This window comes from Sphaerodactylus townsendi, linkage group LG12 (assembly GCF_021028975.2).
Source record: "Sphaerodactylus townsendi isolate TG3544 linkage group LG12, MPM_Stown_v2.3, whole genome shotgun sequence".
Classification (NCBI taxonomy): domain Eukaryota; kingdom Metazoa; phylum Chordata; class Lepidosauria; order Squamata; family Sphaerodactylidae; genus Sphaerodactylus; species Sphaerodactylus townsendi.
In genome coordinates, this window is record NC_059436.1 from 56,081,668 (window position 1) to 56,204,792 (window position 123,125).

At 49.2% G+C, this 123,125-nt stretch overlaps 1 protein-coding gene across 1 annotated transcript; it reads left to right on the forward strand.

Annotated features, from left to right (window-relative positions):
• The first annotated feature begins 21,098 nt into the window (after positions 1–21,098).
• NOTCH1 (notch receptor 1) lies at positions 21,099–119,840 on the forward strand. The gene is given in 36 exon segments (XM_048512189.1): positions 21,099–21,534; positions 29,193–29,274; positions 67,554–67,816; positions 68,526–68,864; positions 74,093–74,215; positions 75,261–75,494; positions 76,169–76,324; positions 78,062–78,147; positions 78,149–78,211; positions 78,213–78,258; positions 79,670–79,751; positions 83,526–83,641; positions 86,119–86,352; positions 90,326–90,436; positions 90,532–90,724; positions 91,014–91,159; positions 92,075–92,188; positions 93,498–93,617; positions 96,430–96,582; positions 96,977–97,205; positions 98,582–98,783; positions 99,498–99,651; positions 100,269–100,453; positions 101,784–101,916; positions 102,733–102,990; positions 103,180–103,292; positions 104,751–105,319; positions 105,964–106,377; positions 106,967–107,115; positions 108,734–108,950; positions 110,128–110,218; positions 110,950–111,115; positions 111,333–111,628; positions 115,035–115,182; positions 115,269–115,366; positions 115,880–119,840. Coding segments are annotated over 36 exon segments (7,920 nt in total). The 5' UTR covers positions 21,099–21,122; the 3' UTR covers positions 117,305–119,840.
• The last annotated feature ends 3,285 nt before the right edge of the window (positions 119,841–123,125 follow it).

Consider the following 123,125-nt stretch of genomic DNA (forward strand, 5'->3'; position numbering starts at 1 on the left):
CCCCCCCATACCTCATTAAAACAACTTTACATGAGTTAAGAAGGAGGCCTCACTGAAGGAATGCCAAATGAAACAAAAAAACGGCAAGCACTTAAACCACCACCACCACCACCCCACCCCCCCGCTCCCAAAAACATCCAATTCCCATCTCTTCTTTTTTTTTTTTTTGGTGTTGCTGTTTGCTAAACTTTTTAAAGCCTTTTATTATATTTTAACAAAAAAGTTGACAGTCAAAAAAATAAAACAAGCATTTGAATAAAACAAAAAAATAAAACGAGCATTTGAATAAAACATATACAGAGCAAGTAAATAGACATTGTCACCTCAATAGAGAGGGTACAGATAATAACTTTTCCTAATAAGTACCAAGAACATAATGGCAGCATTCAGAGTATCTATATTATGTTTTTTTTAAAAGAAGAAGAACTATTGTACATATACTAGCTCTCACTCCAAAGTGCATCTGACATTGGGTTATTAAAATACAAAGCAATTTTATGCAAAAAAAAAACAATGAAGTTTTGTCATTCAGTATTGACAATTAATTCTACTTATAAGAGAAAGTATCACAATAAGAGGACAGAGAAGGAGCAGGTACAGTTCACTAAATCATGTTGTTGCCCATATTTCTATGGAGCATAAACAAAGTTAAGCCAGCTTTTGATCCAAAAATTGTTTAAAAGGTTCCCATGTCTTGTTAAAGCGGGATAGAGAAAGATCTTTCAAATGAGTAGAAAATTTGTCTGTTTTCATGATGTCCACCATGGCTTCCAACCAAATTCTACAGCTAGGAATTTTCCTGTTCTTCCAGTGTTTGGCCACCTAAATTCTTGCTGCCACTGAGAGATATAAAAACAGAATAATATTATCTACCCTGTGATTATCCTGAAAAATACCTAGCAGATAGGTTTCAGGTAGCATTTTGAATTTTTGCCTTGAATCTTTTGAGTCTTTTTTATGTATCGTTTCCCAGAACCTTTTCATTCTCCTACAACTCCACCATAGGTGGAAGTGGGTGCCTATTTTTTCTTCGCATTTCCAGCAGTATGGAGACACTGTTTTATCAATTTTTGCTAGTCTTTGGGGTGTTAAATACCACCTGTGGAAAACTTTGTTGAAGTTTTCCTTTAAATCCATTCTTTGCATAAACTTTTGATGGTTTTTCCAGGTGTTGTCCCAATTTGCATATATTGTATTTTTACCGATATATTGTGTCCATTTAATAATAGATTCTTTGATAGTTTCTGTAAGGCTGAACACACTCGAACAAAGCAGCTTAAAAAAGAACTGTATTGATTAAGTCGCCCTAGGTACAGGGTGCTGGAACTGAGGATTCGGGTCCTCAGTTCCAGTATTTAAACTATTTACAAAAACAGACAGCAACCAATCAGCTTTTCCCCTCCTCCCAGCTCCTGGTCTCCCATTGGTTCTGAAGCTCCGGTGGGATGTAGCTTTTCAGTTTGCGTAGACCTTGTCCCCTCTCCACCAGAGGCCACCCCGCTTCGAGAGATCACCGGCCGCCTGCTCCCCCTCGGGTACCGAAGACGCGAGGCTGCAAAGTTCTGCTTCCAGAAGCAGTGGAGTGAGCAGGGGATCGGAGGCGGCGCCTGGCTGCTGCGCCCGGCAATGAGTAACCACCTGGAGGCCGAGCTGGGCGGAGGAGAAGACCATGCTGACGGGTCACGGCTCGGCTGGGGCAGAGTCCAGGAGCCAGGATAGGACGTCTGCCAGAAAGTTGCTCCTACCCGCGAAGAAGTTAAGGGTGAAATTAAACCTAGCAAAAAAGTCAGCCCACTGGAGTTGTTTGGCGGTGAGCTTGCTGGGCGTTCTGAGGCAGGCCAGGTTCTTATGGTCAGTCCACACCTTGAAGGGGTGCTGGGCCCCCTCCAACCAATGCCTCCAGGTCGCCAATGCCCTGCGGATGGCACAGGCTTCCTTGTCACCCACCGTCCAATTTAGTTCCAGGCTGCAAAACTTATGGGACAAGTATGCACAAGCATGTAGCTTCCCATCCTCCCCCCATTGAAGCAAAGCAGCCCCCAAAGCTTTGACATGTAGAATAAACGGTTTGCTTGGGTCCGCGTGCTCCAACACCGTTTCCGAGGTGAAGATCCCCTTGAGTGCCTGGAACACCCCCTGGCACTCCACCATCCAGGCAAGGGGCAACCCTGGCCTGGCTCCCCCAGGCCCAGTATCTTTGGTGTGGAGAAGGTCAGTGAGGGGAAGGGCTGTAGTCTTGCCCACGAGGCCCCAAGGAAGAGACGAGACGTGGAGATTCCATCTGGTGGAGAGCGCCAGCGGCAGGAAGCGCGGGATTCCGTGATCCTGGCAACTCTGCCGTGTGCTAGGCTCTGCCTCCTTTTATTAGGGTTTACAAGAGGGGGGGCAATGTGGGCGGACCGGGAGGCAGGAGAGCGGGAGAGCGGGAGACCATCATGTGATAGGGCTGCTACGTGCAGGAGGAAGCATCAGCGTCTGGATCTAATCCACACCTGGGGGCAGGAGCCCCTTTGTCCGGGACATCTGGTGACCGTGAGTCAGGCATCTCATGACCTGTGACTCATGGGGGAACGGGGGTTGGGGGAGCGAGTGCACCCAGAAGGCCATAGCCGGCACCGGCATGCCAGGCGCTCCTTCTACGGTTCTGCTGGGTTCGCGGGCTCACCCCTACAAGGGCTACCCTGGTGAAGTCAGGGATGAAGTCCCAGTAGAAGTTCACAAACTCCAAAAAGGACTGTAGTTGCCTACTTGTGTGTGGGGCTGGCCAGTCTACAACAGCCTGAACCTTGCTCGGGTCCATCTCAATGCCCCCCCTTGATGTGGTAGCCCAAAAAGTCCACCTGTTCCTGGTGGAACTCGCATTTAGAAAGCTTGGCATAGAGTTCGTGTCGTATGAAGCAGTGCAGCACCTCCCGAACCAGCTTGATGTGCGCCTGGACGTTCTCAGAATAGATCAACACATCGTCCAAATAAACAACAACTCCCTTAACCATCAGGTCATGGAGGACCTCGTTGATGACGTTTGTGAACACCCCGGGGGCCCCACTGAGGCTAAATGGCATCACGAGGCACTCGAACTGGCCTAGGGGGGTATTGAAAGCAGTGAGGTATTCCTGTCCCTCAGCAAATACACCTCCCGCAAATCCAGTTTGGTGAACACCTTGCCGTTGGAGAGGTGTCCCAACAAGTCTTTGATCAAGGGAAGGGGGTATTTATTGTTCAGGGACACTGCATTCAGGCCTCTGTAGTCCGTACAGAGGTGGAGGGAACTGTCCTTCTTCTTGCGGAAAAGGACAGGGGCCCCCATGTGAGACTGGGAAGCTCTAATGAAGCCTCTTGCCAAGTTCTTGTCGACGAACTCCCCCAGCGCCACCAATTCGTGGGGGCTCATCTGATACAGTTTTGCATTGGGAAGTTGGGACCCCTGGACCAGTTTGATTGAGCAGTCAGTGCTGTGGTGGGGTGGCAGGCAGTCGCACTCACCCTTGTCAAAGGCCTTAGCGAGGTCACGGGAGAGCCCCGGGAGGGCGGAGGCGTGAGACTGTGGCATTGTCAAGGAAGCCACTAAAAGCCGACCGCCGTCACTGGAATGGGCAGGGGGAGGAGCCTCAGGATCTGGCAGGGCCCCACCAGGAGGGGCGGGGAGGCGAACAACATGTTCTGACCACCTGATGTCCAGGTCGTGGTGAGCTAACCAAGGCATGCCTAGCACTAGGGGGTAGCTGCCCAACTTGGCCACTACAAACTGCCGTTGCTCACTGTGCCCTGCAAATGATATGACCACTGGCTGACTTGTGGGTGGAAAGCCCCCCCCCAGTACAATACCATCCATCTGCTCAAACCAGAGTGCCCGTTTTAGTTTAACAAGTCCAAGTCCTAATGCCGCCACCAAATCAGGGTGGATCAGGCATCTCGAGCAACCCGAGTCAATGAGGGCCTTGGCACAGGTATGGGTCTGAAACCTCAGGAGGGAAAGAGTGACTGACATGACTATGGGCTCAGTGGAAAAAACACTCACCCACTCCGTGGCGCCTGCATTGACAACCTGGCCACTGGCGCTTCTTAAGCCAGATTGTTGTCGTTTCCACAGTCCTGGGCTCCAACACCTCAGAGTCGCTCAAGTCCCCAGTGTGGGCAGCCAGGTTAAGGGCAGCTCCAGCTGCCGTGAGGCAGGACCTTTGGGAACCTTTCATGGACATTCCCGTGCGCTGCAGACCTGGGGATCTGGAAGCAGCTTTGCATCCTGGGCGTCCAGAAGCAGCTGCTGGGGTGCAACAACCAGGGCAAGACATGATGAGGTGGCCACCTTCTCCACAGTGCAGGCACAGGCCCAAGCGCCAATGGTGGGTGTGAGCAGATTCAGAGGGCCCCTCTTGTCTCTTCTCGTTGTCCATGGCCTTCTCTGGTGTCTGGAGCAGCTGGCGTTGGGCACAGTTCCACCAGTGATCTGACTGCTCCACTTGCCGGATTCGCAGCTTGGCGTCCCCTGCCTGTCGGATCCACTCCATCAACATCTCAGGGGCGCTGTGGATCAGGGTACCATTGTAGTAAATTGGGGTGAAGAGTATCCTTGACCAACTCGGGCCACCCACGCAAGCAGCTGGCTAGCCTGTGGAAGACTGAGCGGTTCCTTTGCCGTAGGCGTTGTAGTTCGCCCCGAGCCTTCTCTTCCACCAAAGGGTCCTCGAACCTCTGTTGTAGGGCCAGCAGGAACTGTTCAAGGTTGTACAGTTCTGGCACGTCTTCTTCTACTAGTCCCAAAAGCCAATTAGCAGCCTCTCTCCAGAGCTGGGTCCCAATCTTGAACCCGGTCCGAGTAGAAGCTGCTGCCGTGGACCTCCATGTACGAACCCACTTGGAACAAAAAAAAAGGCAAGTTCATCTGGGTTCCCATCAAAGTTCACCTTAAAGCTTTTTCGAGGCCCTCCTTAGGACATGGGGCCTTGTTGGTAGGTCGGAGCACTCCTCCCTGCGACGACCGACCCACCACCCTGGTGGTAGGGACTGTGGTTCAGTGTAAGGTCGGCCAGCTGCCCCCGGAGGGAGCGCAGTTTGGCTGTCAGTTCACCTTCCACATCGTCCCCTCTATACTTTGGGATCATACCCCAGAAATCTAGCCCTGCTGTATATTTAGAACAGTTTGTTAACTATAAGTGCAGATGGGTCATGACCAGAGCAAGGTGCAACTCATTCCCCTCTGTCTACCTTCAAGGTTGTTTCCTTAAAATCCCACTAAGTGAACTTTGTTGTCCCAACACTATGGACTCAATTCCTCATATCCTGCTTTACTGTTCGAGGTATAATGATATTAGAACCGATCTGGGAGCTTTACTACCTCCAGAATGTATGTTTTTCTCAGACAAACTATTGTTCTATGCTATTGAACAGCTCTAATGTAGAAATTTCTGCAGTAGTTGCCACATTTTTAATCCGTGTTCTACATGATGTGTAACAATGATCCTGTTATTGTACTTGGAGTGTACGGCACTTCTGGTTTTATGCCTAATAAAGGTTTTTGGATTGGATTAGGAAGGCTTTACTTTTGCAGTTTCAAGTCTATTCTATACAAAACTATTAAACCAGACAGAACTCTTCAGCTAGAACAAAGTTCAAATACACTCTTCTTTGATACTCTGCAAACTGTAGACTAGCTGATCCCAGCTTCCATCCAGAGGATAAAATGATGTAGGCTTTATGGGGCTCAGGAAAAGTCATTCCAATGTCTTCTAGTTGAGCAAAGAACGATCTCATTTGCTGTAGGTGACAAGACATACACTCACCCGCCTTTAACTTGCATTTGTACAGTCTTATGGCTATTAGCATTTTGGAGCTGCTGTATCTTGCTGATAAATTTTCTTCAGTGATTCCCAGGACTCTTTTGCACTGACAGAGTCTCTAACATACAGGAGCTGAGAATTCTCCACAGCTAAGATTATTGATGCACAGGCTTTCTCATCTTCTCGCTTACCATCTGCATCATCAGCTGCTGGAGTTGTCTGCACCACTGTCCACAAGTTTTCTCTTATTAAGTAGTTCTGCATCTTGCAAGCCCAGGACATATAGTTGCTTGCATTGAGTTACTCGAAGGGCATACTTGCTGCTGCAAACGCCATCTTCAGCTCTGTTGCAAACTGCTGCACCACAGCTCACAATTTGAACTGTTTCTTCTCTCTTACTCCCAAGTAAATTCTGGGCCCATAACCTATCAGCAGAGTTTAAAGCAGAGCTACTCTGGCACGTTGAGAAGGTCTATAGCAGGGGTAGGGAACCTGTGGCTCTCCAGATGTTCAGGAACTACAATTCCCATCAGCCTCTGTCAGCATGGCCAATTGGCCATGCTGGTAGGGGCTGATGGGAATTGTAGTTCCTGAACATCTGGAGAGCCGCAGGTTCCCTACCCCTGGTCTATAGTCTTCTTGCACTCACTGCAGCCTCCTACCACTCTAGAAAAGAATACTCTCCGCACAAGATGTTCTTTCCATAGGAAGGCTTTTCTTTTGCAGTTGCAAGGTTATACAAGTCTATACTATACAAAACTATTAAACTATACAGAACTCTTCGGCTAGAACAAAGTTCAACATACACACAGAACTTAACTCAGTCTCTATCTCAACTTAGAATAGCATACATCAGGAATACTTCCCCCTGTCCATGCAACAGCCTCTCATTGGTCTAGAATTACAGTTGAATTCACCAATCATGTTAAAGGTCAATCTTTGCTACTTTTGCCCCTAGACCAGCGGTTCTCAACCTGTGGGTCACAACCCCTTTGGGGGTCGAACGACCCTTTCACAGTGCTCGCCTAGGACCATCGGAAAACACATTTCTGATGTTCTTAGGAACCGAGACACAAATAATTTTATGGTTGGGGGTCACCACAACATGAGGAACTGTATTAAAGGGTTGGGCATTAGGAAGGTTGAGAACCACTGCCCTAGACTGACTGTCTCCATCCTCTGGGTTTTGCATACCTCTGCTAACTTAGAAGATGACCTTCTTGTGAACTTTTACTCACTTTTTTATATATATCATGACAAAAACACTTTCTCAGAACACCTTTTTGCATATGATTCTCACAGCCTTTTTAAATATGCATCTCCTGTAGGCATATCACATCACAATTTAATTTCTTTAAATAATGAAATACAATATTCCTTTTACCTGGATTATTTAAACCGTTTACATTATTCGAAAAACATTTTAAGGACATTTTCAATATTTAAGTTTACATCGTATGTAAAATAGCACTCTTATCATATTTACTCAGGAGAAGAGGTAAATAACATATAGAACATAAGAACATAAGAACATAAGAACATAAGAACATAGGAACAAGCCAGCTGGATCAGACCAGAGTCCATCTAGTCCAGCTCTCTGCTACTCGCAGTGGCCCACCAGGTGCCTTTGGGAGTTCACATGTAGGATGTGAAAGCAATGGCCTTCTGCGGCTGTTGCTCCCGAGCACCTGGACTGTTAAGGCATTTGCAATCTCAGATCAAAGAGGATCAAGATTGGTAGCCATAAATTGACTTCTCCTCCATAAATCTGTCCAAGCCCCTTTTAAAGCTATCCAGGTTAGTGGCCATCACCACCTCCTGTGGCAGCATATTCCAAACACCAATCACACGTTGCGTGAAGAAGTGTTTCCTTTTATTAGTCCTAATTCTTCCCGCCAGCATTTTCAATGAATGCCCCCTGGTTCTAGTATTGTGAGAAAGAGAGAAAAATTTCTCTCTGTCAACATTTTCTACCCCATGCATAATTTTATAGACTTCAATCATATCCCCCCTCAGACGTGTCCTCTCCAAACTAAAGAGTCCCAAACGCTGCAGCCTTTCCTCATAAGGAAGGTGCTCCAGTCCCTCAATCATCCTCGTTGCCCTTCTCTGCACTTTTTCTATCTCTTCAATATCCTTTTTGAGATGTGGTGACCAGAACTGAACACAGTACTCCAAGTGTGGTCGCATCTCACGGCTTTATATAAGGGCATGACAATCTTTGCAGTTTTATGATCAATTCCTTTCCTGATTATCCCCAGCACAGAGTTCGCCTTTTTCACAGCTGCCATACATTGAGTTGACATTCCCATGGAACTATCAATTAAGACGCCCAAATCCCTTTCCTGGTCTGTGACTGATAGCACTGACCCCTGTAGCGTGTATGTGAAGTTTGGATTTTTTGCCCCTATGTGCATCACTTTGCATTTTGCTACATTGAACTGCATTTGCCATTTCTTAGCCCACTCACCTAATTTATCAAGGTCCGCTTGGAGCTCCTCGCAATCCTTTGTGGTTCTCACCACCCTACATAATTTGGTATCATCTGCAAACTTGGCCACCACGCTACCCACCCCTACTTCCAGGTCATTTATGAATAGGTTAAAGAGCAATATGGATCAATGCTTTCCCATATGGATCAATGCTTTCAACTCAGAAATTGATCTAATCCAAGCATCATTTCTGAGAAGAGTAATGGGAGTCCCCAATAGTATCACCTTCACTACTCTGTGTCTTGAATGTGGACTATCCACAGTCGAAACCCTAGCTTGGATTTTCACAATAAAATTCTGGCTCAAGATCCACTTTAGATCCAAGGATGACGACATTACCGTACACCTACTTCTTAAAGATAATTACTACGCCTCCAAATGGTCCAAGGCAAGTACTACTAACAAAAGCATATAGGAGCACAATAGATCTAACTGTCCTTCAACAAACAGCAATGAGAACTTTATCTTTCTGCCAAATCAAAGACAGACTGAAAGACCATGAACGCCAGAAGGCTTTCTATTCATCCAAAATTCCAGTCTGTTCTCCTCGAGCTTTGGGCATCCTTCCCAAGTATGGAGCTTTGTAGCCAATTACTCCAGTTGGTGCTACTTCTTTACCAAGCTGCTCCAATCACGTACTTATGTTAGCCAGATTCAACAGTCTTCCTTCAGCTCCCTACCAACGGAAGGTATCACCAAATTCCAAAACAACAAAGACACTGTCGCTGTGGCTCCATTGACTCCTCTTACCCATGTCCCTCCTAGAGTGTCAAATAAATGCAGATGCTGCCAGCCTCAGATTAATTCACCCCTTACTAGTGGCTTTTAGGAAAATTTCTAACCCTACTGTTGCCATAATGCTTTCTTCTTGGAGATTACATAATGCTCTCATACAACACGATGTGGTAGCTCTATACCTGACAACCATTTTTTAAAGTGCTAATTTAATTCCCATTTTATTACTTTTAACTGTATTTTTTTAAATATATATATATATATTATACCTGTGTACACTAAACCAAATTGGTTTTTTATTATTTGGCACAGAATCAAATTTTTTAAATATAAAATATGATACATAAAACAAACGTGAGAACTTCCTATAGTATAGGTATCGTCTCCAATCTGTCTAATCTTCGGTATGGTAGGATAACGCATTAAGCCGTATCATTTTGCTTTTAACTTGCTAAACAGATCTATTTTTATTGCAATTTTATATTGGATTGTATTTTTGCATTGATGTGTAGGGGTATTTGTTAAGTTGTTTGCTCTGGCTGTTTCTTTTTAAAAAAAGGAATCTGAAGTGATTTGAGCCCCTTGGGGTCAACCATTGTAAGCTTATGTGATCTGTTTTTCCTTGCTGCTGAACTATACGTGAGACTGAAGAATGTGTCTGTGTAAATCTTGGATCTATTTATGCCTATTAGTTATTAATAAAGATAAAGATAAGCAGCAAAGAGCACTGGTCCCAAAACGGATCCTTGGGGGACACTCACTCCCCACATCTCTACATTGTGAGAGAATTTCCCATTTACACCCACTCTTTGCTTCCTGTTTCTCAACCAGTTTTTAATCCATAGGAGTGACTTCTCCTCTTATTCCTTCTTCATTGCTGAGTTTTCTTCAATAGTCTTCTGAGTGAGGGAAATCCAAGTAGACAATGTCCACTGGTTCCCCACTTATCCACATGCCTGTTTACATCCTCAAAGAACTCTCTAGTAAGCTTCTTTGTAAGACAGGACTTTGCCGCACTCTACAAAAGCCATGCTGACTCTCCTTTCTCAGCAGGTTTTAGCTTTTGTACATGTTTTATAATTTTTATCTTTTAATGACAGATTCTACCAATTTACCAGGAACAGATAAGTCAAACTGACTGGCTCTATGTAATTTCCGGTCCCCCCCTAGATCCTTTCTCTTAAAGATTGGTGTGACATTGGCCATCTTCCAGTCTTCAGGGATGGAGCCTGATTTCAAGGGGATAAGTTGCATATTAAAGTGAGAAGATCAGCAATTTCATAGCTTGAGCTCTTTAAAGAACTCTTGGGTGAATGCAAATCTGGGCCAGGGGATTCTGGTAGCATTTAGGTTTATCAATGGCTGCCAGAACTTCTTCCTTGTGCTCTGCTACCACTATCTTCGTTAGTTCCTCGGATTCGCCTCCTAAAAAGCTTGGTTCAGGTGCAGGAATTTTCCTCACCTCCTCTTGGGTGAAGACAGATGCAAAGAATTCATTCAGCTTTTCTGCAATCTCCCTGTCATCTTTTAGCACACCTTTTGTTCCTTTTGTCAATCTCCTAGCAACGGGCTTACCGGCAAGCTTCCCTTGCTGGCTTCCTGCTTTTTTGATGTACTTGAAGGAGCACTGTTTGTTGCTGGTCTTGATGTTCTCCGTGAGCCATGCGTTCCTCATAATCCTTTTTTGCCTCCCCTTTACAGCTAACTTGCTTCTCTTTTGCCACCATTTTGTGATTTCTCTCTGGTATTCTTTATCAGTTAAGTTGGACTTCCATTTTCTAAAAGAAATCTTTTTTTCCCCTAATAATTTCCTCAAAGCGTCCCTGTTGTTAACCATGGTGGCTTTCTTTTGGACTGGGCGCCATGCCTTTCCTAACCTGCGGAACACATTCCAGCTGGAGCTTTTAAGACTGTGTTTTAAATAACCTCCAAGCATCTTGGACATTTTTTGACTCTCTTGATTTTCCCTTTTCAGCTTCCTGCGCATCCATCCCCTCATGCTTTGAGAAATTTCCCTTTCTGAAGGCTAATGTAACTACATTCAAAGTGCTTAGTTGTCACTTCGTTCGCATGCAGAGATACTGAATGTGACAGCATTGTGGTCGCTTGTTCCCTATCGGCTCAACAACACTGACTTCCCGCAAGACCAGGTCCTGGGTCCCACATAGAATTAGGATCTAGGATCACATCTCCTTGGTTGGTTCTACATAAACCATCTGCTCTAAGCCACAGTCATTTAGCATATCCAGGGAATGTTCTCTCCTTACTATGACCTGAACATGCATTTTTTCCAGTTTATATGGGGATAGTTAAAATCGCCCATTACCCGCGATGCATTTTTTGTTTTTTGTTGGCCTCTCTAATTTCTTTTTCCATCCTCAGAATCCTCTTATTGCACTTTTGGTCAGGGGGACGATAATATATTCCTAATGTTAAACTATATGTTTCACCCCCCTGGTATTGATTATCCACAGTGAAACTTCTGTAGAGGAAATCAGCTCCCCTGCATTGTCTATTTTATGTGACACTATGCTCTCTTTTGATGTAGAGGGCCACCCCACCCCCAATACGCCTCTGTCCTATCCTTCCTGTAAGAGCCCACCTGTAACCTGGGATAGCAACAGCATCCCACTGGTTCCCTCCCTCATTCCACCATGTCTCTGTGATTGCCCACTATATCAATGTCCTCCTCCTTCAAAACTCTGTACTCCAGCTCCCCCATTTTTTTTAGGTCGAGATGCTTCTACTTTCATTAGGCATAGAGACACTTGTATACTCTGTCTCTGTCCCTAACCTGGGATTTATGTGTTTTGCCCTCTAGCCTTTTTTTGTAGACACTATCACTTATCACATTAGCATGTTCCTCACTTCTGTAGTGTGGTTGATTTAAAAAAAACCTCCTTCTCTTCAATCTGCATCCCCATGGACTCTGTATTCCGAACCGAAGTCACCTCAGCTCCTGTCGAAACTTTCCCACAGGAATCAGTTTAAAAAAGCTGTTCTGCCACCTTTTTAATGTTGAGCGCCAGCAGCCTGGTTCCTCTTTGGTTAAGATGAAGCCCGTCCCTTTTGTACACGGCCTGCCTTATCCCAAAAGGTTCCCCAGTTCCTGACAAATCCTGAAACCCTCTGCCCTTGCACCACCTTCTCATCCACGCATTGAGAGACCCTGCCAATATCTCCGCTTTTGCACTAGCTAAGCGGCCTCAAGCGCTGATGGAACGTGGTAGCATTTCGAGGAGAAGTAATGCTGCGCACCTCGGGGGTCCTGGATTTTAACCTTTTTTCCTAGCAGCCTAAATTTAGCTTCCAGAACCTCCTCCGGCTACATTTCCTAACAACAAGTCATTGGTACACCAATGTGGGACCACAACTGCTGACTCCCACCTCCCCAGCACTGTCTAACAGAAGCCTATCTAGACGTAGCGTGACATCCGCATCCTTCACACCAGGCAGAGCAAGTCACCATGCGGTCATCACGCCTGTCACAAACCCAACTCTCTATATTCCTGATGATCGAATCACCCACTACAAGGAGCCCCCCACCTCCCCGAGGGGTATCCTCAGTGCGAGAGGATAGCTGATCACCAGTTAAGGAAGGGATCCCATCTAAGGGAGCATCTTCCCCCACCTCAGACTGGCACCCTCTGTCACCCAGACTCTCATTCTCCATGACATCTGAAGAGATGTCACCTTGGGAGTGGGACCCGGCTGCTAGGTCCCTGAAAGCCTAGAAAAGCTCTGGCAAAAAACCCCACAGCTATGCAGATTAATCTTTGCCCTGCCAAAAGCAATAGTAGAGAAAAAAGGGGGGAAAGGAAAAAAGAAGATAGAAAAAAGGAAGAAAAGAGAAAGTCAGAAAGATGGAAAGAAAGGAAAAGAGGGAGGGAGGGAGGGAGGGAGGGAGGGAGGGAGGGAGGGAGGGAGGCAGGCAGGCAGGCAGGCAGGCAGGCAGGCAGGCAGGCAGGCAGGCAGGCAGGCAGGCAGGCAGGCAGGCAGGCAGGCAGGAAGGAAGGAAGGAAGGAAGGAAGGGAGGAAGGAAGGAAGGAAGGAAGAGGAAGGAAGGAAGGAGAAGAAGGAAGGAAGGAGGAGAAGGAAGGGGAGAAGGAAGGAGGAAGAAGGAAGAGGAAGGGAGGAAGAGGAAGAAGAGGAAGGAAGAAGGAAGGAAGGAAGAAGGAAGGAAGGAAGGAAGGAAGGAAGGAAGGAAGGAAGGAAGGAAGGAAGGAAGGAAGGAAGGAAGGAAGGAAGGAAGGAAGGAAGGAAGGAAGGAAGGAAGGAAGGAAAGGTCGGGCAATAAGGCCAGAAAGCAACAGGAACATAGAAGAAGTAACATTAATTTGCAGAACTACTAATATTGTTTTATTCTCATTTTTCCTTACCAGCCATACCCATATGAGGTACTTGTTCCTATACTAGGCCAAGGTCTCTTTTGTATTTCTTTAGAAATTCATCTATTTTGAACGTCGAGTTAATTTCATTTTTTCCCTTTAAAGGTAAACAGTCAGTTAAAGGAGTGTATTCTTTCCTTTGCCTCCATATTGAAATGGGAATTTTTTTGTATATAATGAAGTCTTAACCATCAGGCTGGATTTTATGGACAGCATGCTTGCTAATAATTTCATCTTTTAACGACGTTTTAGTGAAGTTAATCAACATGTCCCTTGGTAGTTTCTTTTCTATTGCAAAATGTGAGTTAATCCTAAAAACATAATCTACCTCTAAGTCAAGGTCATCTTCCTCCTTGTTAATACTCTCAGCAAGTATGGAGATGATTCTCTTCCTTAGATTCTCTTTGTCCATTTTTTTCAGCCCCCTTATTCTCAATGTCCATTCTTTCTGCTTTAACTCTAGATATAGCATGCTTCTTCTAGATTTTCTGTTCTCATTTGAGAGGCGGCGTCTTCCTTTAATTCACAAACTTGATTCTTTATATCTTTCATGTCTCAATTCAGTTACAGTATTGTTTTTCCTAGCTGTTTAACTTGGGAGACTTCTTCTCTTACTAGTTCAATTTCTTCCTCTATTTTATTCAGTCTGAGTTTTGTTTCCTCTTGGCTGGTGACTATTCTCTCCAGCATTTGTTCCTCCATTTTGTTTAATCTGTCCCCTAACCCTAACCCATACTTACCTCAGTAAAACAATTTTACGTGAGTTAAAAAGGAGGGCTTACTGAAGGAATGCCAAATGAAGTCAAACAATTGGAAGCACCAAAATCCCCCACCCCGGCAAACAACCAATTCCCATCTTTTGAATAACTGCACAACTGAGGAAGGGCTCGTAGGCCATGGTGGGGCAGTGGAGTCTGGCCGCTTGACTCCTGAGGACCCAAAGATGTTCCACCAGGCCTAATGGTTGAAGGCAGCAATGGCGTTCATCTAGCTGGCTTCTTTCCTCCTTTCCCCTCATCCTTTTCCTTTCCCCTGTTCCCCTCCCGCCCTTTATCTTTCCCCTTCCTTTTTCCCTTAATATTATTTAATCTTATTCCCTGTTTCCCACTGCCATGTTAATGGGTTAGTTGTGTCTGTTTCACCTCTAAGATTGGTCCCCATTTTTATATATAAGAGGCCGCCATTGCATTATTCATTGGGGGTTTAGTTGTGTTGCATGTAATTTTAATGTGTTTTATTTTGTTGTAAGTGGCCCTGAGCTCAACTGGTTGGAAAAGGGTGGGGTAATAGTCAAATTTATAAACAAACAAATAAACAAAGCTGTTTCTGAAGATGGGATGAAAACCTGTGGCTTTCAGATCTGCACATGAGTCTCTCTGGCTGCCTCACTCCAGGCTGTTGTGTGGAAGGAGTAAGAATGTTCCTTGGTCCTAGAACAGCTCCCCACCCAGCCTAGCCATCCACTAACTCCTCCTAGCTGTACATTCTTCAGGACTCGGTCAGGTTTTTGCTGAGCCATCAGAGCAGCAGACCCTGCATTAGTGGGACAAAGCTAGGAAGAAGATTGGCCGTCCTTCCCAGAAGGCAAGTGATGGCTTCCCAGCTTGTGCAACTGGCAGCCATGGCCTCATTCAGCCTTCCATGACTCTTGTTTGGATGGCTTCTCAGGCTGCTGCTGACCTTGCCCCATTCTCTTGCCGGGTCAGTGCCCCAGTTGGTTCCACACTTCTGTCTCCACCATGGCCCTCCTGATGCTCCCTGGCTGGCACTCATGGCCTCAGGTGGAAACTGGGTTATAAAGATAGAAATCAGTACAATCAAAGCAGGGTGTAAGAACTGCTGTAAACTAGTCTTATTCCCTTACGAAAGGGCCCTACAACAATTGTAATCCCTCACTAAAATGCCCTCTTGGACCTTTCTGTTTCACACATTTTGTGAAATGACAGAAGTCTGGGGGCCCTGCATAGGTGTTTGCCATCCAAGGAGGAAGCCACCCAAAAAATGCCCATGTACAGGTAGGCACCAATCTTACCCAGTCCAGGGTGGCACCTTCAAAAAGCTTAGTTCTTATGAAGTTTTTATAAAATTGAGATTTTAATAGGTCATTTTGGTATGAGATACAAAATTATATATTTATATTGTATTGTATTTATTGTATTTATTATTACCAAGCTTATGAGCAAGCTTAAGTTATAAATTATGTAGTTAAAAGTATTTATGAATGTGTGTGTGTGTATGAATATATGTGTATATACATGTGTGTGTGTGTGTGTGTGTATCTATATCTATATATGCGAAATACCACTGACTGACTCACTGACTGACTCATCAACAGAATTCAAAAACCACCGAAGCCACACACATGAAATTTGGCACACCTGTTCCTTACGTACTCCAGGTGCTCGCTAAGAAAGGATTTCCCAAAATATTCACTTTCACTCAATTTATTACCTATTTACTGTTTTAACTGCTCATATCTGGCCATCAGCATGAACATTCTAAGGGCAAACCAACCGCTCAGTCCACAGACATGCTGCACCACCACCAGCTTCATGTCTTTCACCAACTGCACTCCACCATCGCCCTCCACAACGCACGTGAACCTATTTGAAAACAAACCCATCAGTCCACAGACAGGCTGTGAGGAAATATGCTGCATGTTACCCAGTGGCGTTCCTGCCTACACAAGGGACAGAGTGCTGCCCTTTGACCCCAGGCGCCCCATTTGGTCAGTAGATGGGGGGGCGCCAACATTTCAGGGTCGTTTGTGTGATTTTTAATTTTTAAAGTGTTTTTTCACGTTCCGGCCTGCAGGGGGTGCGTTTTTAAGGCTAGCGGCACCAAAATTTCAGGGTACCATCCAGAGACTATCCTGATGATGCCACCAAAGAGATTTGAGTGATGTTTGGATTCAGGGGCAACAAAGAGTTATGGACCCCCCCCAAAGGGGTGCCCCATCATCATTGTTTTCAATGGGAGCTAACAGGGAGATGGGGGGTTACCATTTTGAGGAACCATAACTTTGGTCCCTGGTGCTGAACATATCTTCCTGAAACTTGGGTGGCATCATAAGAATGAATAACATATGATACTCTGAAAATTTGGTGTCACTAACTTTAAAAAATACATCCCTTCCAGGCATCCCAAAGAAATTTGCCCAAGATTCTTTGTTTTTGCAGTGATTTTGCTCCATTGTAGCCAATGGGGAATTTCTGAGTAATGTAGGCAGGCTGCACATTTTTGAAGATAGAGGCGCCAGACTTTCCAGGGTGTCTCCAGGAGGGAACCTCCTGGTAATAGCATCCAAGTTTGGCCAGACCCTTTGCTGCTTCTGGGGGGTTCAATTTGTAAGGGGCCCCAAAAGGCTTTATTATTTTGTTTCCCAGCTCCTGTACGCCTTGACAGCCTGTGGGCACAGAGTTCTCAGAACTCTCTCAACTCCCCCCCCCACACTCCAGAAGCAAAACTCTCCCCACCAAGCTTGGGTGCACAATACTCCAAGACCTCTTTGGAGCCACCTTGAGAAGTCTAGCGCCTCTATCTTCAAAAATGTGCAGCTGCCTCAGAAATTCCCATTAGCTACAATGGAGCAAAGTCACTGCAAAACAAAGTCTTGAGCCAAGTTTCTTGGGGTGCCTGGAAGGGGATGTATTTTTTTACAAAGCTGGTGACACCAAATTTTCAGGGGTATCATCTGATAACTATTCTTATGATGCCAATAGGATTCCCAGTGGTGAAGTTAAGTTCGTAGGGACCAAAGAGTTATGGTTCCTCAAATGGGTATACCCATCTCAGGTTAGTTCCCATTGAAAACAATGGGAATGGGGCATTCCATTTTGAGCATCCATAACTTGCTGCCTGAACCAAACATCATGGCCAAACCGAATTCTATTATCATCAGAACCCGATCTCTGGATGATGCCCTGAGGTAATCATCGAATAGCCTTAGCTTTAAAATACGCTACCTACTGAGCCAAAAAACTTTTAAAAATACCCCCCCAAAACCGTACCTGCAGCATGGCATTTGTTCCATATTTGGGCGGAAATAGATGAGACAATTTTTTTGTTGAATGTTATTGCCCAAATTTGCCCAGATTCCCAGCCAAATCTGCTATTTGTTTCATCCTGAATCTTTATTTAATCCTCAAAAGTGATGCTGTTTTCAGGGTGGTGGAGAATCCCACCCCAAGAAGCAACATCACTTTCAATTTTTATTTTTTAACCGAGGGTCCCCAGATTCTCCCTTTTACAAGATGGATTTAAGAAGAATCCTGAGCTCCCTGGATTTAAACCCACTATTAGAAAGTGATACTGTTTGGGGTGGATTCAACACTAAGGTAATTTTTGTGAGAGATGATGCTTTGACATTTGTTTAGTAAAATGTTTTGCTGGGGAATTGATTTGTGAAGAAGATTTACATGCTTAGCCAATACCCACTTGCACTGTGCCTTAGGTTGTTTTTCAGACTAACAACCTACTTCATGGGGTTGTTGTGATTAGGAGAATTAGGAAAACAGTTGGTGGGAGAGAGAGCTATGTATGTTTTTTGATGGGGAGTGGGAGGTGTTTTTGTGAGGCGCTGGTACAAAAAATCATTGTTTGTGGTCATGGTGGGGAAAGGAATTTGGCATATACCAGCCAGAAGCGGTATGAAACTCAGGTTTGTCCCAGGCCCAGTTTGCCCTAAATCGCAGCTGATGTTACCCCAAAGTTCATAAACAGGCTGCAAAAAAGTATGCTGAATGTCACCCCAAAGTTAACAGACAGGCTGTGAAAAAGTACTACTCCACCCACCCTAACGTTAACAACACCACTACAGCCAAATACTATCAAAACAGATTACAAACCACGCTATCACCTTGGACTACGAAACATTTGTCGGGTTTTGCATTTGTCGGGATTTATTACTGTGCAGACAAGTTTATTGCTCTCGGCCTCGGATCACCCAGTGCTTGGTGTCGTGCTGTAAAGTGGCGGGATGAGTCCCCAGGAATGTGCTGCAGTGGCGGTACAGTCCAGCTCCCTGCCCTTCAACTCTACCCTGAACCTCTTCACAGCCTTCTCACTCATCAGCATCCAATGGCAGAACACTTCCTTTCTGCATCCCGAAAATACAACGGCTGCTTCCACATGATGTCTTTTGGAGCCCACCAGGTGAAAGAGAGCAATAACACATTGCATTATAAAAAGACAACTACAGGAAGCTGCTGCAAAATATGTGAAACCCATCAGTCCATAGACAGGCTGTGAGGAAATATGCTGCATGTCACCCCAAAGTGCACAAACAGGCTGTAAAGAAGTATGTTGAATGTCACCCCGAAATTCATAGAGACCCTGTGATGAAGTATGCATAGCGAAGCACGGGATGCCCTGCTAGTGTATATATATTGAAGCAGGACTAGATATAAGAACTGGCGAAGAAAACACTGAAAACACAGGTTTATTGTGGACAGTGTTCTTGCCGCTAGCCAACATGATTGGAGAAAGTTTGCTGCTTGCCAACTTGTCTGGAGAGAGTGAATTACTAAGTGTTGATATACCAGACTTACCCATAAGGAGATTGAGCATTATCATCTGTTCACAGAATGGCTTTTTCCACCTGTGACTGAGGTACTATTGAATTTCAGACAGGCCCTGTGCATTTAGAGATTGTCTTAAGGCTTGTCTTTTGTAGCTAGACAGAATTATGTCCCAATAGAGGTGTCCATTGGTTGTTGTGGGCTTTCCAGGCTGTGTGGCCATGGTCTGGTAGATCTTGTTCCTAACATTTCGCCGGCATCTGTGGCAGGCATCTTCAGACGTGAATCACAGAGAGAAATGAAGATGCCAGCCACAGATGCAGGTGAAATGTTAGGAACAAGATCTACCAGACCATGGCCACACAGCACAGAAAGCCCACAACAACCAGTTAAGTCCTGCCGTGAAAGCATTCGACAAGAGGTATCCATGTTTGTCGGGCCATACCGTTGAAACAGCTGTCTTTATGCCTTGTCTAGGACAGCAGGGATTGGCGTAAGTGGAACCTGCTGAAGTGACCTCTGTATTTACTGTTCATATATTGTGCTCTGCATTTTCACATAGAGTGCTTTTGGTATCATTAAAGCCCCCGACCCTTCACAGGGCACTTAGGATGTTATGAACAGCTTCGAGAGGGTGGCGACTTTCCGTTTTTGCTGATTTTGACGCCAAGTCGTTTGTTTTTGCCTTGCTCACATGATCCCAAGAGGGCCTTGCTTCTGGAAACCTCTTGGACTGAATGCTTCAGGAAGCGGCTGAAGCGCCCCATATCCCGCCAGGCATCCCGCTGGCCAACCTGGTGGCCCACCTGACCTTCAGGCTTTGCGCAGGTGCTGGACCTCCTCTGCCCCCAGACCTCTGCTTGCACCCCCCACCAGGGCCCCCCCTCTGGTGTAAGGGGGTCCCTTCGAAGGTGCTGTGGGGGCCTGGGGCTGCGTGCCTTCTGCTAGCAGCACCAAAATTCCAGGGATTTTTCGGGAGACTCTCCTGATGAGACCACCAAGGTGAGGTTTGGTTCAGAGGATCCAAAGTTATGGACTCCCAAAGGAGGTGCCTCCATCCCCCATTGTTTCCAATGGGAGCTAATAGGAGATGGGGGCTACACTTTTGAGGGTCCATAACTTTGGACCCCCCTGAATCAAACTTCACCAAACCTGGGTGATATCATCATGAGGATCTGCTAAAGATACCCTGAAATTTTGGTGCTGCTAGCTTAACAATTGTACCCCTGACAGCAGGCACCCCCCCCCCTATTTCTCCTTTTAAATCCTCCCCCTTCTGCATGGATTTAAAGGGAGAATCTGAGGTACCCAGGTTAAACATTGTAAGTGATGCTGTTTCAGGGTGGGGGATAATCCACCCCAAAACAGCATCACTTTAATGTTGTTTAAAGTAGGGACCCCAGATTCTCCCTTTAGGTGGGCGCCACAGGTGGAGGGAGGGCGCTGACCCTCTGGAGCCAGAGCCAGCACACGGACTCAACCCCTTGCTGCCTGCCCAAGTGGTAGACCTGGGCGCTCCTCTGTGAGACTGGCAGGCAGCTTGATTTCTCTACCTCTCCACTGTATCTAGGGAAAATGAAGTGGGGGGGGGGGGGCACTCAGATTATGCCCCGGGCTCCATTTCCTCTAGATATGCCTTTTTTCCACCCTCCCGGGTCCGCGCAGGCAGGCTTCTGCGCTCCCCAGGCCCTGGGGAGAGCAGGAGCCGGCAGCAGGGAGGCGGGGCTACGCAATCCCACTGGGGTGGGGAGGGGCAGGACACCGTGGAAGATTGGGGCGGAAAACAAAGTGCCCACCGGGCACAGCATGGCCCATCTATGCCCGCGGCCGCCCGGGGGGAGAGGCGGCCTCAGATTTTGCACCGGCCTCCATCTTCCTTAGCGACACCTCGGGAGCCTTTCCTGGGCGCCGCACGCTTGGCCGGGCGCAGCGAGCCTGGGCTCCCCGCGGGGCAAACGCACACGTGTGGCCCGAGCCAGACCGGGGGAGGCCTCTCTCCCCGCCCGCCGCCCCGGCCGCCTTCGGGTGGCTGCTCCGCAGTGAGCTTTGGCGAGCCTCCCGCAGCCGCGCGCTCCGCAGCACCTGGCCAGGAGGGCGGGGCGGGGCGTCCCGGCTCTCCTCTCGCCTTTGACTTCGCCTGCTGGCTCCCCGCCCCGCCGCCTTCGCCGGGCAGGGCAGGGCAGGGGAGGGGAGGGGCTTCCCCGCATTAAGATGCAAAGCGGCGCGCCGCCCTCCCCAGACGCCCCGGCCCCAAGCGCGCGCCCGCCCAACTTTCTTTCCGGCCAGAAGTTCCTCTCGCGCTCGGCCGACGCCCGCCCAGGAGTCCCGCAGCGGAGCGTGCCGGCCGGCCGGTGGGCAGACGGGCCAGCCCAGCACCTGAACAGCCCTGCCCGGCCCGCGGGCCAAGGAAGCCGGGCGCCTCGACGGTCCCGCCAGCCAGCCAGCCAGCCAGCCAGCCAGCCGTCCGGCGGAAGGGGCGCGCGCGGCACCGCCTTCAGAGCCCCCCACCGGGCCGGTCGAGCGAGTGGGGCGCCTGGGAGCGCAGCCATGCCCCGCCGCGTCTCTGCCCCCCTCCTGCTCCCGCTGCTGCTGCTGCTGCTGCTGCTGCCGGGGCTGAGCCGAGGTAGGCGGGCGCCGAGAGGGACGGGGCCGGGGGCGGCCGGGAGGGGATGCCCCCGGGGCCAGCCAGGACGTGCCTGAGGGGGCCGATCACTGCGGCCGGGGCGCTCCTGACTTGGGCCGCGCGGCGTTCTTTTTTTTTTGGGGGGGGGGGGCGCCGGGGCCGCTCTTGGGTGCGATCTGCGTCCGGCTTCCGCCGTTTCCCGGTGCCTGTCCCGGAGCGCGGCCGGTTTTCTGGTTGTGCGTCGCTCCGCTCTTCCTGCCCCCCGGCTCGCGGCGCAAAGCCTGACCTGGGGATCTGAACGGCGGGGGGGGGCTCCGCTCTCGTCGGGTGCGCGAAGGCGCCTTCCGGACCCTTTCCCCGTGGGACTCGGTGTCACGGCCGGAGGGAGAAGAAGGGGCCCGCTCCTGTTTCACGTGGGACTCCTTAGAGAGGTGCGGAGCCTCCCCCCCCCCCGATTCGGTCGAGGTGCGGGTGTGTGCAGCCCGCGCGTGCCCCGGAGAGCCCTTCTCGTGCTCATTCAGACCCCCCCAAGCCCGCCTGTTTCGCGGGGGGGGGGGGGCCGCCAGCAGGCTTCGAGGCTTCTTCCTTGGAGCCCCTCCTTCCTGCGTCCTCCCGGGCTTGGTCGTGTCGTCGGGCTTATGGGTGGCCCCGAGAACAGGTTTTCTGGTTCGCGAAAGCTTTGGCCTCTGCTGGACGGGGGCTTTATGCAAGGCGGCCCCTGGGAATGGGGGTGGCGACCCTCCAGGACAATCTGCCCGGCGTGATGAGTGTGGGAAAGTTTTAAAAATGTCTTTCATTTTCCTTCAGTTCTCATCAGAGTCCACCCCACACATGCCTAGAAAGCCCCGCATGTGTTTGTGTTCCACACGGACTTTCCTGCTTGAGACTCAAGTTGTAGTAGTCAGATAACTCATTTTATATCAACAACCCTGTGAGGCAGACTTCAGCTGGGAAGAAGCGATTGACTGAAAATAGACTTGGATAACTGTGCCCTCCCTTTCCCCCTAGTGGGAACTCAATGCAGCGTACAATGTTGGTCTCCCCGGCCTCCATTTTATTCTTGCCATAGGCATCCTGTGAGGTGTTGGGCTGAGTGGCCGAGAGAGCCTGGCTGGGCCAAGGACCCTCGGGGAGCCCCCAGGGCAGAGGGGAGAGTCCAGCCTGGGTTTCTGAGCCAAAACCAGCCAACCCACTGGACTGCCCCTGGCATTGTGAACATCCAGGTGAGGAGAAGGTCCCATTATGCTCTGCTGCAAGCATGTTCTTGTTCAGTCTAATAGGAGAGAGAGGTGCCCCGTTCCGCCAGATGGGGCTTCTCTGAGAGTTACTTAGAGTTGGGAGAGACCCCAAAGGCCATCAAGTCCAGCCCCCTTCAATGCAGGAACACACAATCAAAGCACTCCTGACAGATGGCCATCCAGCCTTTGTTTAAAAACCTCCAGAGAAGGAGACTCCATTACACTCCGAGGCAGTGCATTCCACTGTCGAACATCCCAGGCGGTCAGGAAGTTTAGTAGGCTGGCAGGCACCAAAAGCTTTAGCTAACCAGGAAAGCTTTCCTCAGGGAGCAAGCGTGTTTTCCCTGCACCATCTGCTGAGCTTTCGTAAAGCCCTCGGCAGAATAGCCGCTTCTGGGATGGCTGCTCCATAACGCCAAAGACCAGGTCCTCTCGGGAGGCCCACCAGGGATCCGAACTGATCGGCTAATCTGGGGCAGTGGCACAACACACGCCTCTGCTCCTGTAGTGCAGCTGCTGCGTGGGAACGGACGGTTGTCTGCAGGGGCTGAACTTCGGCTTAGAAGCTGGGGAAGGAGGGAAGCTGAGGGCCAGCGAGCCCCGGGGCAGGGAGCTGAAGGCAAAGCGCAGAGAAAGAAAGTGAAGCTTGCTTCAGGAGGGCAGGGAATTGAGCCAAGAAGGCAGGTCTGCAGGTATCAAGTAAAGAGAGCTCAAGGCAGCGGCCACTGCAGAGAGGGTCTCATCAAGGACGCAGTGGGGTCTGCAGGCCAGACCGGCGAGGTCTTTTGCAGCATCCCAGCCTGGTCCCTCTCCTCCCCACCCCCATGAAGTTCATGTTGCTTGGTTTGGCAATCAGATTATTGGCACTTCTGCCAGGCAGTACTTCCAGTGATGCCTTGAGGGAGTCAGCCCTTGGAGGTGGCACACAGATCCCTAGATAGCTTAGAGCAGTGATAGCGAACATTTTAGAGACCAAGTGCCCAAACTGCAACCAAAAACCCACTTATTTATCGCAAAGTGCCAACAACGCAGTTTAACCTGAATACTGAGGTTTTAGTTTAGAAAAAAATGGTTGGCGTGCGTTACTTAGGAGTAAGTTTGGTGGTAGTTGGTGACTTTGCTTTAAAGCAACCGTGCAACTCTTCCAATGGATGAATCACGACCCTAGGAGGGTTTACTCAGAAGCAAGCCCCATTTCCATCAACTGAGCTTACTCCCAGGTAAAGGATTGTGCTTTAATTCTTCACATGAAAATCAGTGGGGTTTAACAGCGCTTAACAGGGTGACCTACACTGCTTCTCCAAAACTAGGTCTTAGGTTTAATGCTACTAATCAAACCCAGCAGCCCAGGCCAGCCTAGATGTGTGGGGGGGGGGGGGCACTCTGTTTGTGCATGCCCACAGAGAGGGCTCTGAGTGCCACCTCTGGCCCCCTTGCCATAGGTTCGCCACCACTGGCTTAGAGGCAGCATTTTGTATTGGCTCCGTCTCGTGGTGGTTTTGTATTGGAGTCTGTGCAACCCCGCCAGTAGAAAGACTTACTGGGGCTTCCTGAAACTCCAGGAGGGCCTTCAAAGGTCAGGGGCCCTTCTGGGTACAAGAGGAAGCGTCACCCTCTGAGTCAGAATACCAGAGAGAGTAACTGTGTTTCTGCTTTCCGGGAAGGGAGGAAGAACCCTTTTTGGGGGTGCTTTCTGGGCACATGTCTAGTTTCAGTTTGCGTTGCCTCTCTGAGCGGCAGGCAACTCCCGCCTTCCCCCACGTTCTCAGCCCCCCCTCCACAATGCGGGGCCGCCAGGAGACTGCAGGCGCAAAGCCGCCGACTCCGCTTCCTCAGGCTCTCAGAGGAAACAAAGTCCGGTTTTGTTTTGGTTTCTTAATGTGAAGCCTCTTTCCCCTCCCTTCCGGCACACGCACACCTTGCAAACCCCTGCTCCCGAGTTGTTCAGCTATTTGTTTGGGGAGGGGGGAGAGAAGGAGGCTGCAAAGGGAGTCCGACAGAGGGGAGCTGTAAAGCACCACTCTGACACACCCCTCCTCACTCGTGGGAAAACGCAACAGCTGCAGAGCAGAGCTCTCTCTCCACCCCAAACAAAAAATGGGAGGGGGGGAATCAGAGCCACCCATTGTCAAGTCCTGAAGATGGCTCTTGTGCTTGCTGCACGCCGCTGGGCTGGGCTGGCCTGGACTGGCCCCCGACACTCAACACCCGCTGGCTTCTCACTAAGTCAAAGCCTCATGTGGGCGCTCTGGCTGCAAACACCCCAGAGGAAAAGCCTGAGCTCTGCGAGGAGGAGGAGGAGACCGCCGTTCTGTTGCAGTCGGCCCTTCCAACCGGAGGAAGTGAGGCTGATTGGCTTTCCACAGCTAAGCAGGCTGCAGGGCACCCATAGCAGGGCTATTTTTGGTCCATCCTTAAGGTCGTAAGACCACCAAGGTGGCCCAGGGCAAAGGCAAACCACCTTCGCTTGTTTCTTGCTTTGGAAGCCTTTGCCATAATCGACTGCGACTTAACAGCAGTTTCCTCCGCCAGTGAACTGAACATGTGGCTGCTCTCGCAGCAGCCCTGTGGAGTGGGATGAGGCAGGGTGTGTGCATCCTAGCTGAGTGGCAGCTTCTCCTTGGAGCAGCGACATTCATGGTCCCCAGATGAGGGTGCCTACCCCATGTGTGGCACATCAGTGGCCAAGCAAAAGAGAGGACTTAAGTCTTCCTGGCCGTCAGCATTTCCACAGATGGCAGGTAGGAGGCTATCCGCTGTTTGCCACGGGCAGTTCCGTGATGCCAGTTTGAAAGCCCTGTCATCTGGTCTCAGAATCAAGAAGCTGGTCCCCAGGACCCACAGGAGATTCCTTGGCTCCTCCAGTTTTTTTGTCTCCAAAGCCTGGCTTTGCTCCCACTTTACAGAATGATCAACTTACTGCTAAGCAGGAAAGGCTTCTCCGCAGCCACACCTGAGCACAAGTCCTCCAGTAGCTGGGAGCTCTGGTTTTGGTGGCTGCAGCAGCGGCAGCCGCAGTTCAGAGGCCAGCCCAGTGCTCAGTCAGTTCTGGAATCTCTCTCCTTCGGCAGCCCTTTTCCCCTTCAGGTGTCGATGTGGGGGTACCCTGAAATGGAGGCTGCATCTCCTTGGCTCGCACGGCACAATTCGTCTTAGGTTCCAGCTCTGTGTAGAAACGGGAAACTTTTAAATGCCAGCAGAACGGTGCTGGGATATCTTGGGACCTGACTAGGAATTGTTCACCGTTATTCTGGCCGCATGCCAAAATGCCCCTTGTAGGCAGAATTCTCTGGATGCCTCACTGCCAAACATCCTCTCTTTTCTTGGTGAAAAAATAATTATGTTTGTTCAGATAACTTCTTTCTGAGGAAGTCAAGGTAATGATGTTCCTCCTTTCACCATAGTGACTCTGTAAGATTTTCAAGGCAGGAGACGTTCAGAGCCGGGTTGCCCTCTCCTACTCTGTGTAGCACCCCTGGGCTTCCATGGTGGTCCCCCATCCAGGTTACTGGCCGGGCCAGCCTGAGCTACCCAAGTCAGGGCAAGCCTTGGCAGTATTCCCTTTTAAACCCTTGCCTGCTCAGCAGCTGGCCCCTTCTCTCTGGCCCTGGTTGTGAAATCAGGCCAGTTCCACTCCTTCCACCAGCTGCTCTTCAGCCACACGGAGGTCTCTCAGCTGGCCGACCACCTTGTAGCCATTAGTCCTTGCTGGGGCAGTGCAGAGCCTGCCTGCCTGCCAAGCAGCCTTGTGATGGGACTGGATGTCAGTGTGGTACTCAGCACCCTGAAAACGTTTCCTGTTTCTAAATGGAGCTGAATCAAAAATGAGGGCAGGGCTGCAGGATCCTCCCTCGGCCTGCTCTTTTCCCCATGACTGGTTGCTCCTCGGGGATGTGCTGAATCTGAGTTCCCTTGCCTCGGGTGCCTCTTCTTCCGCCTTGTATAGTGCTTCCCAGTCAGATTTCTGAACGGGTACAGGATTCACAGTCTAATGCAGCAGCACTTGGGTTTCAGTTTGTCGTGTGTGCGTGCACAGCACATACAACTTAAAACTGTAGGCTCAGGTTGGTGGCTTCCTGCTCCAGGCACGGGCCTTGCGGTTTCCTTCTTGCTTTTTCTTTACCCAAAAGGAGAACGGCTGATGGATCTTGAGAGAGTTCATGCAGTTTTTTGCTTAAATTACATGACAGCAGTTTTATTGTGTATGACACACACACACACACACACACACACACAGGGCAAATCTAAACCAGATTGTTGTTCTATTCCAGGGGTCGGCAACCTTTAACACCCAAAGAGCCATTTGGACCTGTTTTCCACAGAAAAGAAAACACTTGGAGCCACAAATACTTTTTGACATTTAAAATGAAGATAACACTCTATATATTGTTTTTTTTACCTTTACACTTTGTATAAAAAATTATAGTGTGTTGCTTATGAAATCCAGGAAGTGCTACAGGGAAAATTATATTTTATTTATGCAAAGAACACACTTTGAACTCTAAAAAAATAATAACAGACCTCCATGTCTGCCATGGAGGGTGGACTTGACAGCCATATTCCTCACTGAGCATGGCCCCCGCCCTGGTCCCAAAAGCCACAGCTTCTGAGAGTCTACCCCCAAATGTCCTGGGATTTGCCCGCCGGGAGTTGGCAACCCGCGACAACCATGGCTGAGGATGATCCCGGCCTTCCTCCCTTCCACGATCTACAAGCTTACCCTCCACTGGCTTACTCTGAAGTAAACCTTCCAAGATCCACGTGCAAGGCTTTCCCCATGTGCTCCTGCCCTCCTTGGCAATGCAGAAGCAAACAATTCCCACCCACCCCTTTGCCTCCCCATCAAACAGTCCAGAGGAGTTCAACCTTGCAGAGCTGCAGGTAATAACTCCTTTAAAATCTGACATTGTATTTCTCACCTGGACTCAGCCAGGCTGCCATCCGCCAGGAAAGCCCCTGGAGTCTGTAACCCAAGGTGATGCTGCTCAGGTCCCCCATGTGGTCCCACCCCCCAAGAAGGACCCAGGGGAGAGGGAAATGAGGCCACCCCAAGCAGGGTCGACCCTGACCCCCCATTCAAGGGGAGCGAACTGAGGTTAGGATTGCGCTGAAAAGCTGCGCTCCTGCAACTCCCTCCTGTTTCCCGCCCTTTGCCGCTCACTTGTTCAAGAGGATCCACCAGCGGTGCTCCACCCCCGCCCCGCGTTGTCATCACCGTCATCAGCCAACCAGGCAGCTGGGACAGGGAAGCCAGAAGTGGCTTGGGATAGCCATCTCAGGCTGTGCCTTTCTAGGAACGGGGACTCTTTCCCATTAACATGGCAACTCTCTGAAGGAGGCTGAGAGGACCCAAGTCATGTGGAGTCGCAGTACAAGGATGAAAGAGCCGCATGTGGCTCCGGAGCCCCGGGTTGCAGACCCCTGTTCTATTCAATTGTGGAACTTGTACTAACCCCAAAGTTTAGTGGGAAGGGGTGCATATGGGACAGCCAAGGACCAGTGACTGCTTTCCTGTTCTTGCAGCGAAGCCTCACTTTCCCATCTGCAAAATGGGGACAAGGATTCCCCCCTCCCCCTCTTTTTCTTGGAATTGCTGGCCTTGTGTGGTAGGAAGACCAACAGAATTTGCAGCTGTGTGTTGATTCTAAATTGAATAGTAGTGAACTATGACATTCCAACAACCTCCCCCTCCCCCAAGTCTGTTTACAGTCTTTGGTGTGCCCCTTGCCCATTTGGTCTCTGCCTGCAGTCCCTGGCCCTAAAGCAGTGGTGGCGAACATATGGCATGGGTGCCAGAGATGGCACTCAGAGCCCCCTCTGTGAGCATGCACAGAGTCTCCCCCCCCTTCCCTAGGTTGGCCTGGGCCACTGGGCTCAATCATTAGCATTAAACCTAAGACCTAGTTTTGGGGAAGCAGTGTAGTACCCTGTTAAGTACTGTTAAACCACGCTGATTTTCATGCAAAGAACTAAAACGCGATTCTTTACCTGGGAGTAAGCTCGGTTGCTGGCAATGGGGCTTGCTTCTGAGTAAACCCTCATAGGGTCGTGATTCACCGGTTGGAAGAGTTGCACGGTTGCTTCAAAGCAAAGCCACTACCACCAAGCTTACTCCTGAGTAACGCATGCCTTGGAGCCAACTGTTTTTTTCTAAACCCATGGTGGCGAACCTTGGGCACTCTAGATGTTATTGACTACAATTCCCATCAGCCCCTGCCAGCATGGCCAGTTGTAGTCCATAACATCTGGAGTGCCAAAGGTTCGCCACCACTGTTCTAAACTAAAATCTCAGTATTCAGGTTAAATTGCCGTTTTGGCACTTTGCAATAAATAAGTGGGTTTTGGGTTGCAATTTGGGCACTCGGTCTCGAAAAGGTTCGCCATCATTGCCCTAAAGAATAATTCTGCTTCTTCTTACAGCTCTCCGATGCACCCTGTCTTTTGAATCCTGCTTGAATGGAGGAAAGTGTGAAATGTTTCCCAATGGAACAGGGTTGTGCTTGTAAGTATGAAAGCAATCACTTCTTCGCTGGGTTTTTTAGAAGGACTGGAATGAGTTCACAGTTGATCCTGATGGATACTCTGGGAGGAGGAAATGTATATTTGTTCGTGGTGTTTGCATCTGTTCTGCAGAGGAATGCTGGGGCCACAGAGTGTTGAGTCCTGGGATGAGCAATGTATTAAAGTCCCATGGGCCTTGAGACAGAGTGGCACAGGTAGTTTTTGAAACCTGTTTTGAAGATTTTGGGACCAGGGCTGGGCTGAGTGGAAGAAATGTGGCTGTTGGACCTTGCAGGTGCCAAATCATCAGGATGTGCTGAGATGTGATAGGAGCGCCACACAAGCACATGTAAAACCATGTCCCCAACTCCACATGCAGTGGAAGGCGGATGGAGTGGCAGTCCAAGGCCACTCCCTGTTGGGGGATGCACAGTTTTCCTGCAGGCATCCTGTGCTTTGTCTGCAGAGCCTGGGCACGGCACAGCAGGAGCACTGAAGCCAGCTTGCAACTGTCACTGGGAGTGTCTCTCGATAGAGTCTGGAGCTAAACCAGGCTGAGCCACAGACTTCCAGGCATGTTTTAGTTCTTGGTCTATGGAATGGGAAAAGATGGCTTCTTACTTTGACAAAGCTGCCGTGAGAACAAAAGAGAGGAAGCTGGGCTTTTAATGGACCTTGTGAATCATGTTCCCCTGCTCTGCATTAGTAGTTTACAACTACATAACCTTTGTGTGTGGCTGTGCTGGGTGAAGCAGCATCCTGTTGCCTCTTGGAAAGTGGGGATTCCAAAATAACATTTTGTTTTGAGAGGAGGAGGAAGAAAGGAGGTCATGATTTCCAAGTCGTGCTTTTAAGACCTTGTCTTGCCAGCATATGGTGTGAACTTCTGGCTGCAGGGCAGATTCAGGCAGAGCTGGTTTCAAGTTACTGCAGGCAAGAGATCCATGCAATGTTTTGTGCATGGTTTTGTGAGGCAGGAAAGTAGATCCCCACCACCACCACCACACACAGAGCTTAAGATGTTTGCATAGATGTTTTCCAGTATTGGTTATGTCAGTGATCCAAGTTAGTAAGCAACACAATAAATGTGCTGCTTACTAACTTGGATCACTGACATAATGGAATGAGGGAGAGAAACCAAAAATGGCAACCCTTTCCCTGAACTTGTTCCCAGCGACTATGTAACATCTGTCTGAACTGGACCTGCTTTAGAACCTGGAAATTTCAGTGATCTCAAAGGCAGAAATGTTGTCTTCAGTATTTATTGCCAAACTGGTGTAGTAACCCCACTGGGCTACACTCTAGGAAAGTTTGGTGACTCCTGGAATTGAGTGATTGTGGTCTGCTGATGGTTTGGTTCTGATTGTAGAGTCTGCTGCAGATTTCATGATCCCTTCTGGTTGCTGAAAGGGATCTGCTGTGTGTAGCATCTGCTCCAAGGGCATACCAGAATCAGACACAAAGCTTGGATGCTTGGATGCTGTCCTCTTTTCAAGGCTGAGGAAAGTTTGAGTGGTCTTTCTTGAACAAGGTGGGTTGGTGCTGATGGTGGGAGGAGGCTGCCCTTTAAGAGTGTGTAGAAGCTTTGGTGGATACAGATGCTGCGCCCAGAATGGTTCGTCATATCCCTTAGTTGAGTGTACTTCCACCAACTCTGGTTCTCAATTAGCATTCTGGCCTAATTCAAGGTAGTGGTACTGACCTTTAAAGGGCTATGTGGCTTGGGATCAGCATACCTTCAGAACTGCCTACCTGACTATCTTAGCCAACCTGACCCCTTTTGGAGGCCCTGCTTTCTGTCGTTCTGTCACTGGACGTGAGGCAGGCAGCAGTCCAACTGTGGGCATGCTCAGTTGGTGCCAAATTGTGGAATTCCTCCCAGAGAGTCATTTGTCCCTCTCTATCACTGTCTTCTGCCAGAGGACAAAACATTTTTTGTTTTGTCGAAGGCTTTCACGGCTGGATTCAACTGGTTGTGGTGGGTTTTCTGGGTGGTGTGGCCGTGGTCTGGTGGATCTTGTTCCTAACGTTTTGCCTGCATCTGTGGCTGTGCATAACAAGTTCTACCCAAACACTTACTGATTGGTTCCCCAATCTGGGACATGGACAATGTATACCCCAAACATTCCCTTCTCTCTGGACACAGTGTGTAACAGACTTCCCTCTGTGATACACCTCTGAAGATGCCAGCCACAGATGCAGGTGAAACGTTAGGAACAAGATTCACCAGACCACGGCCACATAGCCTGAAAAACCCACCACAACCAATTTTCTGATTTGTTTGGCATTTCTTCAGTGTGCCTCCCCTGTTTTTGTTCATATCTATTTGTATTTTGTTTTACATGTGTGTTGTAAAATATGTTTCAATATTTTGACTGTTTGCTGTGGTGCGTTGGACACCCTGAACTTCGTGAAAAGATGGCATAAAAATGTCCTAAAGTAAACACACTTTCAGCCAACTACCTGTCCACATGGGCCAAGAGCCCTGGTGCCCTTTCTCCTTTCAGTGTTTCCATCAGCAAAGGGAGAGAGGGTCTGGTCGTGGGCCAAATCCCCTTTTGTGTGGTGGGAATCATCCGAGTGGGGAGCCTGGGAGGGCCTCTCGCCCCGGCTGTGGAAGCTTCTCCGTCCACCTGTTAGCAGCAGCAGCAAATGGGAAGGCCTCCTGCTCTTCCTCGATGGCATTTCTAATCCCAACTGTTGAAGGGCAGATTTTTTCAGGGCTGGTGGGCAACTGTGCAAGAAGTGTCTGCTGCGGTTCTTTCATTTTGCCCCTTTGGCATTTTTTTGTTTGCCCTGGGGAGGAAAAAAAAACTTCAGCAAATTAATTGGGCGCATGAGCCATTTAGGAAACAAAGGCCGGGCTCCTTTGTCAGGCATTACTGAATGCAAGCCACAGTTCCCCCCTCCCCTCCCCCCCCAAGCTGCACCAACGCTTGACGCTCTAAATCTTCTTTTCTTTCATTCAAAAGACGACAGCTGGGATTCGGTCGAAATTCGGCAGCTATTGTCGAGGGGGGCAGATTAATGCCATGTGACGAATCATGGAGGGCTTCCCAGAATGCATAACTCACTCCTCTTCCCCACCTCTCACCCTGCCCCCTCCCTTCTGCCTTTCTTTCACTTTTTTCTTTTTCAAATCGCCGTCTTGCTTGCCCCTGATGCAAATTGGAGGTACAGATGGTGGCAGATCTCTCCTAAACAGTAATAACTGGATGGAGGTTAAGTTCAGAGGATTCGCAAGCAATTCTGAACTTTACCTGCAAAAATACTGATGGTGGGTGGAGCAGGGAAGACAATGGGGACAAAAATTTGTAGTCGCCTGTCTGAGGCTGTGCTCTGCCAGACCAATAAGAGCTTCATTTTGTCCTTTGCTGAGATTATTTAAAAGGGGGAGCCTCCTCTGACCGTCTTCATGTTGTCATGCAAGGCGACTCAGGATGGGAGAAACAGTACAAGGAGAGTTTGTTTCTGTTGCATTTGAGTCTTGAAGCTGCTTTGGATGTTTCAGAGAAATGGCTGCAGTTGTGAGCACAGTCAGGGAAGTCTTCATATTGTCATGACCTGGCAGCAGTCGGAGGGGGGGCTTTTGCACGCACAGGACATTCTGCGGGTGACTTTGGGTTTCTGCAAGTGTGGTTTTGTGGTTGGAAGTGTTAACAGCTACTCAACAAAATGCCCTGCCCCGAACTAAACATTTTTCCCAGATCAGCCGAAAATGTTTCTTTCAGGATTGTGTAGCCTTGTAGTGACACACGCACACACTAACGAAGCCTTGGCACAGCTGTCTTTGGGTGCCACGAATGAAAAGGGATGAGTTTTTCCAAGGCTGTGGTGAGCGGGGGCTCTGCTTTCCCAGGGGCTTCCTCCCTTGTGCACATAGTTAGAAGCAGATGGTGCAGAACTTGGTGGGATCCTGGCTCCATCAGTTGCACCAGGATTAGCTGCCTTGTTCTCAGGTTTGTTGGCAAGTGGCCTTGCGTGCAGACACCAAAGAAGGAGGTGGAGCCCCTAGACCACCTCTCTGATCTGGTCTCCTACTTCAGGGTAGTCCTGATGGCTGTTTTTCCGAGAATGGATGTCTGCTTTAACACAGGCTCTCTGCTGCTTTCCATGCCAGGGTAAAAAGGGTCAGACGTTGATGCCACGCAGACTAGCAAGGTAAAATGTAGAAGAGGTTGGCCCTTAACATCCTGGGCAGGCATGAATCTCCCACCCACCTTGCGAAGAATCAGTGGAATGAATTGACGATACGGAAGGGGCCTAAGGCCCATCATGGTTTCAGGCCTCTCCTTATCCCTCCTGGCTGCTGATCACTTTGCTGTCTCATGGAAACTAGAGGGAGGCAACAGAGAGGCCTGCGGGCACATCTGGGGCAGATATGCTTGCTCCCTTCCACATGTTACATTTTCTCTCAGGCTATGTAATCTCAAGCAGGTTGAGAAAATACAGGAGGTCAGGCCTGAGCACCAGGACACACGGGCCAGACCCTGTTAAGGACCCCTTCAACTCCTCCTTAGCAATTTATTGAAGAAGTGTAGAAGAGTTTGGATTTATATCCCCCCTTTCTCTCCTGTAAGGAGACTCAAAGGGGCTTACAATCTCCTCCCCCCCCCCACAAGCACCTTGTGAGGTAGGTGGGGTTGAGAGAGCTCTGAAGAACTGTGACTAGCCCAGCGTCACCCAACTGGCAGGTGTTGGAGTGCACAAGCTAATCTGGTTCCCCAGGTAAGCCTCCACAGCTCAAATGGTAGAGTAGGGAATGAAACCTGGTTCTCCAGATTAGAGCGAACCTGCTCTGAACCATGATGCCAGGCTGGCTCTCCTATTGCTTGTTCTGTTTTTGCTGGGTTGGTCTGCTCTCTGCCTGGCTGCTCAGACCTTGCCTGGGTGCCAGCGTTGTGTGCCAGGCATGAAGATGTTTGAGTGTCCTCAGGGAAGCTAACAGAAATGGCATTCCAGAATCAGGAAGTCGGCAGAAGTAGCCTAGCTTGGGTGCTGGGCCAAATTGCATTGTGACCCCCTTTAATAGAACCAGGGAGCCTGTCCAGAGCTTCAAGGACAAGGCAACCTGTTCTAGCAATTGATGGGCTCCTTCACAGCCACGTGAGCTGCATTTTAGGGTCTGTGTTTTAGAAATGCGTGGTGCAGTGGAGTTAATAAATCATCCCCTTTGTAAGGGGAAGTTTTAGCTGCTAGTAATTTCCAAATCTTTCACTGAGGCTGCTGAACAGTGGCCTTCTTGATGTGCTTGGAGCCTCCTCCTTTTGCCCTCAGTTGTGTCTCTGTGACCACCTGTGTCATTGATGAAGCCTGTCGAAAGGTCTTTGCTAGGGAGGTTAACCAGAAATTTCTAAAATGAGGAAGGAGCAGAGGATTTTGGATTGAAACCCATTTATTGTCACAACAAGAAGTCTGAGGGTGCTGGCACTGTTCTGTTTTTTATTTCTCTGGCTTTCTCAGGTTTGGGGGTTACTGAGGACTTTGTTTCCTTTAAAGGGTGGGCGTTTCTTTCTGGCTGAGTTCTTTTTCCCTCTTCATGTTTTAACCCGGTGTTGTTTTCATGTAGTAATAAGGGAGGGGAGGGAATAATGGTGCTTACTGGGCAGGAAAAGGGTGGGGTATTGAGCAGCCCAAGGAAGTCCAGGCAGGAACAGGAGTGACCTTGCCAAGATCCCAGCACTGTTGTGTTCTCCTGATGACCCTTTTTGGAAGAGTGAAAACATTAGTTTTCTAGCTTTGCAACTTGCAGTTACTTAATTGTCTAGTTTCAGCGGTTCAAGAGGGCCTTCTTGCATAAAAACAAGGGTACAGTTTTGTTTAAAGCAGCTGTTTAGACTGTCCATTTTTATTGGCTAAATATTAAAACACTATCAAGCTCACAGTGTGTCTTGCCTTTGTATGTAGGCTTACATATTGTCAGTTCTGCTGATTGTTGTCAACTTGTTACTGTGCTCCGGTAGTCTTGTGCACAGATGTTTAACCATAAGAGAAATGCACCTGCTTCCCTACAAAAAAAGGCATCAAGTTGGTCTTATCTGCAGATGCTCTTCCAGATATCATCAAATGAAGTAAATCAAATACACTCAAATGCATTTTCTGTGGTATTAACTTTTCCTTCTTGTTTTCTACATTTGGGGACCCCCTTTCTATATTAAGTCATTTGCCAGGAAACTCAAGGACATCATGAGGATATTGGAGCATATGCCAGCGTGCCCATAGTTCCCTCCAGGATGCACCCCACTCCTCTCCTGCAGGAGAATATGGGAGAGGATGCTTGGTAAAAGGAGAGAAGCTATCTCCGAAGTAGTTGAGCAACTGCTTCGGAAACGTGGTCTGAAATCCATTGCGTGGTCACTTGTATTTCTGTTTTGTAAGGAGTGGCAGATTTAAAAAAGCTGAGGGATGGCACAGAAATCTGGTGGGAATGTCCAGGGAAAAGAACACGCCATGGAGGAGAGAGTTATGTGGACTCTGCTACTACCATCTCCTGAATGCTGCATAATAAGTTGGCTGACATCCCATGCATAAAGTTGCCTACACCCTGAAGGATAATTGTAAAAGTGGAGGATCTTGGCTGCCTGCATTACCTTTTGTTCAAAATATTGGAAGAGCATTGGGAAACTGAACATAAAAAGCCTTGCTGGGTCAGATCAGTGGTCTGGCCATTCCAGCAGCCAACCAGTTACTGTGGGGGCCCAGAACCAGAATGCGGGGCTGACGCCTTCTCCTGACGTTGCTTCTTGGCGCTGGTTTTCAGCCATTTATTGCCTCTGAATGTGGAAGGTTCCCTCTGGTCACCACAGCAAGTAGCCATGGTGGACCTGCCCTCCATGAACCTGTCTGATCCCCTTTCAAAGCCATCCATGTCTGTGACCACCTTTACATCCACTGACTGGGAATTCCACATTTTAACCACATGGTACCAAAGTATTTTATTTTGTCCCTCCTGAATCTATTGCCCACTGGCTTCATTGTGTGCCCAAAGTTTGTGAAAGGGAGAAAAGGTGTTCTCAATCCGCTTGCTCTGTCTGCTCCATGCATAATTTTATGAGTGTCCATTATGGGCCCCAGTCATCTGTATTTCTAAACTGGGAAGTCCTGGTGGCTTTAAGCTTTTCCCTAGTAGTTAACATTGGCCTGGAAGACCCAGGCGTGAATCCCCACTCAGCCATGAAAGCTTGCTGGGTGACCTTGGGCCAGCCACACATACTTTGCCTAACCCACCTCACAAGGATAAAACGGAAGGGAAGAGAATCTTTGAAACTGCCTTTCCCACCACATCTCTCAAAGAGTGCTGCACTCAGCAGGTAACAGCCTCCGTGCAATCCCTGGCTAAAAACTGCCCTCAGCCGAACCAGGACTTTTTTGGGCTCTGGCCTAGTGGAACTTTGTTTAGCGAGATCAGAGCCGTGTGAGGCCTGGCTCAGATCCGGAGGGCTGCAGAGGTTGAGGATTACAGTTCTGCTGGTTTCCCCTCCCCTTATTCCTTACCAGATCCTCTTGTGCTGTCATTCTCTGGTTTGTGCTGTGAGGATACCATACTTTTTGTTCTCCCTGGTACGAATCTTGCCCATCCTGTATTTAGGTGCCTTTCTACATCAGTTGGTTTAAAATTTTTGATTTTATATTAATAATGATGCATTTTATGTTCTATGTTTTCCGTGTTGATTTTACATTGTTTGTGAATGGTGCCGAGCCTTGGTTATGTAGGGATGGAAGTAGAATAAAATAAATAATTATATAAGCCTCTTTGGAGTGAAAGGGTGATATAAATAAAATAAATGAACAAACACATCAGGCCCAGAGCAAATGTGTTGAGCTGCTGGCTGTCTCTGGTTCCCCCCCTGCAGAGCTATTGTGTCTCTGAGGAGAACTGTTTTGATGCTCTGATCAGAAAGGGCTTAAGCACCTTTGCCCCATAGCTCCTTTCTTGACCAAATTAGCAATACCACACACCTCATGGTGTTTGGAATATGCTGCCACAGGAGGTGGTGATGGCCACTAACCTGGATAGCTTTAAAAAGGGCTTGGACAGATTTATGGAGGAGAAGTCAATCTATGGCTACCAATCTTGATCCTCCTTGATCTCAGATTGCAAATGCCTTAGCAGACCAGGTGCTCAGCAGCAGCAGCAGCAGCAGAAGGCCATTGCTTTCACATCCTGCATGTGAGCTCCCAAAGGCACCTGGTGGGCCACTGCGAGTAGCAGAATGCTGGACTAGATGGACTCTGGTCTGATCCAGCAGGCTAGTTCTTATGTTCTTATGTTCTCATTCTGAAGTTTAACAACAACCAACCTCCTAAAAACAGATCTGTGGGAGACCCCGGCCTGAATCTTCCCAGTGATGTTTCCTTGGGACTTTGATCTTTGTGGAAACTGAAGCAGGGGATATCTGGGTACCTCCTGTGTTCTCCATAGCTTTGAGTGTCTGTATATGTTTTAAGATTTCCTGTGGCTTCAGAAATAGTCCCTTGGTCTGTCATTGGTCTTGGAAAGAAAGGTGCAAAGTTGCTACTAGGGTGTCCAAACACGCCTTCCTCTCGCAATTGTTCCACCACAAGCCTCAGAAATGAGAGCTGCTCTGGTTTTCATATGGGAGGAAATTCAGTGCAACGGTGAGGATCCTTGTGGCAGCACAAAACATCGTGGACCTTGTTGGGTTTGTTTGTTTGTTTGTTTAATAAACCGCCCAGCCCTGAAGGGCTCTGGGCGGTGTACAACAAAACAGTGGGTAGAACAATGATACATAATAAATAATTAAATAAAATCAGTGATTTAAAACTCTAAAAAACACAGCAGCATTAACAAACCGAATCAATAATAGTGGTGGCACCCGATCCCAAGGCTGGGAGGGGACTAGCAGTGCAGAATAGATGTTATATCAGCAGCACCGAAGATGGCTACACAAACAACATGGGGGCATCAGAGGGGGCAGGCAATTCGCGGCCTGCCTCCCCAAAGGCTTGGTGGAACAGTTCGGTTTTGCAGGCCCTGCGGAATTCACTAAGATCCCACAGGGCCCGAACAGCTGATGGAAGAGTGTAAAAGCCCTGGCCCAGATAGAGAGCAGCCGCATCATGGAGGGGCAGGGGACTGTCAGTAAGTTGGCCTCCGCAGATCACAGAGGCCGACCTGGGACAAATGGGGTGAGACAGTCCCGAAGGTATGAGGGCCCCAGGCCATGAAGGGCCTTAAAGGTTAACACCAACACCTTGAAAACAATCTAGAATTCTACTGGAAGCCAGTGCAGACGGCACAACACGAGGGTGATATGTTCTCTAAAGGAACCACCCACCAGAAGTCACGCCACCGCATTTTGGACCAGTTTCAGTTTCCAGATCAGCCGCAAGGGAAGGCCTGCATACAGTGAGTTACAGTAGTCCAACCTGGAGGTGACCGTTGCATGGATCACAGTGGCTAGGTCAGCCTGGGAGAGATAGGGGGCAGCCGTTGGATCTGATGAAGATGGAAAAAGGCAACCTGGGTAACATGGGCCACCTGGCTCTCCATAGAAATGGAAGAGTCCAGACTGCAGGCCAAGGGAGTCAGACTCCCCAGGCTGCAGGCCAAGGGAGTCAGGGTTAAAGAGACCCCCTCCTCCAGTACCAGCAACTGAAAATCCCCTTATCCCCCACCACGGCCCAGCCAAAGGACCTCCGTCTCGGATGGATTAAGTTTTAACCTGCTCTGCTTCAACCAACCAGCGACCCCCTCCAAACAATGCTGTAGAGCCACAGGGACCGAGGTCGCCCCTGCTCCATTATCAGAATGAGCTGGGTGTCATCAGCATATTGATGGCAGACCAGCCCAAAACTCCACACCAACTGAGCGAGGAGTCGCAAGAGCTGGGATAATAAGGCCCCTTGGGGCACACCGCAATCCAGCGGGCACCTTTGGAAGGCCTGGTCTCCACACCACACCTGCTGACCTCTATCACGGAGAAACGAGGCAATCCACTGAAGGACTGTGCCTTGTACCCCGGAAACAGCCAGGCAGTGGACCAAAAGGTCATGATCAACCACATCAGTGGTAAGGTCTAATAATACCAGCAGCACTGATCCGCCACGGTCAAACTGCATGCGGGGTATATCTGTGACAGCGACGAGGACAGTCTCCATCACATGCCCAGCATGGAAGCCGGACTGGAAGGGATCGAGTGCCGATGTGTCCTCCAGGAAGTCCTGAAGCTGCTCCAACACCACTCTCTCAATTACCTTACCCAGAAACAAAAGATTTGAAACTGGGTGGTAATCGGCCAGATCACTAGGCTCTTTTCAAGAGTGGGCAGACCACCACCTCCTTCAACCCACCTGGGACTACTCCTTGCTCAAGGGAACAGTTGACACTATTCAACAGATGGGGTTGTAACTCCTCCCAACATTCTTTAATTAGCCAGGAGGGGCACGGGTCCAGAGGACAGGTAGTAGGTCTAACAGCAGCCAGGACTCTGTCAACATCGGACTCAGCAAGCAGGGGAAACTGGTCCATACAGCGGGGCCTCCAGTTCACTAATTGTAGCAAACGTGGCTGGAAGGTCCTGGCGGAGCAACACAACCTTATCCGCAAAAAAGCTCATGAATGCCTCACAGCCAATAGCCAATTGAGAATTTAGAACCCTTAGTCAATGAGGTAAGCGACCGAATAATCCAGAACAATTGGGCCGGGTGAAAGCTAGCGGATGCGAGAGAGGACGAAAAATACACCCTCTTTGTCACCTTCTCATAGGCCTTCATAAACGTCCTATACGTTCATGTGGCCTCGTCCCAAAACTTCCTCCACACTCGCTCTAGACATCTGAGCTCCTGCTTCATACAGCACAACTCCTCAGTATACCAGAGAGCTAGCCGCGAGCGGGGGTGCAGAGGTCGCCGGTTTAAGGGTTTGGTACTCCAGTCAATAATAAGTCTCAAGAAAGGTCCAAGAGCTTTATTAGAACTGTGTCAAGCCCAACGGCCAGGTAGCTGAATCTGAGATCCAAGCTCCCTGGCCCCAGTATATACTTTATGTTTACAGTTTGGTTCAACCCATAAGCCCCCACCTTTGCATTCCCAATATCAGCATGAGAAAGGACAGTAATACAGTTACATTGCTTTGAGAATAGACGAGTTACTCCCTATGAAAGAAAGATTAGAAGTACTCAGCAAGCTCTATTGAACTAAGTACATGCAAAACAAAAGACAGAGGCCTTGGGGCAAGGAGATAGCGAACCCAGCTGCAGCTGGACTGAGAACGTGCACACTGGCAGGCCAAGGATGGCGTGGCCTGACAGCTGGGGAGCAATCACCTCGATGGCATCAGAGAGCCTTGAATTCCAGTCCTCCACCTGCTAATCAAGAGTGCCAGGGGGTTCAGGATCCTGCAGGAATCCAATTGGATCCATAAGTCTCCGTGGGCGGACAAAAATCTGCCAGTCACCTAGACAGGGCTGGTGAGGCGGGTCCACCCGGACCTTCAGGGCGTAATGGTTGGACCATGGCACTCTATCAATAGAGGATACGACCATGTTGACTCCTGACCCAAAGACCAGATCCAGAGTGTGACCAACCTCATGAGTGGGGTCAGAATTTATTAAGGAGAGGCCTAGCGTCGCCATGGATGACACTAGGTCCGCAGCCGCTGAACATGAGGCGGTGTCGACATGGATGTTGAAATCACCCAAGACAATCAGCTTGGGGAACCACAACTCCCATTCAGCCACTGCCTCCAGCAGCTGCGGCAGGCCATCCCCTGGTGTGCTAGGCGACCGGTACACCAGAAGACAGCCAACCTCTCTGAGGACATCCACTCCAGGCCAGCACACTCCATACCGGTGATCCTTGGGACGGGGATTGCCCTGAAGGGGATCGAATCCTGGATGAACAATGCCACACCGCCCGCCCGCCCCCCCCCCGCCCCCCGGCTCTAAGTTCGAGATTGGTGGATGCACGCGAAACTGGGGTGGGGGGACCTCAGCCAAGGCCACTGTCTCACCATCAGGCACCCAGGTTTCTGTGATGCAGGCCAGGTCCACCTGCTTGGCCTCGAGAAAATCCTGAAGTGTCGTGGTCTTGTTATTGATGAACCTGGCATTAATCAACACCAAGAACGAAGCAGGGGATACCTGAGCCCCACTACCTTCATTCCTCGGGATAGGTTGGAGGCCAGAAGGGAGGCGAGCATAATCCCTTCTCCCCCGCCTTCTCTCATATGGCCCCCGCCTGCCATCATATCTACCCCGTCCCAATACAACTGCAATCCCCTCACCCCCTAACGCCACCCACATGCCCCCACCATCCCCTCCCATAACTATAACCCAAGGCAAAACCCAGCCTATCAGTTAAGAAAAAACTACAGCCCAGCTACTAACTATTTAACACCTAACTCCTAGCTAAACCTGCCACTAATAACTGTAGAACTATCAATTAACTTAACTACCTGCTAACTAATCAACTCAATATAGTAACCTACAGCCCTCCTCCTCAACTGGCTAACCTCAACTAATCTAGGCTACCAATAAAATTAGGACAAAGAACAAGAAAATAAAGTGCAGATTCAAAGTACAACGGGGCTTTGGATCTACAGAATAACCCTCCAGCAGGTTAAAGATCTCTCAAGTCAATCTGACGCTCCCACTGGAGGGCTACCAAGGACGTAGGTAAGGGGGGGTTCTTGTGTTCAACCCCCCCATTCATGTCCGAAGCTCCGCCCACCCGTTTGTGGGTTTTTAAAACATTTTTAGTGTTTTTTGGTTTTTGGCCTTCAGGGTAGCATTGATATTTGGCTATGCTTACAGGGGGGTAGGAACCTCGCGGCTCTCCAGATGTTCAGGAACTACAATTCCCATCAGCCTCTGTCAGCATGGCCAATTGGCCATGCTAGTAGGGGCTGATGGGAATTGTAGTTCCTGAACATCTGGAGAGCCGCAGGTTCCCTACCCCTGGAAACTAGCAGCACTAAACAACTTCTTCAGGGATTGTTTTGGGGGGGAATCTCCTTATGATACTACCCAGGTTTTGTAAAGTTTGGTCCCAGGGGGGGTCCAAAAGCTATATGGGACTTCCCAAAAGGGGGGTGCCCTGATCCCCCATTGTTTTCCAATGGAAGGAGTAATAAGGAGATGGGGCTACACCTTTGAGGGTCCATAACTTTTGGACCCCCCTAAACTCTAAACTTCACCATTAAACCTGGGTGGTATCATTAGGAGAGGGAAATCTCCTAAAGATACTTCTAAAAAGTTTGGTGCTGCTAGCTTAACAATTGCACCCCTGACAGCAGGCACCTCCCTCAGAATTTCCCCAGATTCTCCTTTACCCCAAATCCCTTATGCATGGATTTAAAGAAGGAGAATCTGAGGTCCTCAGTTTAGAAGAAGAAGAAGAGTTTGGATTTTTATCCTCCCTTCTCTCTCCTGTAGGAGACTCAAAGGGAGCTTACAATCCTCCTTGACCTTCCCCTCACAACAAACACCCTGTGAGGTGGGTGGGGCTGAGAGAGCTCCGAAAAGCTGTGACTAGCCCAAGGTCACCCAGCTGGCGTGTGTGGGAGTATACAGGCTAATCAGAATTCCCCAGATAAGCCTCCATAGCTCAAGCGCAGAGCAGGGAATCAAAACCGGTTCCTCCAGTTTAGAATGCACCTGCTCTTAACCACTACGCCACATTGAAAGTGATGCTGTTTCAGGGTGGGGTATAATCCACCCCAAAACAGCATCACTTTCAATGTTGTTTAACTGGGGACCCCAGATTCTCCCTTTAAGGTGGATTTAAAAGTAGAATTTGGGCTCTCTAAACACCATTGAAAGTGATGCTGTTTGGGGGTGGATTCCAGCATCACAGCGGCTGCCGGGGGGTGGGGGGGTGGGAAGAGATTTTGCACCAGGCTCCATTTTCCCTTTATGTCTCTGCCCAGAGGGGAGGGCAGAAGGAACTGCCAGCAGCCGGCTGGGAGCCCAGCTGGTGGGGGGCAGGGCGGGGGAGTCTGCCATCCCCAGCCTTGGAGAGCTGCTTTTATAAGTGCTAGGCCAGGGCTTGGGGAGTCGTGGCCATGCCCTAGGGGCGGGTGGTGGTGTGGCCCCACTACTGACCCCCCCATAAAAAATCTATACCTATGTCCCTGAGGGCTACAGTCAGTCAAGAGTGGTAAAGGTGACCCTCAGAGCCCCTAATCCCCAGGGACAGTTGTTAAAAGCAATTCCAGTGGTTCGAGAGGGGACAGCTGTTGTAAAGTAATTCGAATAATTCAGTAATTCAAAGGAAGTACTCATCAGGCACCAACCAGGAGTCACTGCCACTAACTCCTGGGTTCCTCTAGTGGTCGCAATAAGGAAGTAAAAGCCTTGAATCCTCGGGCACCCCAGTATCCAAGGAACGATGTTCTTGTGCCTGTGGCCAGTGCTTACAGGAGGAGGGACATCATGAGTGGAGCCTCTGCATGAAGGAGGGATGTCAGCCTGGTGGGAGGGTCTGAGAGGCAGGCCTCGCCAGTGCAGGTTCCCCATCCGTTCAGTGAACTTGGTACCCGCTTGGGGCTTCTTCCTGCAGCTCACCCTGGGATAAGGCAGTGCCCCTAAATATTGAGGTGCTCTGCAGTCGTTTGGCTGTGTGGCTGATGCCCTCTCCCTGATTAGCAGTCGTGTGCTGATCAGGAGTGTACTTGAGATTTGAAGAGGCTGTTTGAATATCTCTGGGTGATTGACAGGAATAGCTCACCTGAATCGAGTCCTTGAGTGGTTCACAGGACTGCTCTCTGGTTTCCGTGAGGTGCTTTTTGCTGCTGGATCTTGCAGCTGTGAGGTTCACTCCGTCCTTGATGATTCCAAGGGTGGCTGTATTGGGGTGCAGTGGAAGCTGTTGAGAGCCAAAGCTCTCCGCTGTTGTATCTAGGAGAGTGTTGACTCTCTGAGGGGCTTCTGGACTCGAATCGGACCCTGATGATGATTTAAAAAAAACCCTGCTGTGACATTTTCACTGAGCATTTCACAGCCAGCATGGCTCGTATCCACAGTGTGTAGTATAGAGCACAACTGCTATAGAACGTCCTTGGTGTGCAGTCTCATCAGAGTTGTTTGGATTCATTTTGGTTCGCTGTGGCCCAGGGACGCAACTGCAGATGCGCCCTTGGTGACCTGGCAGCTGTCATTTCTTACCTTGACCTTTTGGCAATGTTGGGGCAGTTAGCTGAGTTTGTTGGGGGGGGGGGAGCATTGCTGTGGCAGCGGCAGCGGCTCCAGTCTTCATCTGACTGCCCGTTTCCCAGAGGAAATGGTGCTGGAGGATGGGTGTCTGGCCCCATGGCGCCTGCAATATGCATTCTGTCCCAGCATGAGATCACTTTTCATTCGGACTGAGCCGCTGTCAATATGAGCCACAAGGAGGCAAAGGACAGCAGCTAACCGAGGCCTCCTGTGACTTGGCCCAGCTCTTTCCCCAAGGCTCTGGCTGCCTTGCTGGGCTTGTTGCTTTTGGAAGCTGCCGGGGTGATCTGGCTCCCTGTCATGTTGCTCCCTTGGAGGCTCCCCAAATCTGTTCAGTGCTGTGCAGAATCCTTGTCTTGTGTGCACTCTGCTCTGGCTACAGACATGATCCTGTCAGCAACCCTTGTGAAGATGAGCGAGTGGGAGTGGACCTCCAGCGGACAGTCCATGCTCAGCTGGGCTTGCTGGATGTTCCCCTGAGCAGAGTGTTTTGAGTCCAGTGTGGAAGCTCCATTCTGGAACATTTGCACCTCTTGGCTGTCTCTCGGTCTGCTCCACAAGGACAAGCTGCTGCCTCTGCAGCTGCAGCTGGGAAAACCAGGGGCTCCATCAGTGTGGGCTGGTCGTCTTCAAGAACAGGTTCCAAGGGGGCCCTCAAAGGCTGCCTTTGCAGGCCTGGGAGTGGACTGCAGCATAGTATGTCTAATTTGCTTCGTTTGCACCCCACCTTTCACCCTGGAAAGAGATCCAAGGCAGCTTGTATCATCCTCCATTTTATCATAACAACCCTGCGTGGTAGGCGAGGCAGATAGAATGTGACTGTCCCAAGGCCAGCCATTTGGCAAGCTTTCGTGGCAGAGGGCGGATTTGAACTAGGATCTCTCAGATTCTTGGCTGATATTTGATCCACTTCACCACACTGGCTTTTGAGCATTGGTTGAATGGGGGATCCACAAAAGTGTTGGGGGGGGGGATGCTAGGGGATGCTATGCAGGATAGCTGGCAGGGTTCATACGCCTAAGTCAAGGTCTCCTTGGCCAGACTTTACTTGGATAATGTATTGTCAAAGGCTTTCACAGCCGGATTCAACTGGTTCTGGTGGGTTTTTCAGGCTGTGTGGCTGTGGTCTGGTGGATCTTGTTCCTAACATTTCGCCTGCATCTGTGGCTGGCATCTACAGAGGGAAGTCTGTAATAGTGTGTAACAGACTTCCCTCTGTGATACACCTCTGAAGATGCCAGCCACAGGTTCAGGCGAAACGTTAGGAACAAGATCCACCAGACCACGGCCACACAGCCCAGAAAACCCACCAGAACCAGTTTACTTGGATATTTAAAAAAAATATTTCCCTCAGTTGCTGCACTTGTGATCACATTTTGCAGTAGTGGGAGACTGAATGATATTTACAAACCAGATTTGATGGTTCGGTGGTGCTGTCTTGGCATTCTTGACACCTCCAGTTCCAAAAGACTGTGGCATTGCATGGAGTGCCTGGTTTGAGAAGGTGTGGGAATGTGGGGCTGCTCTTTCTGATCGTGTGTTGATGAAGCATCATCAGTGAACACCAAACTGAACTCTGCCCCAAGGAGCTTGCATTCTTAGCATTAACACTGAAGCAGGGGGTGTCCATGCCACCCACAGAGGCAGGCAAAATGTCAGGAGAAAGGGCTACTGGAACTCGGCCGTACAACCTGGGAAAACCACAACACCCTACTAATATTAACTGTTTCTTTCACGGGTGTGCGGAAGGGCTTATTTTCTTTCCTGCCTGCCTCTTCATCTACACAAGGCTGGGCCTGTTGAGTGAGCACCCACGAGGTTGTTCAAGAAGTGAACACCAGTTGCTGACATGCTGCTGTTCCAGTGCCTTGTGTAATGGCAAAAAAGTCAAGCCATTTTTCGGTGTGTCATTCAACTCTGGAGGCTGCTGCTTGGCAGGGGAGGGTGGAGAGGGGTCTTTGGCCTCTGCTGGATTGGGGGCAGGGAGCCCTGGGAGGAAATGGGGGGGGGGGCTGAGGCCATTTAGGCACCTCTGCTCCTCCCAGCGATTTCAAAAGCTGAAGGCAGGCAGCTTCAAGCCAAAGGGCTGGGTGACAGATGGCCTTTGGTGGTGCCTTCTGCTCCCCATCAGAGGGGGGGGGGTTTCTAAGAGTGACTGTGGAAGAATGCTGAGGAGCAGCCTGGGGTGGGGGGTGGGGGTGAGGGCTTCCTTTGTCTGCCTGGCCCAATGAGGCTTGATGTTGTCGCTCTGGCTTTGTAGTCCGAGCACAGGCCGGGGCTGGGGTGGGGATGCCTTTGACTAACTAGGACAGTGGCAAAGAATATACAGGCCTACTGATAACCTGTCCTTTTTTCTTAGGGGGGGGGGGGAGTGCAGAGAATGTTGAGACAATGTACATGCTCAAGTGTAAGATGTGTTTCTCAGATGCCAGCCGTAGTTGTAGGCAAACCGTTAGGAACAAAAACTACCAGACCACGGCCACACAGTCTGGACCGCACAAGACAGGCAACGTGGCGCTTGTTTTTTTCTGTGGAGCATGTTGCAAACGGCCTTGACATTGTTTAGTCAAAGCCAGGTCTGGAATTTAAATACACTGATGGTGGCTTTCCTGTCATGGCTGTCCAGATGCTTTTTGTCAGCTAGAGGCAGGTTTGCACTTGTGGGTGAAGGTTGTGGTTGATCTGAACTGCTTTCTGATTCGTCTGCTAAGCTGTAAGAAGTGGTCATGAAAGGCCAGGCAAACCTGGTCACAAGTGGAAGGTCCGCCTCCTCCTGTGACTATTAGACCGTCCTCAGATGTCCGTGACTAACATTCCCAAACTAGTTATTGAGACCTGGAGACATTTTTTAATTTAAAAAAGCGGACTGTTATTGTCAGGATTGCAAATTGTGCCGCAAATAGCAGAATATGTTTGATGAAAAACAAAGACCTTAACAGTTTTTGTTGTTGTGGCATTGTTTCAGATGATCATATTCATTAGGAAAAGGAGGATTTCTTTTGTAAATGGAACTGTATAGATGTTCCTTTGAAAAGGGGTCCCCCCCATTCCTTTCTCACACATCATTTCCCTCCTCACGGGGATTACGCTGTTTCTCATTACAATAATAGACCCATTCAAAAACTCTGTAGGCCAACTTCTGCCTACATAACCAGACAGCCTTCTCCAAGGGACTAAGAAAACCTATTCTAAAAGGACACGCTGTATAACAGACTTCTTTCTGTGATAAATCTCTGAAGATGCCGGCCACAGTTGCAGGCAAAACGTTAGGAACAAGATCTACCAGACCACGGCCACACAGCCCAGAAAACCCACAACAACCGGTCAGGGGCATAACGAGGCAAACTGTAGCCCTGGGCAAAACCTGAGTTGGATGCCCCTCCACCATGGGCGGCCACTCCACCACGACCAAATTTTTTTTTGCACCAGGACATTGGTGCCTGCAATTTTAGACATATCAGCACCACAATTTCAGCGTATCATCAGGAGACTTTCCTTATGCTACTCCCCAAGTTCAAGGAGTCCAAAGTTATGGACTCCCAAAGGGGGTGCCCCATCCCCCATGGTTTCCAATGGGATCTAATAGGAGATGGGGGCTACAGTTTTGAGGGTTCATAACTTTGGCCCCCCTGACCCAAACTGCACCAAACCTGGGAGGTGTCATCAGGGCAGTCTCCTGATGAGACCCTGAAAGTTTTGAGACTGTGCCTTCAGAAATGTGCCCCCCCCCCCCCAGCCTGTAACCCCTGTTGACAGCAATACAGAAAACTCAATGCAGAACAAAGATTCTTGGGCAAATTTCTGGGAGGTTCCTGCAGGGGGCGCATTTTTTGATGTATAGGCACCAAAATTTCAGTGTATCATCTGGAAACTGTCCTTCATATGGGATTCCCTCTAGAGAGGATTTAGTGCAAGTTTGGACTAGAGATCCCCATCCCATTTCTTCTTAAGAGAGATGGGGCTACCCACCCTTTTTGGGAGTCCAATAACTTTGGACACTTTCAGACCAAGCTGCAAACTTGGGGGGTGCCATTCTTTGCTAAGGAGATGGGGGCTACCCTTTTGAGGGTCCAATAACTTTGGACACCCTGAACCAAACTGCACCAAACTTGGGGGGTGCCATTACCCCCACAAGGTGGTGCCCTGGGCAGCTGCCCACCTTGCCCAATGGGCATTACACCCCTGCAACCGGTATTCTAAAAGGTTTTTTTTTAATCTAGGAGGAATAGAAATATACATAGAAGTATTGAAATGTTGTTTGCCTGAGAATAAAAGCCAGAGTTCTGGACTTGGTATGATACTAGCCCGATCTTGTCAGATCTTGGAAGCTAAGGAATCTTGGTCAGCCGTGGCTTGTAGTTGGGTGGGAGACTACCAAGTAAGTCCAGGGCCACCACACAGAGTCAGGCACTTGGAAATAGCTCCTGAAGGTCCCTTGCCTTGAAAACTCCTTGAGGGGACCGTCCTAAGTTCCCTGCGACTTGAGAAACTTCCCACCACCATGATACGCCATCTGTAAGTGGTCCTGAAAGAACAATTAAATTTGGTGTGGGGAGAGCCTTTGCTGCTGCTCACCTTTTCACCTTGTGATTGCTTAATTATTTTTCTCTTTGAGTGCTCAATATACTCTGATCTGGAGGCCAAATGAATTTGGCCGTGTCTTTACTCAGTAGCTAAAGCAGTTAGTTGTGTTAGGTCAGCTGGTTGGGCTTGTGAGGATGGGGGCAGGAATGGGGAGAACAGCAGTGTGGAATTGCACCTCCGGGTTTGAGTGAAGGCTGCCAGAGCTGGATTCGGCTCAGAGCTCATCTGTATTTCCCAACTTCTCTTCTGGTTCCAATCCAACTCTATTCTCCTGCATTTCAAACAGGATCTTCAGGGCTGTTTTTGTCATTAAAAACAGCTGCTGTTTCATTTGGAGTTGGGTACTCAAAACTTCCATTGAAAGTCTGAATGAATCACAGCCTCGTTTTACTCACCAGAATTGCTGATTGGCACTGGGAGAAGATTTACCACCCAGGTACGAGTTGCGCTCATTTAGATGAGATGGCATGCTCTCCCTCTTTCCTCTCCAACTTATTGGTGTGGGGGAAGCGGGGGGGGGGGGACGGGGAGATAATGGGAAGAGTTTTCCAGCTCCATGCCTTGGTTGGAACTAGTCATGAGCAGCCTCCACAATACACTGGCACTTGTACTGAGCGGGCGGAGGAAGGTGTTTGGCTGTGTTACTGATGGTATTAATTTGGGGTTAGTTAGTCCTAACAAAGATGGTTTGGAGGTAAAGAGGAGATGTAAGATTTCTGGACAACTTAGTCATGGAAAAACTTGGGGGGTTCCCATGCTATCATTCTCTCAAAACCTAAACTTATTACACTGCTTCAACAACATAAAGTGCACACATTATAATTTTGCTAGCTTATAAAATTGTACCATTGGTGTATCTGTAAAAATTAAAAAACAGAATTGTGGTTATACTTGGTATTAAAGACAGAGTGCAGACTGCTGCCCCTTCTGCTTTAGCAGGTATATTTTGTTTTTTACTGTTTCAAAAACAGAGAAAAGTAAAAGTTGAAAATAGAAAACACAACGTTGTTGTAAAGAAATTAAATATATACCGGTAACTTGCACAGAAACAATCCCAATATAATTGCCTGAAGGCCATCATCATAAATGGATATCAAGCATTGATGAAACTGAACTCTTCCATTGTGTATTGTGTGTGTACATATGTAAAGTATAGTCAAGTTGCAGCTGACTTTTGGCAACCCCAGCAAGAGATTTTCAAGGCAAGTGAGAACCTGTGCTGGTTTTTGTGACATTAATTGTGGGCAATGTGGGCAATTGTGACATTTAATTGTGTAAACAATGAACATAATTTTGAAAGTCTACTTATGTCTCCAGTAGAAGAAGAAGATTTTATTTACAGTCAATGACCAAATATATTACAAATCTCCAATTTAGCAAAAATATCTACAACAAAATAAGAATGCAGATCTCTCTCCTGTATTCCAGCACTATCCATCTATATATCATTATACATTGTAAACATACCAAACACCATAAAAATACTAGACAAAACAAAAGTATCTAAGGGGGATGCCATATTCAGATTTTCTTTTTCATAATGGACAGAATTTTGCTACCCATTTAGTAATATTCTCCTTGTCTTGTAATAGTTTTTCACAACAAACTTTATCAGAACAATATGTCATCTTGTGTAGTAGATGTGACAGGCATTTTTTCCTTGCCTCCTCATAAAGGGGACACTTCAATAACATATGCTCTATAGTTTCTACAGAATTCAGAGCAAGAACATAACCTTGCAGCATAAGGTATCTTTTGATATTTCCCTTCTAAGACAGCAGAAGGTAAATGTGCACTTCTTGCAAGAGTAAAAGCTCTCCTTAGATCTTTGTTATCCAGATAAGTTAAATAAGGAGCAGGGGCAGTGATATATTTCTGTGTATAGTATAGAGGAAAATCTGAATATCTTGCCAGATTACACTGTCGTGATACATCTTTGATTCTTTGGGCAAGTTCACTTTTAAAATGATCCCAATTTTTGAGCATATGGATATGTCTCTAGTATAGACAGGCACTATCAGTGGGGTGTGCATTTGGCAAAGCAAAACTGAAAAAAACAAAAACATCTTATTGGTATTTTTCCGGGTTTTTTCCCTCCAGAAAAAATGGCAGCAATTTTAGGGAGCCAAAAAGCAGATTTCACTTCGACCACACCCACCCTTTGAAAAAAGATAGAGGGAGGGGTCCCTCTCTCCCCTCCTCTCCCCTTCCGCAGCTTCCAGCTCTGTGCCTGCCGCCTGCCATCTTGAAGGCCCACGTGGGCTTTGCAGGTAGCTTGGAATTTTTGGGGATCAAGTTTTACAGATCTGATTAATTTCTAGAAAATGCTCTGATAAACATTTGGCTATTTCTGTTTTTTAAAAATGTTTTAAAGTCAGACAAAAAGAAAAGCACATTACATAAAAAAAAAAGAAAATACACACAAGGACTCCCAGTTTCTTCTGTGGCAAATATAGTTACACTTAAATTACTTGCTCCTTGCTTACAGTCAAAATAAAAATTAACTCTTAATTTATATCATTAAAACAATTCACACTTTTCTCTTTTATATTCTTATCTTCTACTCCTTTTTAGGATTTTTTGAAAATGTCTGGGTTTTTTGAAGCCGAACTTGAAAAATACTTGGGGGGGGGATGGTGCACATCCCTTTTTATCATCATTTATGGCTGTACCTCGGCCTCCATCAAAATCCTTCTGTTTATTTTGAGAAGAAGAAATAAACAAAACCACTTCCATGGTTCAAAAAGAGAAAATATTGCATAGGAGCCTTTTCAGAGCTTCCACAGATGTTTCTGGTGGAAAATTAAATGGAAGAAAGCCCACACTTTCCCCAGAATTTTCTGTGTTTTCTTTCCTCAGGCCTGTACACCTCTCCTGCAAATTTATTATGTAGCAGGTCAGAGCGCTGCTGTGTCAGCCGTGACCTCTTGCCCATGCAGTCCAGTAATTTCATACAGTGACTTGGAACTTCCACACAGATGGAAAACTTCACATGCTTGCTGGGCATGGGGTTGGGGTGCATGCAGGAGGTTGCAGGCTGCTTAGCTGACTTAGAAGTGCTTTAAAAGTGAGGACCTCCCCCCCCCCAAAAAAAAATTGGTTCACAGAGATCTCTGGCTATCTTTGGTATTGAACAGTTAAATGGGCCACTGTCTTAGGGGTTCATGGCCCAAGAACAGATTTCTTTGCTTTTAATAAAGGTGATTATACTACTTTTGTTGTTCATGAAATATAAAAACTGCAACAAACACTTTTACTTTTCTTGGTGTCATGATCTGCCCAGTTCTGGCGCGATCCTTCCATTTCTCCCGGCTGGTGCGTGGGATCCTCCCCCCCCCCCTTTTATCTAACTGCCGCTGCAGTTTCATTTTGTTCTGGCCATGCTTTATCAGCTCGTTAGACACCTGCTAGCTGTTGCTGTGTTCAGCGCTGGGGAATGTGGCTTGTTTTGACCTAAGTGAAGGCCACGGCGCTGGCTGTGGACTGGGGGGCTGGAGGGGTGCCACGCTGCCCTGGGAACGGGGTTCAGGGGTGCCGTTGTGTGATGGGAGACGGTGGAGGATGCTTTGGTGGGTAAACTTAAGTTCTGGCAATAGAAGTCTAAATGCTTTTTTCTGATGCTGTTTCGTAATGAAGAAATCATCTGAATCCAGAGTCATTATCGAACAGTTCAGAGGTTTCTTGGTGCCCGTCCTGTGGGAGTGTGTGGTCTGGGGGATGGTGATGGCCAATGATCCCAACACAGACGGGGGCACTACTCCACTACTAATTGGAGAGGGGGGCAGGGAGCCCTGGTTTGGGGAGGGAGGAGAGGCTTCTAACCTTTCCAAACCAGATGTGGTTCCTACCCCCACAAGACCCAGAGATATTGACCTGAGCCGCCTTCCATGGCTTGGCGCTTTTGCAGCACAGTCCGATCCATCACAGCCCCTGTGGCTGCATGCTCTGTCGAGGCGCCATTGGAAGGGCACGTCTTGGAGTGAACCGGAACTCCCAGAGTCCCATGAGTCTCACTGGTCAGCTGTTATGAATCGGGACCTGTGGCACTTGGAGGCTGCCAATGAGACTCTGAGGAGGGAGATGGTTGAGATGCAGAGGGGTTTCCAAGAGGTGACAAGGTAATTTGAAGCGCTGCGAATCCAAACCCTGGTGCAAGGCTTTGTAGCAGCTGGGGGCGGGGGGCGCCACCAGTATAACTGGCTCCCAGTCTGCAGCCAGGTCAACCCTCTCCTGCTCCTCTGCTGGGGCCCTTGTGCCAAAAGCACGCAGTCGGTGTGGACCCTGCCCGTGCCCCCCCCCCCCCGCACCAGGGGCTCCCTGCAGAGCGGTGACACAAGAGTTGAAGGCCTCTTTTGGTGGAGCTGTTGAGAAGCTGCCATATTTCACAATCTAAGTAGCGGCTTTCATGTGCAACTGGACAGAGTGGTTTACATTTGAGGAGAGCCGTGTGCACTGCAAGGGGGCTCTGTTGGAAGGGGGAGCAGCCGCCTGGCTTGTGGGGCTTTTCGAAGTGGGTGCAGCTGAGTTGGGAAACTTTGATCTTTTTATGCTTGCCTTGTGCAGTCATTTTGAGGCTCCTTTCCAGGAGAATAAGGCTCTTGCGCAGCTGCAGCACCTGTGACAGGGGACCTGATCCATCATTGAGTATGCCTCCAAATTCAGATGTTTAGTCAGCCATATCCATAGTTGGCCTGAATTATCTTAGTGAATTTCTTCAAAGACGGGCTGGATGCAGAAATACTACAGTGGCCCTGGGTGCAGAGGACCCCCAGGAAGATCATGGGATGGATCTGGTTGGCAGGAGAAGCAGAAGGGTGCCTACAGGTGGCAAAGTGGTCAAACACCATCAAGGGACCTCTAGCCACCCCCACTGAAGGAAAAGGAGGTGAGAAGTCTGAACGCCAGAGGGGAGACAGGATGGGGCTATCGCTGCTGTTTGGGATTGTGTCTCCATGGTGGGGATGAAGGCCATAGGATTGCCTCCTGCCCCCAAGCTGTGCCCAGGGCCCTGTGCCGACTGGTGAGGGAATGAAAATGAGGAAGACCTTGGCTAAGCCAACCAAGTACAGCACCTGCCTCCCAACCGGGTCTGAGAACCGCTGCACCCGACTCTGTGCTGGAGAGCAAGACTTCGGCTGAGAATTTGACGGACAAAGAGGTGACCACTCCTTGGATGCGGGGAAACGGGGCTGACCTTGCCTAAATGGCACTGGCCAGATTGGGAGGCTAGGTGCCAAACCACGGGTGAGTGGATCCTTATTGCTGAAATTAAACTTCATGAGTATACAAGGCTATAGTTGACTCTGGTTGTGAGCGTTGTTTGATTAACCTGGTGGTAGCAACTGGATTGGGATTGCAGTTTCTGAACCTGAAGCACCTGATCTCATTTGAACAGATGGATGGCTGGGGCCCCCGCATCACAAGTGAGTGCACCCGTACTGGCGGGGACAGGCACCCACTGGGAATGGATCTGGTTTATTGTGGCACGGGTGGAAAAGTCTCCTTTGGTCCTGGGACTGACTTGTTTGACAATCCAGACATCAAATGGAATCAAAATCAAGGTTGCCTTTAATTCTCCTTTGTGTGAAACCCATTCCTGGAAGACTTGGGGAGGGGGGGGGGGAGCTGGCCCTGGTGCCAGTGTTGGCAGGGTTATCTGCAAAGGAGATTGAAACCATATCCCGAGAGTCCCATGATCTGATGGACATTTTTGAGGAAGCTGAATGTGATACTTGCCCTCCCCATCATAAGACAGACTGGGATTGAGTTGGTGAAGGGAACAAAGCTTCCCCAGGGGAAATGGTACACCACAAGTCCAAGGGAACTGGAAGCACAGTTCCCATGTTGTTCCAGAAAAAAGACTTGACCCTGCAATTGAAATAATTATTGAACAGTCCAGGGGCAAACTTGGCTTTGGGGCACTTCAGGGCCAAACTCCCTTTGTCTCTGTGGCTCAGATGTACAACTGGCCTTCAAGGAGGCACAGCCTTCCCTCCCTCCCTCTGGATTGGAGCCGGGGAAAGGGTGGGCGCTGTTTCTTTGATCCGAACTGTTCCCCTGCTTTGAGTTTCAGTCAACTTCTGTATCTGGAATTCTAACCATAGGACTCCTACAAAGTGTATAGTAGTATATCCAAGACAGTCATTTGGGTGGTAAACAGGACTCCCCCCCCCCCATCCCTTCCCTTGACTGAAGTCTGAATGGAACTGCTAATATTTGTGTTGTGTATACTTGTGGGAGGAGTGCAGCTTTTAACACTTAAAATAAAGTATGCAAATGGAGCAATTATGATCTCACAGTAGGACCAACAGCAGATTTGGATATTGACTTCAACATTGAAAACACTGAACTATTCAATGGTATGTTGTCATTATACACATTATAGCATATTCATTGTGGACAAAATTAATTGCACTTAAACAATACAGATGCCCTTGAAAATGTTGTGTATGGTATACTTCCTAGAAGGCTGAGGATGCTTCTTTGTTTTGTGACTTTGGAACTACGCTAATATGAAGTCAAGCAGGCTATATAAGAGTACCTGGAGGCAGTTTATGGCATGCGGCAACTTTGATTTGGGGCAATGGAGCTGGTCCAAAGCAGCTATCTGCCTTTGCTGGAGAAATCTGATCTTATTGTAGAACATCATCAATTCTCCCCTCCACCCCCATAAAAAGTTCCCTTCTTTTACTATTTAAAGCCAAATGTTTTGCCTGTTTCTCTTGGTGGCACCTTCCAGGGACTGCAGATGATAAATTGGCACTTTCGTTGTTGACTTTAGCATCCTGCTTCAAACTTTGAGCCCTGACACCCAGTGGGAATGCATCAATCATTAAGCTCTAGAGATATGGGGCTGGGTGGCTGGTCCATAAAACCACACCTGGAGCACAGACTGAATTTGTAACCTCCAACAGGTGATACCTGTGCTCAGAAGAGTTTGGAGAATGCTGGGAAGGGCTTCTGTCAGCTGCCAGGCTGAAAACAGGCTCACCTGGCAGGGAGTCTCAGTCTCAGGGTGGGAAACTCCAGAGTCCTGTTGAATTAATTCAGAGTCAGGGGATCTCATTAAGAGCCTCTGACCTTGTTCTCCACAGACTTTCCCATGAACACTTCACTGTGGGGCAGCCCCAGAGGGAAGCAGATGGGGCAGTTGTGATTGACCAAGGGCCAGGGCACTGTTGATTCCACATGGGGTGCAGAACTTCCCATGAAAGAGCAGTGATCCCGGTTCATGCGTGCAAGTCATCACTTCAGTGATATGTGGGTGGGCGGGCCACTTGATATGCAAGGAGGCCTTCCCAGTCAGAATCTTGGAAGTAATTCTCCCATGAGAGGACTACGCCACGGTGTAAGCATTGCTCCAGAGAGGCAAAAGCACTCACCCCTGGCACACAGGTTTATTACCCATGGCCTTGTAGGATACTGATTTAATGAGGGGCAGTGCTAGGTCATTCCCCCCAGTCCCGTTTTTGTCAGGTTTGGGGCAGGGTGGGGGGAGTCAGTTTTTCCAGGGGGGTCATAACCTTGCTGTGTCAGGATGTTTTAGCACTGTGCAGAGTCCATGCAGATTTCTTGCCATTGCTGCATGAGCCAAGACCCACCTGTGGGAAGAGAGCAAACCCGAGCCCCTGTTTTGTGCTTCTGCTGCCGCCGCCGCCTTTGTCGGCTGTTGGCGGCTGGGCAGTTTCTCCTTTCACATGCTCTGTTCTTCCAGTCTGATTCCGGTGAACAATGCCTCTCTCCAAGGCACATCTTTTAAATATGGAGGAGGCACCCAGGACAGACCCAGGAAGGAGACCCTGGTCCACGCCCTCTGCTGGTCTGACTGGCCGCCTTTCTGGCATCGCACAGAGAGCTGCTGCTTTTTGCATCCAGGCGCAGCAATCTTCACTTGGTAGTTGAAGTTTCAATTTTGTTTCACTTTATTTTGAGGAAGGGAAAAGGGAGACAGAAGCATGGGAAGGGCAGCGACATAGTAGCGTGGCATCTGCATCCCCTGGTGTGGCAGATGGTAGCTGGTGACTGTGAAAAGAAAAACGACAAACCTTCTGAATTAATCTTGGGTGAAAGGTCAGGGAAACATCTGCCTCGGGATGTGTTCAAGGACAGCATTTCTATAGAGGGGAAGACAAAACCTGTTGCAGTAGCGTGGCAGAAAAGGCCTGAAAGAGTGGAAATGCTGAAGACACTGAACCCAATGTATTGTCGAAGGCATTCACGGCCGGACTCAGCTGGTTGTGGTGGGCTTTCTGGGCTGTGTGGCCGTGGTCTGGTGGATCTTGATCCTATCGTTTCGCCTGCATCTGAGGCTGGCATCTTCGGAGGTGTATCACAGAGAGAAATTAAGATGCCAGCCACAGATGCAGGTGAAACGATAGGATCAAGATCCACCAGACCACGGCCACGCAGCCCAGAAAGCCCACCACAACCAAACTGAACCCAAGTCAGCAGGAGGGGTTTATCCAGTCAGGGCACCTTCATGCCTTTGGCCTGACATTGCCAGTGATCTCAGGAGCTCCACTAACTCAAAGGTTTCTTTTACCTCAAGTTTTGCAGGTCGAGATGCCGCAGGGTTTTTGAGGTCTGAGCTCCTTTGACTATCGGAAGCTTGCCCCCTGAAAATCTTCCTGGTTTTTAAAGTGCTTCTGGACTGGAGTCCGACCAGCTGCAGACCAACTCGGTACCCTCAGAAATATGGTCGCGAGAACAGCCCTGCTTAGTTAAAGAGCAAGGGCCATTTCTGCTGGAGCGGTTTGTGTGAGAGCAGCGGCAACCAGTTGATAGGCAAGAAGAGGTGGTGAAAGGGTCTGACCAGTGATCTGGCTCACGAAAAGGAGAGCTGCAGGCTCAGTTCCTGTCAAGCCCATGGGAGCTCTGAGACGGCTCGAGAGACCTCATTTAAAAAGTTTCAGATGGGGTAAAGTGAAACAAGTCATGTTTATGTTAAATTGTTATAAATGTTGAAGTCACAGGGAAAAATATTTGGTTCTGTTTTTTAAAATAGAAATTTTGGGAAAAGTTGGAATATATGCAATGCTTAAGAACCAGAGTGGTCTCGTGGCTTGATTCTCCACTCCTCCACATGAAGCCTGCTGGGTGAGCTTGGGCCAGTCATAGTTTTCTGAGAACTCTTTCAGCCCACATAGAGGCTAATAGTAGCGAACCTTCTCTGAATGTCTGTGGGGTCACCATAAATCGACTGTGTTGATGGCCCTTTCCACCACCATGCAATACTTGTGTGTGTTAAATGCCATCAAGTGTATGTATGTATCAATGTCTTCCAAAATGTTCTATCATTAACTTGCAAACTGAGGGCTGTGGCTTCCTTCATTGAGTCAACCCATCTCTTGCTGTGTCTTCTTGTTTTCCTGCTCTCAACTTTTCTTAGCATTATTGTCCTTTCTAGTGACTCGTCTTTTCATAATGTAACCAAAGTATGACAGCCTCAGTTTAGTCATTTTAGCTTCCTGGGAAAGTTCAGGCTTGATTTGATCTAGAACGTACTTATTTGTTTTTTGGGTTGTCTAGGGTATCTGTAACACTCTTATCCAGCACCACATTTCAAAGGAATCTACTTTCTTCCTGTCAACTTTCTCCATTGTCCAGCTTTCACACTCATGCATAGTAATAGGGAAAGTTGTTGTATCATATCTTGATCTTTGTCACCAGCAACACATCCTGACACTTTGTGATCTTTTATAGCTGCCCTTCCCAGTCTCAATCTCCTTCTGATTTCTTGTTTGAAGTCTTCCTTTTGGTTGATGAAGGAGCCAAGGAATAGAAACACGAACAAGGAATAGTTTTCCTTGTTCCAAATAGAACAAGGAATAGATTTCCATTTCCTCATTGTCCACTCTTAAACTGAGTAATTCTCCAGTAGTCATTACTTTTGACTTCTGAATGTTCAGCTAATGCAATTCATGGATTGAACAACATAAAATGCATCATTTATAACTTATTTTGCATATAAAATTGTATTATTTGACATGTATAGAATCTCAAGGTAAAAAATAACTTCATTTTTTGTAAGAAAAAATATATGTATATGCAATATTAGAGTAAGAGTTGCCAGTTTGTTTATTTTATTTAATATTTTTGTACTACCTTTCCACCCAATCCGGGTGTTCAAGGTGGTCATCATAAAAACCATAAAACCATTTAAACAATTAAAATATAATTAACATTATAAAATTCAATTAAACACATAAACAATACTAGGATGGGGCCAATTACTATTATTGCTACCATAGAACATGTATCCTGAATAACACTGAAAATGCCAGATTATTTAATCATTAAATACTTTGTAGTCTATTAATTGCAGTCAAAGTTATTTACATTTTAGCAATAGTGTATATGTCTGTAACATAAATTTTGTAGTTCATCGATTGGCTGACGGAGCCACAAATCAGGAGCACCCCCCATCCCACCCCACCCCACCCCACACAGAGGCATAGCTATCAAGGGGACATCTGGGACAAGTGCCCCGGGCACCCCTTTCTGGTGGGCACAAAAATTGCAGGTTCGTTTGTGGCTTTTTCTATTTTTTAGGGTTTTCCCCATTTTTGGCCTGCAAGGGGTGCAGTTTTTAGGCTAGTGGCACCAAAATTTCCGGCTATTGTCAGGTGACTCTGCTGATGATACCAGCCAAGTTTGGTGATGTTTGGTTCAGGGGGTCCAAAGTTATGGACCCCCAAAATGGTTGACCCCATCCCCCTTTGTTTCCAATGGGAGCTAATAGTAGATAGGGCTATCATTTTGAGGGTCCATAACTTTGGACCCTCTGAATCAAACTTCACTAAACCTGGGTGCATCATAGATGATAGTCTCTTGAGCGGGATACTTCACTCCAGGCTTGGTGTAGGTTCAGGGTTCCAAAGTGCCTGTGGACCCCCAAAACAGGTGCCCCCATCCCCCATTGTTTCCAATGGGAGCTAATGGTAGATGGGGCTACCCTTTTGAGGGTCCATAACTTTGGGCCCCCTGAACCAAACTTCACTAAACCTGGGTGGTTTCATCAGGAGAGTCTCCTGAAGATAGCCTAAAAGTTTGGTACTGTTAGCTTAAACATTGATCCCCTGACAGGCACCCTCAAATTTTCCCCAAGATTCTCTCTTTAAATCCACCCCCTTTGGAGTGGATTTAAAGGGAGAATCTGGGCTCCCTAGATTAAAAAAAACATTGAAAGTATTGTTGAAGGCTTTTGAAACCAGATTCAACTGGTTGTTGTGGGTTTTACAGGCTGTGTGGCCTTATAAGAGAAGTCTGGACACAGTATATAACAGACACTCTCTGTGATACACCTCTGAAGATACCAGCCACAGATGCAGGTGAAACATTAGGAACAAGATCTACCAGACCATGGCCACGCAGCCCAGAAAACCCACAATAACCATCATTGGAAATGATGCTGTTTGGGGGGTGGGTGGGGAATCTACCCCGAAACAGCATCACTTTCAATGTTGTTTAATCTAGGGAGCCCTTAAGGTGGATTTAAAAGGAGAATCTGGGCTCTCTAGCTTAAACAACATTGAAAGTGATGCTGTTTCAGGGTAGATTCCCCCCTTCAAAAAATAACATCACTTTCAATGTTGTTTAAACTAGGGAGCCCTGGGTGTGTTCAGATTTGTGTGTTGGGGCATGTTCTATAATGTGATGGTGACTTTGAGATGACCTGGTGCAAAAAATGTTGTGGTGGGGGAGGGACGCTGGGGGGTGGGGGGTTGCAAAACTCAGATTTTGCCCCAGGCTCCATTTTCCCTAGCTACGCCCCTGACACCACAGTTCTGCTTGCCTCTGCTGTGGCAGGTGGCCTTAAGCTCATCATTTGACAACCCAGTTGCATTTGCAGGCCCAGGCAGGTGGTGGAGTCAGGTTTACTAAGCCCCTTGTGGGTTGCCAGACTCAGTTCGTGGGTCCGTGAGGCTGCCATAAGGAAGCTGCTCAGTCAGCGATATATGGAGTGTCCTGGTGGACTACATTTCAAGGTTGATGTATTGGTTACAGAGATTATATAATACTTCTTATGTTCAGAGCTGTTATTGCAATCAGTGTGTGACTTCCACTGTGCTGCTTTCTACTCAACCAATGTTTCATCTCTAATATGGGGGCTATATAAATATATTTTTGTCATCTTTTGTATGAGTAAAACATGCACTTTGAGTTTATGCAGTAAAGTTTGTTCTTGTAGCAGCAAAATGTGTTTGCTTTGAGTGGTCACTCTGGGCAGAGTTGGGGCTAAGGATTTTCAGCTGCCAGTTCTGAGGCCACTGGCCCAAGCCCTTGAGCCAATCTGGCACCATTTTGTGTTGTTTGATGGATCAGTGCCCGCCCCCCCCACTGGACAAGGCCTCTTTCTCAATCTCCTGCCACGAATTCTCAAGGTTTTCTGTAGTAGCACCCCCTGAGCTCATTTCCAAAAATGTGCATCTTCCAAAATTGAATCTTGAATAAATTTCATGTGAAATACACACAAGTGCATTGAATTTGGTTAATTTTGTTTAGTCACAGAATTTTTGATTTGGTTTGGATTCTCTTTGAAGCCTTGTTGTTTCTCAGTGCAGACTCTGGGCAACTATCCTGTATCCACTCATCCTTAAATAATGTGTCTCAATTTCAGTTTATTACGACCCAAGATCAAAATAATGAGTTTAGAATTATTGGTGTTTTTGCTGGTGTACGGCTGTAAAAGATCGTCTCTACCATTTGTGTACCAATTTTTCTGAGCAGGATTCTGCTGGGCATGGAACTTGGGAAAACACACCCCTGCTCTGATCTGCCTTATGGCCTTATGTGCTTTCTTCAAAGGGAGTGGAGTAGCTCCAGCAGTCAAAGAGTTTGGTTTTCTTACTGACCTTCTGATGGTAATAAAATGTACACTTCTTCAGTCAGTCAGTCAGCTTCACATGCTGAGGTGACTGAACCCACGGGCTCATCATACCTGACCAGCTTGGCTGGAATTTTCCAGGCCTGGTCACAGTTGGAAGAGACCACCAGGGCCATCAAGCCCAAGCCCCTGCCCTGCAGGAACACACACATGAGTTGCTCTTTCTTTTCTGCTGAAGTGAAAGGCAAATGGAAGGTGGCCTTGCTGGGAAATTGTGCTTGAATCTGCATGTTTCTGTGCTTGATGTTGCTGGGCCATCTGCAGGCAAGGAGTCTGTCCCTAATATTTATACTTGCAATGTTTCAAGGAGAAATGTGCAGCTAGTATTTTTCCCCAAAGGGCTAGGGCAGCGGTTCTCAACCTGTGGGTCGCGACCCCTTTGGAGGTCGAATGATTCTTTCACAGGGGTCGCCTAAGACTCTCTGCATCAGTGTTCTCCATCTGTAACATGGATAAATGTTAGGGTTGGGGGTCACCACAACATGAGGAACTGTGTTAAAGGGTTGCGGCATTAGGAAGGTTGAGGACCACTGGGCTAGGGTGACTAAAAGAAAAATGGGGATTGGGATATTGTTGTAATAGATTATTATAAAGTTATTACCATGCAGCTATTCCTGATCCCCCGCCCCCAACACACACACACACACAAAAGTGTGAACAAGCCCTTCTGTAGAGGCAAAAAAAGGCATTTGCAGGAACTGAGGGAAAATGGCTAATGGGGGCAGGCCCTGGAAAACAGGTACCTTCCTGTCCCAGGGAAGTCCAAAGTCACTTTGACTGTATCTCCAAAATGATGATTAAATCAGGTTTGGGAATTGCAGTGTGGGAGGGGACTTGGACACAGGACAAACCTGGGGGACAATATCATATGAAAGCGGTTGAAAAGAAGCCCAGGCAGAACACCAGATGTCTTAGGTTTTGCACTCCTGGAAGAGATTTCCAGCTTCTGTAGATAGGAAGCCTTCCTTCCCTAGGCAGACCCTCTTGGATTACTTGGGATATTACTGGGGGGGGGGGGATCTTTTGTCAGCCAGCCGTCACAAAAAGTGTGTGTGGAATTTCTGTCAGTTGTGCCACTCTCAGTGTCCTGAGCTGCCCCTAATTATTTCAGCCGTGGGTCGATCTTTACGGTGTGTCTTCCTGCAGCAGCCTGACAGGTAGGTCTGAGAGACTGGTCGATCCAACCACCCTCCATAGGTGGCCAATGATGTTTCCCTCGCATCTGTGTCCCAGTTTAGTGTGCTGGAAGCCAGTTGGGTTCCTTTCCCTGCTCTTTCATAGAGGAACCCCCCCCCCCCCCCGCAGAATGCTGAGGCTGCCAGTGTGCCTTCATTGTGCCTTCGTGTGTGTGTGTGTGTGCGTGCGTGCGTGCGTGCGTGCGTGCGTGCGTGCGTGTGTGTGTGTGTGTGTCCTTAACCCAACAGGTTTCCACCAGGGAGGCCAGCTGAAATCGCTGGAGAGATCCGTGTGGCTGGGCCACCCTTCGTCCCTCCTCCCTGGCTGGCTGGCTGGCTCCGCTCCTGAGCCGGCATGGGAGGCTCATGGGGTGGGGGGTGGGGGTGGCAGCTGCTGCTGCTGCTGCCGCCCTCTAATTAACATGCACACCTGCTCCCCACAACCTTTTGTCTGCCCAGCAGATGCCCTGGTTTTGTTGTTGTGCCCATTTTTCTTTTCACTTGGTCTGGATGAGGCCATCTCATTAACTTGAAAGATCGTCCAGCCCTGGCAGATTCTCACCCAAGGCCTGAACAATAAAGGTGGGGGGGGTTGAAAAGGGGGGGATGTTTCCCTTTCCTGACCAGCTCCCTCCTCAACCTTTGTTGCTGAAGAGGATGTTTGGTCCTTAACAGCCCTTCAGATCTGCCGGCCCTCACGGGTTTCCTTCCGACCATTTTCCCTTCTAGCCCCTGCTTAGAGTTTCATTCAGTCCTGACTGGTTCCAGCTGAGCCAGTCATAGAGTTTACTGGAGTCCTCCAAGTCCCGGGCACAGACCAGCCACCGCAGTGGAGCCCTTGGAAGGAAGCGTCAGGGAGGCAGCATCATGGCCTTGTGTGCCCTCAGGGGGGGTCTGAAGGGCTTGGGCTGCTTGCTTTGCATGGGGGGGCGGGTGGGGGGAGGAGGGGGAGGCTGCAGTTATTCATCGGAGTAAGATTTGTGCTGTTGGGAAACCGATGATGCTGAGAGGCAGGAGTCACACATTCCACAGCACCAAGCCTGTCTTGGCAGAAAAGTGCCTCCGACCCTGCAGCTCTTCAGAGAATCATAGGATCAAACTCTTGGGAAGGGCCTACAGGCCATTCAGTCCAAACCCCTGCGCCCAGCAGGTGACCTGAAGCATCCCTGGAAAACAATTGCCCAATTTCTGCTTAAGCACTTTCAAGGAGTTAGAGCCCGTCCTGCCCCTGGGCAACGGATTCCACCACAAAACTGGCTTCGCTGTTCAGAAGTTTTCCCTGATATCCTGCTGATCATTCCCCACCTGTTATTTAAACCCATTAACAAGAACATCTCTAGATGCATGTTCGTGTTCGTCATGTTCGTGCAGGACATGCATCTAAAACATAATGTGTATAAAGATTGTGGACTGCCAATCTGAGCTTTTGCTGAAAATAGACATTTTGGATTTATGGGACAAAAATAAATCATGCTTTTTGAAATTGTGTTTGAATTTGTTCAATTCTTAAATTCATATTAAGAATAACGAAGCTGGGGGGTGGGGGTGCATGGCCAGAACTGAGTGATGAGGACTGGAGGAATATGACTGGGGGGGGGGGGGGGCAGGCAAGAAGAGCTAGAGGCGACTCCCCCCTCCAGCTGGGTTTACGAGCTGGAAGGAAGACAAGTTGCTTCGTGGGATTAAAGGCTGCTTGAGCAATGCAGGGGATTGTGCTTGATACTGGGCTTGGAACAAGGGCTCAGTCAATGGAAAAGTGACCGTTCACTAGCTCCAAAACTCCCGCTAGGTGTGGCTTGCTGTGCCCTGGAATTCCTCCCAAGAATGGCCGTCTTGCTCTGCTGCAGCAAAAATCATGATTACTGTCGGACACTTCTCTCGCTCTATGTAGTGGGGCCTCCCTGGGCAAACATACAGGCCAACCCCTCACATTGTGCTGGATTTAAAATTGGTTGCTCTTTAAGGTGCTCTTGTTTGATTCCTCACTAAGTGGATTGGCTGTAATGTAAGAGAACCTGCTGGGTGTCCTTTTTACCATATTTTCCACAGTGTTGGAGGCCTCCATCTTGATATAATTCTGAAACAGAAGCATTTAAGTTACTGGGATTCAATTGGCTATGAGACTGACATACGTCATCTCCCTTGACACATTGTGTTGAACAATGTACGCTCCCCTCCCAATATCTTGAGTTTTTCATCTTAAAGAATGAGGTCCCCCCCAAAAAAATTGTGCTGTTTTTGAACTCACCCCTGCTTAAAAACCATAATTGAAGGTAAAATCACCCTCTGGAGATTAGCTGTCATTTGTCTATCTGGCTGTCTAATGTAGCTGTCTAATCTATCAAATGTATACCTGTCACACCTCCTACACCATAAAATTCGATCTCTGTGGTTGGTGTAGTTCCAGAGTCCTCCCCCCCCCCCCCACCAGTTTGTTCAGACCCTTTTGGCTTCTGGTAACATATGGCTAGACCATGACCGTTTGATAGATGAGAGGAGCTTTTAAAACAACAGATAAAGAAATGCTGCCTTAATGTCGCTCATGCTGAGATAAGAGTCTGGCTTGTGTAGCATTGGGGGGAGGGGGCTAGACCCCATACCTTTGCTACTGAGAATAAGATATTTTGGAAATGGAGCTACCTTTCTGAGATGGGGTGAAGCAGATTTTTCTGAGGCCTGGAATTAACCTGACGGGAAGAGGGGAATTACCATTGTTTCCTCTTGGTCCCAATTCCAAGCGGCATGGCCGCCCGTTGGCCAGCGGTGAGCATGATGCTCCTTGCTGGTTTTAGAAGAGTGTTGGAGTTCTGTGGGCATCAGACGGAGCCTGTGTGCTTTCCCGTGAGAGGGAGAGATTTGCATTGCCCAGAAGTCCGCCTTGCCATAACTGGAAAAACAGTTTTTATGCACATAACCCAGGGGTAGGGAACCTGCGGCTCTCCAGATGTTTAGGAACTACAATTCCCATCAGCCCCTGTCAGCATGGCCAATTGGCCATGCTGGCAGGGGTTGATGGGAATTTTAGTTCCTGAACATCTGGAGAGCCACAGGTTCCCTACCCCTGACATAACCTGTGCTAATGGGAAAATCTAGGACCTTCCTCCTCCAGATTTTAAATTTGGAGTGGGCTCCAAGTGTCTTCCATTTCAGTATATTTTGCTGTTCAATTGGTCTTCCTCGATATCAGGGAAGGTAAATGTGTAGGAAGTTGATAAATGGTTTAGGAATTCTCAGTTATTGTTGTGGTTTAATTTATTTAAGTCTGTGCTAGATCTAAGATGCTATGTAAAATTATTCATGTTGCAACTGTCTTTTCAAGAAATGTACATCTGTGCCCATGTTTGTATGCAGGTGGTTGTATGTGAAAAACACACATTTTGGGACATCAACCCTAGATCTGCAGCCCCCCCCCCCCCCCCGTGGCTCGTAGATGCATTCTTTTCTCATCCTCTTCTCTGCTTCCTGCTCAAGCACTCCAGTGACTTAAGTAACATTTATTCAATCGTAGAGCTGTAGTGTAGGATTTCAGAAATCAGACTCGCTGCTTTCTTCTGAAATAGCAGCTATAACAAAGGGGCCTATTTGGTTTTTCTCTTTCTGGGACTTGGCTCGTCTTTTGAAACCTCAGCACAGAGCAAGATTCTGGTCAAGAGCAGGAAAGCGAAAAAGAGGTTCTCAGGAATGCCAAGAGGTTCTCTTTGTGTTCTCAGTGGGGAGCCCGGCAGCCTGAAATGTGGGAGGTTTATGGCCCTTGGGAAGCGTTCGAGCAGGTGGCCCTGGGGGCCAGGGGATGCTTGTTTAAAAATGCTCCTGAGCCAACAGCTTGAGCTCCTGCGTGTCTGGTTCTGATTCTTGGGGGAGCCGTCTCTCTCTGTAAGTGTGCGTGGGCACATGCTCCTGCAGAGAATTGGGAAGGGGGCTGCTTTCCCTTTGGACACTTGAAAGAAGTTCCCCTAAGGGAGAAAAATGCCCATAGCCCACTTATGAGGGCTCTCCAGATGCTTGATGTCTAAGCTCGGGACCATTGCAAGCTGTCCCTGGTTTAGGGGAGGGCTGGCCCTGCTTGGAATAATCCCCCTCTGAGTGGCCCAGCCTAACCTGATCTCATCAGACCTCAGAAGCTAAGCAGTCAGCCCTGGTTAGTTTTTGAGTGGGAGACCCCTGAAGAATGCCAGGGTTGCTCTGCAGCCAGCCAGCAGCACCAATGAGCGGTCACCAAGGGTTGGCTGCCCTTGATGGCACATTTCACCCCCACGTGGAATTAACCTGCAGTGAGTGCCAAGCCAGTGGGAGGATCTTCTGGGGACTGAAGCATGCTCTTGCTCAGGGCAGACTGACTTCTCCCTCCCTCCTAACCCTGAGACTTGAGGAATTTATTGCCTCAGGGTGCAACCACTTGCTTTGAGTTCTCCATTCCGAGCACATCCTGACCCCCTTCTGTGTCTTCTTCTGTCCACAGGTGCCCCAACAATTTCATCGGCAACCGCTGCCAGCTGCCAAACCCCTGCCTCAGCTCTCCCTGCAAGAATGCTGGCATCTGCCGTGCCGTTGTCCGCGATAACACTGTGGACTACACTTGCACGTGCCGCCTGGGCTTCACTGACCGACTTTGCCTGACTCCTGAGGAGAACGTCTGCCTCAGCAGCCCCTGCCGCAATGGAGGGACCTGTGAACTCCTCACGCTGACAGCTTACAAATGCCGCTGCCCCCCAGGCTGGTCAGGTGAGGAAGGAGCTGCTGCCGGGCTCACACCCAAACACCGCCGGCTGAGTTGAGGCTGCACCATGCCTGACTAGGGCAGCAGTTGGCCAGGGCAGAGTGAAATCCATCCTGAGGCCTGCCACATGCACACACGCACAAGGGACAGGTTTCTCTGTCAGGCTGGTTGGGTGGCCTGCAACATGTGCGTCACTGGTCACAGTCGCTCTCTGCCACCATAAGTTGCTGACCGGGGCTCTCCAGAGAAGCTGGGCAGAGATCCCGTTAGCCCCGTGGGTGTGGGGGTGTGGTCTTCCTCCTGACTCGCAGGGACGTGGGTTTCATTGAACGAAGCAGCCACTTAAATGGTCACTTCATTGTTGGTGGCCGACAAGAAGGAGGCTGCTTCGAGGGAACAGGGAAATGTCAGCCTCTCCAGCATTCAAAAGCGATGCTTTTTGGGAAGTTCAAATCCTGAACTTTCGAGCTCTCTAATCACTTTTGATCTCTCCGATCACTGTTATGTGCTACAAGATTGTTTGGCTTTTTGTTCTGTGGTGCTGTGTTTGAAGTCTTTGTCCAGTCTAGCGTTGGCCAAAGGCAGACTGACCCTCACCAAAGCCGCTGGCCTGTTGATGTTGAGGCTGTTGTGAAGAGGTCCAGCTGGGTCCTGTGCTCCCTTGTAGACGCAGACAGGTGGCTAATAGCTACGTTCCCTGTGTTTGGCTTCCAGGTAAGACCTGCCAACAGGCAGATCCGTGTGCCTCCAACCCCTGTGCCAATGGTGGCCAGTGTGTGCCTTTCGAGTCAAGCTATGTGTGCAAGTGTACACCAGGCTTCCATGGAGCCAACTGCAAGGAAGATATCAATGAATGCAGCCGCACAACACCCATCTGCAAGAATGGTGGGACCTGCATCAATGAGATCGGCTCCTTCCAGTGCCTCTGCAGGCAGGCATATACAGGCCAAAACTGCGAACACCTCTATGTGCCTTGCGATCCCTCCCCCTGCCAGAATGGGGGCACCTGTCGCCAGACTGGGGACACCACCTACGAATGCACCTGCCTTCCAGGTACTGTTACTTCTCTTGGCTTATTTGGCTTCTGTTCTTCCAAGTCAGTATAGGGGTAGATGGCTGCTGCTTCTGGGGCTCTCCCTTTTCAGCTGTTCAGCTACCTTGTGGTTGGAGTTGCTCAGGGGCAAACTTGCGTGCGCTGAATCTGGTTTCACTGAGCAGCTACATTTAGGCAGGGGCATACCGGGGGGAAATGGTGCCTGGGGCAACAACTGCTCTGGGTGCCCCCCGGTGCCCCACTTACCTTAGCTGGCGGCAGTCCTGGGCAGCCTGGTGGGGCTGCAAGGCATGCTGGGGGCTGCTGACTCGGCTACTTTTGAAGGAGCAGCTGGGCCAGGAGCCTGCCGCAGGCCCCTCAGCCCAGCCCCACCAGGCTGTCCTGGACCGCTGCCGCCAGCTAAGGTAAGTGGGGCACGAGGGAAGGGGGTGGGGGCGATTTTGCAACCCCCACTGACTAAATGGCCGGCGCCCGGGGACATGGGACCACACATGTCCCAGCGGCTGGTACGCCCCTGCATTAGGCCAGCCCAGTCTTTCAGATTAGCCCAGTTAGATAGAATGGTGGTTGCAATCCTGTTAGCATAGTGAAGTCTTCTGCCCCGTCACGCATTCTCTCTAGCCTCACGCACACATTGGATGCGGCCGGGCTTCGTGTGGCTGGCCCCATGGCACTCTTGGCCAAGAACTATTCATGACATCTCCTCCCTTGTTTGTAAACCAGTTCAGAAAATACCTGTTTAGAAGAAACCTTTTGTAATTCTGTCACAAGTATAAACTGCAGGAGTTCTGGAGAAAGAGTGCTGCATGTCACGCCTGTTTCACCGGCGTCTGCTCGGTCCTATGCTGTCTTGTCTACAGGCCCTTTTGAAACCCAGTTATTGAAGCATGACGTTAGAAGGGGGCCTGGGTGTTTTGGTGGGTGGAAGCCTCTCTCTTCCCCATCCCCCCCCCCACTGCCTTTTGCACAGTCATGCTGGGAGGAGAGTTGGCAAGTGCAGAATGGTTTCATTGGCCCCATCAAAGAGCCAACATTTATAGTGCCCAAATAGCGTTGTGTCCAGTACTGAAATCTGCAGCAACATCCTTCCTTTGGTAGATATTTGATGCGTGGGAGGTTTCCCCTGCAGCAACGGCCGTGTCTATCAGATGCTACCATTATGTGGCAAAGGAGAATGTTCTTGTGATAACAATACGGGCAGAGCTATCAGCAGCCCATTTACTGGATTCTTTACAATAAACTCTCCATTTTTATTTGCTGTCCCAACTGCTGGTAATCTAATCTAAGGGCCGTATCGCCATCACTTGTAGCCCTGAGTGGAAAACAGTTGTGCCCCGCAAACGGATTAATCTTCTGAACAGGATGAAATGGGTCAGCTGCTGTCCACGGCTGGGTTGCTTCATTTACAGCTTGTCATCTCTCCCATCATTATCATACTTCTGGTGGTCATGAACCTTCCCCTTTTTTACAGTTCACCTGACCTGAATAAATCCAGGTGACAATTTTTCTTGTAAGCAGGATGTTCTCTTTTTTTCCAAACAAAACAAGAAGGTGGTGACGGCCACTCACCTGGAGAGCTTTCAGATTTATGGAGAAGTCGATTTATGGCTACCAATCTTGATCCTCCTTGATCTGAGATTGCAAATGCCTTAACAGACCAGGTGCTCAGGAGCAACAGCCACAGAAGGCCCTTGCTTTCACATCCTGCACGTGAGCTCCCAAAGGCACCTGGTGGGCCACTGCGAGTAGCAGAGTGCTGGACTAGATGGACTCTGGTCTGATCCAGCTGGCTTGTTCTTATGTTCTTAAGAAAATATTTCATAGGAGAATGTGTTTTTAATGCCTCCCAAATTTCCCAATCTTTCTCTACTAAAATTTGGGGGAAATCCTGGGGGAAACCCCTGTTGCTTGAATGTTTCTGGTTTTCCCCCCTGTGACTTTTTTATCTCAACTCTCTCCACAAAGAGGGCAACTCAGAACATTTCCAGCCCAAAGGATAACACTGCCTGTCCGGATGCAAACAGTACTGGGGGAGCACCCAGCAGGTCACCGGACAAAGTGGGAGGGCTCTCTGGAGCCTGGCCTAGCAGATGCTGCCTGCTGGTTTTCTTTCCACAGTCCTGAGGACTAGAGTGGTTTTCGAAAGAGAGATTCCAGCTCTGGCCTCTGTGCCCCAGTGCTGGGAGTCTGCCTCAGTAGAGGGCCTGGACCGCCAAGCCCTGCTTGTTTTGCCCTCCAGGGCAGCTGGTTGACCAGTTTGTTCGACAGGATGCCAGGCAAGATGGACCACTGGTCTGAATCCAGCAGGCTCTTCTGATGTTCTTCAGGTTGAAAGTGCTGGGTTTTCTGTCTTTCCCCCCTTGGGACATGTCATGCCACAGCTTGTAGCACATTTTGCTAAATGCTCTCTGAAGCCATCCTGAAGGCTATTTCTAAGTCGCCCTCAGCCAGGCTCTGGAATCCTTCGGTCCCACTTCATATTTTATTTATTTATTTATTTATTGGGTGGGGGGTTGTGCTGCCTTTCTAAGGACTTGTCTGAGGTGGCTTTCAGAATAAAAATAATAAAAACCAATAATGAAAAATATTAATTAAAATCCAATATTAAAATTTCATCTCAGCATAAAAAACAGACCATTGAGACAGACCACTGACAGCTTGAAGTTCTCGCTCGGTTTCTCTCAGTGCACCCTTAAGCAGAGTTACGTCCTTCTCTGGCCCTTGAACTCCATGGACTTAGAAGGGTGTCACTCTGTTTATGGTCGTGTTGTTGGTGTTGTAGTCTGGTGGCCCTGTTTAGGGGAATGATCCTGGCTTCTGGCTTCTCTTATTTGAAAGAGAAAGGCACCCTCTGTGAAATGAGGGAGGTCTGGCAGCAGGCCCAAAGATTTCTTGAAAGGTTATGGTTTTATTGTATTGTTTTTGCTCTGTGAGTAAGGTCAGGCAAGCCCCGGAAGAGGCAGTATAGACATTCTTTTAAATAACCACACAAATTTGAGCCCTGAGAAGTTCATTTGACCTTACTTTGAGGAGCAGTAATGCAGCTGTTGTTCAGAGCATTTTCCCTGTCTTCACAACACCTTGGAAGGAGTGGATGTAAAGCTGATGCTGGCTGAGGCAGAAGCTCTCCCTGGTTGGACTTGGCACTGGGGCCAGGTGCTGCACAGCTGCCTCACACAGGGAGTGGCTCAGTTTAAACCAAGCCCTGCAGAGAAGTCCCACGGTATTTCTTTGGCCATATCCATGCTGAGGCAGTGGCTTGCCAAAGGATGTCCAGTGGATTCAGGGCTGAGGCTGCAAGTCTATGGAAGAAGGTAGCTTTGGAAGTGGGATGACCTGGCCAGCTCAACCCCCGTGCGTTGCTTGATTACAAAGTGGTTGGTTGGTTGGTTGGTTTTTTTAACAGAACCAACATGGTGTAGTGGTTAGTCTAGGATCTGGAAGACTCGAGTTCAAATTCCCACTCTTCCCTGAAAGCTCACTGGGTGATTTTGGGCCAGTCACACTCTCAGCCTAACCTACCTTGCAGGGTTGTTTGATGAAATTATGCAGGTGTCCTGGCCTGCCAGGCTCACAGAGAGTCAGGTCACACCTGGTAGCAGGCACAGATGCAAGAGAGGGAGAAAGCAGCCTTACGCTGAGTCCAGAGGAACAGGTCTGGGAAGACGCAGTCCAGGGTCAGAGGTAAGTCAGGTCAGGCACTCCAGTCGAAGTCTGAGTTCTGCCTGCAAGCAGATGTGGCAGAAGGCTGCCGGCTTTCAGCAAGGTTGCTCCTGCAACTTTCCACCTCCCAGAGCTGCCTCTTATATGTCTGGGCTATAGCTCAGTTTTGATCCTGAACTGACTGACAGCATTCTCTGTGTTGCCTTAGGGCTTCCAAGCGTCCACTGCACCTTTTAGAATGCAGTACCTGCTGGCTACGAATTCTCAGCTGCCTGACAGACTCAGGTGAGCTGGGTGGACTGCTAGGCTGGCCCTCAATGGCTGGAGCTACTTCTGCAAACACTCTGGCTTCCAACTCCTGACTTGGGCCAGCTCTGTCTGCGTCCTGTGAGGCTTCTGGCTGTGCTTGAGGCCCAGTTGACTGAGGCTGCAGCACAGCGGGGGTCATCCTGCCAGTGCTCCTCCTCCTCCTCCTGGTCCACGACACTGAGCCTCTTCGGGTCCCCACTGGGGAGATAGGCAGAGTGCCAGTCAAGTAAATAGTAAAATAAACACAAACACCTTTGGGGTGATTATATGTATCCCCTGTACAAGTTTAGTGCAGCTCCATCATTATGACACAGGGAGGTGGAGGATGTATCTTTTTACCCTGTGACCCGCAGAATGTGATTTCCAAACGTCCCTCCTTTTCAGAATTCAGCTTTGCAAGGATCCTTCCTTGTTATAAAAATATTAGTGATTCACTGGGTCTGTCAGAATCTGTGATAGCTGTCAGATTGCAACCTAGAAAGTCGGCTTATCAGGCTTGGTCTAGGTGCGACCAAGCCAGATTTAGACTACTGATGGTAGTGTGGTGGATGGGATGCTGGAACTAACCCCATCGAGACTTGTAGCAAAAACATTCTTGAGGTAAGAGACCACAATGAAGATGGGTAATTGTTCCCTCTGGTTGTAGCGAGAACTAAAGGGAGTTAGTACTGGGATGAAAGGGGTGTTTGTTTTCTGTCTGTCAGTTCTAAGAGAAGGAAGGGGCCTTCTAGGCTGCCTCAAGGCAGGAAATTGTAAGCAAAGACATCCCAGAGGTCTACATGACAGCCCTGTGCTTGAAGACTTCTTGAAAGACTTGAGTTTTTTTGTTAAGAGCACTTTTGAAGTGTTAAAATTTCAACACATTTTACCTCAGTAACTCTTCATCAGTCTTGCAAAGCAGGGCATTTGTAGTTTTGGAGGAAGATGGGGCGGGGGAAGGCTAGAGTTTGCCTGAGACCATCTAATACTTTTCAGGATGTGACACATGGACTCTGCAGCCTCCTCCAAGGCACTCCACCATGGCAGCTGTTTGGCCCCTCAACAGGCTAGGATTCTACCAGTGCTGAACTTGGGAAAGGAAATTGGGTTTTTTTATCATTAGTTAGGGTGGACATGGGGAAGCTGTCTGGTTAAGGCTTGGGGCAAGCTGTCTGGTTAAGTGGGCTTCCCTGTTTCCAGGGAGTTGGTTCCATTGCATTTCCTATCAGGTCACGTTGGCATTTGTGCAAAAATTGCTTTCTCTACTACTTGGCAGGTTTTACTGGCCAAAATTGTGAGGAAAATCTTGATGATTGCCCAGGAAACAGCTGCAAGAATGGAGGCACCTGCGTGGACGGGGTGAACACCTACAACTGTCAGTGCTTGCCTGAATGGACAGGTGAGGAACTTGGAAGGGAGAGCCTGAGGGTGACCAGGTTGGGCATTTGCCAGAGCCCAGCAACTGGCTGGGGTCTGCTGCCCCCACAGGTCCTTGCGTGAGGCCCCCAAGGAGACTGGAGGCAGCAGACGAGCACAGGGTGTTTGTCTCCTCCAGTCCAGAAAGGGCCCTTTAGAACCTTGAAGCTGGCAGTGAGAGGGTAGCCTTTCCACAAGAGGGTGTGACTTGACAGCTCTTTGTACTTACACACACTCACAAAACTCCCTCCATTGGAGAGATTCTGTTGCCACAGTTGATGTAATATAACCTTTGCATTTTAGGAATAATCTTATGCATCTAGCCTCCTTATGCTTCAAGTTTTGAATTTTAAAGTCCATCTCTTGCATGACAGGTGATTGTCACCAACTTTTAATTCCCTCATGAAGTAATGCTAGATCAATACCAAAGCCCAAACTTGTTTTCCCCCCGAGAACTTAGAAGTTAAAATTCAGATTTAGAAAGGTGAAATTGAGAATTCCAGCTCAGTTTTAGGTTTTGTAACTATTTATTGGCTCAGTTGTCATCCTTTCTCCTCAGGCATAGAGACTCCAGTTTTATGACTGGTAGTTCAAAGGGAAAGAAGGACTTTCCTATCAGTGACCACAGTGACTCAAGACTCAACCTGTATTTGGTATTGGGACCTCTATGGTCTGGCAGCACTGATTCTCAGTGCTACTTGATGTATGATCATTGTAGGAGGTTAACACTCCAGATGCCTTAAATACATAGCTGGAAATATAGAATGTGAACCCAACAAACCTGTGTTTACCAAACGTGTGTCATGAAGGTTTGCTAGTCAGGAATGGCAAATCCTGCATTTGCTTTGCTTAATTGCATGAGTAGTCCAACATGTTCATAAATATCTGTGTTAATCCTGTAGACCAGTAAATCTAGTAGAGTGGCCGTGATCAGAGGCCACAATGCTTTGGCCAGTGGTTGTGCTGGGGAAGAGCTCTTCTTTCCAGGGTAGTTGGGTGACCATGCAATTCTATCCTCTCTCTCCTAGGCCAGTACTGCACTGAAGATGTGGATGAATGCCAACTGATGCCCAATGCTTGCCAGAATGGTGGCACCTGCCACAACACCCATGGCGACTACAATTGTGTTTGTGTCAATGGCTGGACAGGAGAGGATTGCAGTGAGAACATCGATGACTGTGCCAGCGCAGCCTGCTTCTCAGGGGCCACCTGTCACGATCGTGTGGCTTCCTTCTACTGTGAATGCCCACATGGACGAACAGGTACCAGTCAATAGAAGGTGGGAGGACCATGCCCAGAAGGGATGCATGGGAATGGGAAGTGATGAAAGCCATAACAGAGCAAGAAGAGGAGGAAACCTCATTTGGGGGAGGACTGGGGATTTTGGCCTCCTGGAATTCATAATGACTCTTGCAGCAGGCCGAAGGCCAACACAACTGGTCAGTGGTGTGTAGGTGAAGAGCAAATGTGAACTTTGGAGTGATCGGGGGATGCACTTTAGCATCTCTTGTTTCCCTTCTTTTCCTATCTTGCAAAGTTCTTGGAGATGGGGTGGTCAGCATCTGAGGAGGAGTCATGTTCTTCAGAGAGTGGCTGGGGCATCAGAAGTGTATTTTGTTGTACAAATTGGCAAGTGGTCAGACACTGCAATAAAGCTGGCACTGTTGGAGAAAGGGGTCTTCAGCCTTCCTGGGGGCACCTGGGCAGGCTTGTGCCCCTTACCCTTCATTTGGTGCATTCTTGGTGACAGGGCACTATTGCGGTGCTCTTCATGCCTTGGCCTGGATGGCTCTGGTCGGCCTCATGCTCAGGCAAGGGTGGGTCTTAGTCCTCATGGACTTGTGGCATGAAATTTCCTTGGACCTTGGTTGCATTTGAAGGGCGGACTCCCCTGTTTGTGGAGTTCTTTTCAGCATCGGTGCCCATCTCTTCATAGGTTTGTTGTGCCACCTTGATGACGCTTGTATCAGCAATCCATGTAACGAAGGGTCCAACTGCGACACAAACCCTGTCACTGGAAGGGCCATCTGCACCTGCCCGTCAGGCTACATGGGGCCTGCTTGCAACCAGGATGTGGATGAATGTTCACTGGGTGAGTTGCCCACACTCCACCATCTAGAGGGGAGTAAGTGCCAGCGGCATCATGGCTGGGATTCAGCACAGAGTCCTACAGAGGGTGGAGGAGACCAGGAACTGGCAGCTGGCTGGCCATTTTCAGATGAGCAGGCAGCAGTTCCCCAAACAACCGCAAGGCAGAGTCCGTGGCAGAAGTGTCCAGCTGTGCTTTGCAGCTCTGGATGGGCATCCCTGTTTACTTGGCAGGGGGGCAGCGGAAGGGTCTGGATGGGGGGGCTCCCTGGGGTGGGGGTGTCAGGATCCAAACAGCACTAGGAGAAAGTGGGTCTTCAAGGCAGGGCCCTAAGCTCTGCAGTAGCTGATCCTGTGTTGAGGCCAGGGAGCTAACATCCCACAGTTCATGCTTGAGTGCTAATGTGGACCCCAATTTCTGTGTTTTTCTGTGTTCTGTGTTTTTAGTTCTTGTTAACTTTTTAAAACAAACTATCTTGTGCCTGTATTCAATTTAAGATCTATCCATTAGGCAGGTGTTTCTCCCTTCACCCAATTTCTTACTTGGGAACACCAGTGCAGTAGTGTGGGGGGTGGGAAATGATATTGTGATGGAAGGAAAATCCTGTGTGGGGAAATGAGGGAAATCCACCTCAGGAGGCCTCACTAAACTCTCTCTTCCAGCCATTTGTCCACTCCCCACCCCCAGACGCAGAGCGGCTCTTCCCCTCGGAGGGAAGAAGGCCAGTCAGTGCCTGCGTGGCACTCAGTGGGGAAATGACTGGTGAAAGCAACACATGCCCCCCCCTTCTGCTTCTGACAGTCTTGTGCAATAGCTAGACCAGTGGACCCTCAACCTTCCCTAAAAGCCCTTTAGCCTGGGTTCTATATGTTGTGCTGGCTGGCCCCGGTGGCCCCTCCTCCGGAACTGTCCACTTGGGAGTTCCCATCTGGGGAAAGCCCCTCCATGAGACCTGCTCCAGGGCTCCTATTTCCAGGCAGTTTGAAGTGGAGGGAAAGGAAATGGGAGATTGGCCCTGGCAGCCCCGAGGGTTGGGGTTTGCTCCTGCCCTCCGGGATCGAGGGGTTTGCTCTAGACTCTGGGAGAGATGGTTCCCTCACCCTCCCCACTGGAACCCAACTCCACCTTCCAGGCCCCCCACACCTGGGTGCTGCAGATCTTGCACCAGATCCGACATCAACTCCACCTGGAAGGGAGCCAGGAGATATTCCTCCTGCAATGGTTGGAAACTCCACTTGCTGGTCCATGCCTTGCATGCAGCTCCTTCATGGTGATGCAGCGGATACCCAGAGCAGGGAGCCTCTGCTCTGCGGCGGGAGGAGCTTAACACCCCTCTTTTGGCAGGTCTTCTTTGTTTTCAGCACGACAGCACCTGGCAGCGGCATTAGCCTTAGCTGCTGCTCGCCTGTCAGTGGTCTTCCCGTGTCTTATTGGTGGTGGTGGGGGGGGTTCCCCTTGGTGGGTTGCTGCTCGGGTCCTCTCAGCTGAAGACCTATGGAAGGTCTCAGGTGGAGGCAAAAAAGTCCATGCCCGATCCGCCATTACTGCAGCTGAGAGGGTGATGGGAATTTCCTGGTCTAAGGTGCTCTTGGCGACCCCTGTGAGAAAAAGGTGACTCGACCCCCAAAGGGGTTGCGACCCCCAGGTTAAAGAGCAGCTGGAAGCTAGACATTGTTTTGGCCTCCTGTCTCCGGCGGGGAGGAGCTTATCCCTGTGGGTTCGCCTCCGCCTCTTTTCCAGGGGCCAATTTAGCCAGGCATGCAGGGAAATGCCTCAACACGGAGGGCTCCTTCCAGTGTCAGTTTACTTACTTAGAGGACTACTCCTGGACCTCGGTGCGAGAATTGGCGATCAGTGAAGTTATCTTCAAACCCGTGCCAGAGCAGTACCCGCTGGTTTGGACCAGATTGGAGTGTTCCACTGTATTTGCATGCCAGGTAAGCCAAAGGGACGCTGTTTTTCCCTTAAACCTGAGGCTTGCGGCGACCTTGTGCTCATTTCTGCTGCCGTCCTCTACTTCTTGACTTCTCAATTTCAAGAGGACAAAGGAAGAACCTTGACAGCTACCGCATGGAGACAATTCTCTGTGCAGCTCTTGTTGCTGCTGTGAATGCAGAAGCATCCACAGTCACCCCAGAACATCCACATAGTAGTTTTTCCTACACTTTTCTTTCTCAAGTCCCCACGACCAGCAGCTACCACATTCAATTGGAAGGGATTTTTTAAGGTAGGTAGCGGCTTAGATCCGCCTTTGGCTTGTTATTACACTATACCAGTTTTTTGTCACAGTTAGCTAGATTTCATGTTGTTAAAAAAGTGGAACAACACTTTTTTTTTTTGCAGATGTGTAAGATCTTTCCCCTTATAATTCTGTAGTGAGAAGTGCTGGAACCTTACTTTTAAAAAAAGGAAGCTGAGAAAACTCAGGAGTGGTTTGATGGTGTGTTCCTGCATGGCTGCATGGCAGGGGGTTGGACTTGATGGCCCTTGCAGTCTCTTCCAACTCTATGATTCTATGAAATAGCAGATCACAGCAATAATACTGTAGCAAACCATCAGTTCCTGATTTTTTAAAGCCCTCTGTGTGGTGAGTGGCTGAGATTAGGAGAATGGATCCTGTCCTTCCTGTCCAAAGGTGCGTCTTTCCAAAAAGACTGTGCTGAGCCAGGTGCGTCAGAAGAGCAGAACAGCATCAGGCGGATGCTTTCAAAGGCAGCCCTGCAGGAAGGCCACCAAGGCACAGTAAAGCATCTGTGTGGAACAGTCCCTCTGAGGACTGGATGCTGCCCTGCAGCTGTCGCTCAACTTGGTTTCTGGCTACCGGCACCTTCAGTATGTTGGGTGGACCGAAATTGCTTAGCCAAAATCCGATTATCCTTCAAGAACACCAGAGGATACTGTTGTTATAGGCGGGGGCAGCTGTTGAGGTCTCCAGAGCTCATGAAATTTGTGACAGTGAAGGCAGCCTACGTGTGCGGCACGCCTATTTGTACTGCCTGCTTGGGGGGAGGGGGGTGTTTTGTGTGTGAGCAAAAACGGACTTGGGCTGGGTGCAGTGCTCAGATAGTGCTCTGTTCTGAAGTGTTCCTGGGAAGAAGGTGGTGCAAACATGGGTGCAGGTTTGAAGATGCTGAATTGTGGGAAATGTGACTAACCGGGCAGGAATAGCTAGGTGCATGCAGGAGGCAGAGGAAACCTCCCATTGGCCACGAGGTCCCGGGGGCAGGACCTGGCAGCCAGGCATGTGCGCATGTGCATTTCTTCCTGAGAGAGAGGCCTTGATTTCCTTTTTCTTTTTTTACCCTGGGATGTAAGGAGTGATTGATACTGTAGGATCAACATAGGCAGATGTGCCAGCAGCGGCCTGTCCTCCGCTGGTTGGGATCTGCGTTGGACAAAGATCAACGATTTTGGGTTTAGAGTTACCCCTAAATTGGAAGGAATCACAATGATCGGTGTCGATAGCCTCCGCCTGTGGCGCTAAGGAGCCTTTGTAATGGGTAAAACAGAGGCAGGAGTTAAATCCTGGCGGAGGCAATGCTGGCCTGGCAGATTTAAGCCCACAGCTGGTGCGCAGCAGAAACAGGTGCACCTTTTGATGCCTCCCTTTCACAGCGCTTTAGAGGAATGTGTTGGGGAGATGCACGGGGAACCTTGAAATTATTCAACTACGGTAGGGATACGGCTTTGCAGAAATGTTGTAGAATGGCAAGCTTAATGGGCATTCAAGCAGCAATGCGTCCACGAATTAGAACTTCCCTGTTTAGGGGTTTGCTGTTTGTGAATGTCAAATGTTGTTGTCTCCCTGTCCTGCTCTTCTCAGGGCTGCTGGCAGGCATCAGGGTGGTCCTTTGTTGGAGACCCCACAGGCTTATCCCACAGGGTGCTTGTCCTGTTCTCGTGGTGAGGAGTGGGGGAAATGAGGCTTTTGGAGCATCAGGAGCAAGTTGGTGGAGGAGGGAACTCATGAGGAGGGGTGTGAAGGAGAAGAGGGATGCCGATTAGAATTGGTTTCTCTGAGGTACTGGCGTACAGGACATTTCCCTGTCCCACAACTTCGGAGGAATGGGCATATTACAGGAGGGCCCTTATGATTGGGCCAAAGACCCTTCCATACTCCTTAATCTCTCATAGTTTTGAGTTCAAAAACGTCACCAAATTCCCTTAAAGAAATTATATACTTATTACACATAATGTATTGCTTGCGGATTTATGGAGGTAAAATATGTATTATTACGAATTCCTGCCCGTGAGTCAAGGGAATGGCGCTCCCCACTGAACGTGCGCTTGGTCAAAATGGTGGGTTTGCTGCCACATGATGTATGGAGTGGTCCAATTCTGAGAACTGGCACCAGGCCAGCAAGGGTGGTCCCTGGCAAAATATGGCCTCCGTCATTTTTTCTGGTATCAGAGCGGCTGAAGAATCAGCTCCTCCGCTCTTCTCTGTGAGGATGGAGGTGCGTGCACGCGGGGAGTTGTCCCCTTTTCTGATAAAAGGGACATTTTCTGATTTGGGGGGATATCACGAGTAATGCGACCTCTCTCCCTCTCCCATACCCAGCTGCTTCCCGGGGGCCAAAATCATCTCTCTTGCCTGGGAGTGAGGGGGGGGGGGGTGAGGAGCAATTTAAATAACAGCAGCAGAAAACTTTGCACTTGAAAGGACCCCCTGTTTGGGGGGAGGCTTAGAGGGAGACGGGGTGGATTTAAATGAGATATCAGAGCGCATGGTGGTGAGGCCAGACAATGCGCAAGGGCTCACTCATCCATTCAGAGGGGTTTGACTCCCCCAAAAATGCAAATCAGTTTCTCAAAACTGGACTGGTTGGGCAGCAGTTTCCATGGCGAAGGAAAGCTGGCCTGGAAAAACTTGATTCTGGGGGAAGGGAAAATTCTGTTCCCTGTTGAGTTTAGAGACCATATGGGAAGATGCTGAGTAGAATCCAGCACCATTCCTGCCGGACTACACTCCAGCATCAGTGTGGCAAAATCACCACCAGTTGCCTACAGTTCTATTTGGGTTACTTCTCCTCAACACATTTGTGGAAGAATGGAGTTTATAAGCCAGGTCAAAGAAACCCTGCAGGTGTTACTCGAGGTCTCACATCAAAAATGGTACTTACTTCCCACTTACTCCCGAGACCCTGCCCAAAATCAGAGCACAGATGATACCTACTGTTTGAAGGATTTCATGGCGACAGAATCAGCTGTAGAGAGTTGTAGGGTTTCCAAACGGTGTGTCTGGGGTCTGGTAGATTTTGCCCGTAATGTTTCTCCCACATTCTGGGTTGGGATTTCTCTCCATCATCAGTAAGTTAGGTGAAGAATTAATCCAGCAAGGCTCGTGCCTCCCTGACCAGAAGCCATAAGAGGAAGAACAATTCTTTCCTATGTTGTGGGAATTTATAATTTTCACTCTTAGAGTGTTGTCCCTCCCCCACTCCCTTCCATTGTTTTGTTCTTCCTGTTTCAAGAGGACAACTTTCGAGCATTTTGTTTGGCTGCCTACCTCTTTGTCCATTTAAATTCAACATTCCAGCAAGGTGTGGGGTGGCAAAGGTCCTTCCAAAGAGCCATGAGCTCCAGCTTTTAGGATTTCTCTAGGGGTGCTCTGTTCAGCAGTGATGGCTCAGTTCTCCTGCCCACCCATACTAGCTTCCTTGTCTGCGGATTGGGTTCGAACTCCACAAATGGGGGTAGAGGATTCCAAGCATTGAGGTGCACGGGAGTCACAGGGTGAGAGGGCACTTCTCCCTCCCTTAGGGTGATTGGAAAAGGGAAGAAGGTCTTGGACAGGCAAACAGAATCCCATGATGGGCACTGGAGGCTGGGAGAAGGTTATGAGGCAGAGAGAGGACCTTTCTTCTAGGGCAGGGGTAGGGAACCTGCGGCTCTCCAGATGTTCAGGAACTACAATTCCCATCAGCCCCTACCAGCATGGCCAATTGGCCATGCTGACAGAGGCTGATGGGAATTGTAGTTCCTGAACATCTGGAGAGCCGCAGGTTCCCTACCCCTGTTCTAGGGGAAAGGCTCAGCCTCACTGTTCAGGCAACAAGGGTTGTTCATGGAGAATATCACTTTCTTGCCTCTGCCCAGACTACACTCTACACAACAGACTACCTGTGACTCTGTTGCCCCAACCCAAACACCCCCCACCCCAGCTGGCTGTGTGCACCAGTGGATGTGTCTTATTCTGAGGGGTATTGGAAGCTCAGGGCCTGCCCTGCTCCAGCCTGTCTCCGAAGGAAAAGGTGACCTCCAATGTGGCAAAATCGTTGAGACTGACAAGTCACTTAGGGTGCAGGAAAGGCAGGGGAACCTGCCAGAAGGTGGCCTGAAGGGCATGTGCCTGTGACTGGTGGTGGAGGGTTGGGAGGCCTCCTCCACCCCCCCCTGGAGACATCCCACCCCCAGCTGCTTCTGCTCTGCAGGTGGTTTGTCTTGTGTCTGTGTGACCCAAAGATTAATATTACAATGGGGTTCATATTTCCCATCATGATAAATGGATCAGTACTTTCATTTACTCCAAGTGTAGGATTTACAAAGCCCCTTACAAAGCGCTAATAACAATAGCAGAGTCATATAAAAGAAGAAAAGTCCACACTGAAGCCATTGAGCAAGAACTGGCATAAGGCCAGTAAAATTAATTAGATGGGTTATCACTAATTGTCTGGTTTTGATTACAAGAAAAGCCAAGTTTTAATCTCATGTTTGAGCACTCCTAGTGTTGGTACCTGTGAAGGTGGGGACACCCCAAATGGGGTTTCTACTACACATGATCATGGCAGTTGCCTTCGGACAGCCAGCTGTTTAAGGCTTGTTAGGTCCAGAACTTGGAATTATTGCACCGGGGCAGGTCTTCAAGTTCTTCGAAATGTTGGGCCATTCAGCTGGTCCCAGATGACAGCTTTGTTTCTGCATTCCAAACAAACTGAAGCTCATTGGTAGTCTGTGAAGCGGATGTTGCTGATTATCAGGAAGTAGGTCAGGAAGTTTCACCTTTGAGTTTCATTTCAAGGGAAGGAGCGTTTAAAATGGGGTGTTGTGGGATTTCTGGGCTGTATGGCCGAACACAGCCATACAACCTGGAAACCCCACAACACCCCAGTGATTCTGCCCGTGAAAGCCTTCAACAATACAGATGATCAGGGGGCGACTCCACCTGTGGGCTCTGGTCAAGTCCTTCCTTTTTCTGCCTTACAGGCTTTAGCGGCCACCTGTGCCAGCATGACATTGACGAGTGTGCCAGCACGCCCTGCAAGAACGGAGCCAAGTGTGTGGACGGCCCCAACTCCTATGCCTGTGAATGTGCAGAAGGTAGGGGTTCTGTCTTGGGTCTTCTCATGTCTTTATGGTTGCCAGATCAGGTGTCTTTTGGCCTGTCAGGATCTTGGGCCACCCTGAGCTAGGCCAGTGGTGGATGGCTGGTGCCTTCCCGGTCTCTCAAGGCCAGTCTTGTCTGCTCTGCGGATCTCCAAGGTCTCAGTCAGAGGTCTCTCGTGTCCCTGATGGCCTGGGCCTTGCAGTAGGAGATGCTGCTTTTCTGCATGCAGAGCTGATGCCCTCCCACTGAACAGCGTCCCCTGCCTGCACCAAGCTGGTGCCCTTGGTCACTGTGCTCCTTTGCCACTGAGCCATTGCTGTTGGCTTTGGCTCCTTGTGCCCAGGGCCAGGAGGGCAGTGCCCAGTGGTCTCCCCAGTGCCCACAAACCTGCAGAATAACATGGAGTTATTTTTGCAGGTAGGAAAAGGGCTTGTGTGTTTTACCCCGGTGGACTGTGGTCCCTGTCTGGCATTTATCTTTGCAGAACACGAGCTGTGCCCTTATAGCCTGGCAGACAGGACCTGGCCAAAATAACTGACTGTTTCCTGCTTCCCCCCCCCCCCCTCTCTCTTGCTGCCTGCAGCACCTGACTCAGAGGTTTTCATCGTAGCTAAAATAAAAATTCAGTTTTCCTGGGGGTAGGCCCTTGGGCTCCCCTCCCCTCCGGCCCCTCGCCTCTGCAGAAAGCCAGAGCGTAAAGTTTGTCCATGTAACCCACCCACCCACCCCCGCACCGAGATGCATGCACTTGATGAGTGAAACCCAAGGAGCGTCCGGACAAAAACAGCAACCAAAGTCCCTGGCAGCAAACAGTGGGGCTTTTGTGGAGTAACTCCCGCCAGAAATCTTCCAGCTGAACAGTCTCTAATGAGCATCTTGGTCAGACAGGAGCGCCAATGAAAAGCGTCTGTGTAGATTTTATGCGGGGGGAGGGGGGCAGTCAAAGCCTCACTTTGTCTTCCTCTCCTGCCTGCTTTTGTCCTTCCCCCTCTGGGCCTTCACTTCTCAGCCGAGGAGGATGGCGAGATCAGTGGGCATGGCTATTGTCCCTTGGTGCACACAGCCCTCCGTCCCGGCCCCTCCCGTCCTGTTGGATCCCGTGGCCAGCAGATCCGAGCTGCCTGCAGCCAGGCAGACACAAGAGGCTGGTTCTGGCCCCTCTGGGAGGAAGACAAACAGGATTTGTTAGAGGCCAAGGCTCTGGAGCTGGGAGATGGTTCTGTCTTCACATGCTCCCGCACCCCTCGCAGCTCCCCCGTCCGGTGCCACACTTTCCCTTTCTTTTCCAGCCAGCACCATCTCAGTTTCTTGACCCTATTAATCTGAGAGGGAGGGGGTTGTCAGCAGCCAGGAAAAGTCTGAATGAGTCGGGTTTGGGTCCCAAGTTCAGCCTCCCTGTTGGTGCTTCCTTGGGGCCTTTCCACAGCTGCCTTCCGTGGACGCTTAGTAGAGCAGGGTTCTCTAGGGTTCTCCAGTGGGGTGCTCTTGGGCACCATGGTGCCTGTCAGGACCCTCCTTGGTGACCTCCAAGCTTTTCAGAAGCTGTGAGGCAGAGCTTGTTCTTGGCTGCCCTCGTTTCAGTGAAAGGCTTCCCACTGGTGGATTGAAAGGTCTGGCGAACACCAGGGCTTTCCTGGGGCAGTGGGTGCTTCCAGTGCCCCTTCAAGCTTCCCAGGAGGTGTGAGGAGGGTGGTCTGTCTCCTGCGGCAGCCATTTTGGAGTGACCCTCACCACCCTATGTGAAATTTCCACAAGTGTCCATAGACTCAAAAAAGGGTAGGGAGCCCTTCAGTGGAGCCTTGCAGAATGACTGTCTTTCAGATGCATTGGCCATTATCATTGGGGGGTGGGGGGAAGCCCTCCCCCACTGAAGGGTTGTGGGGTTTTTTTGCAGAGTCAGCAGGTAAGTGGCTCTACCATCTAGTTCTTTTAGGACTATGCCATTTGCCCACAAATCAAGTCTCCAAAATAATACCCACTTAGTTTTCTTTCTCTAAACAGATTAGCACATGGCTATAAAACAACATCCTAGCTGGCTAATTGTGTGTTTCACTGAGTGTTGAAGGGGCTAAAGGGAGAAGCCTTTCATACCGATCTGTTGGCCTGCACAACTTATCTCCCACCCCAGTTCTCTTGGGCTCTGCTGGGAGCAAACAATTCAACGTAACAGATTCCGCGGCCTTCAGTAGATGTCCCTGGCCAGCAGTTGCCCTTCCACAATATTTCATTCCCTGGCCTTCAGAGTGGATGAGGCCACCTTTGCTTCCCCAGAGGCCTTTCTTTGACTTCCCTGCAAATGTGGGTGCGAGACCATGCTTTTTACAGGTGGTTGCTGGGTGCAATCAGCCAGGGATGCCTCTCTATCTGGCACTCCTTGTGAGCCTCCCAGTGCTTCTGGTGGGCCAGGTGGCAAGTTGTGTTCTGTGTGGCTTCCCTGTCCTCCTGATGTCTGCTGTCCATTCTGCCCCAGGTTTCGCTGGTCTCCACTGTGAAACAGACATCGACGAATGTGACCCAGACCCCTGCCACTACGGGGCCTGCCACGATGGCATTGCCACCTTCACGTGCCTCTGCCAGCCTGGTTATACTGGCCACCGCTGTGATATCAACGTGAATGAGTGCCAGAGCCAGCCTTGTAAGAACGGAGGGACTTGCCAGGACAGAAACAACGCTTACCATTGTTTGTGCCTCAAAGGGACCACAGGTGAGATCTGTGAGATAGTAGTGTGACAGCTTCCTCACAATGTAAGAGTTGGGTCTAAAACCATGCCCAGGAAGCATCTGGGGAAAGGATGTAGAATGTGCCCTTTCTCATGGGCAGGGCTGCAAGAAGTAAAAAATGCAAGCAATTTTAGTTCTCTGGTACTTGAGGAGGATCCATGAACTATGTTTCCTCTTCCCCAGTCCACTGGGAATCTCACTCCAGAACTACTCTAGCTTTTGAGATTCCACCTAATCATATCTTTAGAACGATCCGTGCTAGAAACGTGCTTTTGAAGAAAGGCTGAGATTTTCAAGACCCTGAAGTTTGTCCTGTGCTACTGTCACGCAGTGCAGGGTGGACCCCAGGTCACCCGCAGGGTTGCCAGCTGTGGCAAGCAGGGAAGGGGTCATCCTTCCATGGGCCACACAATTGAGAACCAGGCCTAGTTGAAAGCCACTCACTTCACCGATCTCACCATTGCTGCGGGGCCACTGGGAACCACCCTGCAAGTCCATTCTGCTGCACTCCCCACTCTGAAAGAACTGCGCCGGCACCGTTTCCCCTGCGGTTGAGGGAGGGGTCCCTGCTGTTGCAACCCCCCTGTATTCTGTCCAAGTCACCAGCATCTCCACCACTGTCATGTGGGATGGGTGGGTGAACCTCGCATGTACCCACAGTGAGATTCAGATTCAGTTGAACTGGTTTCCAACAACTTTATTGGCAACTCAGCAACTCAGTAGCATTTATTACAAGGCCTCCAGTCCTTCAGGCAGCCACCCTGGGCACGCCTAGTCACGGCCTCCAAAGCTCTCCCCAGTAATTGCCCCCCTCTTGGAACCTCATTCCCTTTTGACCTCGAACCCACTGTGGCTTCTGCAGGCCCAAAGGCAGCTGAAGCCACAGCTGACCTATCGACCAGTTTCTGCCCAATACTTCCCCCTCTCCTTGCCTTCCCTGGGGGTTCCTTATGTGTTTGGGCCAAAACCTCCTGGGTCCCCAACCCATCTTCGCTTGCCTTTCTCCCAACACTGACCCACCTGCCAGAGACATCCCCAGGAGAGCTGGCAGCAGTTCAATTTTTTCAACCAACCAAGAGAAGAAGTCCACATGAATATGAGCTCCTCCTACACTGTCCTGTATCCCAGTGGCGCAGGGCTGCAGAACCAAGTACCAGTGAGTCAACTGTAGTGAATTTGTGTGCTGCAACCATAGCAAGGGAGCATAATCCATTACTAGCATAAATGTGACTCTCCATAAATAATTCTCTGAGGTCTGAGTAGTCCCACTTGACTGCTAGGGCCTCCTTCTCAGTCACAGTACAGCTGCCATCTGCTTTCCCTTTTTGATAGTTTTCAGCCAAGGTTCAGAATGAAATGCTCTTTCTCTCCTTATTCCTTGCATTGGAACTACTTCCAGTCCTGTTCCAGAAGCATCAGTCATTAGCATGAAGGGCTCTGCAGGATCAGGGATTCACAGAACATGGTTCCTTTTGTCACCGCTGTCCTAAAGGCTTCAAATACCTCCACTGTCTCACCCTGCCACTGCAGCTTGTGAGGTATTTATTTTTGTATCATGTCGGTTCATCATTGTGGTCTCTGTGCAGACACACATGGGACTACAGAGGAGGTGCAGGTCTGCTGCGGAGAAGAATTTTCCAAAGCTTTCCAGAAGATTCATTGAGCAAGGAGCGTTTCCCTTCTCCCCTGTGTCTCCTGCTGGTGTTTCCTGCCCAAAGGAACACATGACAGAGGCAGGGAGAGCTCTCATCCCACAGTTCTCTTTTTGCCATTGTGAGTACAGAAAAGTCTTCCCAGTTTTCCTGCTTTTTTATTCAGGCGCTGGAGTTTTTTGGCATGTGTCTAGTAAACATGGCTTTATTTTAAAAATGTGTTGACCGTGGCACAAAGATGGCACAGAGTGACGTTCAAGATTCATGTCTGCTTTGCTTTGGGGAGGCACATAGCATGGGAGCGTGTAGCGCCTGTAAATCACTGCCTCTAAAAGCCCCAAATGAGAGGGCTGTGACTCTGTGGGAAAATGCCTTGAAGGCTACCAGAAACACAAAAGCCAGCCAACAAACAGGGAGACAGAGCTCCATCGTCTTGGTTCCCGCTGCCCCCTCAGCGAAAAGGGCTTTGCTGGCTCTGAGCCCCCTTCTAAAAAGTCAAAGAAAAAGGTGGAACATCTGCCTTCAGCCCTGTCTCAGTAATGTCACCCCTCATCCCCACTGCTGAAGAAGTCGATGTCTCAATGTTGAAAGACTCCTTCTGCTCAGCACCGACAAATCCCATTGCTTCAATGCCAGGAATCGCCTTCATTTTGACACTGAAAACAACCTCCCTCGAGGACAGCTATCTCCAACGGACTCTGTTGCCTTTGAAATGGCTGTCACCCCCACACGTTACCGTCTTGACACTGTAAAAGTTTTGCCTAGTTCATCACCTCAGCATTGAGAAGGATCCCCACACGGAGGTTCATCTCATACACCTTCTACCTCAAAGCCAGAGCTTTCCTCCTTTAGGGCAGCGTTCACTAACTGGGCACCCTTCTCACCCTAGAACACCTTCAGTCATAGGGAGGCGCTGAAGACCATCTTACTCTTCGAGCAACAAAGTTTGTGAGGCTCCCGTGTCTCCAACTCTGTCCACACATCAGTTGGGTCACAAGAAAAGTCTTCAGGTGTATTTTTACAAGCTACCTTCTGCAGGTGTCCTTGGTCCAACCCCCACAAGTGCTTTCCATGCAGTTGGGTTCGGCGGAGTATCCTAGGATGGTTGAACTGTATGTCCCGCAATCACAACTACAGACTTCAAGAAAATGCCATATCAGTGGCCAGCAACCCAAACAGCACCATCCCAACATAATGTTGATAATCTGTCAGAGTCGGAAGATACGTTCTCACAGGGAGAGAATGTGAGGTCACTTCACTTCCACCCTTAAAAGATACATTAGGGGATGTGGCAACATTTTTTCCTACGGAGGATTTGAAATTGTATTCAGAACAAATTATAAGATTGACAAAGGGATTGAACCTGGATTATCACTCTGCTGATCCTAAATTTGCTGATCCTATAATGAATAGGATGCTCCAGATACATGTCCAGTAGCCCTGCCCCTAATTCTGGGCATGCATGACATTGTTCAGACAACATGGGACCCTTGTAAATGCTCTCTTGCCCACTTGGCAATGGCAACCAGTTCCGAAGTTGTAGGAGATTGTGAAGCAGCCCTGCTCCTCAAGTCCCTGCCTCCTCACTCTGCTCCCACATTAAGTCCAATCCTTCCACTGTGCCTTCGCAAAGCCAGTGGGATTCCCCAGACCCGCTGCCTGAGGTCCTGCTGCCGACCTCCCCAGCTCTTTCTTAGGTCTCCCTTTGGCCAGCCAATCTTGACTCAGGATTTCTGGATAGTTAAGACCAGGCATGCTTCCTCTTGCTATGTGCTGGCATAGTCCTTGCACCTCTACCCATGCCTGCAACATACAATACTGCTTGGCACCCCCATGGTCACAAGCTAACAATCCTCTGTTGTGCCCTCATAGGGTTCTCCCTTGCCAAGATCTTTCCCCATATCTGCTAGTGCTCCAACTGCCTTTCCATCCGCCAGGGCCCAAACCATCACACTCGCCACAGGAAACCCAGGTTCTATGCCTTGACCAACATGCTCTGGATCCTTGAAGCTCACACTTCTTACCCATCACCAACCCCCCACCCCCACCCCACCCCAGTTACAACACAATGTGTAGTAAAAATGCCACTGTAATCGTTGGGCTGGTCGGAGAGGTTTGTTTCCTTCATTCTTGTTTCTTCAATTCCAGAAGTTTATTTCCATTGTACCTTCACTGTGGTGTTGTTGTTGTTGTTGTTGTTGTTGTTGTTGTTTTGGGGGGGGGGGTCAGAAAGGTAAAGGCAGCTGTCTAACAGTGTGACCATCTTTACCCTTGGCCAGTTCTGATGAGCACTTTCCTTTCCAGGGCCCAATTGTGAAATCAACCTGGACGACTGTGCCAGCAACCCTTGCGACTATGGCAGATGTCTAGACAAGATCAACGGTTATGAGTGCACCTGCGAACCAGGATACACAGGTGAGAATGGAGATGGACAGGGAGGGGGAATGTCCAGCGAGACCCTGCATGCTGAATTGGTGGCCCCTGACCGCTGATGCTGCCCTCCGTCTCAGGGATAATGTGCAACGTCAACATCGACGAATGTGCCAGCAACCCTTGCCACAACGGTGGCACATGCAAGGACAGCATCAACGGGTTCATTTGTCTCTGCCGGGAAGGCTTCCATGATGCCACGTGCCTGTCAGAAGTGAATGAGTGCAACAGCAACCCCTGTATCCACGGGAAGTGTAATGATGGGCTAAACGGGTATGTTTCAATGCATTAGGCCTCATCCCTGTTCTACAACTGACCTGTTGCTTCTGGGCTAGGCTGACTGGGTGGGGGCACCCAGGAGGGATTCCTCAGGTCCCAGGCCAGAACCCTCCATCATCTTGGGCCTGGCATGTACAGGCGCTAAAGAAATGGGCCAGCCAGGAATAGTGGCAAGCTTGGGAGCTAGAGATCCTGGGGGAGCGAGCTGGGAGTCATCCTTTGAAGGCACATTGAGTGCATGTGTTCAAGTTCATGTGTTGTCATCTTCAATTTCATAACAAAGCTACAAGTGTGACTGTGATCCTGGCTGGAGTGGTACAAACTGTGACATCAACAACAATGAGTGTGAATCCAACCCTTGCATGAATGGTGGCACCTGCAAAGATATGACCAGTGGCTACATCTGCACCTGTCGAGAAGGATTCAGTGGTAAGTGCTCTAGGTCTCGAAGGACCTGTGGCGGAACTGGAGGCAGGCGGGCGGTGTCTCTCTTGTGCTTAGTCCTGAGAAGGCAGCAGTTGCTCACCAGTAAGTGTGACTGACACACAAGTGGACCTCAACTGCCTTTAATTGCCAAACGTGGGGCAAAAATGTTTGGAATAGAACATGTGGCATCATGTCCCCTGATGTCCTCCTGTAGACTGTATCTGGCCTATTTCTGCCCCTTTTGTACCAGGAGACCTTTCTTGGTTCCCCGGATATCCAAAGGGCTTGAAATGCTTCCAACGGGGGCTTGAATTCTTGGAGGTCTTCAGTAGGTGGTGAATCTGTGCCCAAAGATACTCCCAGGCTAATTTGACCAGTGGAAGAAACGTTTTTTTTCTACAAGAGTCCAGTCACATAAAAGCAATACAAGGTTTGCTGTTTACACTGGGCACTTGGAATGAGGTGAAATAAAGATTCAAATAAAGAAAGAACAGCACTTGGAGGCGGAGCTTTCTCCTGTTTCTTCCAGTGAACTGAGTAATGTTGGTGTATAGCGCCTGAGGGAGTGCTATAGCTTGGAAGGTTTTTGGTTCAAATCCTGGCTCTACCGCGAGGCCCTCACTAGATGGGCCCTGTGCACATCTGCAGTACTCCGGGGCGGCAGGAGGATTTTTGTGATAGGTGGGTAAAGCATTTTGATTGTTCCAGTGCTATGTATCATTAAAGGAGTGGCAAGAACTTAGTGACTATGCTTGATGTTTTGCATAGAGAAGATCTCAGGTGTCATCCAGTTCAACAGTTCTCTTTCTGGGTCTTCTCTTGAGAACGTGGAGAGCCTCACCCAGGCTGTGGGCTTGGTAGTAGGATGGAAGGCCTGGTTGGATCAAAGGCTAACGGTGTGGGTCTTCTCCACTCCAGGTCCCAACTGCCAAACCAATATCAATGAATGTGCTTCCAACCCTTGCCTGAATCAAGGAACTTGCATTGATGATGTTGCCGGTTATCAGTGCAGCTGCCTGCTACCCTACACCGGTAAGAGAATGGTCCTGTCCCACTCAGGGTAACCTGTCACTAACAGCAGAGTTGGGTTCTCAAGATGCGGAGGGGGTGTTTCAAGGTCATGTTCTGTTTGGCAGTGTGAGGGAAGTTTCCATGGTAGTTGGCATTTGAGGAAACTCAAAATCTTCAGAGTGGCTCTGGCATTTCCAAATGATACACACACAGATGGACTCCACATTTTCTCCCCCTCCCTCCCCCCATAGGCTGCACCTGGCCTATTTCTGCCACTTTTGTATCAGTAGACCTTTCTTGGCTCCCAGGATAACAAAAGCACCTATCTCAAGGTGACTGAAAGATACTTAACATTTTGCAATTGTTGTTCCAAAACTTTGGGGTGAGGTATTCCCTCCTCCCTAATGGTGACTGGCCCACAAACACACTCAAGAGAAAGTAAAATATTTCATTTGCTCAAAAAGAAGAGTCCTTTTCTTCATCACTTGGTTTTCTAGTGATGTGATATTTGAGAAAACACTTTGTAGTCATCTTTGGAAATGACTCCCTTCTGGGTTGGTTTGGGGGTTTTTAACCTACAGTTCTGTTCTGTCTATTGAAGCTCCTTTTTGTAAAGATGCACTTTGCATAAGAATCTAACAGTTTCATAGGCAAGAAGTTTCTGCTGATTTCTCTCTGCCCGTTTCCTGCTTCCTCTCTCTACACAAAATGGCAACCAGCTGACAATTGGAGGAAGCTATGAGTACTTTCCTGTCTTCACTGGTTGCCATGGAAACTGTATGGGGTAGGGAGGGAGCAGAGGGCTGTGGAAAACAGACCAGACCTCTAGATGATCCTAGCTGACAAGGAAGATAAACAGGAAAACCTGTTGGACCAGGGAGCAGAGGAAGGAGAAAAGAAATATAAGTTGTCTCACTTTTCCTCTGTGATAAAGGATCTTTTCTCCTGGTCCGCCTGGCAGTTACCAGACATAAGCCCGTGGAATGTGAGGCTGCCGCCTCCTTGAACCTTTACTTTCCAATGATTTCCTGAACATGAATAAGTTCAGCTGCTTTTTCAAGAAGGTTCCAAGAAGATAAAGGTGCCTCAAGAAGGGATAGAGAAGCACCGCAAGGACTCAGCCAATCCATTCATAGCCCCAAATCAATTTCAAAATTTGTGGAAATGTCTGCTGACCCCAGAATATTATGGCATAAACACCACCTTGTGCACACTGGCTCTGGAACCGGCCCCAAGGGATTATGGTGTGAAATCCTAGCATGTTCTGCCACCTTGTGGTCAGTAGGACTGGGACCAAATGCATGTGCTGTTTTTTGTGTCTGAACCCCAGGGTCCACATGCGAGAACGTTCTGGCTCCTTGCGCAGATGCTCCCTGTAAGAATGGTGGGGAATGCAGAGAGTCCGAAGACTACAAGAGCTTCTCGTGTGCCTGTCCTGCAGGGTGGCAAGGTAGGTTTTGTCCCCAGTCATGTACATATGTATGCATTTGCACATTTGAAGCAAGTACTTCGGCTCTGCATTCATTTTTTCACAAGGATTCATCAAGGGGCAGAAGAAATAGTCCCTGTCTTTTTTTAAAAAAAAAAAGTGGTCTTGGGGGAGAAGGTTGAGTTTTGGCTTCAGCAATCCCATCAGATGTGTAGCTGAGCTCCCGAGCGTCTCACTGGCAGGGGGCCCTGCAACACCCAGAATAGAGAGCTAGTCCTGCTGTGTAATCAGGCAAAGAGGAGGCTCAAAGGAGCAGCAGACACCTTGGGGAGAGGCTTATAAGATCTTGGCCTAGATAGCTGTTTTGTCTCATGGTTTCCATTAGTTGTTGGTGGAAGCTGTGAGATATTCTTTGAGGAAACCATGAAACCACTACCCTTTATTTCTAGTGATTTTGCATATATGTATGTGTACTGGGTTCAGCTCTAAATGAAGATGCATTTGCCTGGGAGCTGGATGATATACTCTGCGCCACAGGTTCTTGATTTATTGCTGGGTGTTGCAATGTCTATCTAAACTCCAGTTCACCCAGGATACATCTGATTTCCTGTGCTCTCTGTGGTTCACCAGTCACTGTTTCCTAGCTTTTTTGGATCTTTTGCAGGTCTCTGCATGGTCTTCTTCCAGTGGGAGGTTTACTGACTTTTTCAGAAGAACTTGTGGCCAGGCTTTATCCAGTTTCTCATTTGCTAGCTGACATTTTTTTTAACTTTGTCTTGGGGCTAGTTCATTGCATAGGTTACCTGTGAGTCAAAATAATATGGTTGAATTTGGAATGGAACAATTAGGTCTGGCGGACCTTTTCCTGTACTTGAAGAGCTGTATAAAATTCAGTTTGAGGGGAAACCCTTATCTGTTTATCTTTTGTCTGTCACACATTTGTCTGTTAGAAACCCTGCGGGCACTGAATCATTTTCACCTGTATTTCTGGAAATCTAAGTCTTAGTGCGAGTTCATAGCATGGCTTTGCTAAGCCTTCTGATTTAGATCTATAGAAAAGCTACAAGCTCAAATCAGTCGATTAATCACCTAGAGCATTAGTTGATTACTTGGTGAGGGCCAGTTTAAAATCAATGGGAACGAATTTTAATTGGTGGGGATGCAAATGAAGGGTGCATTTGTTTATTCTCAGAGGTCGCTTTGTTTCTGGCCTAGGGAACAAGAAAAAGTGTGACCGCTGGCCCCTAGCAGTGTGTCCTCCGCCAGTGGAACTGGGTGGTTGAGGCGGTTCTCACCTGTTCCAGTGCAGAGCTGCACGGATTCTTGCAGCAGAGATTTCCAGTGACGAGCGTTCTGTGCTCTACTTACTCTGCTATAGTGTTTCTGGCAGACCTGGAGGCAGCAGATTTTTTTCCTCTCTTCTCGTCAGCTGTTGCTTTCCAGGGGCAGCAGGAGTCAGCAGAAACATTGGTCTTTGTTGTTGATTTTTGTGAAGGGTTCTTTTCAGTGGATTTTGCCACCTTGTTTCTTTGTTACAGTCTGTTGGGAGTTCAGCAACAAAGGCTATCAGCTCCCAAGGGGAATTTCTTTATCGAGCTGTAATTTTCCCAGGGCTGTCTCTGTTCTTTCCTTTTTGTCACCTGCCCCCCTTGTGAGACTAATCTAGCTAAAAATTGAAAGTTAATGTTAGTGGTCCCTGTTCTGTGCTGTTATAAGCAATAAAACAGGGTACTGCCTCCTGTGTAAGAATTTGCATATCTCTACCTGCATGGTAAGTGATCGTGCATCCATCACAAAGCTAATGATGACCCTCTTGCCCTTGATGGCTTTAACCAAGGTATGGTGCCCAGGATCTTTAATCCAACAACATTGATACAACATTATATCAAATATCATCCCTACCACAGGGGTGTCCAACTCTGGCGCTTCAGATGGCCATGCCAGCAGGGGCTGATGGGAATTGTAATCCTTGAACATCTGAAGCACCAGAGCTGGTCACCCTGCCCTACCACAAGGGGGAAAAATTATCAAATAGCATTCTGGAGAAAGCAGCCTGATTGATCATATGTCTAATTCTGCAGATTTAGGGAAAAAAAAACCCTCTCTCTCTCTCTCTCTCTCTCTCCCTCCCTCCCTCTCTCCCTCTCCCTCTCCCTCTCTCTCTCTCTCTCTCTCTCTCTCTCTCATGTACATTTAGTATACTTAGCACCAATGGGAATGCCTTTGCAGAGCATGTGTCATGACAAGGGGCCACCACAGAAGAATTCCCATCTTGCAAGGGCTCCTTCCTCATTTGAACTACTGGTGGCATTTCAAATGGGTTTTTTAGTGATTTGCAGTGATCAGATTGGTTCACATGAGAGCAGGTGGTCTATCAAATATTCTGGAGCAAGGCTTTGTAGGACTTTCAAGATATTGTGCATTCACTGACACTAATCAGGGTGTTGCTAACCCTGTTGTTTCCCCTTAATCCTGTTGCTTCCCCTTAATCAAGGTTTACAGAGTCATTTGAATGAAACTCTGAGATGGGAACCTGGTTTGCCAGCCATAGTTTAGAGGGGGGCTGTGTTATTGTTATAGCAGGCCCAAATGATGTGTCGGATGTTAAATGTTTGTTTAGTTATTACAATATGTATACCCCACCTTTCCTTGAGATTCAAGGCAGGTTGTACCTTCTCGCTCCCTTTTCTTTAAACATCCGAAAGAAACAATCCTATTGATGCGTTATACATGTGTTTAAATGCAAGTGCTTTAACAAATCATTTTAAATCAGACTTGTTTAAACTTTTTAAATGCTTGACAAATCCTGTGTATTTTAATCCCCCCCCCCCAGGACAAACTTGTGAGATTGACATTAATGAATGTGTGAAGAGCCCCTGCCTGAATGGTGCTACATGTCAGAACACAAACGGGAGCTTTCGCTGCATCTGCCAGGCCGGGTTCAAAGGCCCCAGCTGTGAGACAGACATCGACAATTGCCATCCCAGTAAGAGCCTGATGCTGGGATAGGGATTTGGTTGCCTGGACCCACCAGTCAGCGCAGGGGACATGTCGCTTTCCTCAGAGGCCCTAACCAGCTCCCTCTTGAGAACAGTTGATTCGGGGGGGGGGGGGGGGCTACCTGCCAATGGCCTTGGCTGGGGTATCCTAAGCCTAGTTTGCAGGGGTGTCCTAAAATCTATTTTAGGACACCCTAAATCTATTTTAGGACACAGTTTGCTTGGAAATGGTTCTCTTAAGGCAGAGCATTTGAAGGCCTCTAGTCTAGGACATGAGACATGCTCTAGAAGTGCCCCCGCCCCGCACCTCCTCTGGGAAATGGGTTATTCCATTAAGCCCAAGTGCAGTGAGTGTCCTGAGTATAACCCTTCCTCCTCCAGACCCGTGCCACAACGGGGGCTCCTGCTCCGATGGTGTCAACGCTTTCTTCTGCGACTGCCAGGCAGGATTCCAGGGTCCCAAGTGTGAGGAGGACATCAACGAGTGTGCCAGCAACCCCTGCAAGAACGGGGCCAACTGCACAGACTGTGTTGACAGCTACACCTGTACCTGTCCCTCTGGCTTCAGTGGATTCCACTGTGAGAACAACACACCTGACTGCACAGAAAGGTAGGCCCTGGCTGTGGCAGAGGGTGGCTTAGCCCTGGCATACAGAGAGCCTGGGCCTGTTGCTCATTTAGAACAATCAACATGTGGAACAGTGTAATCTGTGTAAATTATGTGCCCAGATTTGCCTACTTGGTTTATTTATTTATTTTATCTCATTTATATCCCACCCTGTCCTTGCAGGGCTCAGGGCGGATTATGAAATAAAACATAAAAACAATCAATTGAACTTTAAAATGAAACATGCAAATAAACAATTAAAACCAGTAAATAACAATACTGAGTTCAACACTAGTAGATTAAAACTCGATGGTAATAAATAAACCTCCCCCACCCCCTTTCTGGAGGCCGAAGAGATGATCATTCATTCTGGCTGGCTAATTGGGAAAGACCTGGTGGAACAGCTATGCCTTACAGGCCCTGCGGAATTGCCACAGCTCCCACAGGGCCCTGGCATCACTAGGCAGCTTGTTCCGCCAGGGCCATAAAAGCCCTGGCTCTCATCGAAGCCAGACAGATATCTCTTGGGCCAGAGATCACCAGGAGGTTCCCCTCAGATGAGCAGAGGGGTCTTGTAGGGCAATATGGGGAGATGCGGTCTCGAAGATATTCAGGTCCAATATCGCTTAAGGTCTTAGAGGTTAACACCCGTACTTTGAAAATGACCTGGAACTTGACCAACTGCCAGTGCAGTGCTTTAAGAACCGGTGTTATATGATCTCAACTGGCTGCCCCAGTAAGCAGCCTTGCGGCTGCATTCTAATTTGCATAATTTATTCAATTTCTGCTGCTCATGGGAAGGGCCAAGGACATTGAAACTTCATGTACTCCATTCCTCTAGACTTCTTCAGGTTTTCCATTCATGCACCAGTATCTCTGCAATTTTTAAAAGGAACAGAAGCTGAGACTCTCATATTCTGGATTTTTTCTGTGCTTGCATGGAATTGTGAAACCTAACCTAAGTGTGTGATTTCCTGCCTGTCTTTTAAAAATAGGTGTGAATGTTTATAATAGAATGTTTTGGAGGACACTGATTCATGGAGTCACAAACAGCTTGATGACACTTAACACACACACAGGTGCGTGCGCGCACACACACACACACACTCACATATATGAATGGCCAGTCTGGAAATGCACTTTATGCCTGTGACTGCTGGCTTCATACCTATGGATGCTTCTGCAGACTGCATCATTTGTGGTGCCAGTCTGGAAATATGCAGGCGTGGTGGTTCCTTTGCACTACCAATGTTCCATCTGCTGTCCAAGCTTTGAGATCGTTTGGTGAGAATTGGGAGCAAATGGTTATCCAGAGTGGAGTCACTCTATTCCTACAAGGTTGAGCAGGTGACAGTTGGCCTCTGTGCTTGATCTTGCAGCTCCTGCTTCAATGGGGGAACGTGTGTGGATGGAATCAACACCTTCACTTGCCTGTGCCCACCTGGCTTCACTGGCATCTACTGTGAGCATGACATCAATGAGTGTGACTCCAAGCCTTGCCTGAACGGGGGCACCTGCCAGGACACCTATGGGACCTACAAGTGCAGTTGCCCTCAGGGCTACATGGGCCTCAATTGCCAGGTAAGGACTAGTTCACGAGCAGTTCTCTGTTCGCTGTACACTGCGCAGTTCTGCAAACAGACTAACTTGGTTATTTACTTGGGGTTTTTTCTTCTGTTTGAGAGGCTGCACGGGGGATGATTGTATAAATGCAGCCGTTGGAGAGAGATGGGCAGGGGAAAGGGTTGTGCTGAACCTGGCCTTTCCTTCCAGCAAAGAGGCAGCGCCCCGCCCCCCCCCCCCACCCGGCACACACAGGGCACCCCTTTCTCAGCTGATAGGTCTCTGCAGCATGCTCCAGGATGTGTCTTTGCACTGGAATCTGCAATTTGTTGATTTTATTCCACTCCTGACTTTCTTCCACCCTGGAGTGAAAGATGTTGTCAGGGGGGCGGGGCGGGGGGTCCCATCTAGATCAGACTGGCTTGTATATCTTTATCAGGGATGCTGTCATTCATCATTTCAGTGGAGAGCTAGTGTGGTGTTGTGGCTAGCATGCCAGAAAAGGGACAAGGAGACCTAAGATCCCTTCTTCACTTTTCCAGTATTTGCACTGGGAGATTTGGAGCCAAGTCCACCCGCCTCTCCGGGGGAGTTAAAACCACAGGTGGGCAGGGTGGTGCTATCCATTTGCCAGCAACTAGAGAGTAGTTTGCAAGGCTGCTTCTCGGCACCAGGAATCTCTGTTTTTCTGACTGCATCGGCCAAAACTTTGCCCTCTCCTCTTCTCCCCAGAACCTGGTGCGCTGGTGTGACTCCTCCCCCTGCAGAAATGGTGGGAACTGCCTGCAGAAAGGCACCCTGTACCGCTGCGCATGCCCCAGGGGCTGGACGGGCCTGTACTGTGACGTCCCCAACGTCTCCTGCGAGGTGGCAGCCAAGCAGCAAGGTGGGCCCCCCCTCCCCAGCTTTCCCACAGGAGGTGTCAGTTTCCCACGTGGGGGTCCAGTGGGGGATTGATCTGAGCCACCCAGGGAAGAAAGCGGATTTTGATCATGGACTGAAAATGCTTCCAAAATGGTTGTTGGAACCATTTAAAAAGTTTATTTGAAACTGAGCAAAATCTTTATCCAGCCACAAAGCCCACATCCTTGAGAGTCTGAAAGATTTGACTTGTTGGGCACTTGTTCTACCAGCCATGGAAGGCGGAGTTGATCTTGAGCCAGCTACTGAAACTGATCGAACTATGGGGTCAGGTTCAGACCAGTTCTGCGATGACCTGAATCCAGTTCCCAAATGAGTGTATTCATAGCCAGGCACCCTCCTCTGGGCTTCTGCTGTAGGGTGGGGGTGCGGGTACAAGGGTAGAGCCCCAGGCACAGAAAAGCCAAGGCTGGATTTGTGCCATGTTTCCTATGAGCCGCTGGGCACAGAACAGTCTAAACTCCACTCTCTCCTGTTCCTGGCAAGGCTCTCGGGAGCATGAGACCCTGGGCTCCGAGCTAATGCGGAAAGGTCCTAGGCTGGACCTGTGTTTGACCCCCTGCTTGTCTTTGGGCCTTGCAGGCATGGACGTAGCACACCTGTGCAGGAACTCAGGTCTGTGCGTGGATACAGGCAACACACACTTCTGCCACTGCCAAGCCGGCTACACTGGCAGCTACTGCGAGGAGCAGGTGGACGAGTGCTCCCCGAGTCCATGTCAGAACGGGGCCACCTGCACTGACTACCTTGGAGGCTACTCATGTGAGGTGAGGAAGAGCGCTGGGTTTGCAGAGCCCCTTCAAACATCTGGCCCAACCACGTCCACTCGGTGTTTGCATTTCGACGCTCAGGAAATGCATCCTGTGGGCTGCGGAACTGGGGGCATGTAGCCAGCTATTGCTAGCCTGATCAAATGTCTGACATTTCCGGTCAGATAGTTTCTGAAACTGCTGCACTCCCTTGACACAATTCCTGAGTCCAATATTATCACTCCTAATAATATCGGAATCGGGAATCCTGTTGGGAAGGCAAGAACGTTTCGGTAGAGAGATTGGTGGTGCATTTCCTGTAGACAGAGGCTTGCGGGCATAAAACGGCACCCAGGGGCAAGGCCTTGTTTTTGTGCCCCCACCTCAGGCCTTCAATAGAGGTGGGAGGGACGCAAAAACAAGGCCTTGCCCACATCAGGCTCCCGGCCTGGCACTGGCTGCTGCTGCCGCCCCACTCCACCCCTCTATCGGAGCAGGCTCGCAGGAGCAGGTCTGCCCCACCTCCATCGGAGGCTGCAAACCGTGGCCTCTGATAGAGGTGAGGGGGGCCAGCAGCTTGATCACGTGGGGGTGCGATTTTGCGCCCCCTCATGATCAAATAGGTGGCACCTGGGGACATGGGATACCCCATGTCTCCATGGGCACTATGCCCCTGCCTGTAGGCAGTAGTGCTGCCATCTGGAGGTCAGTTGCTCATAGGGAAATGTTTGGAACTTGTTCCATAGTTACTTGTTGGGTGAGAGTCCAACCTTTAAGAGCCAAGGTGGCCAAGACTTGCAAGGTGGCCAGAGACATAGCTGTGGTCCACTCCTCCAGCCTCCCACAGTTCTGTGGGCAGACTCTGAATAGACCAGGAGGGAACGCAGCCCTTAGCAAGATGCATCATGTCCTGGAGCTGCCAGTAGACCATAAGCAACTGTAGATCATGTGTGTGTTGTCTCATGCAACACATCAGCCCAGGACTAGGTGTGGGCATTTTCCAGAGGGTGGTGAGTTTGACTTCTGGAAGCCAGATCTGCACCTGGGTCATGCAGCTCTTGCCCAGACGCACCTGGAGCATTTCAGCTCTAGTCTATAGCACATTTTTCTTTCTGCTGCCACACTTGTGCGTGGTCAGGAGACCTGTAAGGAGACCTGCTCTCTCATTTTCCAGCCAGTATGGCAGCAGGTGGTCAGAGCTGCCTGTGTGTTGCTTCCTTGGAGTCTTTCCCTTGCAGACCTCATAGCAAGGCCCCGCCCTGGCCATGCACCGCCCACTGGTTCTGCCCAGCAGGGTGCCAGTCATGAGCAGTAGGAATGACCTCTCTAATTGTGCTGCTTCTCACAGTGTGTCCCTGGCTATCACGGCATTAATTGCTCGGAGGAGGTCAACGAATGCTTTTCTCAGCCCTGCCAAAATGGAGGAACGTGCATTGACCTTATCAACACCTACAAATGTTCTTGTCCTCGAGGAACTCAAGGTAAAGGGCTGGCCGTGGCTGGGAGCAGAGGGGTGGGGGTGGATAACCACGGTCAACACTGTTTGGATTTCTGACTGCTGGACACATCCTGTGGCTGCCCTCCCAGGCAGAGGGCCGTGTTGCAGCTAGCAGAGGAGGCCAGCCGTCCATGTTCAGGTTGGCAGACGATTTCATTCCCTCCTCTAATTGCTGGAGGATGCTGGGAAAGGGCAGCATTGGGGTGCACAATTTGTTTCCTGACAACTTCTTTTGGTCTTAAAAAAAATAGAAAACAAGGAAGGAAGTCAGTTCCTAGCCTGCTTTCTGTACAGGTGCTCTTGAAAACGTTTCCACCCTTCCCATAATAAGCAAAGCCAGCAGGAGAGACATCAAGAAGCAAAAACAGCGAAATAAATTATGTGCGGCAAGCAAGGAGGTGTCTGTTCAGTTGTGCGTGGCTTTGCCCTTTGCTGGTTTCCTAGATGCAGTCATGTGATCCAGGGGAGATGCCGCCAAGCATCTAGCAAACAGGAAGGGAAGGATGTGGGCAGTCATAGAATCATAGAGTTGGAAAACAATGGTCTCTGCCATCCCTGCTGTCACTTTTAGCCCTGTGCAGATGCGAGGAGGATTGTTCTGTGTTGGGGCCGGGCAGCTCCCCCTTTGCTCGTTGACCTTTGCTGGTCCAATCAGGGACACTCTGGGCTGCCCCACTGCGAATCTGGCTGATAGGGAAGGCTGGTGACACAGGTGTGTCCTGAAAGCAGAACCCTTTCTCTCGAAAAGTGTGGGGGCCCCCCCTTGGTCACCTGTGCTGCTCTTGGTCTCTGTCCTCAGGGGTGCACTGTGAAATCAACGTGGATGATTGCAGCCCCTTCTTTGATGCCCACACCTTGGCGCCCAAGTGCTTCAACAATGGGAAATGTGTGGATAAGGTCGGCAGCTACACCTGCATTTGCTCACCGGGCTTTGTAGGAGAGCGCTGCGAGGGGGACGTGAACGAGTGCCTCTCCAACCCATGTGACCAACGCGGGACCCAGAACTGCGTGCAGCGCATCAACGACTACATCTGCGAGTGCCGCCCGGGCTATTTGGGTGAGCAGCACTGCCCACACAGTCTGTGCCGAGCATTTCCCTGGCTGCTCATAGAAGACACAGGCGTTTGTAAGCCCCCCTGTGAATGCCACTCGGCTGAGTGCAACATAGGAGGCTGCATAGACTGCAGCTCAGGGGATGCCCATGTATGGTCAGTCTTACACGGCTGCTTTCCATATCCCCTTGCAGGACGGCACTGTGAGAGCGTGTTGGATGGCTGTCGAAATGAGCCCTGCAGTAACGGAGGGACGTGCGCAGTTGCCAGCAACACTCAGCACGGCTACATTTGCAGATGCCCCCCAGTGAGTAGCAAGTTCCTGTATTTAGGGGCAGGGTGGGGGGAGGGTCAAGGAAGGAAGGCAGGTAGGTAGGAGGCTGCATTCAGGTACGAAAAACGAATGGATAAGAGAGACTTATCTTGGCACCACTATGTGAAAAGAGGATCTGGGGGTCTTAATAGACAAGACACCAAACACAAGTCAATAGCGTGATGCGGTAACTGAAAAGGCCAATGTGATTTTTGGGCTGTGTCAGTAGAAGTAAATTGTCCAGATCATGTGAAGTGATGGGATCGCTTTGCTCTGGTTAGACCTCACCAAGAGTACTGTGTTCAGTTGTGGGCACCACAGTTTAAGAATAATGTAGAAAATCTGTCACCTGCCCAGAGAAGGGCAGTGAAGATGTGGGGGGGTCTGGAGACCAAGTCCTGTAAGGTTGAAGGAACTTGGTACGCCTAGCCAGGAGAAGAGAAGACTGAGAGGTGGTGTGATAACCTTCTTCAGAGACACAAAGGGCTGTCAGACAGAGCAAGGTGCAGAGTTGTCTTCTGTGTGCCCTTGAACCAAGCGACTGAAATTAAATCAGAAGAGTTGTGATCTAATCACTGGAAAGGACTTCTGAACAGATAGAGCAGCTCCTCAGTGGAACCGGCTTCTTCGGGAGGTGGGAGGGTCTCTCTCCTTCTTTGGAGGATTTTAAGCAGGGGCTCGATGGCCACCTGCGAATTTAGGCAGGTGGTGAGTGAGAAGACTGAAATGAACGGGCCAGTGCTTGGCTCTCATGGTCATTCCTTACAGGCACAGGATAATGCTGATCGCCACTTTGGGGTCAGGAAGGAGTTTTCCAATGGGCCAGATTGGCCAGGGATCCTGGAAACCGGGGGGGGGGGGGGTTGACCATGGGATGGAGCAGGGGGTTAAGTTTTGTCAGGCTGCCCTGTCACTTTTAGCGCTGTGGAGCTGCAAGGAGGGTTCCTTTGTGTTGGGGCCGGGCGGCTGGCTGCCCTTTGCCTGCCCCCCTCCCCTGCACCTGCTGCTTGGTGCTCAGTCTCAGCCAGTGTCTCTGGGTCTGGAAAGGCAGGGCCTTCAATACTGCACACCGGTGGCCCCCATCCTGGCACTGATCCTTCTCCCCTGGAATGGGGGCTGCAGGGGGGTGGCTGAAGAGAGGGTCCCAGGTTCAGGCACTGGCGAGCTGCTGCCCGTCTGAGTGGGCCATGCGGACACTGGCTGACCGATGGTCTGGCTCCGTGGAAAGCACCTCCCTGTTTCCTTGTGTCCGTAGCCCTGCCTCAGTGATCCAAGAAGGCAGCCGGGCAGCGCTGCCTTCCAGGTCAGAGGATGGGTGAGCAGGTGGGTCCCGCTTTGTTCAGTCCAGCTGGACTCCACTGGGTGGCTCCTCTGGCCAGACTGCCAGGCAAGGTAATCTGACCCCTCTGGGCGGGTTCTGTTCTCATCTTCTTCTTCTTCTTCTGTCCTCAGGGCTTTGAAGGGGCTACTTGTGAAAATGACTCACACAGCTGTGGGGCCCTCCGCTGCCTGAATGGCGGCACCTGCGTGTCCCCCTCCAAGGGCTCCAAGTGCGCGTGTGCGCTGGGCTTCACGGGCCCTATGTGCCAGTTCCCCCCCAACAGCCCTTGCCACTCGAGCCCCTGCTACAACGGGGGGACGTGTCAGTTTGCCAAAGAGCCACCCCATTATCGGTGCCATTGCCCTGTCAACTTCAATGGGCTCAACTGTCACATCCTGGACTTTGACTTTCCTGGGGGCAAAGGTCAGGACATCCCTCCCACCTCCTTCGAGGAGAAATGTGAGATCCCGGGGTGTGCCGGCCAAGCGGGCGACAAGTACTGCGACACCAAGTGCAACAACCACGCCTGCGGCTGGGACGGAGGGGACTGCTCACTCAACTTCAATGACCCCTGGAAGAACTGCTCCCAGTCCCTCCAGTGCTGGAAGTACTTCAACGATGGGAAGTGTGATGCCCAGTGCAACAACACCGGCTGCCTCTACGACGGCTTTGACTGCCAGAAGGTGGAAGGACAGTGCAAGTAAGCCTGCAGGCCCCCTGCGTCTCAGCTGAGACGGGCGGGAACAGGCATGTGGCATGTGGGGGGAACAGGGGTCATCCACAATGGCCTAAAGGAGGCTTCCTGGGAGCTCAGAACCCCACTCGCTTGCTGCCTCTGCCACAGCCTCTTCATGGGTCCTTGGGCAAGCTGCTCGCTGTCTCAGCCTCACCCTCCTGTTTGCAATATGGGGATAAAAGTGCTGACCTACCTTACAGGGCTGATGGAAGCCACTGCAGATGCTTTGGGGTGTTCAGAAAGGGTCCCTCGAGTGCTTTCCAGGGCTTCCCAGTGTGAACACAGGTCATGGGTTTGCACATGTCCCTGAAAGGCTCTTCCCCAGTGGCGTGTGACAGAAAGGTTATGTGTTTCCTCCGGGAAGCAGGGGCTGTGGAGTAGAGCACTGGCCATGGTGCTGCGGCACATCCTCACAGTTTGCCTCTGTGCAGAGCAAAGGCCTTGCTGATGTGCCTGCAGTGTGGCAGAGGGCACCCAGATGCCAGCTGAGCCTTCCACGTCTTTGCTGGCCTTCCATAAGCTGCGTGAAACAGCTTTGTGAGCTGTGCTCGGCGGACATGGGTGGAATGAGGTGTGACCGACTTCTCTTTTCCTTCCCACGTGTCTAGTCCTCTGTATGACCAGTACTGCAAGGACCATTTCTCGGACGGCCACTGTGACCAGGGCTGCAACAATGCGGAGTGTGAATGGGATGGCCTGGACTGTGCCAACAACATGCCCGAGAAGCTGGCCGACGGCATCCTGGTGGTGGTGGTTCTGACTACGCCGGAGAACCTGAAAAACAACTCCTTCAACTTCCTGCGGGAGCTGAGTCGCGTCCTGCACACCAATGTGGTCTTCAAAAGGGATGCCAAAGGGGAGTACATGATCTTCCCCTACTATGGAAACCCGGAAGAGCTGAAGAAGCATCACATTAGACGGTCGGCGGAGAACTGGTTGGACGTGTCCAGTGCAGTCTTCCAAGTGAAGACCTCCCTCTACTCCAGGGTCACTCGAGAGTTGGACCAGCTGGACATCTACGGGTGAGGGCAGCGGCCATGTTGGATTGGCAGCCAGCTTCTAATAGGGCAAAGGTGGAAGGGCCATGCCTCTTTCACAGAGATTCTCCTTTTCTCTTTGTGCTCCTTGACTGCCTGCCTGCATTTGCCCCCTGGGGGCAGGGGCATGGAAAGGGGCCGGGAAGAGAGCACGGCCAATCAAGTGTCTGAAAGAGGCTGGTAAATGGTCACTCTGCTGGGATAACAGTTGCTTCAGTTGCAAGACTGGCTCATTTTTCCTTACATTAGATCAGTCTGCCACACTTGAGTAACAGAGACTCATGCAGGTCCGTGAGCCAGCACATGGTTTTCTGGGTGCTGGCTAGTAAATTTTAAGGACTTGTTTGCAAAGCCTCTAGCTGAGCTAGGAGATTGGAGAACCCCGAGACAATCATAACATTTTCTTATTTATTTGTTTAAAATCTTTGTATGCCACCCACTGGTTGCCAACTCCAGGGCTGCCAATGGGAGTCAGAGTGTGGTTTGGGGGTGGTTGATTTAGTCTGCTGCAAGATCTCCTCCTGTCACTCAGACTGTTGCTTCTTGCCTTCCCTTGTCCTTCCAAAAATGGCAGCTCCATTGTCCACTTGGAGATTGACAACCGCCAGTGCATCCAGTCCTCCTCTCAGTGTTTCCAAAGCACCACTGATGTTGCTGCCTTCCTTGGTGCCCTGGCTTCTCTTGGCAACTTGGACATCCCTTACAAAATTGAGGCTGTTAAAAGTAAGTCCAGCACGTGAGTGTTCTTGATTTCATATATTTGTAGCCTGTACCACTCTCCAGTGAAATTGCTGAAGGTAGCTTATGTAATTATAGAAGTAGAAATAGGGGGGAAAGTCAAAACCAGTCAAGAGAAGGAATTTCGCGTTTAAACTGCAGTTACTGTCAACTGCATGACCAGCCACAGAAGCAGCAGGGCACACACGGCAGCCGTGCAGGCCCAGAAAAAGAACCAGGTCATTTCTGTGGGATCGATAACAGCTTCCACACCAGGCCTAAAGTGCAGGTGGTTCAGTGCCAGGCAGACCACTGTGGGGAGTGAAGTATTCAGAGCTGAATACGTGGAGGTGCCATCACAGGAAGTCAGATCTTTAGCCAGCCAAGGGCAACCTGGCTGCCTCTAACTGGCAGTAGCTCCCCCGGATCGCCAGTAGAGAAAAATCCCTCCCCAGGACCTGCTACCGGAGCCTTTTGACAGGAAATGTCAGGGACTGGCCCTGACGCATTTGCCATGCAGCTGTGATGGTGGAGACATGCAGCCGAGGGCAGCTGATAGGCAGGAGGGCTTCACGCCCAGACCACTTGGAGCTTCCTCTAAATTTCCTGAGCCTGGAAGGGAGCAGCTGAGAGTCTTTGTATTAACAGTCCTGGGCATTAAGTGGAAGGTGATACACAGGGGTTGTTGTTTTGTGTTTTTGACTTACGACAGCCCCATGGGGCTTTAAGGCCAGAGGTGGTTTGCCACAGCCTGCCTGTGCACAGCAACCCTGGACTTCCTTGGGCAGCTCCCATCCAAATACTAACCAAGGCCAACCCTGCCTAGCTTCCAAAATCTCACAAGTTGAGCTGGACTTGAGCCACTTGGTCAGGGCACACAAAATACAGGGTCAGTTGAAGTCGAAGTGGTCAGCTTAGGCTAGTCCTAGTCACAAGATTTGAAAAGGAGAATGTCCTAAAAATAGTTCAAACTCTGCATGTCGTGGCATTCTGGTAGGCAAATCTGGGGGGTGAGTCTTAGCCAATCAGATTTGCTTGGTCCTGTTTGTGTACAGTAGAATCAAGCTGAATAATTGGCGGCCTTTTTAAAGAAAGAAGTAAACATCCCTTGGTTCATAAAAATATTTTTTTCTTCTTTGCTTTTAAAAGTTTTGCCTCACCCAGAGCTTTTTTCTGAACCATTCCTGCTGGGGAAAAGAGGAAAGAGAAGGCCCTCCCTCTCCAAGTTCTCCCAATCGATCTGTGAAAGGCAAACTGTTGAAGTTTGCATCTTCCAAATCCCCCCTCAATCCTTCCGACTTAACCGCTCAATGTGAATGCAATGATTTTGAAGTTTGTTAATCCTTTTCCCCTTAAAGGAGAAAGGGAGGGAAGCTGTCTTCCCCAGTGCAGCGGCGCAACCTGCCAAGAGTTTGCAATTCTGATGGACTGCAGAGAAAATTACCTTTTTTTTTTTCCAGGAGAGCTTTGGAGGAGTTGGGGTGGGTGGGGGGTGGTGGCGAATTAGATAAGCCAGAAAGACCATTATTAACTAATTTTGCTTCATTTTGTTTCTGTCTCTGGCTTGATATGCAGCTTAACTCTCTGTGCTCCATTTGCACCTTGCTTCTGTTTTGTTTTGCAGGTGAAATTGCCGATCCCCCGGGGAGTACTCCGTGGTATCCCATGTACGTGGTCGTGTCTGCTCTCGTTCTCCTGGTCATCGTTGGCGTTGGAGTATTAGCATCTCGCAAGCGGCGAAGAGAGCATGGACAGCTCTGGTTTCCCGAGGGCTTCAAAGTGACAGAGTCAAGCAAGAAGAAACGACGGGAACCCCTTGGGGAGGATTCTGTGGGGCTGAAGTAAGTGACCCCTTCGTTTACTCTTGTTAAAGGCCACAGAGCGCAACCCTCTACCGGGGGTGGGGATGCTTTTATTTCCACTGGGTATATATGTAGTGTGAGATCAATTTAATTTAAGCACTTTATTGTGAATAAGAATTTTGAATTGTATTGCACTCTGCCTGCAAGCAGCTCGGGGCCACATTTCTTTCTCTTTTATCTTTATAACCGCCCTGTGGGTAGGTTGGGAGCCAGTGACTGGCCTCAGAGCCCCAGTGCCCTTGCTGGTTTCCAGCACTCTTGTTCTCAATTCCTTGCCACTCAATAGATCTTTCCTGTACAAAGTACATAACAGGAAGGCTAAGGCGTGCATGTGGAGAAAGAGAGGGTGAGGGTAGTGGTTCTTCTGTGTCTGGTTTCTGTGTGTATTTTTGGAGACAGTTTCAAGTTTGTTGAGATATCCCCTGAGATCTGGGTTGGGTGGGACCTCCTGTGCTGCTTGATTTGGGGGGTCCTCCACCTTTCCAAACACATGTTCCATCTCAGCCTAAAACATGGGGCACATTTTACACTTTTTCATTCTCGCTTTCTCAGTCGTTGGGCGGAAGAGGGAACTCTGGGAGGTGCCGCTGGTTTCACCGTTGTAAGAGAATCTGCCCCGACAGAATTCCCTCTTCTCCACAGTATTCCAGCGGCCTCCTTTGCCTCTCACTTTCCTCCTCCTCCTCAGTATTATGTTCTCTGTCTGGTGAACCTGGAAGCTGGAAACGTGGACAGATGTAGCTCTGCTTTAGAGTGCCTCCTTTCCTATCAAGATCTCTGATGCTTTTGTGTAGTTCATGTTTTTTTGGAGGAGATACATGATGTAGGAAGTACATAGCTTCTTTTATGGATAGCAAAAAAAGACAAATGCCTACCTGATCTGTTGTCTACTTAATGAGGGCCTTGGATCTTCACTTTTCTCCCCATCCCACATTCCGAAGTCTCTGCACTTCAGCTGTCCTTCGATCAAAGGCATCTGAGCTGATGGTCATTGCGGGTGTAGTACACACAGAAATGCAGGTGATGGGGAGATTTTGAAAAACCAACAGTCTTTAAATTTCTCATCTGACTTTGTTGACAAAGACCATAGTTCACTCCATGGCTTTTCTCACAGTGGCTTTCATTCCCATGCTTCTTTTTTTATGCTTTTACAAAGACCCTTGAAGCCCATGTCTAATGGAACTCTGATGGACGACAACCAGAATGAATGGGGCGATGAAGAGACATTAGACACCAAGAAGTTCAGGGTAAGCTAGTGGAAGAATTTTGCATTGTTTTCTGGTCCACGTGTGAAGGAAGAGACATGCCAGCAGTTGCCCATCTGGTCTGGTCGGTGGTCAGACATCACCAGGTGCTGGTGGTTTCTGCTCCTCCAGACTTGGGGAATAGGGACAAATGCCAGGGACTTCAAGGCTGATGTTCCAGCATGTAGCCCTGGACTCTGAGGTGGCTCTTGTGAATCCACTCTGTGAATAGTGAAGCTTTTCCCCAGGGCAAGTGGTGGCCCCAGAAGGTACTTCACAACTGTGGAAAGTTAGGGTGGATGCAGTGTTTCATGACCAGACACTCTGGGGACTTTGGAGCAAAGGGGACGAGGGCTGGGTGAGAAGCCGTTAGTCAGGAACTGCCAGTTGCCTGGCTTTGCCATCTCTGCTCAGCTGTCAACCTGCATGTTGTGGAATTCAGTGTTGTGAGAAGGGTGGATTTAAAAAAAGAGTTTCTCAGCCTCATAGCTTGATCCTCCTGCTCCCAGTCTCAGGCTTACTGGCCAGACAATTTCCCCAGAACTGCAGAATGAAAACCTGACTACGCAGAATGTACCCAACACTGTGGGCTTTCTGGTTACAACAGCTGCAGTTTTGTGTTTGATCCTGTTCTTCCTTGAGCAAGGCGCATGCAAGCAGGTTTCCCCTCAGCCAGGTGCATGGCTGTGCCACAGTTCCCTGTGGCATCATTTTCCTTTTGATTCCTTGTCCAGGTGGAGGAGCAGGCTATGCTGCCAGACATGGATGACCATACAGACCACAGGCAGTGGACACAGCAGCATTTGGATGCAGCTGACCTGCGCATTTCCTCCATGGCTCCCACCCCTCCACAGGGTGAAATCGATGCCGATTGCATGGATGTCAACGTTCGAGGACCAGGTAGAGAGGAACCCAGCCCGTTTTTCATTGATTTTGTCATAGGAGGACAATGGAGATCCTTTCTGTGTGAACAATCATGTCTTCGTGAGTAGGGAGAGTGATATCGTGATTCCTAAGAATAAATCTATCGGCAGGAGAGAAGTGTGTTGGTGGATGCGAGTGTTCTAGGCTGTATGAGGGAGGCTGTGCTTCTGACGGGGTCCCCCTGCCTTTTCAGATGGATTCACTCCTTTGATGATTGCCTCGTGCAGCGGAGGAGGGCTGGAAACCGGCAACAGCGAGGAGGAGGAAGATGCCCCTGCGGTCATTTCAGATTTCATTTACCAGGGGGCCAGCTTGCACAATCAGACAGACCGCACAGGAGAGACGGCACTCCACCTGGCTGCCCGTTACTCCCGCTCGGATGCTGCCAAGAGGCTTCTGGAAGCTAGTGCTGATGCCAACATCCAGGATCACATGGGCAAGACACCTCTCCATGCTGCTGTGTCGGCAGATGCTCAGGGCGTCTTCCAGGTAAGAACAGCTCAGTTCTCCCAGGTCTTGGAGTCGGGGGGTGGGGGCTGGGCCTCCTGCCCTTCCACACCAACACTGTGCTGACTGGCTTAGCCTTCCCGTTGTGCACCCTGTTGTGCACTCCAGTCTTGGCTATGCTGAGTCAAAAGCTCTCAGGATTCCAGCAAACAGAGAGGGGTCTCACAGCAGGGGACACCGTGTCTGGAAATGTGGACTTTCTTCTTTTCGTACCATGTAACCTTGCCATAAACTGTCAGAGTGGTGTACAAAAGTGTAACCCTCCCCCAAGTATAAAAAAGACAAACAAGACCAGCAGATCAAGACAAAACGGCCTGTAGCAGCAAACATGCCTACCTAAAATGTCAAATGTTAATCAGTTTTCTTAGGGGGACCCTGGGCCCATGCTCTATGGGGCTCCAAAGGTTTGGGTTGAGGAGGCCCTGATCACTAGATACAAGGCGGCCTGGCCTGCAGCTGGACCAGAAGCCAGCAGGGGAGTCAGTGGCTTGGCCAGATTATTCCAGGTGGGTTCTTGCTTGCCAGTTGTCCGCAACTGACCTGGAAGTATTATGGAGGGTTTGTGACCAATCAGAGGGCAGGAGATTCAGCAATACTAGTGAAAGTAGCACGTGCCAGTCTGCCATTTTGACAAAGACTTTGGTTCCGCATCCAAATAATCTGATATCAGGGGGTTGATGTTGGCATTGGGATAAAATGCTGTCTGGGCTTTTCAAAAGACCTTCCTTTTGTGTCCAGGATTAACTCTTGCTTTTGCAGAGCTTGGTTTGCCCTCTTTCTGTTTCACGTTAAGTTGCCCTAAGGAGGGGAACTGACATTTCCTTAGTTGCATGGTTTATCTCAGCAGGGTGGGGAAGATCTTTTTTTAGAAGATCCCCTTCTTTCTTCACAATATATACAGTGGGAGGAAGAGGCAACAGGACTTTCAAGGACACCACGACCTCATGGCTTCATGCATACATTGTTCTGATATATAGGCCGCCGGTCACCTCTGCAGAAGGGGAGCATTCTCGCAGGCCACCAGTTCTTTTGTTTCCACTGAAGACCAGCATGTACAGCATAAGAACATAAGAACATAAGAACAAGCCAGCTGGATCAGACCAAAGTCCATCTAGTCCAGCTCTCTGCTACTTGCAGTGGCCCACCAGGTGCCTTTGGGAGCTCACATGTAGGATGAGAACGCAATGGCCTTCTGCGGCTGTTGCTCCCGATCACCTGGTCTGTTAAGGCATTTGCAATCTCAGATCAAAGAGGATCAAGATTGGTAGCCATAAATCAACTTCTCCTCCATAAATCTGTCCAAGCCCCTTTTAAAGCTATCCAGGTTAGTGGCCATCACCACCTCCTGTGGCAGCATATTCCAAACACCAATCACACATTGCGTGAAGAAGTGTTTCCTTTTATTAGTCCTAATTCTTCCCCCCAGCATTTTCAATGAATGCCCCCTGGTTCTAGTATTGTGAGAAAGAGAGAAAAATTTATCTCTGTCAACATTTTCTACCCCATGCATAATTTTGTAGACTTCAATCATATCCCCCCTCAGCCGCCTCCTCTCCAAACTAAGGAGTCCCAAATGCTGCAGCCTCTCCTCATAGGGAAGGTGCTCCAGTCCCTCAATCATCCTTGTTGCCCTTCTCTGCACTTTTTCTATCTCCTCAATATCCTTTTTGAGATGCGGCGACCAGAACTGGACACAGTACTCCAAGTGCGGTCGCACCACTGCTTTATATACGGGCATGACAATCTTTGCAGTTTTATTATCAATTCCTTTTCTAATGATCCCCAGCATAGAGTTTGCCTTTTTCACAGCTGCCATGCATTGAGTTGACATTCCCATGGAACTATCAACTAAGACGCCTAAATCCCTTTCCTGGTCTGTGACTGATAGCACTGACCCCTGTAGCGTGTATGTGAAGTTTGGATTTTTTGCCCCTATATGCATCACTTTACATTTAGCTACATTGAACTGCATTTGCCATTTCTGAGCCCACTCACCTAATTTATCAAGGTCCACTTGGAGCTCTTCGCAATCCTTTGTGGTTCTCACCACCCTACATAATTTGGTATCATCTGCAAACTTGGCCACCACGCTACCCACCCCTACTTCCAGGTCATTTATGAATAGGTTAAAGAGCACTGGTCCCAAAACGGATCCTTGGGGGACACCACTCCCTACATCTCTCCATTGTGAGAACTTCCCATTTACACCCACTCTTTGTTTCCTGTTTCTCAACCAGTTTTTAATCCATAGGAGGACTTCCCCTCTTATTCCTTCATTGCTGAGTTTTCTCAACAGTCTCTGGTGAGGAACTTTGTCAAAAGCCTTTTGGAAATCCAAGTAGACAATGTCCACCGGTTCACCCCTGTCCACATGCCTGTTTACACCCTCAAAGAACTCTAGTAAGTTTGTAAGACAGGATTTGCCTCTGCAAAAGCCATGCTGACTCTTTCTCAGCAGGTCTTGCTTTTCTACATGTTTTATAATTTTATCTTTAATGATAGATTCTACTAATTTACTAGGAACAGATGTCAAACTGACTGGCCTGTAATTTCCCGGGTCCCCCCTAGATCCTTTCTTAAAGATTGGTGTGACATTGGCCATCTTCCAGTCTTCAGGGATGGAGCCTGATTTCAGGGATAAGTTGCATATTAAAGTGAGAAGATCAGCAATTTCATGCTTGAGCTCTTTAAGAACTCTTGGGTGAATGCAATCTGGGCCAGGGGATTTGGTAACATTTAGTTTATCAATGGCTGCCAGAACTTCTTCCTTGTCTACCACTATCTTTGCTAGTTCCTCGGATTCGCCTCCTAAGAAGCTTAGTTCAGGTGCAGGAATGTTCCTCACCTCCTCTTGGGTGAAGACAGATGCAAAGAATTCATTCAGCTTCTCTGCAATCTCCCTGCCATCTTTTAGCACACCCTTTGTTCCTTTGTCATCTGCAGCTGCACGATCCTTTCAGTTCACATTTACTAGGCACTAGGAGATTAATTTTTGTGCTTTGGCTGAAGCAGCCTTCACATCTATATCTTTTTCCATCACGGGCTTTGGATACTGTGCTGCAAAGGCTCATGGTCTGAACCAGTGGGAAGTGACAAGTAAAGAGAACAGGGATTTCCCCCCCACCTAGTGAATTCTCTTTCTGTTTGTTTGCCTGACAGTGCTCCAGAGGCTAACCAGCTGGTGGGAACAGTTTGCTTAGACTAGTTGGGGGTTGCTCTTTTCCGCAGAGTAATTTTCTGTTTATTATGTCATCCCTGGTCGAGGACTGTCAGCAGAACAAGCAGAAGTAGAATACATTAGGTAAACAAATTCTCCAGTCCCCTGTCTCAGTCCAGAACAGGATAGCAAATAGATGAGAGACTACTTTCCCTTCTCTTCCTGGGACAGATTCTGATACGGAACAGGGCCACCGACCTGGATGCACGCATGCATGATGGGACAACACCTTTGATTTTGGCTGCCCGCCTGGCTGTAGAAGGCATGCTAGAGGATCTCATCAGCTGCCATGCAGACGTCAACGCGGTGGATGATCTAGGTATTGGCATCATTAAGGAGTGGAGCGGATTCCAGAAAGGGGGGCTCCTCCAGCATTTTCCTTCACGCATTTCTCTTTGTCCACAGGAAAGTCTGCTCTGCACTGGGCGGCAGCTGTGAATAATGTGGAAGCTGCAATTGTGTTGCTGAAAAACGGGGCTAATAAAGACATGCAGAACAACAAGGTAGGGTTCAGCCATGAATTGGGCCACATAGCAGAAGTTCCTCTAGGAGGACGGGGGGAGACAGTTAGTAGCAGCGTCTGTACCAAACTGATGCAGTTAAGGCTGATGGAACTGGAGCCATGGATCAATCCACTGTAGAGAGCTAAGGGCCTGGATCACACTATGCTGAGGATGAGACCCAGGTGCCCTGACTGTGGTTACCAGTCCAAGCCCAGCCAGCACAGACAGTGAGGAATGCCTGCTTATTGGGAACAAATGGTGCTGGGGATCACGGCAGTTCCACATCTGGTGTATTTTACTGGATGAATGTATTTCAAGCTATAATTTAGTCTGGTGATACTAACCAGAAACTTCATTTTGAATTCCTCAGAGACCTTCCCTTAAATTACAGAATCAGCTTGCAAAAGTAGCATATCTTCTTAATTACTTCCCCTTTCCCACCTTCATTGATGTCTGTCTCTAACCCTGCTGCTTTGAGAGGAGTTATTGAAGCCCTCTTCCCTCTGCTTCCAGGAGGAGACCCCTCTTTTCCTTGCAGCCAGAGAAGGGAGCTACGAAACAGCCAAGGTTCTCCTGGAGCACTTTGCCAACCGGGACATCACAGACCACATGGATCGCCTGCCGCGTGACATTGCCCAGGAGCGCATGCACCATGATATTGTGCGCCTACTGGATGAGTACAACCTAGTGCGGAGTCCACCTTTGCATAATGGGTCTCTGGGGGCTCCCACACTCTCTCCGCCCCTGTGCTCACCCAGCAGTTACATTGGCAACTTGAAACCTGCTCTCCAGAGTAAGAAGGCCAGGAAGCCGAGCACCAAGGGCCTCAGCTGTAATGGGAAAGAGTCCAAGGACATCAAGGCCCGCAGGAAAAAGTCACAGGATGGGAAAGGATGCCTGCTCGACAGCTCCAGTGTCCTCTCACCAGTGGACTCCTTGGAGTCTCCCCATGGGTACCTGTCAGACGTGGCCTCCCCTCCTTTAATGACTTCACCCTTCCAGCCATCTCCCTCCATGCCCCTCAACCATCTGCCTGGCATGCCTGATGCCCATATGACCATGAACCACCTGAATATGGCAGGCAAGCAAGACGTGCCCATGGGCACCAACCGAATGCAGGCTTTTGACGCGGTGCCCCCACGCCTCTCCCACTTGGTCTCCAGCCCAAATGCCATTATGAGCAGTGCGCCCTTAAGTTTCACCGTGAGTGGGGGTCCCAGCATGAATGGACAGTGTGATTGGCTGAACAGGTTGCAGAACAGCATGGTGCAGAACCAGTACAACCCCATGCGCAGCGGCATCCAGCAAGGGGCACACCAGCAGAACCAAGTGCTGCAGCACGGGCTGATGACCGCCTTGCACAGCGGCCTGCCCAACACCACCTTGTCCCAGATGATGAGCTATCAGGCCCTCCCCAACAGCCACCTCCCGGCCACCTCGCAGCCCCATTTGCGGCAGGCTCAGCAGCTGCCACAGATCCAGCCACAGCAAAACATGCAGCAGCAGCAGCAGCAGCAGCCCCAAAGTGCCCCCTCAACTGCTAGCACCCACATCAGCCAAAACTTCCTTGGGAACGAGCTGAGCCAGCCTGACATGCAGCAAGTGACCGGTGGCGCTTTGGCAATCCACCCCATTCTGCCTCCAGACACCCAGATCCTGGCCACTTCCCTGCCACCCGCCCTCACCCAGCCAATGACAACCACCCAGTTTCTCACCCCACCTTCTCAACACAGTTACTCCTCCCCATTGGACAACACTCCCAGTCACCAGCTGCAGGTGCCTGACCACCCTTTCTTGACACCTTCCCCGGAGTCGCCGGACCAGTGGTCAAGCTCGTCTCCTCACTCCAACCTATCCGATTGGTCAGAAGGCATCTCGAGTCCTCCTACCAGTATGCCATCATCACAAATGGGACACATCCCAGAAGCCTTCAAGTAAAGGGTGGAGGCTGGCAGGAGTGGAGGGTAATCTCAGAAATCTCCCAGCAAGAGCAACTTGGAGAGTTCTCTTCTGACAGAGATGCTCAGAGTTGGACTGCAGCAATCCTTTTTTAAAAAAAAATATTTTTACATACAAAGTAAAATGGAATGTTTAATTTTTTTTCTTTTTTAGTATTTATTTATGTACTTATTTTACATGAAAACACTGCCTTTTTATTTATATGTCCTGTTTTTGCTGGGCTCCAAGAAATATAACATCTGTTAATGTGTCTTAGAATTTTTTCCCTCTTTTAAAACTTATTGTATCTATTGTGTGTGTTTGTTGGGAAGGTTTTCTGCTATAAAGCTATAAGCAAAAGATTAATGTTCATAAAATGCCACTTATTTATTGATCAGCGGATGTTTTTATTGTTTTTTTAAATCCTGGAAAAGTCTGGGGTGGGGTAAAGAGGGAGAGTTGTTGCAAATGTTACCTGTTTAAGAAAAACTGATGAATTTGAACTGTTTTAATTTTTAAAAAGAATTCACTGAAAACTTTTTGTAGGCTGAGGTTGGGAATGTTTGGGTACCAGCTTTGCATTATTGTTGAAAGGTTTCAGTATTACAGAGCTGTGTGTACATTTTGTCTCCTTGCTAATAGCACATCTTGTTCTTTTATTTATTTTAAAATGCTGCCTATGATCAAAAAATCAGGATCGCAGGTTCTAAGCTACAAATGAAACCCAGGTGCTCCACCCCACCCCCTGCCAAAAGGACTTGTGCCCAAGCTTGTGGAATAAGGAAACCAGAAAAATTGTGGATTATTTTGTGCTGAAGAGGAACCTGGCTGGACTCTTGTTGTTTTTTAAAGGTGCTGCCTGAGATATCATGTTATTTTTAAATGCTGTGACTTTTTCAATGTGTTTTTGCGAACCACATTCTTTTTATGAAAGGATCAGGAAAATGCCAGTCGTAACAGCCAGATCTCCACTGTAAGCCACAGGGGGTTGGAAGGTGCCCACTATGGGAGGATGAGGCTGAAACCTGCTCTGATGACCTAACCCATTAAGAGTCAACCCGTGTTGGGTGCTGTTTCATGGCCGCAGTGTGGCATGAGGGAACATTACAGTCTGGCAAAGGGAGTAGGCCCTGTGTGGAGGGGCCAGCTGTGTTTTGGCCGTGTTCTAACTTCCTGTCAAACAGACAGTCTTCCTGCCCGCCCGCCCTCTCCCTCCCTCCCATGGGTTCCAGTTGGCCTGTGGGCTTCTTCCTCCTGTGCACAGGGAAGTTGCCAGGCTATGCCTGGGAATGGGAGAGATGGGATCCAGCCTTGCTAAATACATTATGACCAGTGGTGGGATTCGGCAGGTCCGCACCACTTTGGCAGAACCGGTTGTTTAAAATGGTGCTTGTGAACAGTTGTTAAATTATTTAAATCCCACCACCGGAACCAGTTGTTAAATTATTTGAATCCCACCACTGATTATGACAACTGGATGTGAACATTCAAACCAGAATGACTTGGGACCAGGTAGCCTCAAGGGCTGTGGTTCAGAGATAGCAAGGCCTTTGCAGCCTCTTGTGGCAGGGAGGATAAAAGAGGGCCTGTCCATCACTGCCAACTTCTCCCTTCCCCTTGGGCCCAAGTTCACTGCCCTAGGAAGAACAGCGTCCCAAGGGGCCATCACAGCCAAACAGAAGGAGCGGAGTTCACGGTTTTTAGATGTCATCTTCTACAGGAAGACTCTTCGTAGTTTTCAAGAATGGCATGTTGTGTTAACTGTAGAGTTATGCTCTTTTGGTGACCAGGTGAATTTTGGGGCGGGGGGGATTTTGTAAAAAAAAGAACTATATATATTTCGTAGAAGCCTATGGCAAAGCTAATGTTTTGTAAATAAGGGTTTTTAAGAAAAACAAGCGTGGATTTTGTTTCAAAAATCTAAGTGATTATGTCTAAAGTAACCATTGAGCTGGTTAGAGGTGTGGAAGAACTGCTAGAAGAGGTTGGGGCGGGGGGGGGGGGGCTTTGTGCCAATGAGAATGTGCATTCCTTCATAGCACTGGGGCTACTCCAGGAGAGTTTCTTGTGGATTGGGGGTCTGAAGTTCCAATTCCGTACGTCTTTGCTTCCAAAAATGCCCCACCTAGACATGCAGGAAACAGTCCCTGGAACCTGCATTAAGGAAGCAAGCAAAGCATCCTCGTTCAGGACTGTACAGACCGATATGGCTAAACTCTGTGGGAGGGGGGGTGGATGCACATCTTCCCCCTTTTTGCGGGGAGGGTCTCTCAAGCACCCACTTCTTAGGAAACACAGTGAAGTGCTACTGTCAGGGCATCCCTAAAGCAAGCGATAATTATACACTTTCTTGTATTAAATTGTTTATGTTTTATAAAATAGAGTGTAGTTATAAGTGGAGGTTGGTGATGGCAAAAAGCAACCTGTAATTAAAAAAAATATTTGCGCAAAACTGTAGTTTGCAAAATGATGTGTATTTTTTGGTTAACTGATTTGCAATAAATGATGCTGGAGGGCATCTAGAATTTTACTAAAAGCTGAATGTGGGCTTCTTTAATTTGTACAATCATAGCTGTTTCTGTATCTTTTTGGGTGGTCATGTGATGCAATTCCATAATCAGAATTATAGGTAGTACAAAATCATAAACGGGGGGAAAATATTACATGCTGACTCAGTGGCCAATTAACACTTTTCACGATTTCACCTACACTCAAGCACAGAGCTGAAAACAATCCATAATGATGAAAATGGCTCCCCAAATACCCAATGAAGCCTAGCTTATTAAAACCAAGGAAAAAACACAATAACTGGCAACTAAAACCATTAAAATCTTCAATACTACCAATAAAAGTGGTATTAAGTGAAAGCTAGTAGATTCCCTCACAAAATGAATGCCTGTGTGATGGACCAAAGGAGCAGGCAGAGGCAGAAAAGCATTAACTCCTCACAGAGCGTGAGAGTGTGAGTGACCAGGAGGGAGTGGGCAGAGTTTTAGGTGTACTTCGAGTTCAACTCAGAGGGAGCAGACATGTTTTAGTGTCTTGGAGAAACCTGTGATGCTGGCAGGAAAAGAGTATTAGGGAGAAAGAGATCCTACTCTGGCTAGGAAGGGAATTTACTACTAGGCAGAGAGGAATCCCTAGTGCAGGTTCTTAAAATGGAAGTAGTTTGTCTTCTGGACAGAGTAGGTAGAACTGAGGGAGTTGACTTAGAAGGTTTGTGTCAGAGAGGGACCATTCTCTAGTCCAGGGGTCTGCAACCTGCGGCTTCGGAGCCGCATGCGGCTCTTTCATCCTTGCACTGCAGCTCCTCATGGCTTGGGTCCTCTCAGCCTCCTTCGGAAAGTTGCCCTAAGGGTTAATGGGAAAGAGTCCCCGTTCCTAGAGAGGCATAGCCCGAGACAGCTATCCCAAGCCACTTCTGGCTTCCCTGTCCCAGCTGCCTGGTTGGCTGATGATGACGGGGCGGAGGCGGAGCACTGCTGGTGGATCCTGTGCCAAAGGGTGGGAAATGGGAGGGAGTTGCAGGAGCGCAGATTTTTAGCACAATCCTAACCTCAGTCTGTCCCCCTTGAATGGGGGGTTGGGGTCGACCCTGCTTTGGGTGGCCTCATTCTCCCCTCCCCGGGTCCTTCTTGGGGGGCGGGACCACATGGGGACCCCAGCAGCGCCACCTTGGGTTGCAGACCCCCCCCACCCCGGAGCTCCACTGTTGTGAGGGGGGAAGGGCAAGGAGATTGTAAGCCCCTTTGAGTCTCCTGCAGGAGAGAAAGGGGGGATATAAATCCAAACTCCTCTTCTTCTTCTCTTCTTCCTGGCGGATGGCAGCCTGGCGGAGTCCAGAGAAATACAATGTCGGGTTTTAAAGGAGTTATTACCTTCAGCCCTGCAAGGTTGCACTCATTGGGGCTGTTTGATGTGGGGGTGGGTGGGAATTGTTTGCTTCTGCATTGCCAAGGAGGGCAGGAGCACATGGGGAAAGCCTTGCACGTGGATCTTGGAAGGTTTACTTCAGAGTAAGCCAGTGGAGGGTAAGCTTGTAGATCGTGGAAGGAGGAAGGCCGAGATAATCCTCAGCTATGATTGTTGCGGGTTGCCAACTCCCGGTGGGCAAATCCCAGGACATTTGGGGGTAGATTCTCAGAAGCTGTGGCTTTTGGGACCAGGGCAGGGGCCACGCTCAGTGAGGAATATGGCTGTCGAGTCCACCCTCCATGGCAGACATTTTCTCAGGGGGGGAGAAGTTCAGCCCCCCACCCCGGAAGTTGACAACCCCATTAAAGGCACAAATTCCACCATCCAAGTGGAATTTGAGGGGTTCTTTTGGGAGGGGGCATAATCAGTGTCTTTCAACACAAGAAAAGAGAAATGTGTGAAACGGGGGTTCTAGTGCTGGTCATTTGAATCATGTACAAAACAACAGGCTTTTTACCCCCTCCCCCTTTTGCTTTGATGGGTAAAAATGGGCCCCAAAGAAGGGAACTTCTCCCTGCATGAGAATATATACAGTGTTATCTTCATTTTAGATGTCAAAAAGTATTTGTGGCTCCAACTGCTTTCCTTTCCATGGAAAACGGGTCCAAATGGCTCTTTGGGTGTTAAAGGTTGCTGACTCCTGCTCTCATCAGAAGTAGAAATCACCCAGAATGTGGAGAAGAATTCCTATTCCTGGTCCTTTAGAGGGATTTATTTCAAAGGCTTAGATGTAATCCTAAGGTTTGCAAAGTATGAAAGGGGATGTGAGCTGGGAGAATATTCCTTTTCATATAGTTTATAGACACCAGAGTTGCTACATGATCGTCGAAGCTTTCCTGGACATAATCTGAAATATCATGAAAGTCTGTCATACACACAGAGTGAGAGACAGATTGGCCCTTTACAATCAGAATCCCAACAGACTCCTTTCCTCCGTGTATGTGGCCCAAGATCCTTGGGAAGACAGCGGAAAGCAAATCCAGCTATTTCACAAGACAGCTCTAAAATTTCCCAGAATTCACAGGGCATTTTGAACATCTTCCCAATAGGAAATTGAAAATGTATGCAGAGTTGTCAAAATATGGTCCATTCACAAGAAAATTTGAACACAAACTATCCTTTTATGTTCATGTAAAAACCACAAATTGTCTTTCAGAACTTTTTGTTTCTGGTAGGGTTATTGAGAATGCTTGCACCTCCAACTGATGGTTCTGTGAAGATCTGCTGCCATCAGAGGCTCCTGCTGTAACAAATGAGAAACTGATTAATGCCAGAATCACTGGGAATCATACAGACTGCCATGATTATGCTGCACTTAGGAAAAGTTGGCCCAGGAAGCCAACTTGCCTTCTCTGCTGGATGTCTAGATACAAAAAACTAGTTCAGAATGTGAGGGGACCTTTCTGGGGCTGAAATGATAACTCTGAGGACTGGACAGCCCCCAGTGGAATTCAGAGATGCAGATCCCCTGGGGTGCCTCTCAAACCTACAAGACCTCACAGCTGCTGTCAAGAAGAATGATGCAAGTTCTGATGCACTTCACAGACATTACTTTTATTTAGAACATGTATATTCATTCTCTCCAGAGCCCTGCTTGAAGATACTTACAAAGTAAGAACACAGTAAAGCACAAAAATAACCTGTGATAACATCATCCATATTAAGGTCCTTCATCAAGGGTCCAGTACAGGAACACCCGTCAATCACTACTGTGGATGAGATGCCTGCAGAAAGGCAACTTGCCACTCCTGGATCACTGTGATCACCCCACCCCTGCCTTGGTGGCATAATTGGGGGGCTGCCCTGGCTCGGCCTCCAGTCCTGTGAGTTGGAGCTGGAGGAAAGG